Genomic DNA, 142,799 nt, shown 5'->3' on the forward strand with positions numbered 1-142,799 from the left:
CCATGCCCTGAGCCAAAGTCAGACGCTCAACTGCTGAACCACCCAGGTTCCCCTCAGACCCTTATTTTTCTTGCCTGTGAAATGAGGATAACAATACCTGTGCCTCATAGGTTTGGGGGCTAAGCTGGTGAATGGACAAATTGTATGTGTTCCCTAAACCGTAGGTATTCCTGTTGTTGTACTATCTTTCTTATTATCATTTTCTCTAATTCCAGTATAGTAGGTCAGGAAGATAAATTAGCGTTATGGAACAGAAACTTTTGCTTGGGTGGGAATCTTAATTGATAAAAAGATGGAGAAAAATCTAGAAATGATGCTCTAGGAGAGAGAAATCCAGTTTTTTTTGGTGTCTGGACTTTCTTTCTTTCTTTCTTTCTTTCTTTCTTTCTTTCTTTCTTCCTCTCTTTCTTTCTTAAATACATTAGGCTTTCAATGGAAACAATTTGAGTGAAGGAATTTAGTTGAATGCTACTACATTTCAAAGCATTTTGGTTTTTGTTTCTTACTAAAAAAAAAATCTGTCAAATATTTGCAAGTCATATGTCTGATAAGGGATTAATATCCAGCATATATAAGGAATTCCTTCAGCTCAGTAAGAACAGTAATACAAATAACCCAATTTAAAAATGGGCAAGGGGGCAGCCCCGGTGGCTCAGCGGTTTAGCGCCGCCTGCAGCCCGGGATGTGATCCTGGAGATCCTGGATCGAGTCCCACATCAGGCTCCCTGTGTGAAGCCTGCTTCTCCCTCTGCCTGTGTCTCTGCCTCTCTCTCTCCTCTCTGTGTATACTCATGAATAAATAAATAAAATCTTTAAAATAAAAATAAAAATGGGCAAGGGAGGGCAACCCTGGTGGCTCAGCGGTGTAGTGCTGCCTTCAGCCCTGGGCCTAATCCTGGAGACCTGGGATGGAGTCCCACGTAGGGCTCCCTGTGTGGAGCCTGCTTCTCCCTCTGCCTGCATCTCTGCCTCTCTCTCTCTGTGTCTCTCATGAATAAGTAAATAAAATCTTTAAAAAAAATGGGCAAGGGACTTGTTTAGACATTTTTCAGAAGATATAAAATAGTCAATAATATACATATTTTCCATATACTAGTTATTTGTTGACTACATGTATAGCAAATATGTTCTCCAAGGTTGTCTGTCTTTTTTTAAATATTTTATTTATTTATTCATGAGAGACACAGAGAGAGGCAGAGGCACAGGCAGAAGGAGAAGCAGTCTCCATGCAGGGAGCCCAACATGGGACTCGATCCCAGGACTCTAGGATCACACCCTGGGCTGAAGGCAGCACTAAACCGCTGAGCCACCCAGGCTGCCCGGTTGTCTGTCTTTTTAGTCTGAGTCTTTGATTTGAAAAAAAAAATTAATTTTAAATTGTTGTTCTTGTCTTTCTTCAAGTCATAAAGATATTTTTCTATATTGTTTTTGAAACATTTTATAGATTTTGCCTTTCACTTGAATCCTCTTGGAGTTATAGGGTGTATTTTGGTGTGAGTTTGGTCTTTTCCCTATAAAGAACCAATTTTACTCATGCTATATTTTGAAACGCTGGTTCTATCCCCGATGCTACCTAACATGTCAGTAGCATTGCCTATGAAATACATCTGTTTTTGGGATTCTATCACATTCCAATGGCCTGTCTATGCCTTTACACCTGAACCAATGCCATGCTGTCCTAAGTATTAGAACCTTATCATAAGGTTCACCCTTTTAAAGAATGTCTTCACTACTACTGACTTTGTACTTTTTAAAAAAATATTTTATTTATTTATTTAGAGAAAGAGCACATATCCTTGTGTTGGGAGGGGGAAGGGCAGAGGGAAAGGGTGAGAAAGAATCTCAAGCAGACTCTGTGATGAGCATGGGGCCCACACGAAGTGCGGAATCCTATGTGGGATGCAGAGTTCTACACGGTGCTCGTCTCACAACCCTGGAATCATGACCTGAGCCAAAATCAAGAGTCAGCCACTGAAGTCACCCAGCTGCCCTGGCTCTTTGTATTTCTATTTCTATTTTAGAATCAAAACATCAAGGATCTAACAGCCATGTAGATAAATTACTTTTTAACTTCTACATGATCTTTGTCTTTTTTAAAAGATTTACTCACGAGAGAGAGAGAGAGAGAGAGAGAGAGAGAGAGAACGTGCGCACAAATGTGTGAGTGGTGTGGGGGCAGAGCGTGAGGAAGAGAGAATCTCAAGCAGACTCTCCTCTGAGCACAGAGGCCAACATGGGGCTGCATCCCAGGACTCTGCATTATGACCTGAGCCAAAATCAAGAGTCAGATGCTTAACTGAGCCACTCAGGCACCCCAATCTTTGTCTTTTAATTTATTGTAATTATTTATATATTTGGACTTAAATCATTGCACTTATAGCCACTGTCTTATTCTATACTTTCCCCTCTAGTTTCACTCTTTTCTATTTCTTTTCTGTCCCTTTTTCTTTCTTTTGGACTAACTTTTTAAAGATTTTATTTTTAAGTGATCTCCATATCCAACATGGGGCTTGAGCTCACAACCCCAGTATCAAGAATTGCATGATCTACTAACTGAGCCAGCCAGGCGCCCTTCACTTTGTTTTTTCTAATAATTTTTCCTCTAAGTTTCCTATGATTACAGAAGCAACACATTCTTTTTATTCTTGTGTTGTTTTTACTAATGCTTATTTAATTTATCAAAGCCAATTTATCAAAAAAATTAATAAATATTTTTACCTCCTTCCAATCATTTCAAGGATTTAAGAATATTTAAACTCCACTTGTCAACAATTGAACCTGTTTATTATGCTGTTTTTATATATTTTAATTCTGTGTCATTTTTAGACCTACAAAACATTACTGTTGTTGTTTTATACAGCCATTTAAAAATACATCTTCCCATGTAATTATCACTTCCTTTTCTTTTTATTCCTTGCATCTAGTATCACCTTTCTCCTACTTAGAGAATATCCTTTAAAATTTCCCTAAACTCTTCAATGTCTGGGGCACCTAGATGGCTTAGTCAGTTGTGTCCAATTCTTTTTTTTTTTTAATTATTTATTTATTTATGATAGTCACACAGAGAGAGAGAGAGAGAGGCAGAGACACAGGCAGAGGGAGAAGCAGGCTCCATGCACCGGGAGCCCGACGTGGGATTCGATCCCGGGTCTCCAGGATCGCGCCCTGGGTCAAAGGCAGGTGCCAAACCGCTGCGCCACCCAGGGATCCCCAATTCTTAATTTCAGCTCAGGTCATGATCTCATGGTCATGGGATTGAGCTCTGTGTTGGGCTTTGTGCTCAGTGGGGAATCTGCTCAAGATACTCTCTTTCCCTCTCCCTCTGCCTCTCCCCCTGTTCGCATGCTCTCTCTCTCAAATAAAAAAATAAATCTTTAAAAAAACCCAACTCCCTGATGTCTACTAGTGGCAAGGTCAGTTTTTATTAGCCTAAAAATGGCTTTATTTAGCCTTCACCTTTGAAATATACTTTGACTAGAGGTGTCTGTGCACGTGCACTGGTTATCTTCTTTCAGCACATTGGAAGTATTTTGTTTTTGTCTGACTTCTACAGTTGCTATTGAGATTATTAAGCTAAAGGTTGCTCCTTTGAAGGTACCCTCTGTCTTCTCTCTGATTCCTTTTAAGATCTTCTCCCTGTCACTGGTTTTCTACAGTTCCATTATGTTAGGTATTTGTTGGACTTTTGTATGTGGATTTGTGTCCTGAAAAATTTTAGCCATTACATCATTAAATAGTGCCTGTGCCTCATCTCCTGTCTTATCTTTTTTTTTCTTCTAAATATCTTGTTAAACCTGTTAGACTTTCTCACTTTACATTTCTTGCTTCATAACTTTTCTTTCAACTGCCCCATCTCTTCCCCTTTCTATGGGACATTTAGTAAGTTCTTAAGATCCGTACTCCTTTTGCCAATTCTCTCTTTAGTCATGTCTAATGTATTAAGCCCTGTATTGGTCTCCTTGCTCAGTGGGGAGCCTGCTTCTCCCTCTCCCTCTGGCTCTATCTCTCTGTCAAATAAATAAAATAAAATCTTAAAAAATAAAAGTAAAATAAAGTAAACTAAAATATTTATGAAAATAGATATTTATTTCTTTTTTAAAAAAATTCTTATTTATCTATGATAGTCACAGAGAGAGAGAGAGGCAGAGACACAGGCAGAGAGAGAAGCAGGCTCCATGCACCGGGAGCCCGACGTGGGATTCGACCCCGGGTCTCCAGGATCGCGCCCCAAGCCAAAGGCAGGCGCCAAGCCGCTGCGCCACCCAGGGATCCCCAGATATTTATTTCTGTTACAACATTTCTTTCTAGACATTCTACTTCATTCTTTTTCAAATACTCTTGCCAATTGAAGTTTGTGTCTTTTTTAACATAGAAAACACCGTTATTTTAATTCTGTGTCCGATAATTACAGTATCTGAGATCTTTGCAGGTCTGTTTCTAATGTCTGTTGTCTGTAATGGTTCTCAATCATTCTACCTTGTTTCCTTGAACATTTATGATATATTTCTGTGAGCTGCTTGTTCTACTTGGAAATGTATTTGAGAAAGTTTTTTGAGGATTAAGAATTCCTGATTTTGGAGGGGGGAGGTAGGATGACAGAGGAGTAGGATGACCCTGAGCTCATCTTGTCCCTTAACACAGCTAGATAATTGTCAAATTATTCTGAACACCCAAGAAGTCAATCAGAGGTCGGAGAGAACAAAAATTACAAGTCTATGAGTAGAAATGCAACCACCTTTCAAAAGGTAGGCGGTGCAGAAGTTCCTTGGGGGGATGCATAGCTGTGGATATGGCAGTAGGGAGGTAGCCAGCTTCTGGAGGCTACCATGAAGTATTAGAGGCACAATCTGAACTTTTAAGTTCGCTACCGTGGGGGATGTGCCTGGATTAAATGTGCTCAGGTGGCATAGAGGGCAGAGTCCTCAGGAATGACAGGGTGGTCTAAGCATCCCCTGTGTCACAGGAAGAAGGGTGGCACCAAGGTGCTACATTGTTCTCAGGCATAGGATCTGGGAAGCCAGTAGAGGGCAGTGGGTCTTGGCACCCACTTTCTGCTATTAACTGTGAACTGCTGGGCAGTCATGTCACTACCTCCCTGGGTATTAAGGAGGGCACTTGTGATGAGCACTACGTGTTGTATATAAGTGATGAATCATGGAATTTTACTCCAGAAACCAGCATTGTACTGTATGTTAACTACTGAAAATTTAAATTAAAAAAAAAAAGTATTCCTAATTTATCTGGAATTAAAGCAGAGCTCTCTGTAGAGAAGTTGCAGTTATTTTGCCAGATGCCTAGGGGACCATTAGTGTGCAGTGTCCCTCCACGCTATATCTTACTATATATATATATACATATCTTGCTGTTGTTTTACCCAAGGCAGTATGAATCTGTGCTGCAAATGTGTGTAAAGTCTAGCTTGTGGCTACAACTTCACATGGGTGTGGTTTCTGCCTCTGCTCTACACCAAGGAGCTGGGTGACTTTCTTGTATTGCTGTAGTGTGGTGAGGGGAGAATTGGGTGTATTTCCAGATCAAGCTAACACTGAGGGTGTGGTTTTCTGGGGTCCCAGCTTTGTAGGAAGGTCTTTTGGGATGTGTCATGTTGACTGTCTCGTGCTGTGTCTCTGTCTCCTAGGCTCCACAAAGCCATGAAAACTGGATCTCAGGGTCACCAAGGTTGGCAAATGCCCCAGGCTGAGAGTTGGCTCTGCTATTTCCCTCTGTTGCCATGTTCCCTTGGATTTTTCCCTGTGTATGTCTTGATTTCTTGCCAGCTCATCAGCTTTTTGAATAAGCCTTTGAATTTCAACCTTTATAGTTATTTTCAGCAAGAAGGATGATTTGGGTAATTGGATTGCCATATTGGCAGAAAGAGAACCCTATAGGGCTTGTTTGCATGAAACATAGAGAAAAAAAATGATGCTTAATAAAATGCACAGGTTGATAAATAAAGCTGCTATTAATTTTGTAAACAGGTATTTCAATCATATTGTGTGACTAACACGTATTATGACTTTTGCTTTCATCCTAGGTAGTATGAAGTGCTACAGGTCAACTGTGTGACTTTCTCAGGAAGAGAGAAAAGACGTGAAAAAGGACATGAAAAAATTGGAGTGGGGGGATTTCCTCCCCTTGTTTAGGATTGTGGCATTCCCAGGTAAGGGGAAATAAATCTATACTAGCAAGGACTATCTTATAGAAGTATAAGATAATCTTGAATAAATCACATTAATCTTTTGACATTCTTAAATCAGACTTAGGAAAATATGTATAGTTTACCTGCTAACTTCCCACTAAGTAGAGTCACAGAAAGTGAACTTAGATGTGAATTCTTTTCTCCTTCACCCATGTATAAAAATGACTTTTGTCAAGGTGAAAGTGGAAGGCACCAGCATCAAGTTCTACTCTTGTACTCATCAAAAATATCAGCAAATACATCACAGGGGGAGTTTGCTTTCTAAGGAACCATGTGCTGTCATCCCCCTTCATGGATGCTCACCTTCAGTGTAGGTACTCACTGGGTTTTCTTCCTTTATGGAGGCAGATAGGGTCTGCAGGTGCTACAAGACCAGCCTGGGGGACTGCAGACCAGGAGCCGAGACTTTTCCACAGCTTGTGTGTATGAGTCTAGGCTCAGTGCCTTATTAGCAAAACTGTGAGCTGAATCAGAGTATGTTGAAGATCCCTCCAGCACATTAAAACATCTGTGGGAAGCCATTGTTCTTGCAGATCCTCCTCTAGAATCAGCTGTTTGACTCTTCTGAAGCTCCTTCCATACCCCAGGGAAGGCTGGCCCATTCTCCCTCTGCAAGGATTTGGCACCCACCCTAGCCTCTCCCAGTACCCAATCCATCTTTGGCCCTGGGCTCAACATGCTTGCTTTGATGGACTTCAGCTGCTAGAAGCATCCTATGGAAGGGCTTTTATGAGGGAGTAAGTGGTCATGGGAAGAGAAATTTCTAGTTAGGGTGAGGTGCTAGCAAGGCACCGGGAACAGAGAAGTCAGGCTCACTTTGATGCTGAGCCTGGCAGGTGGCCTGAGGGATAAGAAAACAAGGATTCTGCTAAGTCTAAACTGACATCCTCATGCTGGAAATAGCCACAGCTTTTATAGCTTCTCCAGCTCAAGTTCACAGTGCACGCCATGATCGGTTTCATCTTCCTAAAGACTGTTATTATCACCCAGCTCTCATGCCCCAAATCACCACGGCTGCCTTCAGCTTGCACAATGACGTCAAAATACCTTAGTCTACCTGTCAGGGTCCTCCAGGATCTATCACTGGCTTATAACATTCTGAAATTTGAAAATTTTAGCATCCTGGAAATGTCTGGATCCACACCCATCCTCGAGCTTACTTTGTAGAAGTATTCCACTTAATTCTTTCTATGAAATACGGTGGGACTTTGTTCTGGAGTTGGCTTCTACTTGTGTAGGAAGGAGATAGAATGTTCCAGGACAGAGGCAGACAGCTGTCTCAGCTTGGAAGGCACTTATACTTCGCTTGGAACCTCCCAGTCTTACTTCTGTAAACCATCCTCATTAATGACTATGTGATCCACCACCTGAGTCCCCCATGATTACCTCTCTTTAATCTCTCTACCTGTTCTGAGGCATTGCAGGGTCTAAACTGACTCAGGTGGGCATACCTGTTTCTGCACATTAGACTGACATTAACCGAGTACGCATGTGGTATATGGCTTTCATTGATTCTGAGTGTAGAATCCCTCACCTATGGCTATGTAATAAATTACTCCCAAACTTAGCAGCTTAAAACAATACATATTTAGTAGTTGTGATCTCACACGGTTTCTGAGGGTCGGGCATCTGGAAGTAGCCTATCTGGGTGTTTCTGCCTCAGAGTGTCTCATGAGGTTGTCATCAAACTGTCAACTGGGCTACAGCTGTCTCATGGACACGTCCACTCACGTGGCAGGCTATGCAGGTGACAGGTGTAGAGGGCTTCCGTTCCTTGCCACATGGGTATCTACAGGGCTACCTGAGTGTCCACAAGAGCTAATGGTGAGGGGAGAAACTGGGAGGGGGAGAGGCGCGGACGCTGGCAATCACACGGACTTACGCTTTTATCCCCACACATTCTAACATCTTTGAAATTCTGATACATCTTACAATCAAAGGTTTAGCATGGTTTAATAGGCAAAGTTCCCAGTTAGCAGTATGTAAAATAATAATATGTCTTATAATCATCACTTGAGGATATGCTACTCTGGGAAATATGATATATGTGCGTTCAGGCTTTAAGGAGGCTTCCTGGCTCCTGGCTGCTTGCCTTGACCACAGTTTCTCGTGGCCCCACCTGCCAGTCTAGTTGCCACCTGCCATATGGGCTCAGCTCCTCTTCTGTGCCCTTGCTCACCACACTACCCTTTCTGACGTCCCTTCTTCATGACTCAATGATCACAGCAGGTACTGAATCCTCTAGAAGCTTTCCCTGACCACCCAAAAGCATCACAGTCTTCTCTCTCCTCAATATTCCTGTAGCTCCTGTTGCCATCTATTCATTGGTGCTTATGCTTCTGTACCTTGTAGACTTGCTGAGTTTTCAGTGTTGATATCTCAGTGTGCAATAAATGTTGCTGTATGCATTTAGAGGCCTTTTTTTAAATACAGAATCTCTGGACTCTACCTAAAACAGCTACAACAAGCCTCTGCTCCTCAGGTGAAACTCTCTAACTAATCTGATATCCATCAATAACACACAGCTACCCAAGAATGTACAAGCCACTGTTATAAGCCAAAGCTGTGAAGGTCCCCATTTCCAGTGGTTCATCAAACTGATGATTGTTCTGTTTTCTATAACACCTAAATTCTAAGATTTACTTGGACAAGGTTTCTATGCACACTATTGCATAGGATGGGAAAGGGGTGCTCACTCTATTTCTACTCACAATAATAGGAGTTTTCTCCAGTCCTGGGGTTAAGAATAAAAGATGGTACTTAATGACACTCTCATAAGCGGTTTAGTTTGTAATCTTGTCATTTTTTGCAGGTTTAATTTAAACAGGTGACTTGAGGTGACCTATAGAAAGCTGGCTGAAAAGGGGGAGCAGATAAAATGTATGGACTTCAGCTGAAACTGATTAGAGGTACACCTGGGTGTCTCAGCAGTTAAGTGTCTGCTTTCGGCTTGGCATGATCCTGGAGTCTCAGGATCAAGTCCCACATCAGGCTCCCGCACGGAGCCTGCTTCTCCCTCTGCTTGTGTCTTTGTGTCTCTCATGATTAAATAAGTAAAATCTTAAAAAAAAAAAAAAAACATTAGAAACCCAGTAGAGAAGATCGTTAAATTTGAGGATTTTCTTTCAGTTACTTGCCTGCTCAGAAGAAAAGCTGTGCTGGACCATCGCCAGGAACACACTGGGAAAGACCCAGGCTTATTCTTCTCGGGGACTGGCTGGAAAGCATTTCTATCATTCGACATATGTATGGGAAAACAAATACTCACCCTTACCTCACACCATATCCAAAAATTAACTTAGAATGGATCATAGACTTAAACATGAAGGCTAAAACCAAAACTTCTGAAATAAAGTGCAGGGCAAAATCTTCATATCCTTAGGGTAAACAAGGGTGCATTGGGCCAGGTAGACTATTCCCTTGGCACCAGTTTTCAATTCAGGGCACAAGAAGTGAGAAGTTCTATTTTGGTCTTGAATCTAAGATTCAGAAGGGATCACTAGCATAACTACTCTTCCTAAGAATATGTTCTGACTTCTTGCCGAGGACCTGTCTCTGATCTGTCCTGGGATGTCTCTGTTTAAATGCACACAGATAATTACTGGGTTGGTGGCGGGGGTGAGGGGATGGTCATTTAACACAAGGTACCCCACCTGTTCTGTGCCTTCTATCTTCCTCCCAGTTCTCCAGCTCCCCTTTAGCATGTGACAAGCAGAAATAGCTCGCATAAAGCCATCAAAGAACTCTCTTGTTAACTTAGCCCCCAGGTGTCAGAAGGGACAGCCTAAGTCTGAAACATGAAATGAAGACGTGTCCCCAGCTTAACGATGTTAACACTCCATCCCTCACACACCGCACACTGTGGGAAGCTCTAATCACATCCATTAGGGACCCTGTTGCAGAGCACAAATCAAAGGAAGAGGACAGAAGTGAGGAGAGACAATTACGTTTAACAAATGAATTAAAACAATTATGCAGCCACCCACTGAGAACAGAGTTTTGAGCTCTGCTTCAAATGAGATGAAAAGAATCAACCGAGAAATTGTATTGCAATCAAAGTTGACCAGCTCTTTCAGAGAACTTTTTCATAGGATCGGCATGCGGACGTTATTGGTTAGAGAAATCTAAAAGGTGCCCTCTTATCAGATCTCTTGTGACTACAGTAAATAATTCTCCATAATCACCCAAAACACAATAATAACCATTTCAAGATGTGAAAACCCCACTTATGGTGGTCAGTAATACTTAGTCATGTTTGTCATAATTTTCAACTGCCAGCATCCTTTGGACACTCTTCCTATCTTTGAGGAATTTTCCTGTTTTACCTTTCTACCCCAAAAGAAAAGCCAGAAAAGTACTTTCTCATTCTACCTTGCAAATATATAAAGATGTGACCTATTGTCTGCTGATCAGATGCATGCACATGAGGCTTTGGTGGGAGAAGAAGCAAGCACCAAGCACTAAGAATGGAGGCAAATGATTGGAGTTCTCTGAGCAGCCGTGGCCATGGTTCCATCTAGGACCCACTGTTAGGGATTCAGTGCAGTATGTACCCTGGCAGTCCTGTGGTGCTACAGCCCCATACCCTCTGGGGGGTTCTTCAAGTCCCCTGATAAGATTTAATAGTCCTTTTCTGCTCAAGCTAGTTAGAACATTGACTGATACACATTGCTTTTCAGAAGCTACATAATAGGAGGAGAACTCATAAATGCTTTGAAAACTATAAAAGGCCGTACCAGTCTATGGTAGCAATTATAGTACTTGGTTTTTAAAGGCAAGAAACAGCAACCCAGGCTTGCAGATAAATAGACCACTCATGAGCTTGCTGAATGTTTGGCATTCTACAAAGTAAAACATGGGTCATAGGATAAATGTCATAGATATTCCTTTATAGCCACATGGCAGGGGGTCTTACCAGGATGACATGGTGGGTTTTCAGGAAGTTTCCAAAGCAACTCTTAATGTAGGAAATAACTGAGACTATTCCTGTCCCTCATCCTCTGACATTGGACACTTGTCCTTTGTGGGGGCAGACAGCAGGAAACCCCAAACTGATGGGACCATGCAGGGTTTCAGTCTAGCTCTGGCTGAGGTCCCAGCCAAGAGCCAGCATGAGCCACCGGGCACATCATCCATGTTCCTTCCTTTGTAAGGCTGAATAATCTTCCACTGTGTGGATTTACCACATTTTGTGTGTCTGTTCATCTGGTGATGGACACTTAGGCTGCTCTTCCTGACACAGACCTTCCAATTCATTTCACACAGCCCTTTCCTGGGACACAGACCCCTAGGATGGCAGACAGAGCTCTTCCGTGTCAGTTGCCACAGTTGCCACATGACCAGAACCAAATCTGCTTCCTTGCCTTATCCTATGGTGATTTTTCTCTCATGGCCTTATTGCCCTACTCCAGTTTGGGGGCTTGATTATCAGAGTTACTCTGGCACATTTTTTGGATTTGCCCCCTTGGTGGATGGATAGAGTGCATGCTACCATCAGTGTGAAAAAGAAAATATGGCTTCTTTATTGTCTTGTCCATTCTTGCTCATGGAGCTCCGCCTTGTAGGGAGAGTAAGTGGGAGGACTTTCAGTATCTCAGCATCTTCTGTTAAGTAGAGTGCATTCACAATGCAGCTTCCCCACTAGGTGCAGTTAAACACTCAGTTGCACCACGCAGTCTTTTTCAGGTAAAGGTTTACCCTCCTCCCTGCCCTGGGTCTGCGTGTAGTGTGGGTTGGGACTGGAGACAAAGCCCTTGGATTCGCGCTGCGTCCTGTGGTACTGAAGGTCTTTGATGCAGGATGTGGCTTATGGCTGGCCCTGGGCAGGTCTCGTGTGCTCCCACTACTGGAGGCTGGCTCCTATTGTGAAGTCCCTGCATACTGCGACCCTCTCATCCCAGCCCCATTCCTCTTGGGCTTTTCTCTGCTCCCTGGCAGGAGCTGGGGGGACTCTGGGTCATTTGCACGCCACACAGGCTGTGTGGAGCCAGGAGGTCACCTCAGCCTCTTCTGTCCAGACAACTCTGTGCCCCGTATCTTCCTCCACCCAAACACTAAACTTCTTGAGTCAACTTTAATGATGGGAAGACACTCGAGGAAAGAATTAAATAAAAAATAAATGGGCAGGTACTGTACACAGGACACAAGAGATAAGCAGTAGCAAAGAAGAAGTTGTCCCTGCCCTTCTGACATCATATATTTTTTCCAATGATATTAAAGAAAGTTAATAAAGTTAAATAAAGTCGACACACTAGGAAAAAAACACTAACATGGAGCCTGTGAGGTCTGGTTCCTAGAAGGTTAATAAGAAGAAGCTTTCTCTAGCTGGGGATTCAAAACAACTCAACTTTGAGACTCAGATGGTGCATGACCTCTTTAGTTTCAGTGGCACTGCAGTCCTTCCTGACACTTATGGCTCTGCTATAGGGACGGAAGTCCACATGGAAATGAATTTTGGGCCCAACTGAGGTTATATTGACCTTATTTTTGAAAAAGATAATCTCCATTACTTGGTGTCAATCTCAGAACAAGCAAAGTTGTTCCCTTTGCTTTGGGAGACAGTGTTCTGCTTCTGCCCATTTCCCCACACAGCCCAGCAATCCTCAGTGATCACAGGGAAAGGCGGACGTGGGTCCCTTTGCCAAAGAAGGTGGAGTGGGAGCTCTACTTAGATGCAAATGTCGGGTTATACTCTCACTGTCAAAGGATGGGTGGATACTTGCTTAACTTTTTGGTTTCTTTTTAAGGAATTAAAATGTAAATTGATGTTTCCATCTTCGGAAACCAATTCTTGCCAGTATCTCCCAAATGGCTTATCCCAGATATGTAAAACCAACTCCTCTTCCCCTAGCTCTGCCACACTGACAACGTCTGCACCTCTGATCCTGCATCCTGAATCACTGATGAAGTCCAGCATCCTTTCATGCACCCCTGTAATCCACCCAGTTCATTCCCAGTCTCTCCTTTTTGAAAGTCCAGGGAGCAGAGTAATATGGAGAACCAAAGTCCTTGAATGGACACAAAAACTCCCAAACACCAACAAATATCCTCATTGTCTTTCCCTTGTACTTGCTTTCTCTCAAGTACCCAATCTCCCAATAAATTTCTGTAAACACCTGTCATTCTATTTAATTTTATTTTGTGTATATGCTAGAATTATACTTTGTGTTTTTTATTATTTTGAGTCAAATGTACTGTGTTTAAAATAAATGACTGATTAGGAATATTTTTAGGAGAGGCTTACATGCAAGTCAGTTATTTTAACCCACTAATTCATAAAATAGCTTTCTTTAATATCATTGGAAAAAATATATAATGCCAGAAGGCCTGGGAGAACTTCCTCTCTGCTACTGCTTATCTCTTGTGTCTTGTACAGTACCTGCCCATTTATTTTTTATTTTATTTTAAAAATATTTTGTTTATTTATATGACAAAAAGAGGGAGAGACAGAGAGCACAAGCTGGGAGAACAAGCAAAGGGGGAGGAAGAAGCAGGGAGCTTGACATGGGGCTCTACTCCAGGACCTTGAGATCATGATCCAAGCCGAAGGCAGATGCCTAACTGACTAAGCCACCCAGGAGTCCCTGTTTATTTATTTATTGCATTTTATTTATTGATATAATAATATTATCATATTTCATATATTATATTTTGTATATCATATTTTATATATATATTTTTATTTATGATAGTCACAGAGAGAGAGAGAGAGAGAGAGAGAGGCAGAGACACAGGCAGAGGGAGAAGCAGGCTCCATGCACCGGGAGCCCGACGTGGGATTCGATCCCGGGTCTCCAGGATCGCGCCCTGGGCCAAAGACAGGCGCCAAACCGCTGCGCCACCCAGGGATCCCCATATTTTATATTAATACTGTATATTCTTTTCTAATTCTGTATTATGTATTAATACATATATCAACATTTTGTTATTTAATAATTGGTATTAATATGGAATATTAAATATTTATTGAAGCAGATTCCAATAAAATGTTGGTTGAATAAGGGTTCAGAAATGATATCTTTAGATTCACACATCAGTATGCCAATGTCAATTTTAACTCGAGGAAATACTTTGTAAAAAGTTTTTATTAAAGTAATAGAAGTACTAAGCTTGCTTAAGTCTCTGTCACCTTGAAATCTATTGGGCAGAATTTGAAACAGCTAGAGGAATTTAGGGGGGAATCCTGGCACTCATGATTGTATCTTATCATCTTGTGAGAGAGAAGAACCAAGAAAACATTTACAAAAGAAAATATAAGAAAGAATAATCAGATGGCAGTTAGGGACATATGTCCTAGTCATGGTTTTGCCATATTTGCTTTATCTTCAGCAGGGAGGCTGCTTCTCCCCCTTTGCTTGTTCCCCCTGCTTGTGCTCTCTGGCTTTCCCCACCCTCACCCCGCCACCCCGTATAACACCAATTCTGGCAAGACTGTGGAGCAACAGGGACCCTCATTCATTGTTGGTGAGAATGTAAAATGGTACAGCCACTTTGAAAGGTGATTTTGCAGTTTCTGGGACACCTAGGTAGCTCAGTGGTTGAGAATCTGCCTTCCGCTCAGGTCATGATCCCGGAGTCCTGGGATTGAGTCCCATATCAGGCTCCTGCTTCTCCTCTACCTATGTCTCTGCCTCTCTTTCTTTGTCTCTCATGAATAAATAAATAAAATATTTTTTTAAAAAGGTGATTTTGCAGTTTCCTACAAAACTAAACATACTTTTATCATAAGATCCAACAATCATGCTTCTTAGTATTTGCCCAAACGAGCTGAAGACATATGTCCATACAAGAACCTACACAAAAGTATTTAAGGCAGCTTTATTCATAATTGCCAAAATTTGGAAAATATGCCTTTCAGTAGGTGAATGGATAAATGAACTATGATATATCCATAGTATGGAATATAATTTGCACTAATGGTAAAGATCAGAGAAAGAGGAATTTGACTCTCTCCTGTCTCTTCCCACAAGGGCACTAATCCCATTATTAGGGCCTCACCCTCATGACCCTAATAACCTCCCAAAGGCCCTATCTGTAAATGTCATTACATTGAGGATTAGAGTTCCAAAATATGAATTTTGAGGAGGGGCATAGTCAGTCCATAGCAGAACCTAAATAAATTCTTTTGTAAAAAAAATGGGAAAAAATTAACCAAAATCCATTAATATAAAAAGCAATAAAAGTATATTTTATTACTATATATTTATTTCACAACTGCAAATCTATAATATTTACCTTCATATAGTCAATCACCTGACTTGATGGAAAATGTGTAATTAGCAGTTGTGGTTGACAATTTGAGTCAGCTTCCAAACTATAACTGTGTTTTATTGTATGATTACTTGTAGTTTGTTTCTTGAGAAGAATTTGATTATAGAGATAAGTAATTGTAGATAAATGCTGACTCATGACAATTTGCCTTGAAATCTCAGGGCACTCTTTAATTAACCTAAAGGCTCAAAGAAAAGATGATAAAGAGCTTTGCTTCAAAGTTGAATCACTAAAAACGTTAAATATGTGTTCATTTTCCTAAATATAAACACGAACATTTTATTAAAGCAGTTGAAATTTACACCGTGATATGTTAGCTCTCACTTGCTGTTGTATAACGGCTATCATATCCCCTCGAGGACATTAAAATCTCAGGAAAGAACATGCATCGAGCTATGCCCATTGGAGCAAAGCAAGTGCCCATTTAGCATCTTTGCCTATGGTTTTACAGAGTAGTTCAGAAGAAGATACTTTTGGCTGAAAACCAACCTGTACTTTGCTCCTCAAGCAGCTTGCACAACACAGAGCTGCATCTGCCCAAAGGAAGGAGCTTCTTTTCCTAATTCACACGCAGACATCATATAAAGATAAGAAGGCACTATATAACCAGCAATGTGAGGGGTAGTTATGTATTCATGCATACAGTTCCGATTTTATATGCATGGATATTCACAGGCCTGAATTTTTTAAAAGAGCAGTTCAGAGTTTAAAATTTCCTAATTAACTGAGTATTTGGAAGGTCAAATATATGCATAGTAATGCAGAGAAAAAATGTATTCATTAGTCTGAATGAGGATAAATGAATAGTGACTGCATAAGTAGATGGTGGTGGCCTGTACTGCATTGAAATTCAGAATATACTAAACCTAGAGTGTTGTTGTCATCATTTTAATAAAAAATATGAATAAAAATATTTTTTAAGACACGTGAGTAAAGACTAAGTGTGCAATCTTACAGGCTCTCAGCATAAAATGAGGTCACATATCCATTAAATCAAAATTAAAATGGCTTAAAGTTCTCACTTACTTCCCAAGAAGGAATGTGAAGGTCAAAGATTGGGCAGCCCCGGTGGCTCAGCGGTTTAGCGCTGCCTACAGCCTAGGTCGTGATCCTGGAGACCCTGGATTGAGTCCCACGTCAGGCTCTCTGCATGGTGGCTGCTTCTCCCTCTGCCTGTGTCTCTGCCTCTCTCTCTCTCTGTGTGTGTCTTTATGAATAAATCAATCAATCTTTAAGGTCGAAGATTGCTGGAGCTATTGCTTGGGATACCATTGTTGGCACTGCCACCTTGCAATGACAAATATACACAAGTTATTGTGGGATTATAAAGAAGGCACACATAAACCTGGCTTGGAAGATAGACTGAAAAATATCAGGGACGATGAGTAATCATATCTTTTCTTTTTTTTTTTTTTTAGATTTTATTTATTTATTCACAAGAGACACAGGGAGAGAGAGAGGCAGAGACACAGGCAGAGGGAGAAGCAGGCTCCACGCAGGGAGCCCGATGTGGGACTCCATCCTGGGTCCCCAGGATCACACCCTGGGCTGAAGGCGGCACTAGACTGCTGAGCCACCTGGGCTGCCCTCTTTTATTTTCTATATTCTGATGCTTTGATAATTGGGGCCTTGCTGACCCTAGAAGGACTGCCCCTCCAGGGTTGGTCAATTCCTAGAAAGAGTAAACAACTCACCTGGGAGTGTGCTTTTTAAATGCAAAGCAATTAATGCAGAGTCTGGATCCCTGACCACCTCCTCTGTAGAACTCATTACCCTTAACCACCCCAGGCCAGGTACCAGACAACCAGAGACAGCCCCTAGGCCCCAGCACCTGCTGAAGTATTCAAATGAGCCAGTCCTAAACTGCTGTCCCTGCTTCCCCCATTCCTTCCTGCAGGAACCACAATAAAGGCTCTTATTTCTCAGTCCTATCCTGACAGACCCTGGTGCTTCCCTGTGTCCTCCTCAACCCTACCTTGGTGGCTTGGCTGGCCCCCTTCCTCCTGGGATCTGTGAGTAACCAACTATCTTTTCAATGGCAGTAGTCTCCTGGTCTGTTGGCCTTACTATCCCTAAATAATAGTAAAACCGAGAAGTCAAAACAAAGACTTCATGGAGGAGGTGTTGTATGAGGTGTATGATGTATGAAGAATGTCCAAAGGTATTACCTTCACATAACAAGCCAGCAAATAGTGTTTTAGGCACAGAGAGCAGTACGTGTGGCTACCTGCAGGTATGTGAGAGCCAAAACCATCCAAGAATTCACAGTAGTTCACTGTGATTAGAGCACAGAACACTAGGAAGGAACAGATAAAAGTGGAATTGAAGAGGTCATTAGGAGCCAGATCTGCAAGGTCTTTAGGTGCCATGTTTAGTAAATGGTGGAAGCTGTTGGCCATGTGTTGTGGCTGACCACTGTGCTTTCTCACTTCTCTCTTCTAGGGACAGAATGCCCATTGCCTGAGGGTAATTTCTTCCATGCTTTATGCAGTCTGGTGGGGAACCACACATATGAACATTCAGTGATTGGTCCCCCTGACACAAATAGGACCAATTGCAGCCTCCCTGGGATTGATGTGTAAATGGCAGGAAGGAGACATTCTCTTTTTAGTGAAGTTGCTGGCCTTGCTAGATGGGATTCAGGAGCTGGCAGTAGACATCTTCCCTGACATTTGAAGAGACTGTCCATAAAGAAAGTAGCCACGTGGAGACAAGTAATCATGAGACATGGGCAAAGAGAAAAGTATTCTGCTTTCCAGTTCCTACCTCTTGACTCTGCTAGCTCTGCAGCTCTTTTGATTTTATGAACTACCACAGTATTCTTCCCTACATGAACCTGAAAATTCCCTTTTCTTTGTTTTGCTTTATTTGATTCCTTTTTCCCTTTTATTCAATCCAGTTTTCTTTGGGTTGCTGTCACATTTAACCAAAGGGTCTTCAGAAATCCTACACCAAGGAAATTCAGACATCTTTAGGAGATACTGACTAATTTTCAGTAGGAGAAGGATATAATGAGATGTGCATTTTAGAGTGATGATTTTGAAATAAATTTTTTTACTTTTTAAAGATATCATTTATTTATTCTTAAGGACATAAAGAGAGGCAGAGAGACACAGGCAGAGGGAGAAGCAGGCTCTCCATGGGGAACCCGATGTGGGACTCGATCCCTAGGACCCCAGGATCACTACCTGAGCCAAAGACAGACACTCAACCACTGAGCCACCCAGGTGCTCCTTGAAATAAATTTAGAAGATGAATTGATGTGGGGAGGGGAAGGAGAGAGGCATAGGGCTTGGGATGGGAAGACAAATTGGAAGGCCATTACAGTAATTCTGGCAGTGTATTGTTAGTGCCTGAAGCAGAAAAGGGGGCAGTGGAAAGATTAAACATACACAAGGTGAAAGATTAGTGAGACTTTGTGAAATCCGAATTTGTGAAATCCAAAATCATTAATTAGGCTTTTAACACACTTATTTTGGGATCTAATATTTAAAAACTTTAAAATTATCCCTAGTGGTGATGATACCATAATCTTCTCAGTGATTAAGAACTCTGAAATCTTTTTTTAAAAAAAGATTTTTATTTATTCATTTGAGACAGAGAGAGAGAGAGCACGGGTGTGGGGGGTGGGGGGAGGCAGAGAGAAAGAGAGAAGCAGACTCCCCACTGAGCCAGGAGCCCCTGGAACTCAATGCCAGGACCAGGAGATCACAACCTGAGCCAAAGGCAGATGTTTAACCATCTGAGCTACCCAGGTGCTTCAGGAACTCTGAAATCTTCATCTGGCCTGGTCTGAAGACTGTCAACTGAGGCTTGAGCACAATGAAAAGCCATTGAAGGGTCTTGTTGTGGTGGGTTGTGGGTGGTGGTGGTATTCCTTTTGTATTTCTAAAAGATCATTTTGGCTGCTGTGTAGAGAGTGAGCAGAATGAAGGCAAAAATAGAAACAAACCATTCTGCAATATTTATGGAACACCTACTATGTGTCAGGTACTGTTCTAAATCTTAGAATAGTTAACAACAGACAAAATAAATTTACTGCCCCCATGGAACTTCCATTTTAGTGGTTGAGTGAAAAAAAAAGCAAATAAATATACATATATGTCACATGTCAACATGGGTAGAAAGAAAAGTAAAGCTACATAAGGGGACGTGGAGGGTGGGGGTTTAAGGGAGTAGGTTGGTACTTTATAGAAGATTGTGTCAGGAAAGTCTCCCTCATTTGAGCAAAGACCTGGAGGAAATTAAGGAATAAGCAACCGTGCTATTTGGAGAAGAGTATTCCAAACAAAGCAAACAGCAAGCTCAAGGTGGGAGCACATCTGGTGTGTTTCAAGAATTACACTGTGACTGTGACCAATAGTGCTGGATAAAAAATGAGCAAGAGGGCAAGTGGTAGGTGATAGGTAAGGAAGGTGGTAGGCTCAGATCACGTAAGGCCTCAAAGACCATTGTAAAGATTTGTCTTTTTTTTTTTTTTTTAAGATTGATTTATTTATTCATGAGAGACACAGAGAGAGGGGCAGAGACATAGGCAGAGGGAGAAACAGGTTCTTTGCAGGAGCCCAATGCAGGACTCGATCCCGGGATTACAGGATCATGCCCTGAGCCAAAGGCAGACACTCAACCGCTGAGCCACCCAGGTATCCTTTAAAGATTTGCCTTTAACTTTGTGCTAGACGAGAAGCCGTTGGATGGTTTTGAAGAGGCTTGACTTGACTTAGATTAGAAAAGAATCACTCAAGCTACTATGTGAAGAATAGACTTATGGTGGGGGGGCAAGATTGGAGGCAGGAGACCTGTTAGGAGGCCACTCGCATTAATATAGATTGAGATTTCATGACATTTTGGGCCACATAAATTCTTGTTGTGGGGGCTGTCCCCTGCACTACAGGATATTTACCAGGACTCCTGGCCTCTGACCACTAGGTGCCAGTAGCACCCTTTCCCCTAGTTGTGACAACCAAGAGTGTCTCCAGAGACTGTCAAAGTCCCCTGGGGGGCAGGTGCACAAAACTCTCCTGCATGAGGACCACCGATGTAGGTGAGAGGTGGTGTTGGCCAGGACCAGAGTGGTAAATGTGGGGGTGGGGAGAAGTGGTGAGATTCTGGGTGTATTTTGAAGGTGAAACACACAGGATTTGTAGATACATTAAGTGTGGAGTATGTGGAAAAGGTGAGTTGGGATGATTTTATGATTTTTTGGCCTGAGGCACTGGAACGATGAAGTTGCCATTTGCTAAAATGGGAAAGACTACGAGAGAATCAAGTTTGATGGGAAACAGGTGTTTGGTTTTGGAGCCGTTACATTTGAGATGGTGGTTGAATCCACATTGAAATGTCAGGCAGGCAACTGAATACATGAGTTCAGAGTTGAGGGATGAGGTCCAGGCTGGAGACATAAATATGAACATCATTAGGATATAGGTGATATTTCAGGCCCTGAGAAAGAGTGGACTTATCTATGCAGTGAGTGTGGTTAGAGGTGTGTTCAACAGCATCTAAGGCAGCTTCGTGATACCTGTCCCCTTGTGTTTATCCTTTGAGTGTGGACGAGAGTTTGGATGGGACCTGGGACTTGCTTGTAGAATTTGGCAAGGTAAGGGGATGTCATTATTATGATCACAAGTTATTAAATAAGACTGTTTTTACTGATTGGAATGAGAGGCTTTCCTGCTGGCCCTGAAGAAGCAAAGAGCCATGTTTTGAACCACCTGTGGAGGCAGTCATACAACGGGGGACTGCAGGTAGCCTTTGGGAGCTGAGGATGGTCTCTAGTTAACAGCCAGAAGACTCTCCTCCTGACCTCCCATCAAACGATACAGGTGTAAGGAAATGAGTCCTGCCAACAACCTGAGTGGGTTTGGAAGCAGATTCTTCCCTGGTGGAGCCTGCAGGTGAGAATACAGATGACACCTTCTCTTGTCCTTTGAGTGAGACCCCAAGTGGAGGACCCCATTAAGCTGTGCCTGGCCTCCTGACAGACAGAAATGGTAAGATAATAAACTAAGTTGTTTAAAGCTACTAAAATTGCTATTATTTGTTATAAAGTAACTGTTAAAAACAAGACAACAGACACAAAATGGAGTTGCTTATGCTAAGCCCCATGTCACTGAACCGAGACTTACTTATGATTTCAGCTCTCCCAGAAATGGAATCTGAAACCAGTCATTCAGTCATCACCTGATCAGCACTCCTTAGGTCATCTACCTGATGGACCCCCACCACCCCCTGAAGGAAAGTCACCTTGCGATAACCAACCTGCTTTTTTTTTTATTATTATTATTAATGTGACTTGTTTGCTCCTTCCTCCTTCTGCCTATAAAAGTCTTTTATTTTGTACAACTCCTCAGAGGTCCTTTCAGTCTGTTAGATCAGGTGCTGCCGATTTCATCAATCACTGAATAAAGCCAAGAGGTTTTTAAAAATTTGCTCAGTTGAATTTTGTTTTTAACACAGAAAATTCAGCCTGAAGTTCTGAGTCCAGGAGCACACTGATGTTTAAAGGTCAGGAAGTTCAAGAGAACCCAACAGAGAAAGGAGCAATCAGTGACAAATGTGGAAAAGGAAGAGAGAGCCAAAATCTCAATGAGTAAAATAGAATATTTTAAGAGAAGTGAAGGGACTTCTGTGTCATTTGGGACTGATGGATTGAGTCATTTGAGATCTGAGAATTACTCATTAGATTTGGCAATGTGGTAGTGATTAGTGATCTTCAGCGGTTTTGTAAAATATCTACATAGGTGTAGTCGTGAGACCAAAGTCTATTTGCAGTATCTGAAATGCAAAAAAATTTCAAGGTCTGATTTCAAATGGGAGCAGTGGATATGAAGAGCAGTGATCAGGTCTGACTTCTGTTTTAGAGGTAAAATCAGTTGGCTTTGCTGATGGATTAAATATGAGATAAGATGAACCCATCCCAGGGACTGAGGCTTTAGGTGGTAGGTGGGGATGCCATTTACTAAGACGGGGAGACTGGGACAGGAGCAGGTTGAGGAGGGAGCAGGTTAGAAATCATGGTGAAAATAAGACTCCTGTTACATATTCCTGGAGAAATGCTGCAGGCAGTCGGGCACACGAGTCTCAGCTCCAATGTCAGGTGAGGATTAAAGATGCTAACTTCAGAGCCTTCAGCTTATACAAAGTACTTAAATCAATGATGCCAGATGGAATCATCTAGAGCAGTGGTTCTCAAACTGGGGCTGGGAGGCAAGGAGCTTTGCTCCCAGGGCAGATTGAACAATATCCAGACACTTTTTTGGTGGTCACAACTGGGTCAGGGGTGGCTACTGGCCACCCTGGTGGCATCTGGTGGCTAGAGACCAGAGATACTTATAAACATCCTGCAGTGCACAGGACAGGCCCCATAGCTGAGAATGATCCAGACAAAGTGTCAATAGTGCCAAGTTGTGAAACCCTGATGGAGGGAGAACAGAAAACCCAGAATCAAGCTCCTTAAGGTGCAGAGATACGTCAGAGAAGCAAGCTGAGGGTATAGGTCCAGAATGGTAGGAAGAGAAACCACGTGACTAAGAGTGCAGTAGAGAAGTGAGAACCTAGAAATGCCAAGTGTATGTCCATGTTTTCTAATACTAGGAGTGTATGATGCACAAACCCCCTACAAGAATTCATGCACCTTGCACATTTGTAAGTTGACATCTGAAATTTTTAATCATAAATGTTTCATTGCAGTTTATGTATATTTTATTAACTAGACATTGAAAATATTAAACATTAAAAAAATGAAACAGGAAAGGATTGACTTCATTGGAATACAATTTTCCTGCTACAATTTGATTTTTTAAAGGAAGAACAACTTAGTTTTCTGTTATTTTACTTACCAAACTACACTGGAATGAAACGACATCATTAAAATGCTTACTTGTGTTTTTCCCTATTATGTTTCTAAAAAAATATAATTTAACTTAAATATAGAGGAATCCGTGTCACTAACCCAAACTGGTTGTTTTTCTGATTTTAGAGCTTCAACATCAACCCAAATACCCTCTTTCCAATGCTAACCTTCAACCTTAACAAGGAGAAGAAGCCCTAGTGGTGGAGCCCCAAGATTACCCACTGAAGGATGTTACTTGAAACAAAACCAATAATTTCAAGTTTGGTATCAGCCCAAGTCATACGCTAATAAGATTTGGGAGGAAGTGAGAAGAGTATCATGATATCAGACCCATTCTTGGGCATATCATTTATACTACAGAGTATAGATGGTGTTTGGATCTGAAAATGGACTTCCTTAAAATGATCTGCACATGTGGATTCTTTGAAGATTTTTCAGGTATCCTTGGGGACATGGTACCCTAATAGTGTACCCACAGGTATAGACAAATATTTTATAAGTTATGCTAGGAATGAGATGGGGAAAGAAATATAGAGGTGGCTATAGGAAGATGTAAAGTCAAAGGAAGTCTGTTTTATTTTGAGACAAAGGTTATTTATATGCTGATTGGAAGGATCCATTGGAAAGGAGACCTTGATGTTAACACTGGGAGTGGAATCCTGGCAAAGGCTGGAGGGAATAAATCCCAAACATGGGAGGGAGGCCCCACTGGGTGAATTATAGCCAGTGGGCACATGCTCCCCTGGAATAGTCTCTTTCTGCTCTTCTCAATAAACCTGCTCTGTCTTCAGCTCACATTTTTCTTTTCTCTGTTTCTTGTACATTTCTCCAATTACCATCTAAAGTCCAGGATGCCAGGGACTTTTCCGCGTTGTTCACCACAAGTTTACAAACACTCAGGGCAATGTGTAGCACATAGTAGGTACTTACTAAATATTTGTTGAGTGAATGTTTAAAAACGAATAAAAATGGATACAAATGCAGGTATAAATGTGATTTAAAGGTGGTAAGAAAAGGGAATTTCTGCATAAGTGGCTTTTATTCCCCCCCCCCTCCGAAGTGTGACACTAGGACATGAGCTGAGAGTGAAAGGACATTGTTCAGAAAAGGAGAGGCTGGGGGTTGTTGAGGCAAGTCTTGAAGGTGTGAAATTAGTCATCATTAGAGGCAAAGCAAACCCACTGGAGAGACAAGGGAGTTTGAAGTCAGTGTTGAGTATCCATGGAGGTTTGTGGGCAAGGGTTTTAAAGTACAACAGGTAGGCTCAGTCATATGATTGATTCCTGGATTTCTGGTATATGCACCTGGCATTGGTAGAGCCATTTTTAAAGTAGCAAAATGAAGCAGGATAAGCAAGCCTTCCAGAAAAGATAATAAATCAAGTTTTGAGCATTCTGAGTTTTGAGGCTCAGGGGATATGAGGGTATAGGTGTATAGGACATCAGAGTGAAATAGCACAAGTAAGTGGTTGGTTACATGAGTCTGGTGGGGAGGAAAGAAACAGATGGTGGTGATACAATGGGAGAAGTGTTCTATCGTAAATGGGAACTGAAGCCAAGGGCACAGTTGATATCACTACAGGAGAGGGTAGCATGGAAGAGAAAGGTTGGTTAACTGAACCCTGAGAAACACTGACGGGAAAAAGTAATGTACACTTGTCAGGTATGACAATGTCTACACAGATTATTGGGGCTCCTCAGGGCCAGATCCTGGGGCTTGAGCTTCATTCATTCTCCCCACTGGCATAGCGCAGGCCACGCAAAAGGTAATTCTAAAACTCACTCTGATTTGATTTCTCTGCCCTTTTCATTTACCAGAATCCTTTCATAGGATGCAAACCACCCTGAGATGTAACCACCACTTCAAGCGAGAATCTCAAATGCAGACATGTATATAATCAATAATACTTAAATGAATTTGCTTTGACAGATGCAAATAGATATGCAAATAGAATGCAAATGGGTGCTGAACTGGCTTCTACCAAAGGAAAGAGAGGGTCAACTGTCCTTTCAGTGGATAAAATTCATTTGCATGTCCATAAGCAAGATTATTTGCATCCATATCAATCATGTACGATCTATAGAATTTCAAAGCAGCTCAAAGACTAGAAAGGCACAGAATATCCCATAGGATCAGTTAGCCCAGAAGGGTACATGAGACAACACCTGTTTTCCCTTTGAAGACACTATGATCTCTTAGGTTCATTTCAGAGTCTTTCATGATTTTCCCTGTAATACTTAAGAAAAGGTTATCCCATTCCTATTAGTTTGAAAAAAACCTGGTAAAATGTCAGTCTGTTATAAAATACACATGGAAGAATGTTCTGGTACTATCATACCTGATTTGGGATACTAATTGATTAGAGAGATGAAGGATCCCTGGGTGGTGCAGCGGTTTGGCACCTGCCTTTGGCCCAGGGCGCGATCCTGGAGACCCAGGATCGAATCCCACGTCGGGCTCCCGGTGCATGGAGCCTGCCTCTGCCTGTGTCTCTGCCTCTCTCTCTCTGACTATCATAAATAAATTTTAAAAAAAATTTAAAAAATATTAAAAAAAAAGATTAGAGAGATGAAGCAGAATTTGGGAGGCCCTCGGATTAATCTGTTTTCTAGTTGGAATGAAAAATTTTTTTAAAGATTTTATTTATTTATTCATGAGAGACGCGGGCAGAGAGAGAAGCAGGCTCCCTGTGGGGAGCCCGATGCTGGACTCCATGCGGGGACTCCGGGACCACACCCTGGGCAGAAGGCAGATGCTCCACCACTGAGCGAGCCAGGCATCCCAAAGGTTTTATTTATTTATTTATTTATTTATTTATTTATTTATTTATTCATGAGACACACACAGAGAGGCAGAGACATAGGCAGACGGAGAAGCAGGCTCCCTGCGGGGGAGCCTGATGCGGGACTCGATCCCAGGACCCTGGGATCATGCCCTGAGCCAAAGGCAGATGCTCAACCACTGAGCCACCCAGGTGCCCCAGAATGGGAAACATTTAAGAATCAAACCAAATGACCTCAAATCCACTCTGGAATGAAACAAGGTATAGCTAAAATACAGAAGATGTTGAAATGGCCCTGTTGGCTCATTGTGAGCTTTCCCAGTCACATGGAGGCCTCCCCCCTGATGCCTGTCTCCATGCCCCGCTCACCCTGCACCTGCTTTCCTGGCAATGAAGACCACCAGACTATATGCTCAGCCTTTAGTTCAAAATGGAAACCCTCTGTTCCCACAGTAGTGAACAAGGACGACTCTGGTTGCTGGTGGAAGAGTTGGCTGCTTTAGTCCAACAGTTCAGGAGAGGCTCAGAAGAACATAAGGATGATATTGGAGAAAATGCCCGTACAAATTTCCCGAGCACAATATTTCTCTTTGCAATTTTTGAGTGTTCTGTAGCAAACCTACCAAAAATGTGAAAACTATAAATAGAGAAGAGTGGGAAGGAGAAATGAGGACCTGTCACAGTGCCAGTGAAAAGAGGGAACTGAGAATTTTCCAGAGAAAGTCAAAGGGGGTTAATATTTACTTAGAAAGGAAGTAGTGGGCATAAGCTTTAGGGTGAAATGAAGGCAAGAAAGACAAATTAGGGAATATAGAAAGAGACTTGAAGATAAAACATGTCAACTTAAATTTTCATCCCTCTTAAGGAAAGTACAGATCAGAGAAGAGAGGAGAAATTAGGGTATACTGACCACCAATTATGTCTGGCATTGATAAGAAGCTTCATATCTACCTTCAAATGGAATCTTCCCGCTCCTGTTTCCTGGATTCCAGCTCCTATTTCCTATGAAATAGGTGTTATCACCAAAGACCATAGTCAAACATTTAACACTAGACAAATATTTAACAGTGAGACAAGTAACCAATCTAAAGGTGGCCAGAGGACCCCTGCTCAGCCATGTGTTACCTTTCTAATGTCTGGATCCTGAAGCTTGGAAGGGGTCAGGGCAGCAGGGGGGACACATAGCAGGCTCTGGCCAGAGTATAGCCCCTAACTTTGTGTGGCTGAAATGGTGTGTACCAACTGAATATCAGAGTGGAAATTGGGGGCAGTGTCTTCTAGGCAGGTTTCACTTTACTGTCTTTCCTTTGTCCTCTCCAGGGTGTTCTTTTTTTTGGGGGGGGGGTACAGTATACTTTATTGATGGTACATGACAAGGTAGGGCTCCCCAAGCCCCTCCCCTTCCTCGGGGTCTGGGATGTAAATTGGAGGTCAGGAAATTCTCAGTGTGTTGGGGGATTAAGTTGGGGCAGGGACTCCCCAGCAGCTGAGGGCCTCTCTTCCTCTTGTTCTTGCTGGGGCTGTTGGTCCAGGAGGCTCTTACTCCTTGGAGGCCATGTGGACCATGAGGTCCACCACCCGGTTGCTGTAGCCGAATTCATTGTCATACCAGGAAATGAGCTTGACAAAGTGGTCATTGAGGGCAATGCCAGCCCTGGCATTGAAGGTGGAAGAGTGGGTGTCACTACTGAAGTCATAGGAGTCCTCAGTGTTGCCCAGGATGCCCTTGAGGGCGCCCTCCGATGCCTGCTTCACTACCTTCTTGATGTCGTCATATTTGGCAGCTTTCTCCAGGCGGCAGGTCAGATCCACAACTGACACGTTGGGGGTGGGGACACGGAAGGCCATGCCAGTGAGCTTCCCGTTCAGCACAGGGATGACCTTGCCCACAGCCTTGGCAGCTCCAGTGGAAGCAGGATGATGTTCTGGGCAGCCCCTCAGCCGTCACGCCACAGCTTCCCAGAGGGGCCGTCCATGGTCTTCTGGGTGGCAGTGATGGCATGGACGGTGGTCATGAGGCCCTCCACGATGCCGAAGTGGTCATGGATGACTTTGGCTAGAGGAGCCAAGCAGTTGGTGGTGCAGGAGGCATTGCTGACAATCTTGAGGGAGTTGTCATACTTCTCGCGGTTCACGCCCATCACAAACATGAGGGCATCAGCAGAAGGAGCAGAGATGATGACCCTCTTGGCCCTGCCCTTCAAGTGAGCCCCAGCCTTCTCGATGGTGGTGAAGACCCCAGTGGACTCCACAACATACTCAGAACCAGCATCATCCCATTTGATGTTGGCGGGATCTCGCTCCTGGAAGATGGAGATGGGCTTCCTGTGGATGACAAGTTTCCCGTTCTCAGCCTTGACCATGCTGTGGAATTTGCCGTGGATAGAGTCATACTGGAACATGTACACCATGTAGTTGAGATCAATGAAGGGGTCATTGATGGTGACAATATCCACTTTGCCAGAGTTAAAAGCAGCCCTGGTGACCAGGCACCCCATACGGCCAGATCCGTTGACGCCGACCTTCGCCATCGTGTCTCAGGGACGCGGCTGGCACTGCACCAGAAGATGCGGCTGTCTGTCGAACCGGGAGGAGCAGAGAGCCTCTCCAGGATGTTCTATTAGCATATGGGATCTTTCCTGTTGCTCCTGGCTTTGGTTAAGGGCACCACTGCCGGAGCCTGGGGCTCAGAGGCAGCAGCCCACTGTAAGGGGTCTTGGTTGTTCCCTACTGACTCTTAGAAGAGCAGGCAGCAGGAATCTTCATTCTTCATTGGCCCCTAATCCCTCAACATCCGCAAGATTAGCACACCAGGCTGCACAAGTTTAGGCTCATGTCTTTACGAAAGGCCTAGCAATAATTTCAGAAGGGAATTACAATGAAGGTAAGAAACAGTTCAACTCCAGACTTGTAGGGCAGGCAGGGCTTCCCAGAAAGCTTTGTTTGGTCTGCCCAGCATCCTCGCCTCCTCTCCTGGCGCTTTGGATGAGTGTGGGCTTTGCAGTTTGCGCTGCCTGGGTTTGCACTTGTCACTTATTAACCGCGTGGCCTTGGGCTAAAAGTCATGCCTCTCAGAGCCAGTCTGAGGGTTTATTGATTTTGTTAGGTGGCTTTGTGGGTTTGTGAGGAAATCTCTTTTCTTCTTCATCTTTTCTCCTTCTCTTCCTTATACTCCTTCTTCTTCCCCTCCTCCTCTTCCTCTTCTCCTTCTTCTTTGATGTGTAAACCAAGGTATTTGGGGAGCAGAGAATGATGTGGTGTTTGGGATTTTTTACTTTGAAATGTATTCCAGATGTTCCCCCCCCTAAACTATATAGGGTGGCGCTGCAGGGGGCATGGTAGGAGGAGGGCACATGAAACAGGATTGGTGAAGCAGAGTGATGGGTACATACATGGAAGAGCAGGGATCCTTACATACTCTTGTGTATGTTTGAAAAAATTTCATAATAAGAGCAAAGACCAAATAATGAGGCTTTCAATCCTATACCCAAACCAACATGACAGGGACATAGAGTGCACTTTTCATAATTGCTCCCCTGGCAATTTATTCTGATTTTCCAGCTAAGATTCCAGCTCTCCTCTCATCTACCTTATTCTCTGGGTATCGGCTGGTAATATTTTCTTCAACAAGCCTTGCCAGGCCCACTGCTAGGGAATATATTGTTTCGGATTCTATATGGACATTTTTTTTAAAAAGTGACCACTTTCCGGTTTGGAGTGACTCGAATACAAGACTCTAGTTATAAGGTATTGTCTTCCTCTGCTCCATCCCTCTGTAAGGACTACTAAGGGCTCATGCTACCTCCAGGGGAACACAGCACCGGGAGCAGCAGCCCGGGGCTGCAGGAAGGGAGGCGTGCAGGGGGCTTCGTGGGCTGAGATGTCAGAGTCAAAGGAGAAGAAAGAGAAATGAATCATCATTCGACCACGGCATTGACACGGAAGGGGAGGGCAGCGGGACCGAGAGCAATGGAAGAAGAAAGAAAATCTCAAAAATAAATTTGGGATGGATGGGGGAGGAGGGAGCGCGGGGGGGGGGGGGGGGAGGAGGGAGCGCCGGGGGGGGGGGGGGGGGAGGAGGGAGCGCCGGGGGGGGGGGGGGAGGGAGCGCGGGGGGGGGGGAGGGAGCGGGGGGGGGGAGGAGGGAGCGCCGGGGGCGGGGGGAGGAGGGAGCGCCGGGGGGGGGAGGAGGGAGCGCCGGGGGGGGGGGAGGAGGGAGCGCGGGGGGGGGGGAGGAGGGAGCGCCGGGGGGGGGGGGAGGAGGGAGCGCGGGGGGGGGGGGAGGAGGGAGCGCGGGGGGGGAGGAGGAGGGAGCGCCGGGCGGGGGGGAGGAGGGAGCGCGGGGTGGGGGGAGGAGGGAGCGCCGGGGGGGGGGGGCGCTCGCTCCGAGGCTGCCCACAAACACGCACGTGCGCGTCCCGGGCCTCGATGAGAACAGCCGTCGGCGGCGCTGGGCGGGTGGCGAGGGCCCGGCGGCCCGAGGGGCGACGCGGCACCGTGCGGGCCCGGGACACCGGCCTCCGAGCCGGAGGGCCAGCGTCCCGCCACGGCTCTGCTTCCCGCGGGGCAGTGTCGGGGAGGAGACAGGGGAACAGCCCCGCGGGCCGATTTTCCAGTGGAAACGGTGGAGCCGGGGGCGGGGGGCGCCCCTGAGCATCCCCTGAGCGTCCCCTCCCCGGCTCCCCTCGGGCCCCGCGGGCTCCTGGGCGGCCCGGCCGGACGGCGCGCGAGGCCGTAGTGCCGCCCTCCGCCTCGCGGTGGCAGCACCGCGCGCCGGCTCAGCGGCGGCGGCCGGAGCGCCCCTCTTGGCGGCGGCGGCGGCGGAGGCGGGGGCGGGCCCGCGGCGTCCCCGCTCATTGGCCGCGGCGCGGGCGCCGCCATGTTGGCGGAAGCGGCGCCTGCCGGGCCGTGGAAGCTGGCGGTGGCCGCGGCCGCCGCGGCAGCGAGCGCAGCCTACCGCGTCTTCTCCTGGCTCGACGGTCTGCGCTGAGAGGCGGCGGCCGGCGGGATGGACAGAAGTAGGATGAACCTGCCCAAGGGGCCGGACACGCTGTGCTTCGACAAGGACGAGTTCATGAAGGTGCGCGCCGGGGCGCGGCTCCCCGGGCCGGGCGTGGGTGGCCTGCCCTCGCTGGCCCCCCGGGCCTCCCTCGGGCTTCTCCGAGCGCTCCCTGGGCGCACCCGCCCGGACCGGCCCTCGGCGGGGACCTCACTGCGCTTCGCAGTGAGTCTCTTGGCCTCAGGTTTGTAGGCGCAGCCCGGAGCAGGCGCTTGTGTGAGATCGTGCACTTGCAGCGAAAAGGCCTGAAAGCTCAGGGCGAGTGGTTTTGAGCTGAACGTAAAAGTCCCCGCTGGGGCCCGACTGCGTTAGGGTCGGACCGCCGGCCCCTGGCCTGACAGCCTGACAGCGCCTGGCGCCCAGAAGCTCAGCCAGGGTACCTACCCGGGCATCGGGTCGGGTGAGAAGGGCACGTAGTCAAAAGTTTTTGCCTGACTTTTCGTCTCGAGGCCCTGAAATGAGAGGTTTAAACGGCCGCGGTCCTTACTCATTGATTCTGTTGCGGTGCTGCGAAGCAATCCAAGCCCCTTTTCTGACGGTGCCCTGCTTCCTCCCTTCGTTAAGGGGAACTCGAGGCTGGTCTGCCGATAATCGTAGCACATAAATTTACAGAATGGAAATACAAACTGAGAACATTTTACTGGCAATAAAGGTTCATCAGGCACAGTATTGAAAATGTCCAAGATTTGAATCAGAGCTAGGAGGAACTCTGGTTTACTTATTATGTGTATTCTTCTGGGTCTTGTACTTAAACCATCAAGAAAAAAATCTATGTTTAACGATTGGGATTTTTTTTTTAAAGATTTTATTTAGTTATTCATGAGACACACACAGAGAGAGAGGGGGCTGGGCAGAGACACAGGCTCCATGCAGGGAGCCCGACATGGGACTCCATCCTGGGTCTCCAGGATCCCGCCCTGGGTCGAAGGGAGGCTCCAAACCGCTGAGCTACCCAGGGATCCCAACAATTGGGATTTTTGACACCACTTAGTAGCTAGTTTCGTGTGATAAAGTTAAAAGCTCGGCTCTATAGGCACCTAAAAGTTTTGAAAGGAGTTTAAATTTCTTATTTTTTGACGGCTTCAAGTCATAATATGTTTTTTTCTTTTTTTGAGCTAACCAACTAGTCCCTTTTTGGTATTTGCATTCAGATCACATCTCCCAGACTCCGGCTTTGAGAAGTGTTTATATCTGGATCCTCTGCAGTGTGGCTGTGTCATTTTTAACATGTAGGACTGTCTGGACCGAGGAGTGCTGGACCCTTGTTCTTACACAGGGGTGTTTCCAGTAAGCCACTGTAATGACAGGTGTAACTTGAATGGGATGTTTGCAAGAGGGCAGAGCGTGACTTCACTGATCCAGAAACCCTTTGTTAACTAAAGGTACATGACAGGGAGAGGTCACTGGAAGAAGAAGAAGCACACACACAGACCTGAATCTCAGAGCACAGAAATCTCTGGCTTGTCCGTCTTTCGACTTCTTCAGCTTCCTTGGAGCCTGACACCGGCATTCCCTCAGCCTGACTAGCCCCGCCATCTCTCTCACTCTGAGCTGACGGAATGCCTTTGGCCAAAGCAGCTTCAGAAAATAGAAATCTCAAAATAGAAGTTCTAAAGCAGGACTTAGAGGTAGGGAGAGAGCAGACCCGGAACCTGGCTCGAATGCCAGCAACTCCCTGTTCTTTCATGGCTCTTAAGCTTTTGAATGTGCCAGATAATTTGTGGTGCTAATGAACGTGACCTCTTCATGTGATGAAGGAAAGTACGTAGAACAGCTGTGCTGTGTAAAACGTTGTTGATTGTCTAGGTGAGGCCCAGAGATAAAGGTCATTTGCAATTTGTGTTTCCTTCAGAGAGACATTTTATAACTTGGCAGTTCCATGGCAGAAGCAATGAGTGGAGAGCTTGCGGTTGGGGTTATACGTCTACATATATGTCTCATTTAACACGTTTTGTAACTGGAGAGGTTTTGTACCTGAGGGAAAGTTAGAGAATATGTTTTCACTGGGAGAGTTGAGATTATTTAAATCCAGTCGTTGCTGAGAAATGTGTCGTTAGTCCGCCCAATGTGATGTGGACCTGGTAGGGCAATGGTAGTTGCTCATTCAGTAAACAGGCATTCATTGATCACCTACTGGGTGCCAGCCAGCGATCCAGACATGATGGCACAAAGATAGATGAGATACAGTTTTGGTTCTTGAGCTGGTGGTAGGAAGAACGTTTGTGCCCAGAATCTCCCCTTAGTCCACAGTGGCTGGAGCCTGGAAGAGTGCCCAGGAATGAGACGGGGGAGGTAGAAAAGTAGATGGGCTGGGGCTGCCAATTGTACCTTGGGGAGACTGCAGTGACGGATTTGTGTTGATGTTGATTCATTGTGGATGTACAGTCAGGTTTAAAGCAAGAAGTTGCATGGTCGTATCTGTTGCACTGGAGCTGACTGTTGGCAGGAGACGAATTAAAAAGTTATTTCGGTGGTTTTTATGAGATCTAATGAGAAATACAGAGGAGAGGAAAGGTATGTGAAAGACGTAGGTGATCACAATGCAGGAGTGGCAGGTGGGGAGAGTCACCTGGTGCAGAGGTGGTGGCAACATCATACTTTGTCAGCTTAAAAATACAAAAATCCTTAGGATTGACAGCCAACTATAGGTGAATAGCACATAAGGTATTGGTAGTGACTTGGTAGGGGAGAGAAAGTGGCATGATAGAGATAAATTAGACCCATTTACATGGGTGTGCTGTTGACATCATAGCCTTTCCCTTAAATCTCAACATGTGACTCATCTCCAGTTTTACAGAACAAATAGCAGACATCAAATGGGAGCTCCTGGGCAGCCCCGGTGGCGTAGCGGTTTGGTGCCACCTGCAGCCCCGGGTGTGATCCTGGGGACCCGGGCTCGAGTCCCATGTCAGGCTCCCTGCATGGAGCCTGCTTCTCCCTCTGCCTGTGTCTCTGCCTCTCTCTCTCTCTCTCTGTGTGTCTCTATGAATAAATAAATAAAATCTTAAAAAAAAAAAAAAAAGGGAGCTCCTTCATCTTGCCAATCACAGTCCCATTCTTGTATTTGTACCCTTCTTCTGCTCCTTGCCTGTTATGTGAAGGGGCTCTCCTCCCTCCTCAGGCTAAGTTTTCACCCTTGCTTGGCAGCCATGCCATCTTGCCTTCCCTGGACCCTGTTAGGATCCTCTCTCCTGTGCTTCTTCTATCAGCTTGCACACATGCTCCTATTTTAGGCTCTTCCACTGGACCCTCCCACCCCTAGGTATTGCCCTGTCACTCTTGCTCATCACAGCCAGGGCTCAAGGGTTGTCTTTACTTTCTCACCTTTCACTTTTTTTTCCACCTTTCACTTTTAAGGCTTCATTGTTCCTCTAAATAAAGTTCTTACCAAGTTAGCCAGGTGTAAATCAATTCAGCAGACCTTTTTTTGTCTCCTTACTGGACCTGGCACCAAACCAAATGTCCCGCACTGCTTTCTTTATTTTATTTATTTATTTATTTTTATTTCTTAAGATTTTATTTATTTATTCATGAGAGACACAGAGAGAGAGGCAGAGACACAGGCATTGAGAGAAGCAGGCTTCATGCAGGGAGCCTGATGTTGGACTCGATCCCAGGTCTTCAGGATCACACCCTGGGTTGAAGGCAGGTGCTAAAACACTGAGCCACCCAGGGATCCCCCTGCACTGCTTTCTGATTTTTGTCATACCTCTCTGGTCTGTCTTTTGTGCATAATCATTCTTCTCCTAGTAGCCATTAAATGGCTGGTTATGGGCTCAGTCACACGTCCTCTCCTTTCCCTGGATGACCCTTCATGCAGCTTCAGTGACCACCTATAGGCAGCTGAGGCAGATTCCTGTCTCTGGCCTAAATGCCTCCTGAGCACCAATCTTATATACTGAACTTGCTGATTTGGATATGTTTGTGGTCCCTCAATCTCATCATGTTGAAAACTGAATTTGTGAGCTCCTCCTCCCCTGGAAACCAGCTTTCTTATCCTATTGCCTATCTCAGTAAATGCTCCACCAACCATCTAGTTGGGAGTTGGAAAACTCAGGAGTCAACTCCTCTCTCACCTTTCCAAAATCTAGTCTGTTACCAAGTCCTGTGGATTTCACATCCTGCATACCTCTCATATCCATCTACTTCTCTCTATCTCTTTTTGTACCTTCACAGTGCTCTCTCACCATCACGCCATAGAGGCTTCTGACTCAGTCTCCTTGCACCTGTCCTTGTCTTTTTCTGGTCCGTGGTCTGCACTGTAGGAAGTGTGTCTAGGGTGTCTCTGTTCTCAAGGAATATGCATTCTAACTAACAACATGGAAAAGGGAAAAATGATCAGCTGCTCAGATCTCATTGTGCTGGTTGAGTAGCTGTGACCCAGAGATGTGGGTCCACTTTCAGCTCTGCTGTCTGCTTGTGTGTGGCTTGGGGCAAATCACTCGCCTCTGGGCTTCGGTTTCCTCATTAGTATAATGAGGCAGTGCTTATCTACATGATCTTTGCAGTCTCTTCCAGCTCTTGACATTTTATGCTCCTGTGAAAAAAAGACAGTGGTCGGTTTTTCTGGTTTGCAGGTAAGGAGACTGGGGTGTCATAACTTCCCCTAAAGTCACACAGCCAGTTGGGGCAAATCACAGGCCTGATGTCCTGACCCCCATGCATCAGTCCTGGGAAATCATGCTGTAACATGTTCCTTTCTAGAGGCTACTGGTGGGAACTTTGGGAAGTGGGATAATAAGAATATTAAGAATAGCCCAAAAGCTGGTACAAAGTCTGTATGCCAGAGCGCCTGCTTTTTATCAGTAGGGTCACTTCTTTCTTTCTTTACTTATTTATTTTTAAAGATTTTGTTTATTTATTTGAGATAGAGAGCAAGAGAGAGATTGAGCACGAGGAGGGGGGAAGGGGCAGAGGCAGAGGGAGAGCAGACTCCTCCATTGAGCAGAAAGCCCAATGTGGGCTCGATTCCAGGACCCTGAGATCATGACCTGAACTGAAAGCAGACGCTTAACCACTGAGCCAGCCAGGTGCCCAGGCTGCCTTTTACTTGAGAAGAAAGTCCAATAGAGCTGGCGATTTGGACTCTTGGCTGGTAGCTTAGGTATAATAAACAGGATCAGAGAGAAAAGTTGACCTGTTTGATGTGGACTTTGTTGATGGCATCAAGAGATAGCAGCTGACAGAGAAGGAAGAGGGAAGAATTACAAATCACAGACAGCAGCGTGCAAGCTGGTCAGCCACTGTTTCCCAGTGGCCCCTCCTGCCCCCCCCCCCCCCCCCCCCCCCCCCCCGCTTGTAGGAGCACCCTTTGTGTCACTGGAGCTGAGTGCTTACCTTGTAGGTTCTGAGCTTGATGACAAGATTCTATTCTCTTCCGCATCAGTTTGAGATGGACATCATCATCATCAAATTTGAATAAGCCTAATATGGAATATAGGCTATATGTCATTTTATAGAGAAATTTTCTTATGTGAAATACTTTCCTTGGTGGTAGAGATGTAATATCAAACAAAGTTTATTTAATTGGCACTTGGTAAGAAGAGGTTCTGGCAAAAAGATGTGTTTTTTATTGTCCTTGCTTTTTATTTTTTTTTTTATTTTTTTTTATGTAAGGAATCATCTGATTTATAAAAAGATGCAACAAAATTTAAAGTGATACAGAATAGTAGTTTCAAAACAACATGAAAAAGTGAGTATTTAACCATACTCCACTCATAACAGAGCAAATTGGTAAAGGATAATTCATGTGACAGAGTATTGCTATATGAACTGGCAACAGAAAAAGTTGTTAAAGGAAGGTTGAGGAGCTTTATCTTTTAAGAAAAGATAGAACCAAGGGGCTCTGTAATCATCTGGCATCTGCTCAGTATTGTACCTATGGTTAGAAGTGTACATGCTGGGAACTCCAGGGATCTTCTGGATCCTGTGTTTAAGGTCAGCTGATGCCTAATGGCTCTCTGTACTAAGCAGTCATCTGCATAGGACCCTTTGTGTGTCCATGGTAATCAGTCGAATCTTGGATCCTTGGCAATCCTTAGGGCCTCTCAGTACTTTTACCCCAGTTTCTCAGTTTCAGCCATTACACAGTTATACAAATCCTGTGTATAACTTGGCATACAGACAGCCCATCATTGACTGTTACCAGGTCAAGTCTGGCTTTAAGGGGAAGTTGATAAAGTCAGTGTAACCAGGATATGGCAAGGTGGCCCAGAGTGTGTTTATATTGGAAGAAGGAGGAAGGGTGTTGGGGGACTTTCTTTCCTTGAGTACACTGGGATCTTTTCTTTCTTTGTAGATTGTAATCTGTCCTATTTAAGCCTCTGATCTTGGAGCTAAAATTTGCTTCATGGTTACAGTCTTTCTACTTTTTTTTGCTTCCCCATGTTCATGCCACACTCTTGTTTCTCTTTTCTTTTCTAATTCACTTGTTGTAATGTTATAAAACTTATCAGTTGAATAAAATGTTGCACTTCTGGCCTACCGAGTTACTGATTATTAGTAATTTTTCTTTGTTCAAAATTTAAGAGAAAAGCATTATGTAAATACATCTTTTGGTTATTTAACTAGTCTTATAGCATTTAGCATCACATTTCTTTAAATATTTAAACAAATTAATCACAAACTGGGATTTGGGCTTTTTCTTTTCCTTTTTTTTTTTTTTTTTTTTAAGATTTCATTTTTAAGTAATCTCTACACCCAGTGTGGGACTTGAACTCATAACCCCGAGATCAAGAGCTGCACACTCCACCCACTGAACGAGCCAGGTGCCCCTTGGGTTTTTTTTTTTTAAAAGTTCCTCAGGTGATTCTAATATGCAACCAGTCCTTAGAACTTTAACCAGATAACTGTACTAAACAGCTCAAGAAAATAAGTTGGAAAAGTAAATTAAAACCCTGTATGGATTATGATTGGTGTTAAATTGAGGGGAAAGGAGAGAAAAAGAGAAGAAATCAACTGGAACAGAGGTACTCAAATATTTGTTGGATGAATAAATTTATAGAATATAGGTTTTCTTTGCCTTTTTGTAAATATGTCAAACAGGTGTGTGTGTGTGTGTGTGTGTGTGTGTATATATATATATATATATATATAAAAGAAGTTAGATATAAAATTGGTTAAAATGTTAGAAGTTCCTTAGAATTTAAGTCTTACTATTTCATGATACTTTAAAGATAATCTGTAAATGGATGGAAAGAACTCGTTCGTGTATATTTTTAGTTTCTGAAGCTTGAGTAATTTAATCACTGAATAAAGATTTAAATCTTTTTTTTTTTTTTTTAAAGATTCTATTTATTTATGAGAGAGAGAGAGAGAGAGAATGAGGCAGAGACACAGGCAGAGGGAGAAACGGGCTCCATGCAGGGAGCCCGATGTGGGACTCGACCCCGGGTCCCCAGGATCACATCCTGGGCTGAAGGCAGCACTAAACTGCTGAGCCACACGGGCTGCCCTGAATAAAGATTTAGAATGAGTTTGAGAGACACAATTTGAGTTTTGAGAGACTATGTCACCTGCCTGTCCCCTATCTGGGTGAGAGATTTGAGGGCAGGGATGGGAGGGAAGAGCTCCAGGGACATTTTTATGCACCTGCTGTTCCTTAAGCAGGGGCACTCTTCCCATGGCTAGCTCCTTTGTGTCATTTGGATCTCAACTCAGATGTCATTGTTCTATAAGTGTCTTTCTTGGTCATCCACATTAAAGTACAAACCCTTTGTCACTCATCTTTACAGTGTCCTGTTTTCTTTTTAGCTTTGCTCACTCTTCATTAATATGTTTGTTTTCATGTTTATTTTTCCATTTCTGCATTAGCATATATGCTCCTTAAGAGCAGAGACCTTGTATTTCTTTATCATGGCTGTGTCCCCAGGTCTTAGAGCAGAGCCTAAGTTACATGGTACATATTTAATATTTGTGGGATATTACAGGGGCATTTCTTCATCTCTGTTGTCCATTGGTTTTCAAGAATGATTGGAAATACATACACACAAGCTCACACTGACTTCTTATGTCTTTCAACCCCTATTTAGTGTGTAGGCTTAACTATTTTGGTTTTTTGTCTCAATGAAATGGAATGTTTTAGGGTAGAGATCATAAATTTCATGTGCTCTCTTAGTACCTCTCAAATACAGAATGTTGGTGTCAGGGGGGATTCTGGTTCTGTGTGGAGATGGCAGGTGGTGATTTTATAATTCCTTGTATTTGGGTGGGGGGAGTGTTTTACTTCTTGGCAGCTTAGAGAATTTTGGTCTTTCCAAAGTTCTGTGTAATTTTTATAGTGGTAAGAATACTAGTATTTGAGTCTTTGGCAAGTTTTTTTTTTTTTTAATTTTTATTTATTTATGATAGTCACACAGAGAGCGAGAGAGAGGCAGAGACACAGGCAGAGGGAGAAGCAGGCTCCATGCACCGGGAGCCTGACGTGGGATTCGATCCTGGGTCTCCAGGATCGCGCCCTGGGCCAAAGGCAGGCGCCAAACCGCTGCGCCACCCAGGGATCCCTTTGGCAAGTTTTAAATGATTAATTCCCAAATTATTTTGTGTTATTCTTTGCCATTCCTGAATGTAGCTGGTTATTAAAGTAGGTAAACTTTAACTGAAGTCCATGATTTACATTAGGGTTCTCTCTTCTGTCTATAGTTCTGTGGATTTTGACAAATGTATAATGTTATTTATCTATCACAGTATCTTACAGCAGTTTCACTGCCTTGAAAATCCCTGTACGTCACCTGTTCATTTCTTCTCTGCACCTTCCACCCTCACTCCTGCAACCCCAGATCTTTTTACAGTGTAAGTTTTACCTTTTTGGAGGCATCTGACTCTTGAGTTCAGGGTCATGACTTCCAGGCCCCCTTTGGGTATAGAGATGACATTAAAAATAAATAAAAATAAAAATAAAAATGCTGGTAGATTTTTGCCTTTTCCAGAATGCCATATAGTTGGAATCATATAGTATTTAGCTTTCCAGACTGGTCTTTCACTTAGCAATATTCTTTTAAGGTTCTTCCAGGTCTTGTGGCTTAGTAATTCATTTTTTAAAATTCCTGAATAATATATTATTGTGTAGATGTGGCACAATGTATCTAGTCACCTACAGAAGAAAACTTGGATTGCTTCCAAGTCTTGGTACTTAGGAATAAAGCTGCTATAAACATCTGTGTGGGGGATTCCCTGGGTGGCTCAGCGGTTTGGCACCTGCCTTTTGGCCCAGGGCACGATCCTGGAGCCCCGGTTCAGGTCCTGCGTTGGGCTCCCTGCATGGAGCCTGCTTCTCCCTCCTCCTGTGTCCCTGCCTCTCTCTCTCTCTCTCTCTCTCTCTCTCATGAATAAATAAATCTTTAAAAAAAAATCTGCAAGATTTTTATATGGACATAAGTTTTCAACTCTTTTTGGTAAAAAAGAGGAGTACAGTTACTGGATCTTATGGTGAGAGTGTATTTAGCTCTGTGAGAAACTGCCAAACTGTCTTACAAAATGTCTACAGTTTTGCATTCTGACCAACAATGAATGAAGAGTTCCTGTTGCTCCACATCCTTGCTGGCATTTGAGGTGGTCGGTGTTTTGGATTTTTGACATTCTAATAATATGTTGGCCCATTGTGGGTGTGAGCAGCGCTCTCCTGGCACTGATCTCAGTGTCAAGTGACATTCTTTGACAGCTGCCATGTACCACCACGCCCTCTTAATCTGACTTGTTGGGGGGACAGAGGAGAATGAACTGTTGGCATCAGAGAGGGAACAGAGGAAATGGGAGTTCTGCTTTTCTTGGCAATGGCTTGGTTTCATTGGAGTTCGTTGCTGTTTGCAGATTGCTGCCACCATTGTGAGAACGCATGCCCCCTGCCTGCGGGAGACCAGTTCCCGGCTTCCCTGGACACCTGCTTCCCGGCGACACTGCGCAGGCTCGTGGGCCCCTGATTCCCAAAGGCAGGGTGGGACCAGGGCTCAGCAAAGACCCTTTTAAAAGTGTGTCTGGCCCATGAGCCTTTGGATTTTGTAAGCAGTCTCAAGGACCTGAGGATACTCTTGCTGTTTCCAATGGGTTTGCTTTTACACAGGTGCTGGTTTTGCAGTTGGTGGCCCTGGTGGCTGTCTGGCTGCTTATCCCACTGTTGAAGGAGCAGCAGGTGGAGGAGCAGGTCGGGCCGCTCACCTGGGCTCTCCTGCATCGGGGCCATGTAACCGCGCATTGGTCCCTATGCGGGGGCAATTTGCACTTTGCAAAGTGGGAAGGACCACAGCTACCTGGTGTACAGTGCCCAGCTGTGACAGGCATGCCATGATGCAGTTTATTTGAGAGCACTTTTGAGACTGTCAAGAATTAAAGGCCAAACCCTGTCATCCCTCCCCTGGGCAATTTGTGCTTCTCCAGAAGACAGTTATGGGTAGGCAAAGGCAGTGATCCACATCGGGCTACTCTTTTAGTCATTTCTTTTACGTTTGGTAGTCTGCCGAGGAAGGGAGCAAAAAAAAAAAAAAAAATTTGTTTAAAAATTGTTTAAATTTGTTTAAATTTGCATTTCCCTAATGACATACAATGTTAAGCATCTTTTTAGATCTTTTCTCATTTTTATTTTTATTTTTTTTATTCTTTAAAAGATTTTATTTATTCATGAGAGACATACAGAGAGAGGCAGAGACACAGGCAGACGGCAAAGCAGGCTCAATGCAGGGAGCCCGATGTGGGACTCGATTCTGGGTCTTGAGGATCACGCCCGAGCCAAAGGCAGATGCTCAACTGCTGAGCCACCCAGGCATCCCCAAAAGCTGCACCTTTTCTCATTTTTAAATAAGGTTGTTTGACGTCTTATTGTTATTAAGACATCTTTATATCTTTTGGTTTTATTTTTTTTTAAAGATTTTATTTATTTATTCATGAGAGACAGAGAGAGAGAGAGGCAGAGACACAGACAGAGGGAGAAGTAGGCTCCATGAAGGGAGCTTGACGTGGGACTCGATTCCAGGTCTCCAGGATCAGGCCTTGGACTGAAGGCGGCACTAAACCGGTGAGCCAACTGGGCTGGGCTGCCCATATCTTTTGGTTTTGGTAAAATCCTTTACCGTGGATGTGTTTTGCAGATAGCTCCTCAATTCTGTGACTTGTCTTTTCATTCTCTTAACAATGTCTTTTGCAGAAAAGAAGTTAATTTTAAGAAAGTCTGTCTCATCAGTTTTTTTCTTTTATAGATCATGCTTTTAGTTTTGTATCTGGAAAGTCATTGCCAAATCCAAGGGCCCCTACATTTTCTCCTGTGTTATCTTTTAGAAATTTTGCATTTTACATTTAGGTCTTTGAGCCATTTTAACTTAATTTTTTGCGGAAGATGTAAAAAACTTATGTCTTTATTCCTTTTTTTTTTTTTTTTGCATGTCGATGTCCCATTATTCAGTACCATTTGTTGAAGACTCTCCTTTATCCATTGAATTGCCTTTGTATATTTGTGTGGATCTATTTCTGGGCTCTCTCTCTGTTCCATTGACTTATTTGTCTCTTGCCAGCACTATTCTGTCTTAATCACTATAGCTTTAATAGTAAGTCTTGAGATTGGGTGATGGCAATCCTCAATTTCCTTTTTCTTTTTCCTTTCAATATTGTGTTGGCTATTCTAGGACTCTTGCTTTTCCATACAAACTTTAGAATCGGGGCAGCCCCGGTGGCTCAGCAGTTTGGCGCTGCCTGCAGCCCAGGGTGTGATCCTGGAGCCCCGGGATTGAGTCCTGCGTCGGGCTCCCTGCATGGAGCCTGCTTCTCCCTCTGCCTGTATCTCTGCTTCCCTCTCTCCTCTCTGTGTGTTCTCATGAATGGGTAAATAAAATCTTTAAAAAAAAAAACTTTAGAATCAATTTGGCATTTATTTATTCATTCATTCATTCATTCATTCATTCATGAGAGACACAGAGAGAGAGTGAGAAAGGCAGAGACACAGGCAGAGGGAGAGGCAGGCTCCATGCTGGGAGCCCGACATGGGACTTGACCCCGGGTCTCCAGGATCAGGCCCTGGGCCAAAGGTGGCGCTAAACCGCTGAGCCATCTGGGCTGCCCTCAATTTGTTGATATCCACAAGATAACTTCCTGACATTTTGATTGGGATTGTATTGAATCTGTAGGTAAATTTGGGAAGAACCAACCTCTTAACAGTATTGAGTCTCCCTATCCAAGATTATGGACTGTCTCTCCATTTTGGATCTTACATTCCTTGCTATATTTCATCAGAATTTTGTATTTTACCTCATATAGGTCTTTGTGTATTTTGTTAGATTTGTACCTAAGTATTTAATTTTCTTTTTGGTCTGTTAACGTAAATGGGGTTGTACTTACAATTTCAAGTTCCACTTATATGTTGCTGGTATATACAAAAGCAGTTAGCTTTAAAATTTTTTTTTAATTCAATTTATTTAGTATATAGTGTATTATCAGTTTCAGGGGTAGAATTTAGTGATTCATCAGTTGGATATAACAGCCAGTGCTCATTCCAACAAGTGCCCTCCTCAGTACCCATCACCCAGTTACCCATCCCCACCCACCATTTGTTGTTTTGTTGCCCAGAATTATTCCTTTTTTTTTTTTTTTTTTTTAAGATTTTATTTATTTCTCCACGAAAGGCAGAGACATAGGCAGAGGGAGAAGCAGGCTCCCTGCTGGGAGCCCAATGCAGGACTTGATCCCGGACTCTGGGATCAAGCCCTGAGTGGAAGACAGATGCTCAACTGCTAAGCCACTCAGGTGTCCCCAGAATTATTCTGTCTTGATGAATGTTCCATAAGAGCATGAGAGGAATGTGTATTCCACTATTACTGAATGAAGTTTGTCTATCAATGTCCACTGTATGTAAATTGATGGTGATATTGAGTGATCTATATCTTGACTGATTATATGGATCATATTCCCCTATTCTTAGACCTGTCCATTACTGATGGAGAAGTTTTGAATCACCAGCTGTAATAATGGATTTATTTATTTCCCCCTACAGTTCTGTTAGGTTTTGCCTCACCTTTGTTGATTAGGCATATATACAGTAAGGATTATTGTATTTTCTTGGTGAATTGATTTCTTTATCATTAGGTAATGCTCCTCTTTATGCCTGATGATTTTCCTTGCTCTGAAATCTGCTTTGTTTCGAAATCATATACCTACCTTAGTGTTCTTTTGATTAGTGTTACATTCAGTTTTTTAATGTATCTGAACATTTACTTGTTGATATTTGTTCCATTTTTCATTGAGACATAATTCTCTAAGCATAACATTTATCATTTTAAAGTGTATTCTTCGGTGGTTTTTAGTATATTTACTGTGTGGCGCATGTGTTACCATTGTCTAATTCCAGAACACTTCCATCACCTGAAAAAGAGACCTGTTAGTTCCAGTTTTCCTCCCTCTTATTCTCTGGCAATCACTAATCTACTTTCTGTTTTTATGAATTTGCCTACTCTGGAACATCTCATATAAATGAAATTATACAATATGTGACCTTTTGTGTCTGGCTTTCTTTAACCTTAGATTAGAATGTTTTCAGAGTTCACTCCTGTTGTGGCACGTAACAGTACTTTATTCCTTTTTATGACTGTATTAGAGGCTCTCCACATTTTAAGTCTTCATTCATCAATTGATGGACATTGGATTCTGTATACTTTTTGACTGTTATGAGCAAATGCTGCTGTGAACATTCATGTATGGGTTGTGGTGTCAACATCTGTCATCAGTTCTATCAAGTATATACCTTGTAGAATTGCTGGGTAATTATATGTGTAACTTTTTGAGGAATTGGCAAGCTGTTTTCCACCTTAGCTGCACCATTTTACATTCTCACCAGCCATCTAGGAGGGTTCCAGCTTCTCTGACTTCTTGTCAACACTTATCTCCTTTTTTTTTTCTTTTTTTTTCTTATTTTCTTGTAGCCATCCTAGTGTATGTGAAGTGGTATCTCAGTGTGGTTTTGATTCCCATTTCCCCAATGACTAATGATATTGAACATCTGTACATGTGCTATTGACTATCTGTGTATCTTCTTTGGAGAAATGTCTATTCAAAAGTCTTTTGCTAGTTTTTTTTTTTTTAATATTTATTTATTCATGAGTGACAGAGAAAGAGACAGAGAGGCACAGACACAGGGCGAGGGAGGAGCAGGCTCCATGCAGGGAGCCTGATGTGGGACTTGATCCCGGGTCTCCAGGATCACGCCCTGGGCTGAAGGCGGCGCTAAACCGCTGAGCCACCCAGGCTGCCCATTTTGCTAGTTTTTAAATTAGGTTATCTTTTTATTGTTGAGTTGTAAGAGTTCTTTGCATATTCCGGTTATTAGACCTTGTCATATAGACGATTCTATGGGTTGTCTTTTCACTTTCTCAGTAGTGTCTTTTGATAACAAAAGTTTTTATTTTGATCAAATTCAGTTTATTATTATTTTTTTTCAGTTATTATTTCTTAATGCTTTCTGTATCATATCTAAGAAAGCATTACCTAGAGTCATACAGATTTTCACCTGTTTTCTCCAAGAGTATTATAGTTTTTGCTCTTATATTTAAATCTTTATTCCGGGCAGCCCGGGTGGCTCAGCGGTTTAGCGCTGCCTTCAGCCCAGGGCCCGATCCTGGAGACCTGGGATCGAGTCCCACATCGGGCTCCCTGTGTGGAGCCTGTTTCTCCCTCTGCCTGTGTCTCTGTTGCATTCTCTCTAGCTCTCTCTCTGTGTCTCTCATCAATAAATAAATAATAAATCAATCTTTATTCCATCTTGAGTTATATTTTTTGTGCATGTGTGAGGTTGGTGTTCCAAATTCATTCTTTTGCATGTAGATACTCACTTGTCCCAATAGTAGGCACTTGAAAAGGCTGGGTTTTCTCTCCATTAAATGGTTCTGGCATCCTTGTGAAAAATCAATTGACTATAAATGTATGGGTTGTAATGTAAATTCTTTCTTTTTAAATGCTTGCTAACTATACTATATTATGAAGTAGGACCATTCCTGGTGAGTGACGTGTGTCTGTAGTCTGCCTCTGTGAGTTTGGGCTTGCTTGTTGTCACAGCAAAAGCTGCCTAATCCTGTATTAGGGTGTGATGCTGCAAGTTAGTCTTGTGTTATGCAACATTTGTTTACCTGAAAACAAATATGTAAATGGTGTTGAGAACTAACCTCTAATAGCATTTGTTCAGTAGGCCTGAGTTACACCATTTAGAATGCCATCATAAAGTTCAGATCTGAACTTCATCCATGTGAACTTCAGAGCTTCAAAGAATATGTAACCGAGGCAGGCAAAGTGATCACCTAAAAGCATATGGCCGGTTAGTAGCATGGCCAGGATTAGGAGCTGAGTCTTCCTCCCATAGTTTTCTCTGGTGTAAGCTGTTATCTGAGGTGGTCTCAAGAGACAAAAGTCTAGGCTAATTCTGGCCGCAGTTTAAAAAGCAGGTGGTTTTCAGTAGATGGCTGTGAAATAATGGTATGAAGTCCTCTACTCTGACACTGCCAAGGGAGGTGTTTGATTAACTAAGAAAATCAGTTGAAACAAATACTCTCGGCGATCCCTGGGTGGCGCAGCGGTTTGGCGCCTGCCTTTGGCTCAGGGCGCGATCCTGGAGACCCGGGATCGAATCCCACATCAGGCTCCCGGTGCATGGAGCCTGCTTCTTCCTCCGCATGTGTCTCTGCCTCTCTCTCTCTCTCTCTGTGACTATCATAAATAAATAAAAAAATAATTAAAAAAAAAGAAACAAATACTCTCAAGGAATGGTGCATATAGTTCTTAATGTTTTATTTGAAAATATATGTGTGTACATTTATTCTCCATTGATGTAGTACCAGACTATTTTCTCTGAAAGCTGGTCTGCTGATTAGATTTCTGTGTTTTTTTTTGTTGTTGTTGTTTTTTGTTTGTTTGTTTGTTTGTTTTTGCATTTAGTTCAGTTTCAGTTTCTTTAACTGAATTGAATGAGAATCCTGTGATCACCCTCTTACTACCTGGTTCATGGTCATCTCACCCATACTTAATTTAGCAAACATTTTTGTATTGATTTCTTTGTACCAAGTCTTTTCAAAGTTTCTGTCATAGTTTTCTTTTTTAAAAAATATTTTATTTATTTATTTATGAGAGACACAGGCAGAGGCAGAGGGAGAAGCAGGCTATATATGGGACTCAATCCCAGGACCCAGGATCATGCCCTGAGCTGAAGGCAGACGCTCAGCCACTCTGCCACCCAGGCATCCCATGCCGTAGTTTTCATAAGAACAGTGATCTTTTTGCACTCATATTTTGTTGGTTTACATAATGTTTTATAAAATTATATAGTTATGAAGTAAGTGTAAGTACCCTTAACTAGTTTGGGAATCATTACATCTGATTCTTGATGACTAAACAGCTCAATGAGTAGCAGAGTCATAGGTGAAGTAGATAGTGATTTGCTGCCTCTAAGCAGGTTAGCCTACCAGAGGCATCAGTGTGTTATAAAGGGGAAACAGAACATAGCTAATCTTGTGAGACTAGTACTTTGAAATTGATTAGGAAAGATTCTGAACATCTGTTCAATGGAACACTCCACATCCATATAAAATACTAATGGAGATATGTATGTTGTATGAAAAGACATTGAAGTTATATTTTTAGATGGGAAATAGTTTAGAAAAGCATGAGTATTAAGCTGTGTGTGTGTGTGTGTGTGTGTGTGTGTGTACATATGTATGTGTGTGTACACAGAGAGAAGGTCTGGGTTTCAGTTCAATAAGGTGGTGTAGGAGGATCTTGAACTTATCTCCTCTCTTGGATACACTGAATCTGCAGCTGCATATGAAACAATTTCCTCTGGAAGAAACTCAAAACTGAGTGATTCCTACACATTAAGTAAGAAAAAAAAAAAAAAAACTATGTTGAAGTGAGATTCATTCTTGCCACCCCTGCATAGTGACCCATGATTGGGAGGGTACTCACAACCCCAAGCTTCTCCCTGAGGAGCAAAGGGTTTGAACCCCATATCTGGCACCCCAGCTTTTAAGACCTGCACTTTGAAAGCCAATAAGTCTTGCATCTTTGAGACTCACAAGGCTATAGCAAACTGAGAAACAGTTCTTAAAGCATTTCATGTGAGTGGACTTCCCCACCCCAAGAAGCAGCTGACTGAAGAGTGAGTGTTGAGACTTTCTGTAAGAGAGGCTCATCTGCTTATCTTAAAGCCCCGAGGGGTAGGCATTGAATTTAACACATATCTAGGGGCCTACTGAATTTTTTTCCAAAGTTGGAGCTAGCAGGTTCCATCTTTGCACTGTCCCCCTGCCTCGCTCCTGTTCGCTGGTTTCTCCTGGAAAGAAGCTTGTATGCTTGTATGATGCATCAAGTTTTGCAGTTGCTACTAAGGGATACCTCTAATCACCTGGCTCCAGTGGCTAGCAAGAGTTATACTCACAGTAGTGAGTATTACAGTATTTACAACAGCCAAGACTTGGAAATAACTTGTGTCCACTGATGGATGAATGGATAAAGAAAATGTGAAAAAAAATGTGGTGTGTGTGTATACAGTGGAATATTACTCAGCCAAAGAAAGAAGGAAGTCTTGCCATTTGCAACAACATGGGTAGACCTTAATTAAGGATATTATGCTAAGTGAAATAAGTCAGAGAAAGACAAATACTGTATGATCTCTCTTAAATGTGGAATCTAAAAAACAAAACAAAATGAAGTCAGTTTATAGATTGGTGGTTACCATAAGGCGGTGAGAGTGTGGAGGGAATGGATGAAGGGGTCGAATGGTATAAACTTCCAGTTAATAAGTTCTGGGGATGTAATGTACATCATGGTAACTATAGTAAATAATACTGTATATTGTATATTTGAAAGTTAACTCTTTAAAGTTAGCTCTTAAGAGTTCTTATTACAAGAAAAAAATATGTATGTGTGGTGATGGATGTTAACTAGTCTCACAGTGATTGTTTCACAATAGATAGAAATATGGAATCATTATGTTGTGCAACTAAAACTAACATGTGTCCATTATATCTCAATTAAAAAAAAAGAAAGTCGTGTATATTTTAAAGAGAAAGACCAAAACAAAGTCTGGAAGGATGTGAATCACAATGTTAAATCGTGAAGAAAAACATTAATAGTGCTTAACTATAGAGCATCAGAGAGTGGGTGATTTTTTACTCTCTCTCATATAATTATTTCTTTGTTGGTTAAAAGTTTCACATTGATCATTTGTTACTTTTAAATTAAGTAAAAGCTGTTTCTATTTTGAGAAGAGCCTCTATGAAATGTATAACTAAAAAAAATTAAATGCCTTGTAGAATTTGGGCAACAGGAGAGAATGCTCTTGGTGAGGCCCCTTTCCTGAACCTTTATGCAGTGAGCAGACCCCCTGTGTACCCAGAGGTACTTCCCCCCCCCCCCCGCCGCAATATAGCCTCTTAAATAAATAGAATGATGTTTCTCTCTTACTCTTTCTCTGATTTTATTTTTATATGTAAAATGTGATATCATTGCAATCATTTTTTTCTTTCTGGTTTGATTTTTCAGGAAGATTTCGATGTCGATCATTTTGTGTCTGACTGTAGGAAGCGTGTCCAGCTGGAGGAACTGAGAGGAGATCTGGAACTCTACTATAAACTTCTTAAAACAGCCATGGTCGAGCTCATCAACAAGGATTATGCAGATTTTGTCAACCTTTCAACAAACTTGGTAAACCTGAAATTCACAGGTCCTATATACACAGAGACACAGTTTCTCTCTCACTCATATTTATTCTTAAAAGATCGGAGTATTTTTTTAGAAACTTTTCAGTTGATTTTATACCCCCATCCCGCCCCCAGGAGAAATTTGAGACTAATAATCTCCTTAATAAAAGAACTAAACTTTTTTTTTCTGGGGGGGGGGGTTAGTTGTTATTCATTTAAGGCTACTCTAGCTTGATTACTTTTTGAATTTGTTAGTTGTGAAAAAGAAAGGATTATAATATCGGAATGGTTGTTTTGTTAGTTGCTAAGTGATTACCCTGAAGTCTTACTTGGTTTAGACTGATTTGCAAAAGCAAACATCAACTGTTTAATGTTTGATTTAAGGAAATGTTTTACTTCCAGGTATATGTGTTAGCTAGAGCTAGGTTGAGGGAACATTAGCCAATATTGATATTTAGAAGACTTGGTTTTATAAAGACGTAAGAATGACTTGTAATGAGCATATGAGTTGTTTGTAAAAGCCATTTAGAAGTGTTGAGTTTTAGGGGTGCCTGGGTGGCTCAGTGGTTGAGTGCCTTTGGCTCAGATTGTGATCCTGGAGTCCTGGAATTGAGTCCCACTCAGGCTTCTCTTGGAGAGCCTGCTTCTCCCTCTGCCTGTGTCTCTGCCTCTCTTTCAGTGTCTCTCATGAATAAATAAATCTTTAAAAAGAAAAAGAAGAAAAGGAATGTTGAGTTTTATTACCTGGCAGAGAAGACTCTTTGCTGGTGTTTCATTTTGTTTCATTTTTAATTTTTTAAAAATTATTTATTTATTAGAGAGTGGGAGCATGAGCAAGGGGAGGTGCAGAGGGAGAAGAGACTTTCCACTCAGCAGGGAGCCCAATATGAGGCTTGATCCCAGGACCCTGGGATCATGACCTGAGGCAAAGGCAGACGGTTAACCAACTGAGCCACCCAGGTGCCCCTCATTTTGTTTTAAATATGTTTGCCCAGAGAAGTACAGAAAATAGCAGCTCCATGGGAATTTCAAGAAGCATTAAAATTAATGAGGCATATTGGCTTTTGGGAAATATATCACTAAGATAAATGTTCCAATGGAATTAGAAACTTAGAAAATTTTATTTCTGTTCTATTTAATTTGGATTTTTCTCAAGGGTTATAATAATGTTTAGGAGAGACGTAGCCCATCAGACTTTCACATCATCTGGCTGAGTATCATAAATTACAGACACAGAGCTGTTCACTTTCCGTGAAATTTTTTTACATTCATTTACAGTATCCTCCAAAGGCAAATTGTTTGTAAGGAAGCTTTCATTTATTGTGACTTTTCTTATTTTTATAGTCTCATGTATCCAACAGATTTTTTTAATATTCTGTGAGCAACACTAATGGCAAAATAACATTTCTATTGTTTAGCTACTTAGCAAAATATGGTCGTACCAAAAAAAATAATGTAAGCTAGTACTGCTTTGATCATTAAACAGATAGGTCACTATTACTCCTGATGTGTGATGTGTTTGTGTCAACCTGATTTGGCTTTAGGTTGGGATGGACAAAGCCCTTAATCAGCTTTCTGTGCCCTTGGGACAGTTACGAGAAGAAGTTCTGGTAAGTTCCCAAATAATATAAAGCAATCTGCTGTGAAGCATGTTGTTCTTGTTTGCTTTCTCCAAGAATTCCTTTCATCTGTTAAGTTTGTGGTGGTGGTTTTTAATGGTTCGTGATTATAGTATTCACCTTCAGAAAAGTTGTAAATGATTTTCTATTTTTGCATGTGCTATTACAACCTGAAAAACATGTTCGATCTGCAGAAGACAGATTCTTAGGGTAGACAGCCTTAAAATGTCAAGGGAGAGGAAGTGTATTTCCAAATTCAACTTATTCATGCCACTTAGCTCCTATGTAAGTGGTTTCCAACTTATGAATGACTTGTATTTTAACGATTTGTAATTTTTTTAGTATCCCCCCCCCCGCCCTTTTTACATGTGGTTAGGATCCTAGACTGGTCTATAAAAGCTCTGTAATGCCCAGTGTAACTGAAGGATAATAGAAATGTATACCTAATAAACATTACATTTTAATGTTTTGCTCAGAAAGTCTCTACTGTGGGAATGGGACTCCCCACCTCTAAGCCATTGGGAATAGGAACTCCACCCGGGTGAGCAGCGGAGGGGGAGTTTTGGTATCACTTCCAACAGGAACTGTGCTGCCCTGTCCTCCCCACCCCCCATCCCCATCTGTGCTGGGTGCCCCGACTTCCACCCTCCATCTGTTTTGATGCACTGTTGTAAACTTGGTGCACGACACAATCATTCCTGTGTGTGTGTCCTCTAGCTTGGATGGCCTCGTGCACCTAGCCCCTAAGACGGTGCCTGGAACCTAAGGAGAGAATATAAGTAGAAGATAATTTAAGGGAAGACACAGTGCATGGTTAGAGCCAAGAAAAACGCGAAGTAACAAATACCAGTGTTGAGAAGCCCAGGGGAGGGGTAGGCAGGAGAGAATTCGTGAAAGAGGTAAGTCTGGAGCTGTGCCTTGAGCTAGTCAATACTTTTCATTGTTTATGTCTTGCTTGAATTTTATAAAGTCTTGTTAAGGTACTTTTCCTTGAGATGGAAGAGTGATTCTTGTAGTCCTCTGTTGGATTCCACACCAGCCACTGTATGGTTCTCCTGACTCCTTTTTTGTGTGCCTCTTCCTGCCCCAGCCTTTTGGCTGTGGTATTTCCCAAGCACAGCCTTCCCTTGGCCTCCCACTCTCCTCTCAAACCCCCTCCCTCAAGGCAGATTTGCTCTGCTGACTGCTGCTCTACTCACCCAAGCTCTTATCCTGCCTCACCCCCCCAACCCCCACCAGCACCGTATCTGTATCCTCTCCCTTTTCCCCAACCATCTTTATAGCCACTTTTGTCCTACTCAGCCATGGGCCTGACCTACCTTTCTGATCCCAATTCATGGAGCTACTCTGTGAGATTCTAAGATCATTGAGGGATAAGACTGTTTCTTCTTCATCATTGTATCCTCATGGGCTACCAGAGTAGCTGATGTCCAGTAGGTATTGCATAATGTTTTTAGTATATGTGCTGCCGAAGCGAGCACTGTGCTGCCAAAACGAGCACAGTATTTCATAATGTTGATGGAGTGAATTAATTCACTTTTCTGTAGAATTTTTGTGATTTGTCCACTTTATTCTATTTGCTTCTATTAACCTGTGTTTTGGCCCTGATTCCTCATTGTCTTGTACTTGCTTTCATTCATTAGCTTCTGGACATGTTTCTCTACCTATGCATTCTCCCTTTTTCTAGCCTTCTGTTCTTTATGTTTTGATTGCTTATATTTCCAAAACAACATTTCATCCTGGTGCATCAGTGTCTAACCATTGTCTAGTTCTCCAAAATATGCAGAATCTAAAGACCTTATCTGAGTGAAGTCCTCCTAAATTGACCCTCGCTTCTTATTTCTACTTCTCTGTTTTGTTTTGTTTTTTTAAGATTTTATTTATTTATTCATGAGAGACACAGAGAGAGAGAGAGAAAGAGAGAGGCAGAGACACAGACAGAGGGAGAAGCAGGCTCCATGCACGGAGTCCGACATGGGACTTGATCTCGGGTCTCCAGGATCAGGCCCTGGGCTGAAGTTGGCACTAAACCACTGAGCCACCAGGGCTGCCCCAATTTCTACTTCTCTCTGAAATGAAGCCTGCAGGGCACATGGCTGTGTGCCTGTCTGACCCCAAGCATGTACACACTTACATCTTACCTTTGTCTTCTAAACATCCCCTCTCCACTTTAGCCAACAAAGGGTTTCAGAGTCGGATTCAAGCCTCACCCATTTTCTAGACTCTCCTGTACTTTGCTTCAGATTATCCATTTTTTTGCCCAGACCCCCCATGACTTTCACTGTAAGTACTGTTATTCTTCTGGCCGTGAGACCCTGGCTTTCTGTCATTTTGCCCCCATATTATTAGTACCCTCAACAGCAATTGTGTTTGGTATATCGTATTTTTGTTAATATCTACATAATACTGGCGTGCAGGCATTAAGTTCTGTGGAATTGAATTAAATGCATAAACTTGATAATCTTGTGAAACAATTTCTACAATACATTTTCTTTATTATTCTTCTAAAGAGTCTCAGGTCATCTGTCAGTGAAGGAATCCAGGCAGTAGATGAACGGATGTGTAAACAAGAGGACATAAGGAAGAAAAAGGTATCCTCCAGTGGCTTTCTTATGTAGCATGCCAGTTAAAGCCCTCCCCTCTTATTTCTTTTTACTTGTCAGTACTGTTCAACTTTTTTCAAAACTCTTGTGCATGTGCATATTTACACATTGTCATGTTATCTACTTGAAATAATAAGAATTTTAGAGGCACCCACATGGTCTCAAGATCTCTCACTTTTTCCAGAACAAGAAACAGTAATAACTAATGTCAGTGAAATACTTAATAGTTTAACTGCCACATAAATTTTCAGTGAACCGTAAAGAAAATATGTCTGTTTTAGAGATTAGGGTAGAAGTGGCCTTGAAACAAATTCAGCATTCAGCATTCTGTTGCAGGTTTGTTTTTTTAGAAAAAGTAGTATGTTGCTCTCTCATCCTGCCATGTTAATTTCTTCTTTTGTTTCCCTTCTTCAAGTATACCTCTGCATGTTCTTCCCTTACTTTTCAGTGGTGCTGGGTTTTAATTTTATTTTCTAATTTTTTTCTTTCTGTTCCAGTGTTAGCTTTTATTTTATTTTTAAAATTTCAGTTAGTTAGCATGCACTGTTCTGTTAGTGTGTAGGACAGTGAGCTGGCACTTCTGTATACCCCCTGGTGCTCATCACCACAACGTACTCCTTAGTGACCATCACCCAATTAACCCATCCCTGATTTTGTTAATGATCATAATGATGTAAGGGCACAGTGAGAATTGGGATTCCAGACTTCTAACTCTAGCCTGCTGCTCTATCCAGTGTTTTCTATGTGTATTTATTAGCATATATTTTAAAATATCAAGGGGAAGAAGCCTATTTTAGAGACCTTCTGTTTAATTTTCCTTTAGATTTCCTCTCAGCTTTTGTCCAAATAATTCATATAGTGCATTCCCAGAAAAGATTTTTTTTTAAAGATTTTATTTATTTATTCATGAGAGATACAGAGAGAGAGGCAGAGACATAGGCAGAGGGAGAAGCAGGCCCTATGCAGGGAGCCCGATATGGGTCTCGATCCCGGGACTCCAGGATCACACCCTGGGCTGAAGGCAGGCACTTAACCGCTGAACCATCCAGGTGCCCCCCTGGATGGGGGGGCAAGACAAGATAATAAGCTTTATGTGAGCAGGGCATTTTTCTTGTTTTATTTACTCATGTCCCCACTGTCTGGAAGAATGCCTAGCTCCTGGAGGTGTTCAGTAACTATTTGTTGAATAGTTCACTTTGTATTTTTTGTTCTTTTAAGGATGAGAGTTTTTAAAATATCCCTCAACCTCTTTGATAATATTTGTAGCGTAAAATGTCTTTAATGAATTGATACTTGGATATAGGTTTATCATGCATAATAGGATAAATATGATCAGAAACTAAAATTAGGGATCCCTGGGTGGCGCAGCGGTTTGGCGCCTGCCTTTGGCCCAGGGCGCGATCCTGGAGACCCGGGATCGAATCCCACGTCGGGCTCCCGGTGCATGGAGCCTGCTTCTCCCTCTGCCTGTGTCTCTGCCTCTCTCTCTCTCTCTCTGTGTGACTATCATAAATAAATAAAAATTAAAAAAAAAAAAAAAAAAAAAAAAAAGAAACTAAAATTAAAACATGAAAAAAGGGCCATAAGAAAATAAACAGAGCAGTACCTGAGTAGCTCAGTTGGTTAAGCATCTGACTCTTGGCTTTGGCTCAGGTCATGATTTCATGGTTGTGAAATTAAGCCCTGTGTCAGGTTCTATGCTCATTAGGGATCTGCTTGAGATCCACCCCCCGCCCCAAGCATGCAAATCTTCTAAAAAGAAAAAAAAAGGAAATAAAGTGCCCATAGAGAGGTTCAGGATGGGAAAAAGAAGAAATAAGAATACAGGATATGAAAAAGCAAAAGTTTTTTTTTCCTATAAACTTGCAACAGAATATTGAAATATGGTTCTTCTAGAAAGTCAAAATTAAGATTTGCATTCTTGGTAATTCTGTGTTTAGTAGAAATACTCAAAATGTAGGTTGCTCTGTATATTTGAAGGTGACTTTTTGGTTTTATATTTTCCTGCATTTAGCATGGAAAATAAAGATGATTAAGACAAAAGGTCATAACTTTCTTCGTTTGCTTACTTTTTATTTTTCTAGATGTGTGTGTTGAGGCTTATACAAGTTATTCGATCAGTTGAAAAAATTGAAAAAATCTTAAATTCTCAAAATTCTAAAGAAACATCTGCACTAGAAGCAAGCAGGTAAGTATTTCTTTACTAAATAGCACATAAGTTAGTACTTCACATCCAGTCTAAATTTTGGTTTTTTGTTTTTTGGTTTTTTTTTTTTTTTTTTAGTTAGAATTCATTTCTGAACAAGAAGAAAATCCAAGTCTGTGGCGTAATGTTTTTGAATATAGCTCCAGGAGAGTGGAGCACATGAACTGGTAAAGTTTATAATACGTCACTATAAACTCTTGGCAGTTATAGGCCACAATTCCAACATGTCACCTTTCAGGAAGTCAAAGACCGTGTGCTTCCAGGGGAAATTTTTTGTATTTGGAATCACCTTCCCTGAGGATTAGCAAAAGCCTTACTGATCTTCAAGGTGTACCATTTGTAGTTCTTAGATTTTTTTTTTCTAGACTTTCCCAGAGTGTAACCATTGATGTATTTTGCACCAGCATTATATCATTAGGGAAAAAATAGACACATTTAGTTGAAAGTTATAAACAGGAAAGAAAAAGCTTATGAAACAGAAAAAGATGAACTGTGACTGTCTTATTTCCTTCCTGGTGTGAATTTTCAATCAGCCAGGCAGATGAGTGACTCAGAAAATGAGTTGTTAGATCATATCAACACTAGTGGGGTGCATCATGGTATGCTGAGAAGAGCATAGGCTTGTGTTGCATGTACCACCTGGGCAGCCCGAGTCAAGATCCTCTGGTGCTCTGTGTCCTCTCTAATGTAAGGCTAACAATTCACTCTGCTTGCAGGGTTATCTCAACTTGTGAGATACTCTCAGCCATACCTGGCATACACAGGTGCTCCTAGGTGTCAACATGGGTCTAACATAAGTTTTTCTTAAAATCACATGGATAACTGTAACATTTTTCCGTAATATTGGATAATCTGCAAAACCAGCCAATCAAATCCAAATTGAATATACCCGTAGTTCAGAGGCTTGGTCATACTATAAAGGCATGTTAGATTTCTTTTTTTCTCTTTTTCTTAAAGATTTTATTTATTTATTTATTTATTTATTTATTTGAGAGAGAGAGAGGGAGGGAGAAGCAGACACCTCACTGAGTTGGGAGTCCAATGGCTCGATCCTGGGACTCGGGGATTGTGACCTGAGCTGAAGGCAGATGCTTAACCAACTGAGCCATCCAGGTGCTCCAACATATGGATTTCTTAATTTTAGCAATTAAGGTTTTAGATTTGGAAAGGACTTGAGAGACCCATAAGCTCCAAATCTCTGATTATGTACATTGTGAACAGAGACTTCCCAAAGGAAGAAATTCTTGAGTCCTAGGTCTCTGCCTCTTTTAATATCAAGATATGTAAATACGTGGTCTGTACCTGGCACATTTGTTTGTTCAGCCCATTGCTTGTGCTTCTGCCCCTGTTCATCTGCACTTAGCAGAGATGCGGTGAGCGTCCATTCTGGCCAGTCCAGTGGAGCCTGTGTCTCCAGCTGCTCTGCTTTGCTGTGGCCCTCGGCAGCTCTCACAGCCCCACCAGCCAAGTCCTTCCAGCTTTCTTCCCATCTTTGCGCAGTCCAGCTGTGCTCTTTTGATCGAAAGACCTCAGTAATTTCTATTTCTGTAATACTATCCCCTTGCAATTTTGTCTTTGATAAATAGACATGATGCTCTTTCTTGCTCAGAATCACCTTTGAGGATTTTTTTCTTTACTCTAGAACCGTAACTCTGAGCTGTAAGAGTAAGGAAAGCCAGAGCAGTGTTGGTGAATAGTGAATATATCATACTTGCTTAGCCAAGAAACATTGATATAATGGATAAATAAATGCACACAGGATTAGTCAGTAGAGTTAGGAATTAAGCTTCAGAGTTGGTCGTGCCGGGCATTTACTTTCCTTCACGCTAGTTCAGATGCTACAGGACTAGGCACACTGCTGCTGGTGTTCACACATTTTGTGTTTCCTTATGATGTGGGCTTTCCCTGCACTACCTGACTGCTCCTCAGATGCAGGATGCCTCAGAAAAGCCCAGCAGGTGCTTTGGGGCCTTTACAGTTTTCTTCTTTTACAATGCAGCTTCTTTTTAAGTGGTGTTGGTGCTTTATAATGTGTTTGGGGTATGGGGAATGGGGAGTGCATTTATTACACTTGGCAGATTCACAGTGAGTGTTTTCTCACTAGAACCCAGAGCATATAGATTGCTCTTTCTGCTATTTGGTAAATGTAAATTTAAAGTAAGCTATTTTGAGTATTTCATTTATTGTTAAGAGAGGGCCAGTTTTATTTGATTGAAGAAACAGTATTGGGTACTTTGAAGTAGTAGAGGTCTTATAGAGGGAGGGAGAATGAGGCGGATGGAGAAGAGGAGGATTCAGGTATGACTGATAGGATAGGGCTAGAGAGGGAAGGAGTGTAAATCATGAATGGGAGAGCCTGAGGAACGTGGCAGAAACACACAGTTGTGCCCACGCTGACCTAGTCCAGCTCCTGCTGCTTGTCTGGCCCTGTGGCCAGGGCCACGCAGTGTCAGTGGCTTCTGGGTAACAACCTCCCCTGCCCCCACGGTTGCCTGGAACCTGCCCCACAGATGGCTTGCTGGGAAAAATTGATGGCACGAAGATGCATGTGCAATAGCTGTCACCTTGTAATGGGGACCCTGGGAACACAGTGTAAAGAAAATTACAGCACAGGGGGCATTAAAGCCTCACTGGGTGATGTGGTCTTTGGGAAATTAAGCTTCGGGAATTACATTTCTCTAATTGTCTCTACTAGTCCACTTTGGACTGGACAGATTTTGGAGAGAATTGCCACAGAATTTAACCAGTTACAGTTTCATGCTGTTCAGAGCAAAGGCATGCCTCTTCTGGACAAAGTAAGACCGGTAAGTGTTGGTTTAGATTTTCAGTTTGCTGTTTGCGAATTTACTGGATGATTTGGTTTAACCTAGCATTGCCCCTGATAATTGTTGTTCTATGAGATTTTGAAACTAGCTTTGAATTTTTTCTTACAGTTTTTGTTGTTTGGGACCCTGCTTCTAACACGGCGTGCTATGTAAATTTTGTGTAAAGATGCGAGCATAGTTCTCCATACTAAACTAGTAAAATTAATTCTGAATTTCATGTAACTGGGCATATTATATGATATAGTCAGAGTTCATTTATCCAAAGCCCTTGACTGGGTTTTAATGCACTTTTGTCAGATTTACTCTGTAGCTTACGAGGAAAATAACTTTTTGTCATTCTATAATATTCTGTCTAAACTTTCCTTTCATAAAACAAAGATTTACTTACAAAGAAATAGTGGAGAGGAGAGGAGATTTGTTGTTACTCTCCAGGAAATGCTAATATTTGAATCTTATATATATCCTAGTAGAATAAGAGGTTTGGGATATGTGTATTTGAATTTTTAGAAATTGTCCTACCTGGAGCTTTCTTTACTTTTTTCTCACAGCGTATAGCTGGCATCACGGCCATGTTACAGCAGTCTCTGGAAGGCCTGCTGTTAGAAGGTCTTCGAACTTCCAATGTTGATATAATTCGGCACTGCTTACGGACCTATGCCACAATTGACAAGACACGGGATGCAGAGGCATTAGTTGGCCAAGTACTAGTGAAACCGTACATGGATGAGGTTTGTGCACCTCATGTTCTTCAACAAACACTCATAGAACAGCTACTCTGATTTTGATTCTTCTCTGGCTATGAAGGATAGATCGGGGATCTTTCTGTGAAGATTCTCATGGTTACTACGCTACCGGTTTTAAGAAAGGGTTGGTCCCCATGGATTACTATCAGCATGCCAGGCGTCAGGTATACTCTGTGGTATCTTCTAGTGATGCTATAGTTCAGTTATGCCATAGCTCGTTCATAGCTTAATTAAGATGAGTAAGGAATCATCATAATTTAGTAGGGGTGAGGGTGTTGCCTAGGAAGAAAGTATGGACCAGAACATTTTCAGGTCAGTTTTAAGTTCTGTAGATTACACGTCAGTGAACTTGTTGAAGAGCATGTTAGCACGGCTGGGGGAGAAATAGAACAGTTAGGTGGATGACCACACTGCACGTGCCTTGTGGAGGAATTGGAAGACAACCCTGTGAGTGTGGAAAGCCCTTGAGGGAAGATGTCTTCATAGAATAGATTTGGCCTACATTTTGAACACCATGGAGTTTACCAGGCCAGGAAGATGGGATGGAGGGAATATTCAAAGATGAAAGGCTTTTATCGGCAAGTTAGCAGGGTAGAACCTTAAATCCAGACTTGGCTGCTTAGTATCGTTCACCTAAGAGGATATAGTTGATGCAGGAGGTAAGTATATCCTGTCTTTGAGCAGCCGGAGTATAGGCTTTGGGGTATGAGGTTGCCGACGCTCAACCATTTCCAACTTAGGAAGTGTCAATTTCATCTGGTTGGAGCTGGTAGAAGTCATAAAGCTGGTCCTCAGTGTTTGAGGACTTTCTTCCAGTCACCTGCCAGCATGAGTGTGCTTTCTGTCCAGTAAGTACAAAGTTTCTACCCACCGTGACTTCGGGATGAAAGCCTTCCAGTTTTAAAACGGATGTGAATCCCATTGATAAAAGTGAAATTGAAGGATTAATTTTAGTAATCCTCTGAGTTTTATTAGGATTACTAAAAGTAGATGATCTGTCAATTCTCTGTGTGTATCCTATTATACTTCATAGCTATCTCTGGGGGGGGTGAAAAAGATCATGTTATTCTTTATCAGTAAGTGAAAATACTTTAGTTACTAATTTATGCCTTTTTTTTTTTTTTTTTTTTTTTTGCTGAACTGAATCTATGTGCTATATTAAGGAAGGACTTTAAGTTTCAGTGGCATATTAAACGAACTCTGGCCACATTTGCATTTAGAGTTTCTATGCTTGTCATTTACCTCCTGACACTTAACCTTACCACAACAAATGAAATAATAAAGCAAAATAAAATGTATTTTCTTCCATCACTCTCGGTCTCAACGCTTCCCCTAATCTGGAGATGATAGACAACAAGGCCAGGGTGAAGACAGTACAAAGCTGTTGTCCGGGGATGTGGTACTTGGCTTTTAAGCTCAGAAGGGAAGCAGATGAAGTGTGTGTGGTGTTTCAGCTTTAGGCCCATGTCTGTAACCCAGCCTTTGGATTAGAACCCTGGGTCCCTCAGGGTTAGAACCATGTCCCCTAATCCTAGGAACTAGTTTTTAGTGTACTACTTAACTCCTGTTTAGAAAGTATGTCCAGCGGGGAGGACGAATGAGGAAATGTCTTCTTCAGGTTTTCTTTGTTCTTTTCTCTTTCGTGTGTAGTTCATACTTCTTTTTTAGGTGCTTAAAAAAAATGCTATTCCTTTTGATAGGTGATCGTAGAGCAGATTGTTGAATCTCATCCAAATGGCCTTCAGATCATGTATAATAAGCTCCTGGAGTTCGTTCCTCACCACTGCCGCCTTCTTCGAGAAGTCACAGGAGGAGCCATCTCAAGGTGATGTAAGCTGCTGTGCTCACACCTTAGCTCAGTTTAGTAAGACCACCTGTTGTGTGCCGCTGATCATTGGCTGTCTTCTCTGAACTGAGAACGTGTGTGCTTTCCTATTTGTTACCAGTGCTCTGAGGCACTAGCCTGGGTTTACAGGGAGGGAAACGAATAGTGGGCACTAACCTAGAAGGTTACATTTCTCTGAATCCAGAGGCTCTACTTTTCTCTACACTTTCTCCTTAATCAGGTTTGAAATCAAAATTAGTTTCCTTCCATTATTCTGATGTCATCATTCTGTGTAGAAATAGCAATTTGATTTTAATTCAACAAGTTTTATACTGATTGTGATTAAAGTGTTCAGTTTTCCCTCCCTCTTTCATTTCATTTCCATAGCTTTCCAGTTCTGTGTTACGAATATCCATTACCTTTCGCCATCATCGTCCCAGTCCAGGCCTCTGTCATCTCTTGTCCAGAAGAGTAGGCTCTCCCCACTCAGTCTCCCTGGCTCCACCTGTCCCTCTTCATTGCAGCCTTTGGCTGTCCCACCTGCCCGGAACTCTGCTGCCTTTTTAAGTCTTCCATGGCCTTTCGTTGCTTATGGAGGAACATCCAATCTTCCTGGCACAGCCTGTGAGGCCCTTGATGCTCTGGTTCCAGTGGTTCTCCACTGTAGAACTTGCCGCATACCATTTTGGTCTCTGGCCAAACAGTAGTACTTGCCCTTCCCTAAAACACCTTGTATGGAAGATCCCTGACTTGACATTGATTCAACTTACGGGTTTTTGACTTTACATTTGTGCAAAAGTGATATGCATTCACTAGAAACCATACTTCAAACTTTGACTTTGGATCTTTTCCCGGGCTGGTGATCTGCAGTTGGATCCTCTCCTGTGATGCTGGACAGGGGCAGTGAGTGCAGCTCCCAGGCAGCCACCCAATCATAAGAGTCGGCAACAACACACTTAAACCATACTGTTTCTCATTTTCAGTGCAGTGTTCAGTAAATTACATGAGATATTCAACTATTTATTGTGAAATAGGCTTTGCATTAGATGATTTTGTCCAGCTGTACAATACTGTAAGTGTTCTGAGGACATTTAAGGTAGGCTGGGCTGGGCTCTGATATTCAATAGGTTAGGAATATTAAATGCATTTTCAGCTTATGAGATTTCCAACTTACGATGGATTTATTGGGAACTAACTCCCATCATAAGTTGAGGAACATCTGTACTCTGTGCTTCTGTTTTCCCTCATTGTCTCCTGCCCTTCCTTTCCCCTTTGTCTTTCTGTTGACCTGTCACTCCATGCAAAGCTTCACTTAGATACCACCTCTTTCAAGAGACCATCCTTCATCTTGATGTTCAGCATTATCTACATGCTCTGGATTATAGTACATGTTGACCTTTACCTGTGTTGAGACTGATCTTCATAAACTTAGCGTGTACTCCCCTTCTGCACTGCCCACACCTTTCTCACTTGGCACAGCATCTTGAAGATAGCAAACCCCCCCCCCCCCACCGTGTTTGTATAATGAAAGAATGAATCTGTTTCCAGCATTAGAAAGGCAAATGAGGTCCCTAATCTTTATGAAGTAAGCAATCAATATATTTGGTCTTGGATTTCTGTTCTTTGGAAAGAAAGTCTGGGGTAATAAATGTGCCACGTGACCATTGAAGTGTCCTATTTCCACTACATAATTTTAGAGAAAGCCTAATTTTGCCACATTTGTTTAGTAATCTTGAAGATTTAGTTGGATTTGGATTTTAGTTAAGAATTTAGAAGTCATGATGTGATGTAAGGATACCTGGGTGGCTCAGTCGGTTGAGCGTTTGCCTTTGGCTCAGGTCGTGATCTCAGGGTTCCTAGATTGAGCCCCTCAGCAGGCTTTGTGCTCAGTGGGGAACGTGCTTCTCCCTCTTCCTCTGCGTTTCCCCATCCTGCTTGTGCTTTTTTGCTCTCAAATAAATAAATAAAATCTTTGAAAAAAAAAGTCATGATGTAAAATTAAAGAAGCCACAGTTAGTAAACAATCAGTCATCACTTAGATTTGACAAGGCTAGTCTTAGTTCTGAAATGTCAGATTTCAGCGCTTTGGAAGTTCTTTCCCACAGATTTCAGTGTGACAGAATTCATGTAGAAGCTTCATGAATTGAAGCTTCAGAAATTTCAGGAATCGAAGTTGTACCTTAATAGATCTTCATTTGCCCAAAGCACCCTCATTAGGCCACCCCTGACTGTCTCCCTTGCTCAGCTCTTGCCTTTAGGTTTCCACAATCTCTCTGCTTCCCTCTCCATTCTCTTCTTTTTCCCTCTGTTGTTTTCTGTATGTGCCCTTTAGAATCTGGCAGCTCCAGCAGCATGTAGTATTTATCTTCCAAAGAATAAGGATTCACTTTTCTCATTAGCCATCTATTTCAACTGTTAATCTTGCAGATGTAAATTTTCTCTTTGGGGCTTTCAGTAGGTATTTACCTGGGGGATGAGGAAATCTTGTCATTTAATATTGCTTATACTATGTGCCTCTATAGTTCTAAAATCCTTAATTTCATTCTTTCCTTCTCTAGATATCTTAATAGAGCTAGTTCTTAGTATGAGTAAAAGTATGGGTGTGTGGGAAGCAGGCATCTTCTTTGCCTTCCCCAGCCCTCTTCCCAGCCAGTGATTTCTTACCAATAATGAACTATAGTAAGATTATTTGGTATCCCTTTCTGGACAGTGAAGCATAGCTTCCTTGATGACCTATCTTTCCTGATAATTTTCACTAACTAGGAAAATTACAAAAGCATTTTTCTGCTTAATACCAGCATAGTTGGGCAGCCCGGGTGGCTCAGCGGTTTAGTGCCCGCTTTCGGCCCAGGGCGTGATCCTGGAGACCCGGAATCGAGTCCCACATCGGGGTCCCTGCATGGAGCCTGCTTCTCTCTCTGTCCCTCATGAGTAAATAAATAAAATCTTAAGAAAAAAAAAAAAAAAACAGCATAGTAAATCTTAATTTGCTATCACAACTTGGCTACAAAACTCCCAGTTTTGCTGAAGTAACATATATTGAATTGCTGACCATCGTTAAAGAAAATTATCTTAAAATAGAGCATATTATGCAACATACAATAATCAGAATGGGTTGTAATTGAGGGGACATTTGCCTCAAGGATACTTATGTGTCTTTAAGTTCAGGAGAAACTTAAGGAATCTGTCTTACTTATTTACTTAATGTATGTAACCATCACTAACATAGCACTTACTGTATGCCAGGCCCTAGCCTAAATGCTTTACAAATGTTAAACCGTATGATGATCCTATGATCTGTATCCTATCATCTCTATCTAAAGATGAGCTCCTGAGTGGATGCTTTATCTCAGTGTTGCCTCTCATCTGAGTTGTGAATTAGAAATCCAAAGTCCAGCCTTTTGCTAAAAAATGCAAAATAAAGCATGGACACACAACAAACCATTAATGTTAACAAGTTTTTTGTATCAGGATTTATGATCAAAATTTTACACAGAGCAGTACTAGAATTTTAGAACTGAAGGTGATCTTAGAGATAGCATCATCTTCACAAAGCTCTTAGTAATTGATAAATTAACATAATTTACAATGTTTTATGGCTTAGTAATATTAAGATTGGGTGCAAAGGTTGCTTTTCTTGTGTTATTGAACTACTTCTTTTCCAAGATAGAGTGTAAGTATGGTGGCCTAATTAGGAGAGGAATCGTGCCAAGGCAATTTGATGTGGTAGTTTTGCCTTAACCTTGATACCAGCTTGCTCTCCTGTGTGATAAATAGAGGAGTCAGGATACAGAGGACATATCAGCTTCAAGGAGAGACTGGGATCAAGGAGTCAAATAGAAGTGTGAGGCTATGAACAAGCTAATTGACAAAGAGTTTTTTTTTAAAGGTCAAAATAAGTTTTAGGCTGAGGAACTTTTAGTAAAAACACCACAAATAGAATTTTACCCTTTTTAAATAGAAGAGCACAGTGTATCTGATTGAAATTTTTCTCTTGTCTTACAGTGAAAAAGGCAATACTGTTCCTGGGTATGATTTTTTGGTGAACTCTGTCTGGCCAGAAATAGTACGAGGATTAGAAGAAAAGTTGCCTTCTCTTTTTAATCCTGGGAATCCTGATGCATTTCATGAGGTACCTTTTCCTCCATCATCTTGATTCTTGAAGATAATAACCAGAGGCTTGAGTCTAATCATGTTTTCTGCCCAGTCTTGGTTGAGTGGTTTATTAAAAATAAAAATTAGGTTCGTGAGTGAGCATTTACTTAAAAATTGTTTCATCCAAGTAATAGTCTCTGGCACTTTTGGGAATAAATAATTTGAGAATGTATGGTAAAATTCAGTCTAAACAATTATGATGAGATATGTGCATTATTTTTCTCACTTTTAAAAAAATTACTTATTTTCTCACTTTTTAAAAAAGATCCTAAAGACCATTAAAAGCCAGTCTTGTCACAGTTTTCCATGAAAAATTAGATTTGCAGATCTGTATGTACTGTATTAATTTTAAGGAAAACTAAGCATATTGACTGGATAGTAAAATTCTATTTAGTTTTTAAAGTGTAGAGAGGCAGACAGTAAGTGTGATGAGCCTGGGGCCTGGTAGACTTCAAAAACAGGTAAGACAACAAATTTGGAGCTTTATTTTTCCAGAAATCCCACTAACCTCTTTTCTTAACTAATTGTGTGATGCTGCAGTATATTGAACAATATGATCACTTGGTATTGTTTTCAGTAATTTGTGTTATAGCAATTTTTGTGATTTTTAAAATAGGGCTTTTATTTTATTTATTTATTTATTTTAAATAGGGCTTTTAAAAATAGATACTATAAGCAGAATGAAATAGTGGTCTTAAGCACAAGCGTTTTAAGACCCTTTGTGGTTTGCTGTGCTTTAGGGAATAGTACTGATCACGTTAGGCTTAGGTGATGTTTCAGCTCAGAAATGACACTTTCTCATAGAATTTTGACTTTAGAATTCTAAACCAGGACTGAATGTTGGTAGGTATATTTCCAGCACACATGGCATTTGTCAGTTTCTTTCAAAAAAGGCTTTCAGCATTACTGTAACATGCTTCCTGTGAAGAGAGAAATAGTTTTGTATTCCTTTAGCATCCCATCATCTGCAGAGGTATATATAGTTTGATCCCAGACAGATGAATAATACCTTTGTCTCAACTCCATACATTTAGACCACACTCAGGGGATTCTGTTTAAGTGTTGCTCGGACCAATTGAAAGAAATTAAAAATGTGTAGTGCTGAGTACACTACAATTCTGGCCTAAGCACAGACTTCAGCATATTTAGGTGAATGGTTTGGTAAGCCAGAATTGAGTCCTCTTTATTAAGAAGTATATGGAAAGTCCACAGATGTTCTCCTTAGAGCCTGGGCGCTTGGGGTCTAGAGTACCTGCAGAGGAAGGCGCATTTACAACATCTATGGTTTTGCTCTGCTGACCACTCATGGTTCTGTGCCCTCTATTTCTTTGGGCAAATTTTCTCTGAGCTTAAACAGAAGAGGAAACTTCATTTTTAAGATAATAACAGTTATTACCCAGTAGGGTAGTTTTGTGGGCTAAATTAAATAAGACTGTTGTAAGCACACGCACAGGTGCTGAATGCTAAGTAGGATTCAGCTGCTGCTCTCTATGGCATCGTGAGCACCCCCTGTCAACTTCCATGCTGTCTCGTCTACGGAAATGATGTGATTGCTCACCTGGATGATTCTTTCCTTTTAAAAATTTTCTACTCCTGTTGGAGCAATACTTAATTTATGGTCTCTTCCAATTCCAATGGACTAGGTTAGGGTTGCGCTAGAATACGAGAGCCGTCATTCACAGAGCACTGGGTTTCCAGGTGGGCTTGCCCATGTAAGACCTTGAGCATGTCACTGAGCCACTTTGGGCATTACCTGGTCTTCAGGTCAGGACCTGCAAAGACAGCTCTCTTCAGGTCCCTGTCAGCTCTGAAACTGAGTCAAAGTGTTCACCTCCTTTATCTTGATGATAGTTTTTCCAGTAGGTTCTCATCTCTGGTTAGTTGGCTTACAATAAAAATTCCACCTGTTTGTTCTTATTTTAGAAATACACCATAAGTATGGATTTCGTAAGAGCATTTGAACGGCAGTGTGGATCACAGGCCAGTGTTAGAAGATTAAGAGCACATCCTGCCTATCACAGCTTCAATAATAAGTGGAACTTACCTGTTTATTTTCAAATAAGGTCAGTAATTTATTCCTCCCCCTACCTGCTGAAATGGAATTTGAATACTTGGCAGGCTGTTGCCCCACTTAACAGCCCTTCCTTTGAGATCATTATACTGTTCTTGGAAGCAAAATGTAAAGGGGAAACGTGTAAGAAGTGTTTCGATTGCCAAAGTTCTGGCTTGCATGACAAGAAAGAATTTGATAATTAGGGGGCTGAGAATACCAGCCTTGGATTTAAGGTAGATTCTGGGCCCAGCTGCATCTGCCCCCAACTCCATCCCCTGTCCCCCAACTCCACATACATGCCTTGTATGCCCTTATCCATCACGCAGAGGTAGACAGGAGGGGCTCTGGAGTAACAGACTCTCCCTTTGCCCCTTCTCAGCACACCCCTCTGTCAAACAGTGGACCCAGCCCACATCTGTTGTTGGCTTCCCTGGACAGTTATTTCCCTTAGAGAGAGTGGGGAGAAGCACAGCCTTAAGTGTTCTTTGTATTTTGTTCCATCAATCAGTTTATGAGAATCCTAGTTATTTTTGGCTTTCCTTTATAATCTGACATTTGTTCTCTCTGTTCTGGAAAATGATGATGCTTCTAACAGATGTCACGATGATATCATGTATGTAAATAAGTGCTCCTAAAAACTATCAGGGAAATTTAGGATAAAATCCTAGCAGTGTATGTTCCACTAGAAAAATAGATGAGAATAGGCATTTTTGTACAGTCTTTGAATGAGGTAAGTTCCTTCATAGAATGACATTAGCTAGAGTGTTTTAGATAGAATGATCCATAAAGAGTCACAGGCTTTTTCTTTAAATCACTGAGTGATTCGTTATGATGCAGTCCTTTTCCCTAGAGTTCTGAGGGAGAATTAGAGAGAGGGAAATATATTAAGGATTAGGTACCTTGATTATAATTGCTTGCCATGATTGAGAGTGTATGTAATCATCCTCTGATAATGAAATCACAGTTATCAGAACGTTAGTGAGATGCCCTTTCTCATACCATACTGTGTTTTATGCTTAATTTCCCGAGGTCATATCACCACGTAGCTTGTCTCTGAGTGGGAAATTAAGGATTTGTTCATCTAGGATATTCGCAGGCTGCACTGGAAGTAGTTTTTAGAAGATAATCAAGATCAAGCCAGGGCAAGAAGCCTTTTGATTCAGGAGCAGAATTAAAAATAGTGAAGCATTATGTCACAGTATAAGACACAGTGGAGAAGACATGTCTGCATTTTAGTTCATATTTAGAGTTAGCATGCTTTAGGTGCCCAGTACCATCATGCTATATGTAGGCCTCTCTGCTGCCTCCAGACTCCTCTTGTTACCCGCCCCCCGCCAATCCCATGACCCCATGCTTGGCGATCTTGCCCTGTCACCCTGCCTCCTGGGCCTGCCCTCCTGGAGCTCCAGGGGCCTGTTTTGGCCAGCCAGGCCCCACAGTGACAGCACAGCCTCGCCTTGGCTGGTTCTCATGGGGCTGGCAACTGAGCCTTAAAGTATGTTGAAAGTCAGCCAGTTCCCTGGGAGATTTTGTACCTTCATCAGAAACATTAAGCATTCCAAGGGATTGGTTAACTTTTGTCTGTAAAGTGTTTTAAAATTTGTGAAATTTTCAAAAATGACGTTTGAGTTACGAAGTGTGGAACTTGTATTCAATGTTTGTTTTTCCATTTTAAAAATAAATTCAGGTAATACTTTGTAGGACAGTTCTGTTGATTCTTACCAGGTATTGAATTGTTTACTCTGAGGGATGACAAAAAGTTCCACAAACATGACTAGGGTCAGAGTTGTATTGTTACCGAATTCACTTCAGGGTCATGTAAAGGAAGCTAAAAGCCAGTGGGGTGGTATGCTTTGACATATTTATAGGGAGAAATATTCATATTGCACCCTTGAGAACAGATTTATGCTTCTGGTCTGACTGTAGGCCTACATCCCCACTGTCTTAGGAAAAAGGGCAGCACTCCCATCCAGCACCTTCTGGAGCATACTTGTACCCCCACACTGTTCCTGAGACCCTGCTGGGTCTTCATTTCACTCCTCTTTATAGGCATATTGGAAAGTAGCTTTAGGACTCAGTTTCTCATAGGATGAAAACGAATGCAAATGTGTACAAAATGGTGTCAAATTGTGTGTCAGTGGCTACCTAGAAACAGGTGTTAGTCTCTTAAATCCCAAAGGTTAAGGTTTACGTCCTTTAATTAAAATCTTATTAGAATATTACATACTCCCAGAATGTTCACAGTATGTACTGTGTTTGGTACATGCCAAACATAGCATATTTTCTCCTTAATGATGTGGAGTCAACAGCATTGATGTGCTTACCCTTTGCCCTCAAGTATGTGTGTGTGCAAAGTAGAGATGTGCCCTGCAACATTTCTGATATACCACTGAGCAGAAGGAAATTTTCATTGCCGTATTGATTTTTATAGGAGCACTTTTGGAGGCTTGCAGACCTGTAGCATGCATGGAGGAAGATGTTTAGAGACCTTTCCCAAACCCAAATTTAAGCATTTAGAGATGTTTTATTTGGGGTTTGTCCTTGTTACAAATACCCTGGTGAGAGCAGAATGGCATCACATGTGCATGGGCAAACCATGGCATGGCTTCTCAGGTTCCACCAAACTAACCTCTCACTTTTTGCTGTTTTGCAAGATGACCTGTAACGTATCACTTCAATCCTGGCAGCTAACTGCTCTGCAAAGCTGCATGAGGCGCTGGTCCTGGGCTTCTGGCTGGGGAGGCACGGCTCTGTCAAGTGACCTGGGCAGTGGCACTGTCAGGAGTCTTCCCACTTGGTCACACAGGCAAAGGGCTATGTGAAGGCAGTGAGATACCAGGGGTCCTGTCACCTTTGGTTCTGGTACCTTCTCACGTGTGTGTTCTCATTGTTAGCGTAAACATACACATAATTTTGTGTCCTATGTCTTTACTTACCACTAAATTATTTATATTTGTTCTTATTGCTGGGCAGCTTCAAGCCAACTTCTTCTCATACCACATTCTAGGATGAATGTGCCACACGTTTTGTAACCATTTCCTTACTTGGGGCCATGTAGCTTGCTTCCAGGTTTTCCCAGCCATCAACAGTGCCGGGTTAGCTCTCAGGCCTTTTCCCTGTTGGAGCTTACTGTCTGTAGTTTGTATAGGTTTTGGAAAAAGTGGTGGTGTGAGGGGCCCGAGGCTGAGACCTGGGGCTGGTGTGTTCTCCCATCTTCAGAGCACCTCTTCCCCCTTCTCTTCACTGGCACAGGGTCACCACCCCTCTTGTTGCCATTCTCGGTTAGCCTCCCAGGGTCCCTTCTCACCCCACCTTTCTGCCTCTCCCTTGTTCCCCCTGTGCCTATCGCCAGCAGCTTGGGGAGGCGAGCCTTCTATGGGCTTCCTTAGGCAGTTTCTGTCTGTGTAGGCTACAGGAAGCTCTGGGAACTGGGCTAGCTCTAACAGTGTAGGGCGGCCTTGGGCTCCTGGGCTTTGTGCTGTGTTGCACATTTGTGGAAGGCATGGCTGCTGCTCTTTAATGTACTGTTCTTTTCCCCCTTCAGAAAGTTTCCTTAAGCTCCATCTCTGAACCACTTCTAAAAAGCACACATATACTATAAAAATCCAGAATGCTCAATTAGGTAAATTTATCTTGAGTGCATGTCAGAATGTATTGCTAGCAAAGGAACTAGCTGGTGACAGGAGTGTGCTGGGAAAGATGTGACGGGGGAAGGTACGTAGTTGGGAAATAGATTGCCACATGAGCAGCTCATTTAAAAAATACACACACTTTTCATGTCACAAAGTCCTAAACATGTGCCCACATCAGTTATTAAAACAAGTTTGTGATGGGATGTTGTGATGCCTGGCAGTCCAACACAAGAAACTGACCCACAGAGCAGTGATGCAGATGTTGGGTGGCAGTGCCAGCTGGGTAGTGCTGGACAGCATGAGGGGCTCAGTAGAAATAGGAAGCATGTGAGCAGCAAGCTGTTATAGTGTTAATGGGCTATTTGCAGTGGCTTTTCTCTAGTTTGCAAAGACACGGAATACAGCCTTCCCGTTCCTTAGTTTGGGGACGTGTCCTTTCCTGGGATTGCGCAAATCGAAATGGATTGGAGATAAATACCATCTTGTGGCTGTGAGGTGATGGCATGAGTCCAGCCAGCTAGGACTTGCCAGGCACAGCTTCTTGATGGAGGCTTACATGGGCAACTTGTTTAGTTTGAAACATGTGGGGTTAGTTGTGATTCCACTCAGCTGGAAATAATAGAGAAGCCCTATGTAATAGTGGCTGAATCAAGAAAAATGTATTCCTAGTTTAGTTAAAAAAGACGTTTGGGAGAATAGGCATTCTGGGGCTGGTTGGGCATCGTTAAGAGTGTCAGGCTGAGGGACAAGCGGGTGGAGGTGATCCTGGTCCTCAGGAAGGTGGGAGAATGGGCAGGGAAAGGCATTTAGCAGCTGCATAAACTGTAATCTGTGCTCTTGTTTCTATTTCAGGTTTAGAGAAATCGCAGGATCCTTAGAAGCAGCACTTACAGATGTACTGGAGGACGCTCCAGGTAACTTCCTGAAAGTGATTCCTCAGAGAGTGAGTGAAGCTCAGCCAGTCAGCTAGACCTTCACATTCTGAGGGTACATGCCCCTTGTCCTGTCAGGCAGTAGGTTAGACCTTCAAGGCATAACTCAACCTCTTTTTTTTTTTTTTTTAAAGAGGCTAAAAGAAATCAATTTTTTTTTTGTTTATAGAACTTCTTTATAAACATGGTAAAATAATGAGATTATTTCAGCTGTAAAAAAAAAGAATGAAATCTTGCCATTTCAAGGACATGAATAGAGCTAGAGAGTATTATGCTAAATAAGTCAGAGAAAAACAGATACCATATGATCTCACTCACATATGGAATTTAAGAAATAAAACGAGCAAAGAGAAGAAAAAGACAAACCAAGAAACACTCTTAACTATATAGAGCAAACTGATGGTCACCAGAGGGGAGGTCAGTGGGGGGAGGGGGAAATAGGTGGTGAGGATTAAGAGGACATGTATCATGATGAGCACTGAGTAATGTTCAGAATTGTTGAATTCACTATATTGTACACCTGAAACTAACACAACAGTGTGTTAATTGTGTTAACTACACTGGAATTAAGATTTTTAAAAATGCTTTAAAAACATAGGAAGCAGACCTCATTTTTGTTTCTGAATATAATAACATGTGAAGGGGATCTCCCCACCCCCCGCCCCCCGCCAGGGGATCAGCTCTCTGTATAGCAAACTGGCTTCTATCTGCTTTCCTCCCAGGCTGAGGTAAAGGATCAGGATGGCCCTTCCCAATATAAATAATAGTGAAAGGGAATAGAAGGAAGGGAGAAGAAATGGGTAGGAAATATCAGAAAGAGAGACAGAACATAACGACTCCGAACTAGGGCTGGTGGAAGGGGAGGAGGGCGGGGGTGGGGGTGAATGGGTGAGGGCACTGAGGGGGTCACTTGACGGGATGAGCACTGGGTGTTTTTCTGTATGTTGGCAAATTGAACACCAATAAAAAATAAATTTATTATTAAAAAAAAAAAAAGGATGGCCTTTCCCTCCTGGGGGATGATTCACAACTGGGGTTCCTGCCCCAGGCCTCCAGGGTCCTCAGCCCCCATCCTGGGATAGTGGGCAGGTGACAGTGGTTTTGGTGGGTTCCAGACATGCTTGCTTTCCTTAATAGCCTCATTAATCTCATGTCCGGTGGCCTCTTACATGCTGTATGTCTATTTCTGTAGCTACATCGGTCTCTAGGCTGCTCTGTTGAAACTTCGGTTCGTTTCTGTGTGGCTAAGTCCGCCTGGACTGCACTGTTTTAGCCTCAAAGTTTGTTTCCATCTGTCTTTGCGAAACATGGTCATATATAATGGACTTCCTGTACATAAATATTGTGTTCAGGTAGAGGAACACAAGAATAGACAAAATAGGACACATTCAAAACTAAAGTTTAAACCCTTGCAGGTGACTGTCACTCCTGATTGTGTTTATTGATTTGGTATAAAATACCCATTAACAAATTATTTTGAATGCTGTGTATGTTTAATATTTCTCAAACACCTGGGGAGGGGAATTGTATAAAATTAGAAAACTCATTGTCATGAAAGATATGATAGCATGGATTATGGCCACTTCTTCACTCTGGAATTACACATTGAAAATATTAGAATTAAGCCTTGAATTGCCTGTGATTCTTTACATGCCTCTTTCCTCTCTAGCTGGCAGTTCATTTTGCCTTTTGGCTTCTCACCGGACGTGGAGCAGCCTGCAGAAGTGCTGGTCAGATGAGATGTTCTTGCCAGCGCTGGCGCATCGTCTCTGGAGGCTCACGCTGCAGATTTTGGCTCGATACTCCATGTTTGTCAGTGAGGTGAGGGCTGGCCCAGCAGCTCTTACGCATTCAACGCTGTTGGGAATTCCAGACACCTTAACACTAGGTGTGCTAAGATTTTACAAGGCCGTGTTGTCACGAGAGGTTGATCTGGAGGACAAGAGTGGGCTCCTTTCTCAAGTTTGCAGCCATGTTTGTTTCCTTTTTTGTCTAGGCACCATTGCCTTTTACGGGTGTTAATTATCACATAGTGCTTCCTTTTGTGGGAAGGTGCCGCACTGACAAGCTCTTGTTCCCTTCTCAAGGCCAGAATTTTTGAGGTGCCTCCATATTAAAACAAAGATGCTCATTTTAATGAAAGTGAGTAGGAATAAAAAAAACACACATTTTAATTGTATTTGGAAGTTTTAAAAAATCATGTGATCATGGAGATTAAAAGATAGGAAAATTAATTAACCTTCTCTTCATTTCAAAACAGCCTACTTTTATCTTTGTCAAGTCGTTGATTGTATTAGATTTGCACACACCTGTAAAGATAAGGCATTGTCCATAAAGTGTTCCTACAGGCCAGCACTGAGCACGCAAGCAGGCCCCGCACCTGTGTCTCGGCCTCAGAGAGGCCCTGCCTCCTGGACTGTCTCCAGTGAGACAGATAAGCAGCCTGTTAAGTGTATGTGAGGAGTATGAAGATAGGCGTGTGTTAGCTCTCAGGAAGGACAACATGAAGAAGCCTCATCTTTGGGAGGGAATGCCATCTCAGCTGGAGTAGGCGACAAGCACGTCGTCATCCTGCTGCATGTTCTAATGGAAGGAGCACAGGAGCACAGGCTTCAGTCAGAATCAAACCCAGGTTCTGCCACTTTTATATTTTGTGATGTTGGGACAATTAGCTCTAGGAGTCCCAAATTCTTCATCTGTAAAATGGGAAAGCAGCTTCTCTGTGTGGTTGTGAGGAGTAAAGAGATAGTTGTTGACCAACAAATTATTGACAGAAGTGCCTGGCAGATCCTGGAAGCTCTGTGGAAGCTAGTTTTCCATTTCTCTTTTGCCTTCCTCTGCTCAAAAGGGTCTTAGCAGACAACCCATCCTTCAAGCTGTTTCTGAAGAGCACTGTGTAGTCGGTTCCAGGGACACAACGGGCCTTGGTGCGGTTCTTCAGTTAGGCCCAAGTCGGCCGCTTCATGTGTTCTTAATTCTTACGTCACTAATAAGTTACTTTGCTTCGAATATTTGTTATTCCATTTTTTTCTTGATGCCAGAGTATCTCTCTGGTTTTTCCCTTGTAACAATACATGATGTGAGTCACTTTTGTTTGTAGTATTTGGAGCATAATGAGGTTTGGATTTTAATTTTTTTATCCTTACTAATTATAATAATACATTTACTAAGCATACTTGGTAAATGATTTGGCTAATAGAGGTAATGAATTTTTTTAAAACTGTGATATTCCAGAAATTAATTTTCGTTCTATTTAGGGGCCTATTTTATTTTTACCTGTTATTTTTTATCAGAAATTAGACACAGGTTTAAGGATAAGCATACGTGAGGTTGTATGTAGTTTGACCTTGTTTCTCCTTGTTGTGCTTTCACTGGTGAACTTGTACTGAATACTTTGTAGATAGCTGTCACTTTAGGTGAGTTGTTGACCCACAAAAATAAAAGCTCAGAGATGTTGCTAGTGGAAAAATAATCATTGAAATGGTTTTTCAGCTTTTACTCAGGCCCATCTCTAATGAAAGTACCAAGGATATTAAAAAGTCTTTGGTAACTGGTAGCAAAGACCCTTCCGTCACCCAAGGAAATGGTGAAGACCAAGGAAGTGGCCCTTCGGAAACAAAGCCTGTGGTCTCCATTTCCAGTACGCAACTTGTGTATGTGGTAGCAGACCTGGACAAGCTTCAGGAGCAGGTAGGCCCATGTCCCGGCAGAATTCCATCTGCTAGCTTCAGTGCTCCCGCAGGAGGCCGTATGTGCAAAGACCTGACACCATTTGGCTTCACGGGGCTTAGCATCATGGGGCCCAGGGGTACCTGGGGAGACACGTTCATCTGCCCTTCGAAGTGTCTCTCCTATAGGTGGGCTCTCTGCCTCCTTGCTTATCAGTCTAGTCTCGTCCTGTGTGACCCTGAGGCCTCTGCTTCCTTTTCAGTGGCGCTGTCATTAGCTCTGGGGGAACCACACACGATCTGTCCATTAGCTCCACTTTCTCTGTGCAGGCATGATTGCTAATGGGCTGGAGTTTAATTGCTTCTCCCGCACTTGACCACTTATTTCCTGGTAACATTTCATCTTCAGCTGTACTTTGAAAGTGCTGAACTGTTAGAACTTCCCCCTCTGTTTTCCCTGGATAGGGGTCGATATTGAGGGCCTTTATCATTAATGAAGAGGGCTTTGTGGATTGAATTTGTGTTTGAGTGCCCTGATACATAACTCTCCTTCCCTCTGGTTTAAATATTTTGTGGCGCTTGAACAAATAATATATTTTGAGCAAAATCTGATCTTCCTTGTAAGCTGTTTTTGGTACTGGGGTGACCCACAGAATAGAAAATGCTTCTGCTAATTCCCTGGGTCTGCTTATAGCTGTGGACTGCTTTTCCTGTGTTGTTGGATTCTGTGATCATGAAAGTGTAAAGAGTTTTATTTTCTTCTGATGAAAATGACAGAAAGTCCTGAGTCTAGTTTCAGCATTCATTAACAATATTTTAGAGTTTATAGATGCAAATAGAATTGCCTCTTCCTTTGATTTATAAGAAGTAACTGAATATATAAAGTGCATATTTATTTCAGCTTCCAGAACTCTTGGAAACAATCAAGCCAAAACTTGAAATGATTGGCTTTAAGAATTTTTCTTCTATCTCAGGTAAAAATGAATCTTTAGACTCAGCAAATCTTTGATTAAGAAATAATTTAAAATAAAACTTTAGAGACTGTAGGATGTATATGCCATTTTCTTCTCTAGTTGTAAATTCTTGGTTGTATCTGTATTCTGTTCTGTGATTTTAACCATTCTAAATGAAATATTTTGTTTAATTCTCATGATTTGATTTGATTTGACTTACTGTCGTACACTCTCTAACTACTATGACGCTGTCTAAAATAAGATTCACATCTGGGCCTGAGTAAGTGGTTAAATTGAATCTATATGTCTCAACAGCAGCCCTGGAGGACTCTCAAATGTCTCTGTCCGCCTGTGTTCCTGCCTTAAGTAACAGGATCATCCAAGACTTAAGTGAGTCTTGTTTCAGTTACCTGAAAAGTGCCCTGGAGGTTCCCAGGCTTTACCGAAGGACAAATAAGGTCAGCACCACTCCCTGAAAATAATTTTGAAGTGGGGAAATACATAGTAGGAGAGCCACCAAGGGGGTAGTGGCAGATTAAGATACAGAGATGGGTGCCCAGGGGCAGCGCTGCCCAGAGGCAGACCTGCTCAGCCTCATCCAGAGAATATTTGAGAAGGGGACCCCCCTGGGTGGATGGTCAGCTGCTTTCGGAATTGGACTCAGACAGTAACTGACTTGTTTGGATTCCTTTGGCCTTAGGGAAAGATAGTAATTTCAGAAGAAAGCATTTTAATAAAATATTTTTAACTCCTTTATACTCTCTTGGTTTTTGTAGCTTATATTTGAAAAAAATGGAATTTACCTTGTTCCCTTCATAGTGCCCTAGCACGTACCTACCTTCTCCTATTCTTTAACTTGATAAGATTTGAAAAGCTACATTAAGAGTATGAAAAGCATTTATAAGACTTCAAAAAAGTGTGCATGCACACTGATGTTCAAGGTCGAATTCTCCTGTTGTCACATCTTATAGAATGGTGATTTGGGGACTTCATTTTGACCAGTGGTTTAGTTTCCTCTCCTGAGCTCTCAGTTTCAGGCTTCTCTATGCTCATTTCCTTCTTGCCACATGTCATTTAATTTTCCATCGAATTTTCTTTTTTTCCTCAATTGTAGTGTTGGATGTTAGGCACTTTACTACTAAAATTATTTCCAAGAACTGTGAAAATTCCCAGGACATTGTGCTTTTCTGGAGTCTCTCTGGAGTTCCTGCGAACATCCCTGTTTTAGGGCAGCCTCAACGTTGGCATCTTCCCTGTTTTTGTTCCTCTGCCTGTCTGACTCGGTGTCCTGGAGGCACTTGAGGGCTGAACTGAGCTTCAGCAAGTCTCCTTTGTGGCTACTCCTTTTTTCCTTTTAAAATCTGCGTGTGCAATAGGCTTACCACTTCCAGCAAGAGTACTTTGTCACCCGATTTTCCCTTTCTGATCTGGCCTGAAACTCCCATGTCAAAGTGGGAGAGAGAGACCTACTTTATATTCCCAAATTCGTTAATATTCTTTTACTAAGCCACCAGCTTTCCCTGTCTGTTCAATATGATGTTAATATTTACCAGGTGCTTGGGGGTCAGGTACTCTCATTTGTTCTATAAAGTGAATGCCAGTGTCCTTGTTTGCAGACGAAGAAACTTAAACTAAGAAAAGTCCAATTACTTGCCCTAGATCCTTGCTGGTCGGTCAGTCCACCTGGTGGGAGCTCGTTGGAAATGCACCAAGTCAAGCAGAACCCTCCTCCTCTGTGTACACACTTAGGTGCTTGTTCCCTCTTTCTCTCTCTTCCTCTTTCTGGCTCTGCTCTAAATATGATTTCCCCTCGCTTTACTCTTCTTGGCCCCCTCCTGTTCTCCAAGTATTTTTCTATAGACATTAGTGTTATTCTGGGGGAGGGAATGACGTTTGTACATGTCTCAAAACTGATACATCACTAGCATCTCTTTGAAGTTTTGAGTAACTTATTCTCCTTTTTTTTCTTTATATGTTTTTTTAACCTCTACCATCATTATTCCAGGAGGTGCCAACAACAGCCTCCTCTTATGTGGACAGTGCTCTGAAGCCATTTTACCAACTTCAGAGTGGGCACAAGGATAAGCTCAAACAGGCAATAATTCAGCAGTGGCTAGAAGGCGCACTTTCTGAGAGCACTCATAAGTGAGTACCTTAGAAGTAGGCTATTCCGGACTTTCTTAGAAGATCCCTGAGTCAGAGACCACTGAGGCCACCAGGGGATTGATTGCATGTTGACGGGGTGGTGAGCACATCAAGTCAGTGTGTCACTGGGTGAGTCAGGTACAGGTGCTTAATACTTCTGTCTGTGTTGATGGCTGAGCTGTGCTCACTTCACTCCTCCTGCACCCAGAGCGCTTTGGGCCACCTGCCTCCACCTAAACTGCCTCCCAACTTCCCTGGGTCTCACACAGGTCCTGCACTACCCTGGGCAGGCCTGGGTTTTGCTGTCCATTATACACTTCATGCAGGCCTCTTACTGCAAGTCCAGGCATCGTTTTTCCTTGAGGATTCTTTCTCTCCTCAGCTGTGTCAGTCTAAAATGGGTCTGATCACTCCAGATAATGAAAGACTCCTACTGGTGAGGCCACTGCAGTCTAGGAAAAGAAAACATATTTTCTGAAGTATCATTACAATGGATAAATGTTCAGTGCCTAAAACCCTGCAACCCTTGAAAACATAAGGAGGTCTTCAGCATCTCCGTGTTTGAATGTCTCCTTATTTCTCATTTAATCAACTCTTCTCCAAATGCCATCATTGAGTTATGTCCGAGTATATTATTCAGTTTTATTATGGAATTTTGTATAATTATTTTGCAATAGTATTTGATTTATTTCAATTGTTTCTGAATTAAGTGACATTTGTGGGTTAATTTAGAACATAACCATGAGTTATAGTGTTGTTTTTGCAGGCAAATATATTCCAAGTGCCAAGTAACCAGCTTGTAAACTAAGTTTTGAAATGCAACTCATTTATAATTTGCAAATTTTATTAAGATTATTGTGAAGGAAATTAGTTTTATTTAAAATTTTGAAATGCTTCCATTCTTTAAAAGATGAGCCATTCCTAGGACTGACTCTAAATGAATCTGTTGCTTGCACTTGGGGAATGAGCTCCAGCTGCTCACCCTTCAAGTAGGAAAGACAGTTTGGCCCACGATTTCCTCTTAGTGTTTGGGAGTAAAATTGTACAGAGAATCCATATACATATTTCTTCAGTTCTGAGGGAATGCAGTGGTAGAGAGTCAAGACTCTGAGTTTTTTTCAGTCTTAAGAAACATTGATAAATGTACCATGGCTGATTTTTTAATTGGAAATGAATTTTTGTCTTAAAAATCTCTTGCTTTGGTCCACAAAGCCAGTTCATCTGTTTGGGGATGCACACAGATGCCTCCGTCTTACCAGTGGGTGTGTCTTATGCTCCAGGTACTACGAAACTGTGTCAGACGTTCTGAGCTCGGTGAGGAAAATGGAGGAGAGCCTGAAAAGGCTGAAACAAGCCAGAAAAAGCACTCCCACCAATCCCGTCGGTCCTAGTGGTGGTGGCATGAGTGATGATGACAAAATCAGGCTGCAGTTGGCCTTAGATGTGGAGTACTTGGGAGAGCAGGTAAGCCCTGAGCCATCATCAGCCCCGTGTGTCTGACGCAAGTTCTGCGGGCCCAGCCGTCTCCTAGTGGCTGTTCTGAGCCCACACGTGCTGCTGAGTGGGGTGGGGGGGCGTCCACTCCCAGAGCTGGAAGAAGGGTCAGAGCCCCAGATTTGAAAGAGAAATGGGTGTGTACCCAACACTGTAAATTGACAGTTGAGGTCTGATGAACTGGTCTTTGGTGCAGCTGACATCTGCTTGGCTCATGGGCCCTCATGTTCACAAAGCCCGCTGGAGTATGGGCTCACAGAAGATGGTGTCCTTTTTGTCCACTGACCGGAAAGTGTCTGAGACATAATCAGGCAGTTAGAGTAACTAGAAATGCATTAGCTCATGGGTTTCTCACTGCAGCCCTTAAGGAATTGTCTGAGCCTGACTTCTTTGCTTCCCTGGCTGGGTTTTCTCAGGTTTTAGAGTCATGGCAGGTAGATGAACGTTCCTGAATATAGTGCTACTTAGGAGGCAAGTATAGGTTCTGGACAGGGCCTCTGCTCATACAGAGGTGACTTGCTTAAGGACTGTGAAACTTGTTGCTCTTGAGAAGCTGGCTTTCTAAGCTGTTCACATTCGCTGTATGGCATGGGTCCTCCAGGAAATTCCTTTGCTAGAGGGAAAGAAGTGAGATCCTAAAAGCTCCCTCAGGAGATGCTTGGTTTTCTAGCTCACTGAGGACTTGCATATCAGGGTCGTCACTGGAGATCCACATTTGCTGCTTTGAGGTGAATTTACAGATACATCCCAGCAGGAATCCATTGCTCCATTTCTTTATTTCACAAGGGAAACTTACAGTCTTTTACAAACAAGACAGCTTGCTACAGCAAAATGAGAAACAAAGAAACCAGACACAGGTGGGGTGGGTGGAAGCAGGGGGATGAAAAGAAATGGTACCCTATGGTCCTGGTCCCCAGATGAGCAGCAACATGCCCACAGATGTGAAGTACTTGGTGTAGATTTTCCCAGATTTTCCTGTATGTGTGTGTGGTTTGTTGCCGTTGTTAACAACAGTGGGAACATGATATGCCACAACTCGGTTGCCTCAGTAATTCACTCTGGTTCTCTGCCACAGCGTCCGCAATTCATCAGGTTCTGAGAAAAGGTTGTTGATGGCATGTGAAGAAAGTAAAAGCTCAGGCCATTGCTTTTTGGAAAAACTCTCTGCTTAACAAATAGTTTACTTTATTATTCTTTTTGTGTGGATTTTCTTTTCCAGTCCACAAAAGAGGCTCTTACTCTGGGTAAGCCTGATTTGATGGACTGAGATAAATGAACATGCTGGCTTCATAGAATGCTAACTTTAACCCAAAAAAGTGAAGCTTTATAATGAGTAAATCCTTTGCTGTGAAGGGAAAAAATACTCTGCCATTCTTTGGGGAGCTGCCTTTTTCTGATTTCTTGGAGGGTGGGGGTGGTAGTTATTCTTGTGTCCTTCATAAGGGCCTTTTGTTCGTATTCAGCTGAGACCACAGTGCTTTTATTCACTTTCGTGGCCTTTGCAGATACAAAAGATGGGCCTGGCAACAAAGGACATAAAGAGCTTCCCGGCCCTGGCAGAGCTGGTCGCTGCCGCCAAGGACCAGGCAACTGCAGAATAGCCGTGAGCATCTTGGAAGAGCCCACAGGGAGAGGAAAGCTGGACGGCAAGCCCGAAGGGAAGAAGGTGGCTCCGTCCTCTTTCCAAGCCTCTGAGGCCAAGAAGTGCTTCCACATGTCTCCAGCAACATGCCAATGCGGCTTCTCCGCACACCTGGGTCTCCTTTCACCCAGAACAGAACACAGAAGCCTTTTTCCGTTGTATGGAAGATAGTTTTTAAGACACTTAACTTTCTACTATAGTTTACAGAGCAAATTATTTTATTTTTATTGTAAATCTTAGCGAGGAAGAGCCGATTTCTAAAATACGATTAGAGGAAATAAGATGTCTGACTATGGAAAGTTGGCCCACTGGCCCTGCCATGGGAAGCACCTGCCTGCAGGGGTGACCGCAACAGGTGGCTCGCTCCCCTCAGCCCCTCCTCTGCTGGGCCCTGCTGTGTGAGGTGACACTCTAAAAGGCAGGAAGCAATGCTGCTCCTCCGTTCTCCCACTGGGTGTTCAGTGAGAGTGCTTCCCATCACATCATCGTTCCTGGCAGCGGCTGGAACCAGTAGGGAAGATGTATTTCCTGAATAAAAAAAGTGTCTGCCAAAAGTGTGTGCAATTTTTATTTGTGGATCCAGTGCCGGTTAAATGGTGCTCCTCCCAGGTGCCCTGTGAGGTGTGTCTCCTTGAGGGCACCTGCCTCCTGCACCGCTTGTGGTGGGGCCTGCCTGGGAAAACCTCCTGCAGGTGTGGGAGGTGACAAGGCCACGGACCCATGCGTGTCAGGAGGTAACAGCTGCAGGAATTTTGGGAAGAGGTAGGAGAACGAGGTGGACTGCTGCTGACCGACCCCACAGAGGCAGGCGCGCTTCCTCTGCTTGTGTTTCATTACAGCTCAGCGTCTCCTCTGTTCAAAGATCAGCTCTGGAGAGAGAAAGGAATGGGATAAGCAATAGACAATTAAGAAAGAAGATCTGGGAGCTAGCAGCAATTTTTTTTTTTTAAGTGCAGTGATGAAGCAGAGCTGCGGAAATAGGGAGCACAGGAGGAACCCCAGTAGAAGCGACAAGAACAGCAGCAGGAGCTCCTGGCCACATGTCTTCCAGCCCATGGGCAATGTGGCTTCCCCTCTGTTCAGGGCCTGTGCCTGCGCCCTGTGGAGAGCGCGTGTGCCTGGCCTCAGCAGAGAGCGCCCTGCCCCGACTGGATTGGCCTCTAAGCAGACCATGTTGGCAGCCTGGTCAGACCCCGCCCCATGGGTGAGAGAGCAGAAAGGACTCAACATCAGGGTCGGAACTCACCTGGCCGCGAGAGCCGGCTCAGCTGTCTTGTCTTTGTGGGCTGTTGCCTCTGCGTGGTGCTGGGCCTTGAGGCAGCAAGGAGCTGTCGGGAAGGAAAGCCAGGTGTGAAGTGAGAGAGAGCAAGGCCGACCTGGAACCAGTGGGGATAAACTGGCACCCACCTTTGTCTCTTGCTTCCTCTAGATGCCAAGTTCAGGACGGGGGGGGGGGGGGGGCTGTGGAAGTTGTGCTTCCTTGAAGCTGCTTGCACCCAAGGGAGCCAAAGAGATCCAGCAGGTGAGCCTGCAGCTCAGCGGAATCTGTGAGCCACCACGGTGGCCTCCCCTACACTAGCCTCCGAGTGTCAACAGGCCCTTGTGGGCAGCGCTGACCTCCCACCGTGCCCAGTGGGGTGTTGCGGGAGCGGAGACACAGCCCTACCAGGCTGACGGTCTGCTGGATAGCCACGTGGCTGAGCACCTCCCTCCAGCCTGGTCCCGGACTGCTTTGCCTTTCTCCTTTGTCCCCACATGTGGTTGGCAGGGATACAGTGTATAGTCCTTCCAAATCCACGTTATCCCCATTATGCAGATGAGGAAATAGAAATTAAAAAGTTAGATAACTAACAAGCCAAATTTAAATCCAGGCAAGATTGTTCCAAGTCCAGTTTGCTTGCCAACAGGTAGTTCTCCCTCCATAGTAAGAACATCGGTACAGGGAGGCTGATAGTCCAGGGTCGGGGCCCCAGGCTTGGCCTGGGCTCAGTAACATTGTGTTCTGGGCTTGTTTCCGCAAAGCTACACATGTGGGGCCCTGAACCCTATTTCTAGACTGAAGAAACTATCTTTAATAAAAAAACAAAAGGTTCTACAACACTTACTCCTGGCTTCCCCAGGCCATCTCCTTCATTTAATGTGTGTTTTGTTAGCTTTGCCTTGAAGAATCATAATTGAACAAAGTTAGAGATGAAGCAATACATTTTTATAGTAAAACTATAATGATTTTTTTACTTCAGAATATAAGAATCAAAAGTCATCTCAGCCCAAGAGTAATGTGGCACCAGGAGGCAGTGCGCGAGTGGGTGCTCCACACAGTCACTTGGGGACCCAGGCTGCCTGCAAGCTGCCACCTCCATCCTACGACTTCCGCATTCAGAGGGTGCCTTCCTGTGTGGGTTCCCTATGGCTGTTGTAACACGTTACCACAAATGTGGTGGCTCAAAACGACAGAATTCTGTTTGCTCAGAATTCTGGAGGTAGATGTCCAAATGAGCGTGTCGATGGGGCCATGCGTCCTCTGAGGGCTCTTTGCCACCTCACATGTTTCCAGATGTCCCTTGGCTCACATTGGCACGAGTCCCTCTCTGCCTCCACCTTCATGTGGCCGTCTGTCTTCTGTGTCTGCTCTCTAGTCTTTTACAAGAACACTGTCCTTGGATTTAGGACCTGCTCAATCCCGGAGGATCTCATCATGAGATCCCTAACTTTGTTGTGTTTGCAAAGGTCCTTTAGCCAAGTAAGGTCTCCATGCACAGGTTCTGGGGGGTTCGGATGTGGGCATATCATTTTGGGGGCCACCATTCAGTCTCCTTGCCCTCTGCTGCAGTCAAAGGAAAAGCACATGAAGGGCCACGCCGGGGAGTGGTTGTGGCCCTGCCGGGGAGAGGACACCACACTTCACACACTCCAGTGTCTAGAGCTCAGCCACACAGGGACTGGAAATTGGTCTAGCTTTGTGTCCAGGAAGAAGAGAGGAAAGTAGATTTTGCAGCTGCTTTAGATATACACCTTGATCTGCTGGGAGTCTTTACTAGTAATTCTTTGCAGTTCCCTGGACCTACCACGTGGAGTTGCCGTATGAGAACCGCTCAGCCACAAAGGTGCCTGTGGAAAATGCTGCCCCCATGTCCTCAGGCCTCTCCTGGTGAGCTACAGCAGGCAGGACTCCAGGACCTCAGGACCTCAGGTGCCTTCAGGCCAGCAGCAGCCCTGGTGGTACAATAGTGGGCAGATTGTGACCCTACCACTGAGATTGCGGAGACCTTCCCGCTCAGGTTCATGTTCCTGGACTCAAGATATGGTGCATGGCAGACGTTGAGTGAATGGTAGCTTCTTTCTTTTTTTTTTAATTTTTACTTATTTATGATAGTCACACAGAGAGAGAGAGGCAGAGACATAGGCAGAGGGAGAAGCAGGCTCCATGCACCGGGAGCCCGACGTGGGATTCGATCCCGGGTCTCCAGGATTGCGCCCTGGGCCAAAGGTGCTAAACTGCTGTGCCACCCAGGGATCCCCGAATGGTAGCTTCTTAAGCCAGGTCCGTGGGTGGCTTCTTCTCTGAAGGCCCCATTTATTTTCTAGGTACTGGGATCCTAATACCCAAGAGAGACCTCCCCTCCCACCCCACCCCCCCCCCCCCCCCCCCCCCCCCCCCCCCCGGCTGCTAGCCATCCTGGACCAGGGCTCCTCGCTGTGGGAGAGAGCAGGCCTCTCCCTGTCTGCCCACTCCTCCCCCTTCCCTCACCCTGGGTCAGCAGCTCCGAAGGAGACGCCAGCACTGACCTGTGCCAACGTTCCAGGCGCTGGGCGCCTCCCTGAACTGGTGGCCAGGCATCGTGTTGGTCACAGGCTCCCTTCCCGCAGCTCCGGGCACGGCCGTGTCCCGCTGAGCCTTAGCACTCACTCTCCCGCCAAGTCTCAGAACATTCGGGATTCTCATCTTGTCTCAGCTCTCATTACCATGGAACTAGAGGGTGTTAGTCATCGCTGAGGTGGTGTTTCGATGGGTGAACGACCCAGCTGGAGGCCGTAACAAGGACCTGAGTCACTCTCCCACCGTGAACAGCTGAACAAGGCTGGGGTGTGGACACAGGACCACAGTAGTGGAGGATCCCGGAGAGAAGGGAAACAGCCCCGTGTGGGTGGCCCCCAGGCCCCCGCATAGGAACACCCAGAGCCTGGTGACTCTGGCTGGAGAGAGATTGGCGTTGAGGGTGCTGAGGAGGCCAGACCTTGGGGGGCAGCGAGTGGAGAGGAGCAGGGTGCTGAGGAGCCGCTGGTGTGGGTCCCCAGAGAGGAGTAAGTAGAACGATCCTCAGAGCTCGAGGGGCTGGGAATGGTGTGTGTTCCCACCGGCCAGAACGGAAGGGCCCTCATGGGCCACAGGGGAGATCCTCAGAAGGAAGTGGCCTCGGGAGGGGCACCAGGTTAGCCTAAACCACAGACTGGTCCCACCCACTTAGCAAAGCTTAAAAACAAGCCTCAGAGGGTAGCTTGTACGGTAACTCAACAGAAGTGTGGAGTAACCTGCATGCTCGGGGGTAGGCTATGGGCCCCGCCCCCCCGAAGTGATGGGCCACTGCCGTTCAGCTCATTCTGCTTGAGATCTCTCACAGGTGCCCTGAACATCTGCTCATTCTGCAGCTTTAAAAATCACATGGGGGCGCCTGGGTGGCTCAGTGGTTGAGCATCTGCCTGACTCAGGTTGTGATCCCCAGGTCCTGAGAATGAGTTCCACGTCGGGCTCCCTGCTCAGCATGGAATTGTCTTCTCCCGTTCCCTCTGCCTCTGCCTCTGCCCCTCCCCCTGCTGGTGCTCTCTCTGTGTCTCTTTCAAATAAATAAAGTCTTTAACAAAATCCATGCCAAACCAGTGTCCACACAAAAGCCTGCACATAGATGTTTACAGAAGCTTTTATTTCATAATTACAAAAAAAAAAAAAAAGAAGAAATTGGAAGCAACCAAATTGGCCTTCAGTATGTGAATGGATATATGAAATGGTGGCCCATCCAGACAATGGGATGTCATTGGGTGCTGAAGAGAAATGAGCTATCAAGTGATGAAAAGATACGGAGTCTTAAATGCATATTGCTATGCTAAGAGAAAGAAGCCAATCTGAAAAGACAGCATACTGAAGGATCCTAAATGTACAACATTCTGGAAAAGGCAAAACTATGGAGATAGTAAAAGGATCAGTGGTGCCAAGAGTTGTGGGGGATGAATAGGTGGGGCACAGGACTTTTATGGCATCAAAACTCTCATCTATTAGTATTATGGAAACTCTGTACTTTCTGCTCAATTTTGCTGTAAGCCTAAAACTGCTGTAAAAAAATAAATTCTGCTAGAAAAAAAAATCACATGGGGTAATATTCAAATCCAAAATCTGTCCAAAACCTTCAGGACATGTTTCAGAGACCAGAATTTTTCAGACTTTAGAAAGGTAACATGGTTTCTGTCCTGGGTACCATGTGGTCACCTGGGGGTTCCGGAACAGCACCTCATAATCAAACATCTTTCTGCAGCAAATGGAGGACTCTTCACATTTCCACAAACTTGTGTAACATAAGGATTATGTAACGTGGCCTCATGTCTGTTCAGGTTGGGGCTGGCTGCCAAGTGAATAGCAAACAAAAATCATTGAGTTTTCTAAACTCAGTAAAGACTTGGGATCTGCGGTGTTTCCTCAGTGGGCCACGGGAAGTACCCCCAGCACCTGAATCACTGTGGGTCCCACACATGCCCAGGCTGGAGGTGATCTGAGCTGCTGAGTCATGCCCTTGTCTATGGGAGAAGCACTTGGCAACTCCAAGAAGACTTAGAAGTTAGTGAAGAATGGTTTAAGAGGAACAGACCTCCAGAATTAATATATTTGTGTTGAGTAATCTGGGAAATGTTCGTATTTTGTATCCTGGTAACATCCTGACCCACTTGCCATTTATGAAAGAGCTGGAGGACACAGAGCAGCAGCGGGTCGGTTAGCAACATCGTACTCCTAGCAACTGCCCGCTGAGGCCCAGCAGCCTGCTCAGTGGGAGACGTGCACTAGTCCGCTGCCAGTTGCTTTCTGGACAACTGGCGAAGGACACCAAAGTTCTCATCCCCTGGTTGCAAGGCTGTCTCACATCACTGTGGGAGACCTCAAGACCACGGTTCACAAGTCAGGATGACGTCAGTGGTGGTGCCTCAGGCTCCCTGCTGGCACTCGGTCAGCACCTCCCAAACATCTGTCCTATGTGGGGAAGGACGAGCCGGAGGGTCTCAGGAATAGCTCTGAACCCATAGTGCACATATATATGGACTACTTCTCGTCTGCAGTTGATTTAGGAATTACAGAAGCTGTCACAGAGTTCTGATCGAAGATGTGTCCTCCACCCAAGGATGGGAATCCAAGAGGTGGCGCTGCTGGTCGTGGCCCCCTGGCTCTTCCAGAAGCCTGTGCTGGGAGCGGGGCTTCCGTGCTGGCCCTAACCCTAAAGTCCAGTGTGCATTTTCGGGCCCCCTGGGAAAAGGCAGATGCTGACTGTGGGGCCTGGGTGGGGCCCAAGGCTCTGCATCTCTAACACGCTGCTTCCTAAACTTCCACTTCTCCCCAAAGACTTGGCATCTAGTAGCCGTTCCCAAAAGCCCAAACCAGACAGGGTTTGGGAGCCAGCTTCTGCCCCACACTGGGCCTCTGAGGGAAAAGGGATCCAGGGGTGCAGAGTGTGGTAGAAGGTAAACTACCCAAGTGAAACCAGGGCCAGGCCAGCAGGGTCGGGGCTGCTGGGGGAACAGACTCCCTGCCATCCCCGAAGAGGGGGACCCTCATCAGCACCCACAGTTCATTACCACGTGGCGGGGAGGGCTCAGGACATCTGGATTGCTATCTCTTCAAAGTGACCAAGTAAAGCACAGGTGCTGTGTTGTACTTATATTCCCGGGATTTGACACCACTCAGGCCGACATCCTGCGAGGTCTAGGGGTTTGTGGGGAATATGCACCCCTTGCTCCAGCTCATTCACTGGCTGGAGGGAGGCAGCCAGCTGAATACATTAGAACTTCGAAGCATCCATCCATATCTGTGTGACATGTATCTGGGGCCTCCCCCTGCGGCCAGACCAAGCAGAGCCTGATCTGAGGAAAGAGGGTAGAGGTTGCCAGGAACTGAAATGATTCCCAGCAAAATGCTTCACCTGCAGCTTTAAAGACAGGGATGGGTGCTGCCTGGACCCCAAAGGGTTTGCAAACCTGAGGCCCTTCCCAGAGCTTTCCCTGGGACATTTCACCTCTGCTCCCCAGGTGCCAGCTGGTCCCTGTATGGTCAGTGGTCCTCTTTAATGGATAGGGGGGAGCACTCGTCCTTGAAGACCATCCCAAAGGGGAGCCTGGAATGTGGAGGGAGCAGCCTTGAAGGTCCCCCAGTGGTGCCCTTAGGACACACGCTTGAGTGCACGCCAAGGCTGGCTTGTGTTTCCTTCTGCTGCTGTAACATGTTACCATAAGTGTAGTGGCTTACAACAACACAAATGGATTCTCTTTCAGTTCTGAGGCCAGAAGTCAAAGATGGATCTCACCAGCCAAAATCAAAGTGTTGGCCAGGCAGTGCTCCCTCTGGAGGCTCTGGGAGGGATCCTTCTCCTGCTTGTGTGTTTATGGAACAGGACTCCAGACAAGGTAGAGGTCATGACTTTTTTGTGGACTGACTGCCATTGACATGGCGGTGGTTTTATTCATTTGTTTGTTCAGGTATTTCTCACTTTACGCAGAAGTGCAGGGAAGCCCAGGGAGGGGAAGTCACCTGCCCCAGGTCGCAGTAAGTGTTGGATGTGGGCTTCCTGCTCTGCTTGTCAGTGTTGGGAACCCAACTCCTGAACACCGCCATGCTGCCTCTCCTGTGCCTGGCCCAGCTATCCCCCTGACATGAGAGCAGGGAGGTGTGTTCCACACTAGCCAGGTGCTTGGGAACATGAGGGGGACACTGAAGAGCAGGCCTGCCTCTCGTCCTCGCAGCACTCTCAGTCCCCTCTGGACAGTGCCCAGCAGACGGACGGGCAAGGCCTGGGCACAAGTGGGCAGCACAGTCGTCATGCAAACAGGACACAGATGCTTTTGCTCACACCACTGAGACCGCATAGCAAAGAACTGGTTCAACTTTGGAACGGTCATCCCCACTCTCACCCCTGGATGCTTCTCTGGCTGCCGTGCGCCTCCTTGCCAGTGGGCCTGCCTGGTTATCTCAGCATCTCTGGAGGGAGTGAGAGAAAGTGCTGTGTGTACATCAGGAAACATCTTCACTGTCAACGGTGTGGGGCTGCCGGGCGTCCACCTCCTCCTCACTCTCTGCCTGAGTTTAGATGGTGGGGGTCTAATCCCCCCAGAGGACAGCAGGCAGAGGCACTCGACAGAGAGGATTTCTTTATCTTCCACTACCTGGGCGCAATGAAAGCAGTGGTCTGACCCTGTGTCCCTGGAAAGGAGGAAGTGCCTGTCCTCCTGGATCCTTGCCAGCTGCAAGTGTGTGTGTGTGTGTGTATGGGGGGGGAGGATGGGGCCTCCACCATGCACCCACCTGCCATTTAGAGATAGAAGTGTCCAGAAGAAAGCATCACATAAAGCTTCTCCAAATGATGGCTAAGTACCAGCCCACATGGGAATTTCACCCAATATATGGCTCAAAGCCCTAGAATGGACCTGCATGTGTATGTTTTTATTTTGCTGCTAAGTGAAAGGATTCTTTTCTTTCCTTTTTTTAAGATTTTATTTATTAGAGTAAGCACGAGCAATGGGGAGGGGTAGAGGGAGAGGAAGAAGCAGACTTCCCGCTGAGCAGGGAGCCAGACTCTGGGTTTGATCCCAGGACCCCAGGATCATGACCTGAGCCTCAGGCCGACTCTCAACCGACTGAGCCACCCAGGTGCCCCAAGAATTTTTCGTTTTTGTTTATTGTTGCAAGACATTTATTAATAACACAAAGGATAATCAGCCATGGTATTACATTCTAACATAAATTCAGGCACAATGTGTTTTTCAAAGATGACAGTATCCTGGGAAAGAAGACCGGGAAAGCAACCAAAGCTAAGGCGTGGTGGGGACAGCGGGCCGTCCGCTCACAGGCCCTTGCCGGATATACACCCAAGGCCATGAAAACCGTGAAATGGTAAAACTCAGTTTCTGTTCTCTGATAAAAAACAATTTTTGGTTTCACGAACCAGTTGGTCTGTTCAGACTTTTCCCTGTGCTGACCTCCGGTTCTTGGCTGCCCCACGTGGCCCAAGATAACCGTGAGAACCCGGGAGGTCTTTCTGCCTGCAGGTTCTGCTGCTCATTATACACAGCGCCACACTTGCTAAGGAGAAACGGCTTCTTTCCCGCTCCACGCTGACTCACTGGAAGGCAAAGTAGACGACTGGTGACGAATCAGCGTTGCTGTGGGCTGCTGCCCTTGCTCACGGTGACAGCTGCGTCCCGGGGGCAGGCCAGGCCTCACACCCCGCTCAGCGGGTTGGCCACACGGCCCAGCAGGTGGAGGGCGGTGGACTCTTGCTCATAAATGGCAAACAGGAACGGGTGGTTCAGGGTCACCTCCAAGACCTCGGGCCCATCCGGCTGCGGGGCAGACTCCGTGGGCTGCTCCTCCTGGTCTGCTTGTAGTTCCAGAAGGATGCTGTTCAGCACCTGCAAAGCAGCAAGCACTGGGATGGCTCCCGAAGGCCCTCGGGGCCCAGGGAGGGAGGGCACAGGACAGCTGGAGGCTGTTTCTGCAGCCTGCCCACGACGTGCATGCCGCTCGGTGTAGACGACTCTCCCTTGGCACAACTCGCATGACAACTCCTCCCCAGAGAGTCCCTCAAACCCACCGGTCTCCACCTTCCACCTCACTGTCCAGGGAAGAACTCCCAGCGCCTCAGCTGCATCTGCCAGTGCTTGGGTCATCCCGCTAATTTGGCAAGAGGCCTCATGCCCCCAACAGTGATCTCCAGGCCAGAACTGTGTGTGGCCACTCCTCTGCCCAGGGCATCCAGGCTGCCCGGGTGCAGAGGTGCATCAGTCCAAGTGTCCCAGGGACAGTCTGCCTACTGCTGAGGCTTTCTGAGTGGGCAGCTCTCTGGCAGGGCTGGCACTGGGTCTAGGGGCACTTACTCTCTTGGCACAAGTCATGACCCTGCTGTAGTATCTGGAAAGGACCCTGAGGCTAGGCCAGGCTGGGCAGAGCCATAGAACACACTGCGGGGAGGGGTATATTGCTCTCCATCTGTCCCTGGAAAGGTCTGGAAGGTTCCAGTCAGTTCTTTCCCACCCTGGGTGCACACTGACCTAGCATGCTCTCCTCCCCTCTTCTCCTGCATGCCTCCTGGAAGCTCCCTTTGTGCCCCTCCCGCCTACACCTCCCACGCTTGGAACACACGGAATCCACGCAGGCCCACACATCACTGCCCGCATGGTACCTTTCCAACTCTGACATTGTCATCACTGATTTTTCCCAGGTTCGCTTCAGCACCCAGCAGAGTGGGCAGCTTGGCTTGAGCAAGCAGGTCCTGAAGGTCGTAGGAGCCTCGCAGTGTCAGCTGGGGCATGGTCAGGCGAATGGCCCTGCAGGGATGAGACACACTTAGGAAGGTCCCGGTAGCTTCTGCTGTGAGGCCCTGGGGCCCCCTCACCCAGCTAGGCTGTCTCAGAAAAGGTTTGTCCGGTAACAAATACAACAAATAAACTTTCATGGCCTTGGAAGTACTGTGAGAAGGATGTGTATTTAAAGCAGTGCTCTCTGGGTGTTCCAACTGGCTGTTCTTCATTCTATTCTGGTTTTAAGTTGGCTGCATTGAGCTGTATTACCTGGATAATTTAAAAATGCTATTCTCTGAAATAATGCATCATGTCTTACTAGCCACCTCTCAGTGGTGTTCTTGACATAGAAATCCCCGTGGAGGGGGCGAGCAATGGGAGGAATGTCCTGTCAACCTTAGTGCCCAGCATGTTGCTTATATCAACTCAGTTGACCTTCCCAGTTGGTCCCGTAAGACCAAGCCTTACAAGAGTTGACAGTGTAGCCATGTCCATAGTAGCATCATTCACCAATAGAAGGTGGAAGTGACCCCAGTGTCCACTGACAGATGAATAGATAAGCAAAACATGGTCTGTCCACGTAATGGAATATTAGCCATAAGGGGAAGGAGATCCTGACACGTGCTACCCCACGGATGAACCCTGAGGATATCATGCTGAGTGAAATAAGCCCATCACAAAAGGACAAATACTCTATGAGTTCATTCATCTGAGGTCCTGGAATAGACAAATTTGTAGAGACTAGAAGTAGAATGGTGGCAGCCAGGGACTGAGGGCGGGGGAATGGGACATCAGTGTTTCATGGGGACACAGTTTCTATTTGGGATGATGAAAACATTCTGGAGATGGATGGTGGTGAGGGACGCACAGCAGTGTGGATGTGCTTCATGCCACTGAACTGTGCACTTACAGATGGTTCACATGGTAAATGTTATGTTCCGTGTTCACCACCACAACAAAAAATGATTTAAAAAGGAGAGTTGCCCTCAGGAGGCCAATGTACTTCTAAGTGCCTGTCTCAGAGCAGATTTCTGGACCCCACTGCTCTGGGCCAGGGGTGCAGGTCAAGTGTAGTGCCCCAGTGGAGGGGGATGGCTTTCTTCCTGCCACGGTAGGAAAGAGGAGCAAGCCGAGGAATTCTGGGGTCCAGGACAGCTCCTAGAGAAAGCCCCGCCCTCAGCTCTCAGGGGGGTCCAAACCCTTCTCGGAAGCCAGGCCCCAAAGTAGCTCTTGGAATGCAGCTGATTGGGTGGGGGGTACAGGGGATGATGGCATTGAAAAAGTCCCCCTCTCAGGGTGGACAGAAATGCAGGCCTCCAAAACCAGTGGGTGAGTCCAAGCCTGAGGAGAGCACGCCCCCCCCCTTTACCTCTTCTACTCCCAGGAGGAGACAATAGATCGAGAGCTAGGTCAACGGATGGAGGGAGGGATGCTGCAGGACCGGGGTCACACAGGCCTTCTGCTCCGGAACAACAGGGACCCCCCCTGGCCCCAACCTGTCCCGGGCCCGGGCTCACCCCACACCCCTTCCCACCCTGGGCAGAAGGTTGGGCCCAGGCCCCCACTCTCCAGGAGGGCACTAGCCAAGGGGGGTGCCAGGATGTTTCCAGGGAGCCGTACCGGGGAGACAGGTTCTTCACCCACGTCGGGAAGTTGTGCTGGAAGGTGAGGGCCTCCACCGTCTGCAGGCCCCAGGTGCTGAGGGGCCGCACCAGCAGCAGGCAGGCGCTCTTGCCGAGGGGCACCCGGGTCATGGAGAGGTTGCTCTGGGGGTCGCTCCAGTGTTGGAAGGTGCCTGTACCCGAGAGCATGGGGACCGACACCGAGGTGGTGTTGTCCACCCAGAACTCCCGCAGCCCCGCCAGTGGGGAGAGCCCCTTTAGCTTTCCTAGAGAGCCAGAGAGGAGACAAGAAGGAAGAGTTGGCTGAGGCAGGGGCAGGCGGGTTGGACTCAGGGCTGGGGACGCCCCCCAGATCCCGGAGGCCTAGCCTGTGCCCCCCGCCCTCCTAGCACACCCCCAGGCCGCTGGCCATCTGCCGCCCCAGCGCTTCAGCAGCTCCAGGACCCCTGAGGGCCAGCCACGTCTTCCTCCTGCAAAATCCAACCACTTGAGTTCACTACGGAGACACCAGCTGCCAGTGTCGAAGCCATTTCACACAGCAGGTGCCACACTGGGACTTTACACCTGTCACCGAAAGGCCCGCAAGGGAAACCAGAGAGCATAGGGAACTTAGGCCATGACGAACTATCCCTGTAAACGCACCCCAGATCTGGCCTGGCCCAAAGCCGTGGTCTGCGTGCTCACTTTCTTCTTTTTTAAATAGACTTAATTTTTTTAAAGAAGTTAGATTCACAGCAAAATTGAGAGGAAGGTATTAGAGCTTCCCCATGTACCCAGCACCCCCACACACGCACAGCCTCCCACACTGTCGACACTCCCAAGGAGTGGGGCACCTGTTACACTGACGAACCTGTGCAGACACGTCATTGTCACCCAGAGTCCATGGGTGACGTTAGAGCTCACTCTCGGTGCTGTACGTCCTGTGGGTCTGGACAAATGTGCAATGACATGTCCACCATCACAGTATCATCCAGAGTAGCTCCTCGGCCCTGCGTGTGCTCGGAGCACATTCTCTTTTCAATCTGCAAACACTGCCAGCTGTGAGTCTCCCTTTCTCAAGTCGTAGGATGCAGACCTGGGCACACACGTCCAGGCTCCATGTCTCAGGCCCCCGTGCTGCCAGGGATAGACGCTCGATCTGGTGTGACCAGTGGCTCTGAGCACAGTGCTCTATGCCAGCTTACACTGGGCCTTGCAGGGGAGTGCGGGGCCAGCCTGTCTGGTGCCTGGCAGTGGCGGAGCAGAGTGGCCACCTGGTTCAACTGTCACAGGATGAGGGGTGGACACCTGCTGAAGACCCTGTCCCCGGGGATCTCTCCATGACTGCAGCCACTAGCACAGCCCCTTCCCTGCGTTCTTCTCAGTTGTCTTAGGAGCCTCATCACCCATGTTGGGGCTCTTTCTGGGTGAATGAGGTGATGGTGAGTCTGTCACAGAGCAGCCCCTCAGTGCCGGCCAGTTGGGAGTCTGAGTAGAGGCAGGTGAAAGAGCGAGGGCTTCGTTTTCCTGGAGCAGACGTCTCCAAGGTGGTTGGGGGTGTGAAGGCTGGAAGGACGGGTGCCTGGGGGAGGTGGCTGATTGGGCTGCCTTCCCAGGGCCTGGCTCCCCTGAGAAGGAACTGGGGAACCCAGCATCCTCTTGCTCCTTGATACTCAGAGGCCGCGGGGAGTAAGGAGCTGCAGCATCCCTCCTCCCAGACTCCCCGAGGGGCCCTCTGTGCTGGTCCACCAGGCCTGGCCGAGGACTTGTCAATTTAGGGGAAGGGAGGACTAAACAGAAAGATGTGAGAATCTGAAACAGAGGTGGCTGCCCTGTCCTGTCTGCTCAGCTGCACCATCCTCATCCAGAGGTTAAGTAAATCTCTCAAGGTTAAGTCAACTGGTGTTGTGGAACCTGCCAGGGCCAGCAGCAGCTCCGGATGACAGCAAGGCCTGGGCAAAGGGCACCCTACAGCTCAGGGGCTCCCAGTCCCCGCGTCTTCACAGGTCAGGAGCATCCAGCTGTCTGCTGAGGTCATGGCAATAGAACATCATCACCAAAGGGGGGCCTAGATCCCCCAAGACATCCTGCTGCTTCCTCTGTGGGCACACTGTGGTGGGCAGGGAGGGGCTGTGCATCCCTGTTTGATGGAAACAGGCATAGGAAGGTCAGGGAGCAAGATCAGAGGGTGGGACCTGGTGGGGCTGGGCGAGCATCTGAGTCCTGAGCGTGGTTTCCTTGTCTCTAAGTCTCTTGTCCAGCTGCATCATGAGAACACGTGGACAGGAGCTCTTCCGGAATGAGACCCCATCTCTGACACCCGTGGCTCTCTAGCTTTGCCTTTTGGGGGCACGACTTTCTCAATGAGCTCTCCGCCTGGGGCTTCTTAGGAATGGCAGGCTGAGCCCACGAGTCCCTTCTGCCCTCCGTGGGGTGGGGCTCCCCTCAGCTGGATGGTCCCTGTGCTGGACTCTGCTCCTATGACCCGTCAGCCCTGGGACCTGAGCAGTCCTGGTCTATCATCTTCCTCCTGCCCCCTAAACGGGCCTGAAGTCCTTCCCTTTGCGGTTTACAGACGTCCAGGATGTTTCCGGAGTAAGAAAATAGTTATGCTCTGTCTCTGGTTTCATCCTTGAGCTGCTTGCTCACTTGGCTCTCAAATGCACCCTCCCCAGCCCACCCATCAGTTTGCAGAGCCACTACCTCAGCACGTGTTCCCAGGACAGTTTGCCCGTTGCGTAACCTTCCCGAGACCCTCCCTGCCTCCAATGCACACAGCCCCGGCCGCCCGGATGACCTCTGAACAGAACACTTTGCCTGCTCCAACACCCGCCAACCTTCCCAAAATCACATTCCAAAATCTGGCCCGAACCCATCTTTCCAGGCTCTGCCTTCCACGTTCACTATGAGCTCTGGCCAAACAGAGCTGCCCTTGCTCTGGTTCCTGGCCCTGAACTCGCCAGTCTTTGCTCACACATTTCTTCTTCTGCTCCCCTGACCTCCCCTGGGCCTCTGTCCTCTCCCCAGTGACTCTCCCTCCTCCAAGTGCTCGGAGCCTCGGAGGACCTTCCTAGGCACTTCGTAGGTGCCTTAATCTGCAGCTCTGTAGCGGGGGACATTTGCCTGTGGGATCTATCTCCCCTCCTAGACACCGAGCTCAGGGGCTTGCACTTAATAAATCTTCAACAATTTTTTGTTGAATGAGCAAACTATCTTTGTAGGGATTTAGGGGTGGTGGTGGTAACAACCCCTCCCTACATGAAAGTGGTATAAACCAACAAACTAGTTGTTTTTGCACAGACAAGAACCCTTCCCTCCTGAGCATGGTACTGGGCCACAGGGCCGAAAATGTGGGTTTGGGTCCCAGGGCCCCTCTGTGGCTGTGCCATCTGGAGGAAGTCACTGTGTTCTTTTCTCTAGAGGCAGTGACATCTCTTCATCACATCGCAAGGGGATTAAATGATAAAAGTACAAGGATGTGCTGTAATAGTTGCCCATAGTGGGGCAGCAGGTAGATAGGCAGCTACTCAACCAAGGAGCCCACTGGGCAGCTACTCCCAGCTCCCTGAGAGTGGCTCCCAGGTGCTTCCTCACGTTCGTCACCCTGCCCATCTCCAAGGCCCGGCCCTGCTGAGCTGAATCCTGGACATGAAGTCCACAGACACAGAGAGCTGTCACCCTCTGGCGCCAGCCCAGGGGCAGAGCCCACCCACAAGGTTTGCCTTACCTTGGAAGTGGACGTAGGTGTTGAAAAGTAGGGTGCTGTCTGGGCTGATTCCAGACATGGGTCTGTCCATTCTCCACCCTGTCACTGCCTGCATGAACCTGTTGATCTTCTCAGCAGCAAGATCTGGGTCCATGGACAAGTCCAGAGAGCGCGGGAAGGTGATGGGGGCAAAGGGAGCCAGGGCCCGCACAAACGGCTGCTTCAGGCGCAGGCCAGGGGCTGTGAACAGGCCCACCACCATGGACAGGAGCGGCGTGGACTGGCCACTAGCCCCACCCTGGGCCACCAGAAGGCTCTGGATAGTCTGCAGGGCAGAGAGGACCTTGTGGCCATCCAGCCGGGAGGTGCAGCCCTGATCCTCCCCGGGGACGCCTAGGAACGCCTGCAGTCTGCTGGCCGTGGGGTCCAGTGCACCCAAGTAGAAAGAGGCCAGGGTGCCAAAGAGTGTCGTTGGGGACAGGATGGTCCCACTGGCTGCGTTCTGAGACTCGCTCAGCATCCTATACATGTGGAAGCCCAAGAAGTTCAGCATCATCCCCACCTTCGTGGCCCTCATCTTGTCTTCCCCCTCCAGCCTCTCAGAGACCAGCACCAGCTCTTCTCGAAGGGCCTCCTCATCCACAGGGGATGTCTTGGCCTGAATCGGGACTGGCAGGAAGGTCAGGTCCTTGGGCATCTCCGTGTTGGATTTCTCCAGCTGCTCACAGCTGCTCTTGCTATAGACGAGGAGGTGGAAGGGGTGTATATACACCCGGTCACCAGCGGCCAGGCCAGCCCCGGCCAGGAGACAGAGGACGGTGACCGCCAGGCTCACCCCAGCAGGAGCCATCTCTGACAGGGGCCCTCGCTTCCGTGTGCCCTGAAACATCATTGTGTGAAGGGTGACAGATTACTAAGTGAGTAAGAGCCCTCTGGTCAGACTTTTAATTGTTCCAATATTCCCTGTGATCCTTTATTCCAGGAGGAATCTATCCAAGTCTACACACCGTGAAGAGAAGCAATAGATTCAAAGCTCTGAGAAACTAACTCTATGATCCAGGTGCACAACACGCTGTCATGCTGTCATGACCCAGCTGTGCCTTCATAGGGCTACTTTTGGGGTTGGTTTTGACTTGTCTAATTTTTATAATGCTGGGAATGTCTTGATATTAAGACATTTGTAGATTTTACACAGAAATATGAAGTTGTTCATTAAGTCAAGTAAAAACGTACATAAATGTTTTCATAAAATATTATAAGCACATCTCGTCAAGAATATGAGTGGCTGACATTATTTTTACATTATGTTAATCAGTGATATTATGTTAATCAGTGATATTATATGTTTAATAAAGAAGAATATGGGAAGCAGCCTGCTTTTGGGTCAGGTTGTGACCCCAGGGTCCTGGGATCAAGCCCCATGTCGGGCTCCCTGCTCAGTGAGGAGTCTGCTTCTTCCCCTCCCTCTGCCTCTCCCCGGCTCTTGTGTTCACATTATCTCTCCCAAATAAATAAATAAAATCTTTAAAAAGAGAGTAATATGGAAACATTTAAAGTTATTTTTAAAGGAAGTTTAATTTTAAAATAAAAAATGTTTACCTTGTTGCCTTAAAGTTTTTAACTTCATATGTTGACGTCCCAATCCCACTACCTCAAAATGTATTATACTGGGAGATAGTCTTTAAAGAGGTCAGTTAGGTTAAATGAGGTCATTGGGGTGGGCCCTAATCCAATCTGATTGATGTCCATCTGAGACAGGAGATTAGGATACAGACACACACAGATAGAAGATCCTGGAAAGACAGGGAGAAGAAGGCCATCTATTAGCCAAGGAGAGAGACCTCAGAAGAAGCCAACCCTGCCAACACATTAATCTTGGATTTGTATCCTTTTTTTTTTTTTAAGATTTTATTTATTTATTCATGAGAGACACAGAGAGAGAGGCAGAGACACAGGCAGAGGGAGAAGCAGGCTCCCCACGAGGAGCCTGATGTGGGACTCGATCCCAGGACACTGGAATCACGACCTGAGCTAAAGGCAGACGCTCAACCACGGAGCCATCCAGGCGCCCTGTTGGACTTGTATCCTATGTGTGATATGAGAGTTATCCCAAAATGAGCACATTAGTATCTGCCGCCTCCTGAATCATGAGATAACAGATTCCTGCGGCTGCAGTGACCAGTCTGTGGGACTTTGACATGGCAGCCTGAGCAAACTCATGCATTCGCCTGCCTCTGGCTGTAAGTTTTCCCCTAGAAAGCCAAATGTGGACCAGACTCCGAGTCTTCAGGAGGCCTCCTAGCCCCGGGGTAGGTGGTAAACCAGCGTGGAATACAGAACTAACGCACCCAGAGGTTTTTCCTATGTCATAAATTGGCCTGGCAAGAAAGATCGAACCATGTAGTATCAACCGAGGACACGTACACCTCGTTTCCCAGACAAGGTGCATAACTTAAGAATAGAGATATTATAATTGTGTAGTATGTGCCAGTTCGCAGAAGCCCCTGTGCAGAGATGACACAATCTAGTCCTCACGCTATTCATGCAAGGGAGGGAGTGTTTCACCTCTTTGCAGACACGGAAAGGGGAGTGCTAAGGTGTGACGTAAAGTCCCCAGCTTCCGCAGCAAGCGTGTAACGGAGATGCAGTTGAGTTGTTTATTCTCACGGGTCAGCCCCAGCCCTGGTTCCCACTGGACTCTCACTTAGAGATTGTGGAAGTCTGTCTCTCCCCCCAGAGATGCCAGTTCAAATGGCCCTGGGGTGTGGCCTGGGAATGGGTTTTTCAGCCTCCCGGTGGCCCTAACAGGCAGCTGGTGTTGAGCACCAGAGGCTCAGCCTGAAGCCCGTGTTTCTACCTGTCTCAGTACCCCAAACCAGCCAACAACTATTCCTGCAAGGTGGACCCCCTCATGCAGGTCGACACCAGCCCTGCCAGCATCTCTCACCAATAGCCTGACGGCGTTGGTCTGCACTGGGGCCAGGTATAGATTAAAAAAAAAAAAAAAAACTTCCTGGGTGACTCTGATGTGCAGCCATGGGGTAGAATAATCCTCTACCCTTGACTGGGTTTCCCGGGTTGGCAGGAGGATCTCCAGCACTCTCCTCTAGAGCCCTGTGATTCTGCTCCAGCCTCACCTTCACCAACAGCACACAGAGTAGCCTGAGATCCTGGAAGACAAGGTTCTTGGCTGGCTCCACTAACTTCTTCTACTGTCTGGCTCTTTGCATTTGAGGAGGATCCATGTCCATTGTATGGGTCCATACGGTTCTGATTGTTTCTATGATATCTCATTTCTGGTGAAGAGGTGGACTGTATTACCAACTTAACTTCTTAGAGCTCCCAGCCTCATCCTCACTTATCCCTCTGCCCTCCCAGGGAGGGCCAGGCATCCCTGGAACTGAAGTGTGTCTCCACTAACTCAAGGTCACCCTGACACTCACGTCCTTCCTGCACGCCTATGCATACCCAGTTAGCCCCTTATACTGGCACTTTGCACTCCTCTCCTCGGTCTGGCAACCTGCACCTACTCTCAACTTAAAAGCATTGTGTGTTTTGTTCTGCTCTGGTCATCAAATGGACCTTGGACTTCTGACCTCAGCCACTGCTTTACCCTCCTCCCCATGCTTTTGACTCAATCCACTGTTCTCATGAGAAGCCACATAACATACAGAAGTGGGACAGAAAAGTCTCCATCCTATCCTAGACAGGCCTCAGTTGACAGCTCGTGCCTCGTGTAAAAAGCCAAAGCACGCTGAGTTATCAGGGGGAAACTCGTGGAAGCTGAGGGCTGGAGAAATCTTGCAGTAACAGTACCCAGTCCCAGGTTTGGGCCATGCAGGTAAGGACAGCTCTCCCACCCCCCGTCACCCCCACTTTGCCACTGCCACACAGCACAGGCTCCAACTTGGGTGAAGCAGTTTCAGGGATCATTGTCGGGGCAGAGGCTGTCAACTGGGATCACTGGCTGCTGCCCCGGCTGGTCCTGAGTCAGCACCCAGCTGGTGGCTAGGAATAAAGGGTGGCTCCGGGCACCCGTGCATCTGCCCTCCTCCATAACCCCTCCTCAGTCTCCCTCTCCATCTCCCCAATTCTAGGTAACCCTAGTCCTCATGGTTCGTGGTTTGTAGTTTAATGATATTGTGAGATTGGCAGCCGACACTTGTAATAATGCCTGTCATTGCCAGAAGTGTTCTAGTGCTTTCCATAGACCACTCAACACACCCTGCTAAAGCTTCCATGACATCACATTTCACACAACAACTGAACCCCCCCACCACGCCTGACACCCTGAACCCACTTGTCCCACATTTAAAAAAATATATTTTATTTATTTATTCATGAGAGACACACAGAGAGGCAGAGACACAGGCAGAGGGAGAAGCAGGCTTCCTGCAGGGAGCCTGATGTGGGACTTGATCCCAGCACCCCAGGATCACAGCCTGAACTGAAGGCAGACACTCAACTGTTGAGCCACCCAGGTGTCCCTCACTTGTCCTACTTTATGTCTTTTCACCACAGCACTGACCACCGTATGACCTTATAAATAATTAATTCTTAATTATTTATTTATGTTTAGTGTTTATTGCCTGTCTCTTCCCACGTGAATGCAAACCCCATGAGAGTGGAGTCCTTGCTCTGTTTTGTTTGCTGATATATATACCACATTTCTAGAAGTGTTCCTAGAACATAGTAGGTATTTGATAAATAATTGTCAAGTGGATTAATTAGGGATGCCTGGATAGCTCAGTCGGTTAAGAGTCTGCCTTTGGCTAGGTCATGATCCCAGGGTCCTGGGATTGAGCCCCACATCAGGCTCCCTGCTCAGTGGGGAGTCTGCTTCTCCTTCACCCCCTTCCCAGCTGCTCTCTCTCTCTCATTTTCTCTCCCTCTCTCTCTCAAATAAATAAAGAAAGAAAAATCTTTAAATTGATTAATTAATGCTGTTTTGCAGAGGAACAGAGAGGTTCCATGACTTACTTAAGGTCACATAGCTAAGTGAGAGACAGAACTAGGACTCGAATCAGACCTCCTGATGCCATAGTCCACACACTTCAGCACCAATCTATGGTGACTCTTGAACAAAATAATAAGAACCTGTCTTTTTAGTTTCTCCTAAAGTTTAGAAAGCACTTACACATTATATTAATTTACACCATAGTTCAGGAGCAAAGGAGGCCAGGCACGGCTACTTGTCCCATGTTACGGAGGAGCAAACCAAGGCTGGGATACAAAGCGATGAGTCAAGGGCACAGACCCAAACCATGAGCCCAGGACCAGAGGCAGCACTGCCTCAGGGGAGGTGCAGGGAGGCAGAGGCAGACCACTCCTCCCCGGAGCCTATGGGGACCGGACGCAACCCCCGGCTACCTGAGCCTGCTCCCCCAGCCCCCTCCCAGCACCTGCACCACAAGCCTGGCAGGTCCTTCTGGCTAGAAGAGACCCAGTGGACTCTAGGCCGCCGTGGCTCTGCTCCCTGGCCAGCCCCCTGGAGGGGGCAGCAGGAGGACCGGCTACCCCGCCCCGCTGCCGGGGAGAGGCAGTTCTCCTGGTAAGACCTGGGGTGGGCGGAGGGGGAGGACAGCCCGTGGGAGGGCAGCCAGTGTGAGGCAGGGAGAGGCAGCTTCCGCATGATCCCCCTGCAGCGCAGGTCACCACTGACCTCCAGCTTCTGGCTTCCAGCAGGTAGCTCCGTTGCCCTGAGAGAGGGGGAGGGGTGTGCATGGTGAGGGGCTCCCAGCTTACCTGCTGCTTGAGTCCCCCAAACAAGAGTAGCCTCTTCCCTGGCCGGCTGGCCACTGAGGCCCTATTTATATCAGAGGGGTGGGGGTGGAGCCGTTCCCAGACCGTTCTGTGCCCAAGCTGGGGAGGCGGGAGGTGACATCACTTGGCCCGACCATGGGGGTGGGGGGTACAGGCGCCAGAGCTACTCTCAGGCTGGGACTCCTTCCAGGAAGTCAGGGTGATCGATGCACACTTTCTGTGCTGAGCAGAATGAGCCGCTGGGCCATCGAGTTACACATTGACCGCAGCTCCCCTGCCCGAGGCCGGGTCTCCGAGCCGGAGCGCCCCGTAAGTGTGTGTAGGTGCATCTCTGCCCTGAGCTGTGACAAGCCGAGGCCAGCCACCAAGCCTTCTGACAGAGCCCTCTCGAGGTGTGCTTCTGAGAGTCCCGAAGAATGTGCGTGAGGCCCCACAGGGCAGGGAAGGAGCCACGGGGGCAGCCGGGGTGACTTCTGACCCCACAGTTGAGCAGCTCAGTGGTTGTCCAAACAACTTTTAGGCACCTGCTCCCTGGGAGGCCCTCTGACAGGCGAGAAACACGCTACCAAGCAGAAGCACCTTCTGGGGACTTGTGATTTAGCTGGGGAACTGTAGCCCCCACGTGGGGGTACCCCAGCAGCGGTACCGATGGATGGAAAGGCACCGGCAAGATGCTTTCGGATCATGGGAAGGAACAGTCCGTTAAACCTGGGGAAGGTTTCAGGAAGAACTGTCACTTTAGTCAAACCCTGAATGGTAAATAATTTGGATTTAGAAGCTGAAGAAGGAATTTTTTTTTTAAGATTTTATTTATTTATTCGTGAGAGACACACAGAGAGAAGCACAGACACAGGAAGAGGGAGAAGCAGGCTCCATGCAGGGACCTGACCTGGGACTCGATTCCAGGTCTCCAGGATCAATGCCCTGAGCCGAAGACAGACGCTTAACCACTGAGCCACCCAAGCATCCCTGAAAAAGGAACCTTAAAGGGTTTATAGGATAGTAACAAAGGAGTGGGAAAGTGTGGAGCTTATGTAGGGGACACCAGCACACCTAAAGTACCACAAGGAAAATCAGGGACAACAGGAAATTGCCACCGTTCCCTTGCTTGCCTCTGTGGACGATGAGGGCATCTCATCTTTCCTGAGTGTTCCCTGGACACAGGGCTTTAGGCCAAATCCTCCAGGATCTGAGCCAATGCACAAGACAAAACCCACTTGCCACCCCAGATCTGGGGCATGGGACATGTGATGTGGAAATAAGGGACACTGGTTAGAACCTGAACACCAGCTCGGGGTCAAAGTCGATGCCACAGGAGGGAGGGATCGAAGATGTTAGAGGGAGGGTATGCCATGAAGTCTGACTTCTGCTTTTGCAAATGTCCTCTAATTGTGACAGGTGTCAGTATGCCGGGCATCAAATTTCCAAGCTCTGGCCCCTGAGAGAATGCTGAAACCAATAGCCAAGAGAGGGACCGTGGAAGCACAAGAGCTTTGGGGAAGCAACAGGAAGAGTTTGATCTCAGGTGGGTTTCTTTTGAGAGTTTATTGGATCCCAGCAGGGAATACTTGGGGAGAACATTCCCACCCTCAGGACAGAAGTCTAGGCTGGAAACACAGATGTGAGGGGCCAAGCATCATGGTGGATTTCAAGGCCTATAGGTGGAGATATTTTTTCCTGGAACACCACCCTCTGCAAGACATAGGGGTTCATGTTCCAGAAGTCAGGGGAAGAGGTCTGAGAAGTGAGGAGCTAGGGCCTGAAGGAGGTCCTTTGGATAGCATGTCAGAATGGCTTCAGATCATAGGTGCTGAGATATCTCTACCCAGAGCATTTTGATGAATCATTTACCAACTCTTTATTGCTCATCAAAGACCAAGAGGAGGCCAGTAGAAGTTCCAAGGTAGTTGGAGAGTGGCCTCGGGGAAGGATGAGGGAGGGGGTCTGACTGAAATGGTTTGAGAAGCCAATGGAAGGTTGAACAATGAACTCCTCTTTCATGAAATGTGGTCAGGAAGGGGTGGGAGTTTGGGGCAGCTGGAAAACTATATTCTCCACTCCTAAGTTGAAGGATGAAAGACTTCATATTTATTAAGCAGCTTGTTAAAAATAAAAATTCTACCAAGTAAATGTGAAGATCTGATTGGCTTTATTAAACACATGAATTGGGCAGTACTCCATCCAGCAAGTACAGAGGAGTTCCACTGAGCAAAACAAAAGTTTTTAAAGGCAGAGAGATCAAAAAATAAAAAAATAAAAATAACTAAATAAAGGCAGAGAGAGAGGGCATGTAAACAATGAGTAAAGGAATTTAATTGCAAGACAAAAAAAAAAAATTGCAAGACAAAGAGTGCATTGGTCAAGCAGTGTTGCCTCCTAAAGGGAGCAGAAAGGTCTATCAGTAGATTTCCTAGTATTGACCGGAAGATTCTATGTTGTCTGGTGAAAGGTCACATTCTTGGGAGGTTGAAACTGCAGTTGGTTAGATATTAAGTCTTGGTTTGCTGATTTAGCCTAAGTGACACCATTTTGGGCCTGTGGTTTTCTTTATAACATGCTGCTACATGCCAGGTGTGTAAATCTTCTTAGATGTCCACAGTACAAATTTTAGCACACCTGCCACCATCCAGGGAGAGAAAACTGATGCCCCAAGACGTCCAGTGATTTGCTAAATGTCACCCAGAAAGAAAGTGTTAATACCAACACCTCTTCTTTTCCTACCACATTTACGCATTTGTCCGACAGTTATCAAAAGCCTTCTGTGCACCAAAAATTGAAGGTCAATTTCTGGTCATGAGTATTAGTTCCACTGTCCAAAGGGCAGCAAATATTTCACAAAAATGACAGTATTAAGGGGCGGGAGAACATCTGCTATCTAGACAAACTGTACTGCATTTTTTTTTTTTTGTACTGCATTTTCTTAAACTAGTGAACATTTTTCTTAAACTAGTGAAGTTTGGGGGAGGGGTCCTGAACCCCAAATATGTATAAAACTAGATTTTACTGTATTATCTCAAAACGGCCCCAAACAGTGGGTAAACCAAGGCCTGAAGAGATGAATCATGGGACCACAGAACTGGAAGGAGCTTCCCAATGGTACCACCCTTAGATCCTGCAAACTATGCCCTGGAGCACCTTCTTTTAAATTTTTTAAGTTATCGGTGCTTGGGACAGGTAGAGTGGCAGGACCATGACCTGTATGGTCCCTGGTTCCTGTTTCTCCCCACTAAGACACTTCCTCACCTTCTACACATTCCGCATGTGGTATCAGGGGGTGACCAGATGTCTGAGTAGCTCTAGGACTCTTGCCTGTGGGGCATCGTAGTTTTAGGAGGCAGTCCACCTATCAGATCACTCTTGCTGGCTGGCACAAGGTTTCTCTCTCTGATAATAAATAGCAGGATCGCCTGAGCTTGGGCTGCCAGAATGGTACTGATGTCCTCTTTGGGGGGCTTCAGAGCTCTGAGCTACCAAGAGCCACTGCCAAACCCTTGGGCTCGAGCCATGTGTGGGCCTGTGCATCTGTCTCATCCACCTGTGTCCCATGTATCTTTTCTGCTCTCCAGTACCTCAGGGTGTGGATGACAGCAGGCATCCTTCTTCCAGTGGACCCCCTGCCTCTGGCCCCCAGAACGCTCACCCCACACCCTCCACGGGCTCTGTGCCAGGCAGTCCTCCAGGGGTAGTGTCCTGTCCCTCCCAAGGACTTTCAAAATCGTATTGCATTTGCTAACTGGTCCTTCTGATGGAAGCTCTCTCCTGCCTCAAATCAATGCAGTGACATTGTGCTCTCTGGGGTGGTCTTCGGCCATGCCAGATGAAGGAGGGGCATTCTTTGACAGTGAATCCCCCCACCCCCTGCTTTCCCTTGAATCATGGCTCATCAACCTGTCATCCCAGCTCGTGTTGGGTGCCGAAGGCAGGGTAACATTGGAAGAGATTATACTCTAGGAGTGCATCCAGCCTGCACAGCCTATGGAGTTCAGGGGAAGGTATGATGGCAAGATGTTTTACTCTGTTTATGCCCTAAAAATTCTAAACAGTAAATTTAATATGACCAGAAAAAGAATTCTGATTTAGACCTCTGACAATAAGACTCGCATCTGTGGCTGTCGTCCACAAAGGACAGGGCAACCTTGGTGAGTCCTTGGAAGCCAGCATTCCCAAATGGCACCTCTGAGGAGGACACAGCTTCGGGAGTGATGACACTGTGTTAGGGAGCTGCAGAGACAGGAAGGTGTGTACCGTCTACATGAACAGGCCAGAGGAGCCACAGTATATTTATTTGCTGTGGCAGATAGGAAATTACCCAGGAATGGCACATTTGACAATTAAGAACAGAAAGAGTCTTACCTTCACTGATTAGACAGTAGGGACATAAGTACGTCTTCTCTAACCACTGTTCTAAATCTTCATTTAAAAAAATCACTGAATCTCACATGGGTCCCTTAGATTCTGCAGACCATGCCCGTGAGTGCCCTTGAACGATTCCCTCCCTCTCTCAATTTTTTCAGCCCCGAGTCCCTATGACACAATTATAGCTTTTAGTATATTTGAAAGCAGCTTCTCAGGGATTACAACACATGTCAAAGTTCATTTCAAACTCATTACAATGTAGGGAGAGGCTTCTAAGCAGACATTTCTGTCTCGGTAATGACATGTTATTGGGGACAAAATAAGGAAGCAATCATTAAGTCGGACACAGTATAGGATGTCTGCTTCGACTTTTTTTTTTGCGATATTGGTTAAAGGCCGTTAATCAGCTCCCAAGGCTGACTATCAGCTGGGTGGGTTTTCAACGCCAGGCTTTTAAGCTCATTAAAATAAATCAGAAAATTGCTAGAGCATTTGATCGAGACCGTAAATTATTCCCAGAAGAAGCAGCCACTCAAACAGGCCACAGACTTTTGACCCGGTTCAGATTTAGGACAATTTTCTTTCCAATAGCTACCATTTCTTGTGTTCGCTTCATCAGTGGAAGCTGGGGACAGTATATCTGCAGCTAAATGAAGGCTGTTGAATGAACAGCAACTACTGGCCGTGGAAATTGAGTAAGCCATCCCTCAGAATTGGGTCCGAGAACCCAGCCATGGATAGTAGGCAGCGCTGGACCACAGCGACATATTGGTTGAGGGTGCTCCACAGGCTGATGCTCTCAGGAGGTCAAATCCACTCTGCGGTCACTGAGATGAGGCTTGGTCTAATCTAAAGCACTTGCTTTCCCTTCTCCTGACCAACCAGCCAGCCATGGGACAAACACACACAAACTCCTACTCTAAAGCAAAACAAAGCCAGACTGGAAAATTGGGAGATGCTTTATTTGTTGTGTGTGATGCAATCAGGCTCTCAACCAGGTAGAATGAATGAGGGATAAACACAGGAACTGGGTTTCTATTTTTACTTCCAGGACAAAACTAATTATTTCACAGGGGACTGGCTTGTTGCTGTCTGCATCAGAGCTATTGTCCCATGAACATGCCTGGTCCAGGACACATGACTACAAAACACATCATTTACTGGAACCAGGGAGCAGGGAGGAGCTCCCTGTCCTGAATCTGAGTTTTTCTTTTTACGACCAGGACACGCTCACCACTTGAGTCCTCATCCCTGCTCATCAGTGCCAGGAAAACCGGAACAGCTCTTGGGGCTCTGTTTGTAAAATGCATTCATTAGGGAGAAGTACGTCTCCTTCCAATAAAGAGTACTCAAATACAAAGTCAGTGTTCTTAGCTCACAAGGGCTTTAGACTACTGGTAAATATTTTTTTTTTTTAATGATAGTCACAGAGAGAGAGAGGCAGAGACACAGGCAGAGGGAGAAGCAGGCTCCATGCACCGGGAGCCTGAGGTGGGATTCGATCCCAGGTCTCCAGGATCACGCCCTGGGCCAAAGGCAGGCGCCAAACCTCTGCGCCACCCAGGGATCCCTAGACTACTGGTAAATAAAACAAAGTAGTCCCAGCACCCACATCTCAGCAGGAAGTATCTGCCTCCCCTCCATGAGTCCTCTAAGACATCGCACTTCTGTGTGCAGTCTTTGCCTGATAGGGGTGTGGCTGCTGATTTAACATGGGTTGGAGGGGATGGTGATTCGAGATAACACTGTTCTGGGAAATTTTGTGGTTGGAGCATATTTCAGAAATTATAGCCATACAGACGGTTCTTCTTGGTCACCAATTATAGTTATATAAATAAACGTGGATTATTTGTTTCTATCTATTTCAATATTAGGTGATACAATTAGCTAATCCAGTTCCAGGTTATTGTAAAAGGAGTAATAAACTTTATATCAAATGCTGATGGATGCTGACTTGTCCTCTCCCCCTATATCTTTCTCCTTGTCCACATCCACATAGAAATTGAGAAAAGTAAATATTCACTTTCTTAGCCTCCTCTGTAACCATTAATGGTCAAGTAAGATGATTCTGGCCAGTGAGACATAAACATAAATTTGAGGGCCATTGGGAGTCTTTGCTTTCCTTGTATTAGCAGAGTAAGTGGCTTAGACCCTTCTGCTCCTTCCTCCTCCCTCGAACATGTAATGCCTGCAGACAGAGCAGCCATCTTGCAACCATGAGACAACAAACATAAGGACCAAAGGCCAACAAACTAAGAATGATAGAGTGGAGTGATAGAGAAAATCTGTGATTTTGATTGGCACATAGAGCTGCCCAGCTAGCATCAACAACTGCCTGTCTCTGGACCTCTGCTCATTTGAGCACAATTAGTAGCATTTGTAGGTAGTTATGCACAGCTGAAAACATCCCTAATACCATAACGTTTATTCCCACTGAGAGACCAAAAGACCATCCGACTCTTGGTTTCGGCTCAGGTCCTGATTTCAGTCTCGTTAGGCTCTGTGCTCAGTGCAGAGTCTGCTTAGGACTCTCTCTCCTTCTCCCTCTGTCCCTCCTCCCCCAAAATAAATAAATATAATCCTTAAAAAATTCAATTCCATTGAGTACAGTAAATTTCCTATCAAATTTTAGCCTCTTTGTAATAGATTTCCCTTTTACATTTGTTTTAGTTGGATCTTTGGCTTTTCTTTTCTAAGTACAGTTGACACACAGTATTACATTAGTTTCAGGTGTACAACATAGTGATTAGACAATTCTGTATGTAATGCTACACTCACAAGCATCATTGTTTTTTTTTTTTTTTTGCATCATTGTTTTTGTATTCAAGGAAATAATCTAAGTATAAAGTGTAACAATTCCTCAGTAAAATTCAGGACTTAATCTACTATGCCCAGATGAGGTTCATGAAAACTCTAAACCTTGAATGAATAGCAATGTTAGTGTCATGCCTTTGTGATTAGTTCATATTTTATCATATAATATGCTCCATCCATAATTAACCCTGTGTCTAGGGTCTGAAGGATCATTCTGCCTCCATTTTCAATAAGATGAGAATGTGAATACCTTCCGTTTGTCCCTCTACAGAACCTTTTATGGTTCTCGATATAAGTCCACGGGTGATGAGCTCCTCTAAGAATACTGGGTACCACCCTGCTGACACACACATGGCCAACGTGCAGGACTTTTAATAACAGCTATGATCCTGAGAAGCTGGGTGAAGAGAAACCATTTGTAATGTGCATTCCAGGACCTCTCTATCCAGAGTAGTCGATGGTTAACGTTGGCAAGTAAACAAATAATAGAATAGCATTCATCTATTCCAGGAATTGGCAAGCTATGGCACACAGGTCAAATCTGGACCATAACTCTATAAATAAAGGTTTATTGGAGGACAATGAGGTATCACCTCACGCCAGTCAGAATGGCTAGAATCAAAAAGACAAAAAATAAAAACTGTTGGCCAGCATGCGGAGAAAAGAGATGCCTCATGCACTGTTGGTGGGAATGTCAATTCGTGCAGCCATCCATACTGGAAAGCAGTATGGATATTCCTCAAAAAAATAAAAATAGAGCTACCATATGATGTAGCAATTCCACTAGTGGGTATTTAATAGGAGAGAAGGAAAACACTCTTTCAAAAAGATATATTCATCCCTGTTTACCACAACATAGTTTCCAATAGCCCAGATATGGAAGGAACTCAAGTGTTCATTAACAGATGAATAGATATAGATGTGGAACACACACACCATGGAATATTACACAGTCATAAACAAGAAATGAGATCGTGCCATTTGAGCCAACATGGATGGCCCTACAGGGTGTTATGCTAAGTGAAATAAGTCAGATAAAGACAAATACCATATGATTTCACTCATATGTGGATTGTAAAAAAACAAATAAAAAACAGGCTCTTAAATACAGAGAACAAACTGGCAGTTGCCAGAGGGAAGATGGGTGGGGGAGTGGAGAAATAGATAAAGGAGATTAAGAGGTACAACCTTCCAGTTATAAATCAAATAAGTCATGGAGATGAAGAGTATAGCATAGGGAATGCAATCAATCATATTGTAATAACATTGTATGGTGACAGACGGTGGCCCCCACTTGCTGTGGGGAGCATCGAGTAGTGTACAGAATTGCTAAATAAATATGTTGTACCCCTGAAACTTATGTAACATTATATCTTAATTATATTTCAGTAAATATATATACAATGAAGTTTTAATTGAACACAATCGTGCTCATTAGCTTACATACAGTCTTTGGCTACTTTCAGGCTATAACAGCGGAGTTGAGTGCAACAGAGAAGATATGATCCTAAAATATCTATTACCTGGCCCTTTGCACAAAAAGCTTGCTGAACCCTAATCTATTCTGTTAATTCAGATTGCCACTGACAAAAGTAATAGATCTTTTGTATGGCATCCGTCTATTAAAAATGTAGCTTTGAGGGCCGCCTGGGTGGCTCAGTCAGTTAAGTGGTTGACTCTTGATGTTGGCTCGATCATGGTCTCAGGGTTGTGAAATCCAGCTCTGCCTTGGGCTCCTCGCTCAGCAGGGAGTCTTTTTGAGATTCTCTTTCTCTCCCTCTCTAGTTCTTTAAAACATAATAAATAAAGGGACACCTGGGTGGCTCAGTAGTTGAGCGTCTGCCTTTGGCTCAGATCATGATCCCGGGGTCCTGGGATTGAGTCCCGCATCAGGCTCCCCGCAGAGAGCCTGCTTCTCCCTCGTTCTGTGTCTCTGCTTCTCTCTGTGTATCTCTTAAATAAATAAATAAAATCTTTTAAAAAACTATAATGAATAAAAGTTAGCTTTGGAAACATCTGTTTATAGTGCCTATTTCATGTATAACTTTATTATTTTTATCCTGCATAAAGAGATCACTATCCAGAAAATTCTGAACAAACTGATGCCAAAAAAAAGTTAGATAACATTTTATCCTCTTCACAATGAAAAGGACAGGTAGAAATAACTTATATAACCTATCTAGATGATAGCTAGTATTGCACATTACAAACTTTATCACCAACAGAAAATTGATTTAAAAACATATATTGCTGGCAAAATTCAGATCTGCAAACTTTAAGCATGAGACATTGGACTTAACCAAAGGGAACAGGGGAGAAAAACAAAAGGAAACTTTGGGTCTGGCTGTAAAAGAAAACTCTTGGCGGCAGACGATATAATCAAGAAAATTTGATGAGGACAAACACTAATTAATTAATCAGCTCTTCACAGTAAATTTTAAATGGAAAAGGCTTTATCCTGATGAGAATCACTTTTGAGAAATAAGAATGGAAAATGTTTTATTAACTTTAGAAAAATAAAAATGATTTCACTACTCTGTATAATAGAAATTGATTAGTGAATTAGATTGGCTGGATGGATTTTATTCCAGAAAATACATTTCCAATGAAAATTCATCAGTAGTCACACAAATTTGAATTCAGTATTCTTGTTTAAGACAGAACCTTCTCAGAGGTCCTTAATTTGTTTTGTAGGTGTCTCCCTGGTTGGGGGATGGCCATGGACAGGCCTGGTGCTGTTTCTGTGTCAGTAGAGGGAGACATCATGAAAGCAGATACGAAAGGTACTATTTTCCAAATCTATTTTCTCTCCTCAGACCGTCTTGCACTTACACTACTACAGCAAGGTGGCTGGACTCCAGGTGTTTGCTTTGGCACTCGTGTAGTTGGGAAAAGTCTACAGAGGACAATACTGCTCACCATTTAATAAGTTTAGATAAGGAATGACTATCCAATGGGAAAATGTTGTCAGCCTTTTCCCACTGAAGCACCATACTTGTGATACTGTCCTTCTGGGCCTGAGATGTATTTCTTGCAAAAACCAAATTCCAGAGATAGTATTTATGTAATGATCGGGTTTTCTTCCAGGGAAAATATTGCAAAGAAATTTGGGAAGAGAAATATGAGTAAGTGCCTTCCTGCCACAAACAGGAAGGAGTGGAGAAGTCAGAGTGACGTGGGGAGGCCAGGCACGGTAGGAGTGTCAGCAAAATGCCAGTCAAGCCAGCCCTGTGCAGAGGCCAGGATTCCTGGGTCACCGCTGGGGCTTCCTTCAACTGTTGTGGAGAAAGCTAAAAGATACGTCCTGTCTGAACTTTGGTGTAAAGAGAAGCACCACAACTATTGCTTTGCCCATCTTACTGACAGAGGGACCAGCTGCCTTATAAATGGTTCCATGGCAAGTGGTCACACTTGTGGACATAAGGGCTTGGCCTAAGATGTTACACTATGAACAATGGTGGAAGAGGGCTCTATTTGGTTTGCACTTACAATATTTAAAAACAAACAGAAACATTGGGCTGGATGGACCACTTACATTACTTTGTCAACAGTAGGGAATCTGATGGGTGTGTGAATCTCTTCTAATGTCCTGTCCAAATACCCCTCCTCCATAATTCAGCGAAGAATTCAGTCTGTGTATGTTCTTCAACAGAGCCTTACTGAGGGAACCCAGCTACTGTGTCTCTCCAATCCTTGTTTTTCCATCTCATGCCATTCCCTTAGATGTCAAAATGTTTCCTTGGCTATCCAAGTGAGGAGTAAGGAATTTGGGGAAGGGATCTGGAAGTCCTCCCTTGACTTTCTGGAGTCAAGGTTGCATTGCAGATGATGAATGGTGGGACCTTCTGACAAGGTCCCGTGAAACTGGCACCCTGGTAGGTGTTAGAGAGCCCTAAAATCATACCAGTGGTGCTCACGTATGACCCTGATGCCCAAAGAGGGTGATCTCTCCTCCTAAAGATTCCAGGAAGAGGAAAAATACAACTGTCTTCAACTCCCTGCTCCAGACATTAGTGATCCCCCCCTTTTTTTTTCAGACATTAGTGATCCCTCGTGCTAAGGAGATAGAAACAGGCTACAATTACAATGGAGATCAGGAAATTGAGAGAGAATAATATATACAGCTTTATGCCATGAAGTATGAAAATCTACGTGACAATGGCAATTCTCTAGCAAAATTCAAATAATCAATATAGGCTCAGGAAGTAATAGAAAACTTAAGTAAATAGTTCAGGAGGGTGTAACAAAATTCTGCTAAGGTTCTATCCTCCGGAAAGACACCATGCTCAGGGGGAAAATGGCAAGTTGTATCCACTTCTGAGGGACTGATAATCCTCATCTTTTGTGAATAATTCCTGAGCACGTATTCTGTATAGGGTCCTGACCTAGCACTTGGAGGCACAACACAGGAAGTTCTCCAGCCTTCCAGGGCCTTCTGCCATCCTGAAGAGGTACTATTCATGCACATGAAGATGTCACCAGTGAGATCACAGCAACAGTTAGAAGATGCTGCCGCCACCAAAGCACTTATGATGTACAGGTCTCCTTTCTAAGACTTCACACCTGCTACTTCACTTCCCGTCTCCATAACAGGGCATGTGGTAAATGGGTAGAACATATCATATGCAACATAGCTCTTTGGGCAGAGCCATTGTTCTTGTTCTTGTGTCATATACTTTTTAATTAAGGTCAGGGGCATAGCGGGCACATTTTTATATTCTCTGCAAGCCTTGGAGAAAAATTCCTGTCTCAAGGGTTGTGATGAGCATTTCATGAGTTAACGTATATGAGTGTTTGGCATGCAGTGCGCGGTCAATCATGAAAGAACTGCTGGGAATGTGGTTTCCAGCCAGGTGGTTGGGGAAAGAGCTAACTTTGCTGGGCTGACAGCAAACACAAATGTAGAGGTAACCTGACCCTCTACCCGACCCAGAGCCTAAGGTTTCTATCCTCTGTGCTATGGCCACCCTGTACCTCGCCAGTTTCCCACACTGCCCTTTGGCCTCTGCTTTCCATCTCTCCCTGGACTTTCATCCACAGCCAGCAAGAGCCTGATGGTGCCCAACTAGTCTTCAGCACAGCTCCCCTGTGCTCCTGGGCAGTATTTCCTACACACAGAGGGCCCTGTAAGGACAAACTCAAATTAAATAAGAGACTCCATCCTCCTTGTTGAGAATGGGGGAGGGGCTCTTCCTTCCCCCATTCATTTTCTCAGAGCACTTACCATTAGAAAACTTGGCATTGTCAATACAATTCTCTTCTTTTTGAAATATAAACAGGAAGGGCCACAGCTCCCTTATACTCCCATCCCTGTGTGCCATAAGTAGGAGCATAAGCTGAATTGGGGTCTGGCTCCATGTTGCAAAACTACCACCTGTCCTAAAGATGTGAAAAGTGTGTCTTTCCTTTGGATAAGACCAATTGACTACACAGATTATCACTCCAATCACTAGATAAAGTTAGATGAACTCTGTGTGACCAGGAGTGCCATCATGTCCTCTGACTTGAGAACTAGTTGTCATCTGTCTTGAGAATCTGTGTTTAGTAATGGTGGTATCTGCTTGCCATCTTTTTGTGGATTCGGTTTAATGCTTATTCACTCATAAAAGTGTGTTCTTTCCCTACTGTGTTGTGGAGAGAATTGCTGGGTTGGGAGAAGACTCTGTTTTTAATTAAATGTTCCCAACAGGGGCCCATAACTGCTTGTCTCCTGCATGCATGGCTCCCCCAGATGTCCCACAGTCAGTCTTACTAGACTCCCTGCTTCCCACCCCCTCTGCTCCCTTCCATCTGTTGTGGTCTTTCTTCAGAGTAAATCATATCACATTCCCTCTAAGAGCAAGACTCTCCAAAGGTGGCCCATTGTATTTAGTGACAAATCCGAACCCTTGCCACATGTAGCCATTTGCAAAATTGACCACAGCCTTCCTCTGTAAGCACTAGTACATGATCCTCCTTATCCTCTGGGCTCTGGCCACTCTGACCTCATTCCTGTTCCCAAATGCAGAAACCGCTACCCAGCATGATTTCTTCCTTGATATGTGAGCAGTGGCTCATTTCTCGTTGATCAGTTGAAACTTTGCCTTTCAGAGGACGCTGTGAGCACCTTAGAGAAGCACCCTGCCCCACCCTTTATCCCATGACTCCTCTTTACCTTCCTTTTGCCAGTGATCATCATATGAAACTACATGGTGTATGTATTGAATTCTGTATTATGAGCTTGAATTCAGCCCCCTTTTTGTGAAAATTCCTTCCAATTGAAATGATAGAATATTTATATCAGCTATTAAACTCAGCTCTTCACTAGATGTTTCCAAGCACACTTTTACATGTTCACCAGGTTTTGAACAAAAAAACAAACAAAAAAAATCTACCATTTTTTTAAAGTAGGCTTCAAGCCCAGCATGGAGCCCAAAGTGGGGTTGAACTCAGGATCCTGAGATCATTGTCTGAGCTGAGATCAAGAGTCTTAACACTTGACAGACTGAGTTATCCAGGTGCCCCAACAAACAAAAAAACTAAAGGCTAAAGCTTGCGAAAGCAAGTACCTGTGACAAATACCATCAGGACGCCTAGCCAGGACCTTTGGTCATAAGACAGTTTTTCTTACTAGATTGTTTGTCTTCACCAACACCCGAAAAGCTGTTTCATGTGCTACAACGTAATAAACCCATGCATGCCATAATGGCATCTTTGCTTATCCGGTAAAAGTAGGAAGCATTTGAAGGATTGACTTTTCCTCTGGAAAACTTGCCAGTGCAGTTGGGGTGGGGTGAACTCATCTGATTGTATTTCCACAATGGCTTCTCCCCAGGTTCTGCCTGCTGGTGCATCTGGTTCAACTGACAGCCACTGTGATGAGGGCTGGAGTCTTCATCTCAGCTGGCCGATCACTGGGCCACCCCCAGGCCTTTTCTTTTATCTCTTCTACTGGGACACCATGTTCTGGAGACATGTGCTGCTGTCATCCAGGAACCACCACCCCCATCTGTAAGGTGAGAGGGAGAGCTCAGGCAGCAGCTTGGATTTCACTTCTCTGATACCAAAAGGAGCAGAACCCAGGCCTGTTGAAGCTTCTCGTGCATTCTTTTGCATGCAGCACCTGCATTTTCTATTCCTCTTGAGTAGACGATCCTCTCCCAAGTGGGGTCATGGGCACACACTGGAATTTGCAGAGTGAGTTTGCATTATGTTTCACTTAAATCCCCTGTGCTTTGTTCACAATAACCAGAAGGTGGGGCAATCCAGGAACCCACTGATGGGTGAACAGATAAGCCAAGCAAAGCCGTATGTGTGTACAATAGAATACTACTCTGTTTTAAAAAGGAAGGGAATTCTGGCCTACGCTGCAACATGGATGACCCTGAAGATATGCTCAGTGAAATAGGTCACTTAGAAATGGTTAAGATTGTAACTTTTGGGCAGCCCGGGTGGCTCAGCAGTTAAGCATCTGCCTTCGGCCCAGGGCATGATCCTGGAGTCCCATCGGACTCCCTGCATGGAGCCTGCGTCTCCCTCTGCCTGTGTCTCTGCCTCTCTGTCTCTCTCTCTCTGTCTCTCATGAATAAATAAATAAAATCTTTTTTTAAAAACGGTTGTAACTTTTATGTTACATTTTATTTTACCACAAGAAGTCTCTAGGGAAGAATTTAACTAGTAAATTCCATAAGTCATTGGCTGTGCCCATCTTCTTCACAAAAGACCAGAGCCAGAGGCAGTCTGGAGGAAAAGGTGGATAAATAATCAGATGGCTCCTTGGCTCAGGAAGCTGCTGTCAGGGCTGTCCTTGGTGTTTGGGAGCCTCCTGCCCTCTTGTGGGAGAGCAATGCCAACAGCACTGCTGGCCGCCAGGACCCCTGCAAAGACGTCGCTGAAGGCTCCCTCCTGCCCTCACCTCCCTGCCCTGTTCCACGGAGGCTCTTTGACATGAATGGTTCACAGAGCAGCCTTGGTGGGGCTTCCAGCTGGTTCCTGCGAGTGGGGGTGGGTGGGTGGGGTGACCATTATTTATCTGCCCACCACTCCTGCAGCTCCTGCTTCAAATAGGAGCCTCACCAGGGACTACACGCCCCCATCCTGGAACTGCCCCCTACCTGCACCCTCCCCAACGTGGAGGTTCTAAAGATGTCCTGTCTCTCTAAGCCCCAGGGAACTGCTCAGGCTCTTGTGTTCTCCTGCCCACATCCCAGTAAACAGTTCATTGATGAAAGTCTTCTCAGTTGCCTCGGTGGGTGCACAGCCTATTTCTTCCCAGGATGCTGACTTTACTATTTAAAAGAAAAATGTCTCATGTACATTTAGGGGAGGTTGGAAAAGAGTATCAAAACTCAAAGATGATACCCTAAACCCAAAGATTGGGTGTATCTCTCACCTGTTGGTGTGGCTGAGAAAATGTGTTGTTCAGTAATACTCAGTAGCAGTAATACGCAGCTCTGCTTCCAAGCTCCTGAAACAGATTCATTCTTTACATATAAAGGTTTAATGCACAGTGGTTGTTGTTGTTTCTAACTTGATTGACTTCTTCTCATTTTGGTCTTGATCAGAAAAATTATTTCAAACATTTTCATTTCCCCAGGATCTTCACAACATCTGGAGCACGAACACTGATCTAAATTGCAAATGGGGGCTGGGCAAGGAAGAAATATGTTACTCGGGTGTTTGGGGTTTAATTAAATATTTTCTCCACTCCACATTTATTTTTCCTGACTCAGCCACATGCTGCTATACTGCCTAATATAATTTTTCGAGCAGCACTTAGGGGCCAAATTGTAAAATCAGGAAACTCTGTTTCCTGATGGGGCCACGAGGTTCACCCTGGACAAACCGGAAGTGTCCCTGGAGACTGCAGTGGGCATCGGTCAGTTTTTGGCACCTGGACCCCTGTGATTCTGGGGTAGAATCTGGAAGGGGTCAGTTGGAAGCTCTGCCCAACTTGGGCTCAGGGGCAGCCGGCTGGGGTGGAGTCTGGAGCACAGAGGTGCAGACAATGGGGACAGTTGGCTCCGGTCACCCCAGCTTCTGACCCTGCTTCCAGAATGTTCCTGTTCACAGCTCTTTTTTTTTTTTTTTTAAAGATTTTATTTATTTGAGAGAGATATAGATACAGAGAGAGAGCATGAGCAGAGGGGAGCAACAGAGGGGAGGGAGAAGTAGGCTCTTTGCTAAGCAGGAAGCCCAATTTGGGGCTCGATCCCAGGACCACGGGATCACAACCCAAGCCAAAGGCAGACATTCAATTGATTGAGCCACCCAGGCGCTCCCTTGTTTGCAGCTCATGGATCTCCCCCAGTTCCTGCTTATCTCCATGCCTGGTTCTTAGCTTTCCTGTCCATGGTCCCTTTTCTGGGTTTCCCCAGCAATTTTAATAAATGCCTTCTAGCCAATTTATACAGATTGATCTGCACAACTTGAAGGAGAGCACTGACACATAAGGGGCCATCTGCACAGAACACTGCATGCAGGGGATGGCCAAGAGCCATACGTGGCGATTATTATTAGTACTATTACTAGTATTAAAACCTAAATCACATTTGCAGCACATAACTTTATGAAATCTTGTCAGGGGCATAATTAAGCACAGCACTCACACACATCTTCTTTAATAAGCAATCTATTGAGATATAATTCACATAGTACACAATTCAGCTGTTTGAAGTATATGAGTCAATAATACTTAGTATCTTCACAGGTATGTGCAACCATCACCACCGTCAGTTTCAGCATGTTTTCATCACATCAGAGAAACCCTGGATCCTGTAACTATCACCCCACTTCTACTCCATCCCCCCACACTCCCCGAGCCCCTGGCAACCATTAATCTATTTGCTGTCTCTGCAGATTTTCCTATTCTGGACTCTCACGTGAATGGAATCGTAGAATATCTTAGTCCTTTTGGGTTGCTATAACAAAATGCCACAGATTGGGGGTCTTAACATGAGAAAATGCTCCCCATCACTGGCCATCAGGGAGATACAAATCAAAACCACAATGAGATACCTCCTCACAGCAGTGAGAATGGGGAAAATTAACAAGATGGGAAACAACAAATGTTGGCGAGGATGTGAAGAAAGGGGAACCCGCTTGCACTGTTGGTGGGAATGTGAACTGGTGCAGCCACTCTGGAAAACTGTGTGGAGGTTCCTCAAAGAGTTAAAAATAGAGCTACCCTAAGACCCAGCAATTCCACTGCTGGGGATTTACCCCAAAGATACAGATGCAGTGAAACAGCAGGAAACTGCACCCCAATGTTTATAGCAACAATGTCCACAATAGCCAAACTGTGGAAGGAGCCTTGGTGTCCATCGACAGATGAATGGATAAAGATGTGGTTTATGTATACAATGGAATATTCCTCAGCCATTAGAAACGACAAATACCCACCATTTGCTTCGACTTGGATGGAGCTGGAGGGTATTAAGCTGAGTGAAGTAAGTCGATCGGAGAAGGACAAATATTATATGATCTCATTCATTCAGGGAATATAAAAAATAGTGAAAGGGAATAAAGGGGAAAGGAGAGAAAATGAGTGAAAATATCAGAGAGGGAGACAGAACATGAGAGACTCCTAACTCTGGGAAACGAACAAGGGGTAGTGGAAGGGGAAGTGGGTGGGGAGTGGGGTGACTGGGTGATGGGCACTGAGGGGGGCGCTTGATGGGATGAGCACTGGGTGTTATGCTATATGTTGGCAAATTGAACTCCAATAAAAAATATACAAAAAAGGATTGGGGGGCTTAAACAACAAACATTTATTTTTCACAGTTCTGGAAGCTGGGAAGTCCCACGACCAAAGCACTGCCAGATCTGGTGTCTGGTAAGAACCCATTTCCTGGTTCATGGATGGCCGTCTTTTCCCTGTGTCCCCAGTAGTGAAGGGGACAAGGAAGCTTTCTTGAACCCCTTGACTAGGGCAACAATCCCACTCATGAGTGCTCTACCTCCCAGGGCTTCTCCACTAAATGACATCTCACTGGGGGTTAGGTTTCAACATATGAATTGGGGCGACAGGGACAGACATTCAGTCTATAGCATATAATACATGGATTTCTGTGACTGGCTTCTTTCACTTGGCATAATGTTTTCACGGTTCTTCCGTGTTGTAGCGTGCGTGCTTCATTCCTTGTTATGACGCGCTCACATTCCACTGCATGGAGATACCATTTTTTTGTTTATCCATTCATTATTTGATAGGCATTATTTCTACCTTTGGGTGTTATGAATAATGTTGCTATACACACTCATGAACAAGGTTTTGTGTGGACATATATTTTCATTTTGGGGGGGGGGAGAGGGAATATGCCTAGGAATGGGATTGCTGGGTCATATGATAACTATGTTTAATCATTTGAGGAACTACTAGACTATTTTCCAAAGTGGCTACATCCCCATCAGCTCACACAGTTTTTAATTACCTAAATTAAACAGGAAATTATATTTATATATCAGTCATAGTAGTCGAACTTGTGACTGTAATAGTTCATATCATAGTACTCGAATGAAAAAAGTCTTACCCAAAATAAGCGATTATTATGTTCCTTTATGTCCTCACAGCTAGGACTGACGGTGACTTTATAAATTATCTTTTCATGGGAGCCTAAGCTAATAAATCCCTTTGAAAGTTGGAGCATAAGGATTTCTATGAGATTTTATGAAAGCCATTAGCTCAAAGGAGACAAATAGTTCTTTTCCTGAGCCATTCATCAGAGCGAACATAGCATGTGTTTGCTCCCCATCGTGGGAGAACACAATTTATGAGAATCTGATGTGTCAAAAAGATGAAATGAGAAGTGACAAAAGATGAGACACATGAAGAGATGCTGAAGATAAACCTTTACCACCAAAAAGATGGGAATGAAATAAAATCTATGACAATGATTAAATATGCAGTTGGACATCTGATGTAGGAGAGAGCTCAAATGAGATATTTTAAATTATATTAATTAGTTCAACAAACCCAGCAGCATGGTGGAGAATAGAAAAATCTCTACAATGAAAGGTTTTGTTTTTATTTCATCTCTTTCCACTATGGAAAAACTTCACAAACCATTGGTGATTGTCCTTCCTTCTACGTGATGGAAGACGCTTCAGGACAAACCCTGCTCTGCAGTATTCACGCCCAGAGCCCCATGACTTGTTGGCAAAGTCCCATCCTTGGAGCTTCGGGCCTCCTTTACTCCAGTCTCCCTAGATGTGGGCTCAAAAAAATCAAGGTCCAGGGGGCTTGCTTGATGTCATAATGTCTCCCCTCAAAGCTAGGCTGGACTCCCCCCGGGACCCTGGGACAGGCTGTGTAATTGTGAAGCCTTCTGGATTTGGGATGGTCCAGGACAGTTAAGTGTTTTGCCTGGACCTTCGGAGTAATTCCTCTGGTATTTCAGAAGGTACCAGACATGGTGGTTAGACTTAGGCTGGAAGGAACCTTCAGACCTAGAGCAGAACCCCCACAGCATCTCTGAAAAGGAGAGAGGGAGTCTCCCAGACTCACCCCAATCAGTATTTCTTCTGGGTGATCCAGAGGAGGATCGGGGGTGGATTAATAGCTGGGAGAGGCGATCGTACGCAGGGGAAAGAGGGGCAGAACAATGTGCACCCTCACAGAGCCAATGGGACCAATGCCGGGGCAGGGGGGAGCATCTCTAGCTCTTGCACGCTGCTTTTCATCCAAGCCAGGAGGCCCCAGAGAGGCAGTGACTGACTTATAAGAACCTCCTTGCCCTCCTGGGTCTCCCTGTGCAGGGGTTTTACAAGCCTAAGCAGAACCTCCCCCTAAGCTAACTGAAGTGACCTGGGAAGGTCTGAAGACTGGGAGTTCAGACCAAATTTAATTTGATTTTGATGATTTTTTTTGACACTAAATCCCAAACCAGTATATTTTTACTCCCAGTCATGCTCAATTCCTAGCTGCCTCATAATGGTTGTCCCATTAATTCCATGATAGTTATTGTTTCATGGGAGGTGTATCAGTTAGCTTTTGCTACGTAAACAAACCACCTCCAACTTAAGGATTTTAAAGAATATGTGTTTTTCAGGAGTCTGTACTTGGCATTTTACATCAGGCTCAGCTGGGGTGTCCGGTTCTGGGTGGGCTCTGATGTTTGCACCTGAGCTGGCTCAGAAGGAGACCACAGAGCTGGGATGCTCTGGACTGCTGGGATGACTGGACCCTCTCTCAGCAGAACACTGGCCAGGGCTCGTGGGTGCGTTGCCAGAGGGGTTCTCAGGACCAGAGCAGAAGTCCCCAAGTGTTCAGAGGCCCAGGCCGGGGAAGCGGGGGTGGGAGAAGCTGAAGGTGAGACTGGAGCTCTCACATCTGAAGTCATTACCTGCCCCACCCCAACACTCCTCTTGGTTAAACCTGTAGAGAGAGAGCAGTGGAAAACCTCCAGATATTTGTGGGAGACTCTGAGAACATTGTGCCGTGCACCCAGTTCTGTGTGCATCTGAAAGAGCAGATAGAGGGAAGCACGGGAGCCCACCCAGGTTCCAGGACCTGACTGTCACATGGAAATAAGCCAAGGGTGCCCACAGGGCCCAGGATTCTTAGTTGCAAGCAACAGTTCCTACTTAGGGCAGAGCATTTACTAAAGGGTATAGGGCGGTAACAGTTTCTAGGGAGCCAGAGACCCAGGCTCATGAAGAACAGCCAGCAGTGACGCTCATCGCCATCCTGAGGCTGCTTTGGGGAAATGCCATCTTCACAGTCGCTGGCTGCTGGAGAATTTGTTCCTCGGGCCCACATGTTGGAGTCTCACACAAGATGCTGACGAGTGGACACCAAAAGCTTGCCACACAGGCCACAAAGACCGGACTGTCCCCATCACCGCCTTGCACCCACAACCAAACAAATTCCTTCTCTCCTGCTTCTCCACCTCTCGCTCTGAATCAGTCTTGCACAGGGGCATCTGAGGAGCAGAGCCTGAGTCACGCAGCCCAGGAAGCCAGGAAGACCTGGGAATCGGGTCTGCTCCCACCCCTGGGAAATGGGATTTATGAAATGGAAACTCTGGTTAGAAGAAGGGTGTTCAAATGATGCCGTACAGTGCGAACGTGACAATCCCCTCTGTCGGGGAGGTGATGGCTGAGAATCAAGAGTCACTTTTGCCATCAAGGCATTGCCCTGAGCGGGCAGGAGGTGCACAGCGGAGGCCGCAGTGCCGAGAGCCCGGCCAGGGAAGGGAACCGAGGCCAGAGATGGAGGGGCTCATAGAGACCCAGGCGGAGGGGCTCCCGACAGGGGGAAATGTTGGAGCCATGCTCGGTCCCCAGGGAATTGCAAAGCATCGTCCATGATAAGAAATGGAAACACAGGCTATACTAGTTGTGAGCCTCCAGCAGCAAACAGTCAGAAAAGAGGTGAAGTCCCGGAGGCCCCCAGAGGCTCCTGCCCCGATGCCCTGGATAAGTCAGATCCCTCTGTTCCAGCTTTTACTCACTTTTGGAGAGAAGGGAGAGGAAGACCATCGAGTGGGAAGAAACTCCGAGGGTGTTTGAATTCTGAAGTGACTTTTCCTTTATAGAGCAAAAGACTATTTAAAATGAAAGAGGGTGTCATACAGCAAAATTTAAATTGCATTTTTACTACTGGTTGGGAATGGGGGCTCCAGAGCAAGAGGAGACAAGATGTATAGTTTTTAAAAAGTCAAGTTAGAATGTTTGCACACTAAACCACAGAGAGTAAATTTCCATTCTGCTGTGCCTGGGGTTCAAGGCATCCCAAGATCTGTGCATGGCATCAACTTGCAGCCCCTATGGGAGGCCTTGAAAGCTGTCCTCTTGGAATGAGCTCAGACTGTAGGGACAGAAGAGGTGCCACAGGGTCAGCAGAAGGAAGCCAGGGACATTAGTCTTTCTTTCACACTGACATTTTATTTTATTTTATTTATTTTATTTTAAGATTTTATTTATTTATTTATTGACAGTGTGGAGGAGGGGGAGAGAGCACTAGAAGAGGGAGGAGTCAGAGGGAGAGGGAGAAGCAGAGCAGGGAGCTTGGGAGCCTGATTCCAGGATCGCAGATCATGACCCAAGCTGAAGGCAGATGCTCAACCATCTGAACCACCCAGTTGCCCCTATTTTATTTTTCTTTTAAGATGTTTATTTATTTATTTATTTGAGAGAGAGAGAGAGAGCAGGGAGGAGGGGCAGAGAGAGAGGGAAAGAGAGTCCTAGGCAGACTCCATGCTGAGCATGGAGCCCTACATGGGGCTTGATCTCATGACCCGGAGATCACAACCTGAACCAAAACCAAGAGTTGGATGCTTAATTGCCTGAGTCACCCAGGTGCCCCCACACTGAAATTTTAGAGTGAAACCTCTCAGAGATGGAAAGGCAATTTTAACAGTGTCACCTAGGGGCATAGCACAGGAAGCCTAGTGCTTATGGGGTAACAAGGCCTTGGAGGAAACTATATTCCACAGTCGAGCCGGAAAGCAAGCCTGCAGCTGAAGGAAGCCTAAGGCAGCTTGAGCAGTTCTGGGAAACGGAGAATCCATTAGGTCGCTGATGAGTGTGTGTCTCCAAGCTGGAACCTCTCCGCAGTCAGAAACTGGGCAGGGTGTCTGGGAAGGTCTGGGCTGAGTGCCTGAGGATGACCTCCTGCCCCGTGATGTGATGCTGACGGGAGGCTCATCCCTACCAATGGGAGGCCGACGCCCCACTGGGGAAGAGGGGTGTGGAATGGGGGCTGTTCTGGGGAGGACTCATCTTTGGGGAGGAAGTGAGAGTCTCACCGGGGACCTGGGCTTTTTTTGGGGGGGGGGGGTTGGGGATCAATCTTATTACAAGAAAAGAGATTACACAGCAAAGCACCTTTGACATTCTCAAATTGACGTCTGGTGTTCCAGAAGGGACACACGGGAACAGACAACAGTAAGCACCATGTTGGCGGCGATCGCAACAACTATCGTTTCTTGGGTGCTTATTTCCGTGCCAATTTCCTCTATTACGCCAACTTTGTAACAAGGTTATCAATTTAATTTCCCCATCTGTGCCCATCAGAGATCAACAGCTTAAGGACCTTCTAGAAGTGGTGGAAACTAGGTAGAGGTTGAGTTGTATTCAAGTCAATGGTGGTCAGTGTGGTTGCTTTTACCTTTTTAAAAATTCCATATACTCGGTATGCTTGATGAGTCCCGTCCTCATCATGATGGTTTGGAAACATTGTCGATCGATGGCCCAGAGATTCACAATTCCAAGAGCTGTGCAGGGGGGCTCGATGCAAAGCAGAGCCCACAGCGTTCAAAGACTAGCTCAATAACACTAGCTCCTGCCTTCCAGGAAATGGGGTGGCACTCATGAGCACCACTCTTGAACCTCCTTTGCAAGCACATGGACTTCTTGGGGGGTGAGATGCAGGGACAGAGGACAGAGCCCCTCTAGAACAAAGACATCACTGCTGGGCTTTGAACTTCAAGCTAGACTTTTAAGAGTCTCTGGTGGCACAAGGGTCACTCCCACCTTAGAAAGAAAGCCCTCTGAGGTCAGGGGAGGGGGACACATCCACCGGAGGCCAGAAGACTTGGGGACATCTGGCTTGGTTCTGGCACCATGGAGGCCCATCTCCCTGTCCCCGAAAAGGAGACAGGGGCAGAGACACTGGAGACAGTGCTTACCTCAAGAGGACTCTGCTTTGGCCTGAAAGAGTCACTAAGCCAGTGACTGGCTGCAAGCTCCCTGTGCTAGAAAGCCCTGCAAAGGGTCAGGATAACTGTGTGCTCATGCAGTTTGATGTCCTGAGGCCCGGGGGCGGGGGGGGAGTGAAGGCACCAGAAGAGAGGGAATTCCATTTCTGCACATGTGGGACCCCCTCACCCCCCTCCAGCACTGACTGCAGAAGCCCCTTCACACTCACTGTGGGTGTCACATGCTGGGGCACAGGACTCAAGGATGAGGGGAGTTGTGAGGAGAGCTGAGAGGGGGAAGTGGAGAGCACTCTATGCTGAGGGGAGGGAGCACCCCAGGCTCCTGCAGCCAGAGGGACTGGTAGCTGCAGGGAGCTACCAGGGAGGGGGATGGGGGCATTCACGGGCCAGGGCCTCCAATTCTGCATCCCTGCTCGCTGTCCAGCTGCCCACTTGACATCCACTTTGGCCATCTCCTGGGCATCTCAAACTTAAAAATTCAACCAACTACGTGCAAAAGGCTACAAGTATTAAAGAGCTATAAAAAGGCAGCTAGACAAGTCTCCCTGACATCTTAGCCTCTGCTTTTTCAGTCTATCCCCAGGAGAGGGGACCCTCTTGTTAATGCCTCATGCATTTTCCAAGAGCTTCTTATGCAGCTAGAAATACATACCCTCTTCCCCCTTTCTCCACAAATGGTGACGGACTCCACGCCGTGGTGCAGCACGCCACGCTGCACGTGGACCTTTCACTCAAACATCGGTGTCACGGCGGAGTCTCCCCGTTCCGGTCTGCAGCTGCACCGTGTCCTGTTGCATGGTTGGCTGGGCCCTCATTTTTGATCCTGGCCTCTAATAGTGGGCCCTGAGTGCTTCTCAACCTTTTTCTAAAGTGAATAATGCTGCAGTGAAACGAACAAGCCTGCACATCTTTCACTTTTCAGGGGTGCAGGTTTATCTATAGGAGAAGTTGCTAGGAGGAAACAGCTGGCTCTGGGGTGGGGGTGGGGTGGTCTGAGCATCTGAGCATTTGTAATTTTGATAGATTTATAATAAACTGCTCTCCAAAAAAGCTGTAATAGTTAACACTCTATCCTCCCAGCAGCAGCAAGAAGAGCATTTTCATCCCAACCTAGCAAAGTTTTGAACTTCCAGGTCTGTCCTTCAACCGTCCTTGTACCAGACAGCCCCATCCTAGCACCCCACGAGGAGGCCCTGACAGTAATCTGCGAAGAGACTCTGTCCCTTCTCGTCTGCTCTCCTACCACACCTGGCCTAAGCCATGGCCCTGTGCACCTGGACACCTGGGCATGCGCCCTGGCTCCCCTGCCCTCTGGGATCTTCCTCCACCCATTCTCCACAAACAGCATCCCCCACCGCTGAGCGGGGCACGGAAAACAGAACCATCCCTTTCCCGGGATCAGCTCTGTTTTGCGTGCTTGGCAAGACCTGGTGATGGATGAGTCAGTCTGCCCCGCTATAGCGTCCAAGTCCACTCGAGTCCTAGGACAAAGTGGCTGCAGCTAGGGAAGGGGTCAGACCGTGGGTTCCTGAGTTTTGCCCCCACGCATCACAGGCCGTCCCAGGCATGATCCTTGCATCCCTCTGCCCCGCACACAAACACACCTGGGCTTCCCATGGAGAAAGGAAAAAAAAAAAGCATGTTCAGCACAGGCCAAGGGTGTGGAGGGAAAGGACTAGTAGGCCCTTCGAGGCCCTGGTAAGGACCAATTAATTTAGAATTCACTTCAGCAGATTGTTCTGTCAAGAGGAAGGAAATACAGCTCAAATGATAAATGGGCCTCCTGAGGCTCACAGAACTCGAAGCCACCCAGGTCTCTCTCTAGGCTGGTGACAAGCAGACTTTATTACAAGAAATGCACCCCCATTCCTATGAGCAAACCCACAGACCTTACCTTCCGAGGTGTCCGGAGCATTCCTAGGGTGAGTGAGGGGCTGCATGGAGGAGGTGTGCAGGGCCTCCAGAGCTCCAGATGTGGATGACATTCCTCCAGCCAGTTTCTACCCTGAGAAGAAGTGAAGATTTAGAAAATTAAACCAAGAGGCTCAAGAACAACATCTGATTTCTTGGCACATTGGTTGGAAGATCACCCAGCCAGGGGGCCTGTACCTTGTCCTCAGGGTCAGGTTGAGCTGGGTGCGGGCTCGGGCGGGGCTCTAATGCAGCCCTAAGTCTGGGGCACTGAGGCCTGCATGACACGTCCCTTGGGACGGGGCTGGGAGGGTCGAGCAGGTGGCGGGAACACCCAGACATGGTACTGGCTGCTGTCCTGTTTCCCACGCTGGCACCATGGTCGTGGGGAGCAGGGTGCAAGGTGAGCCCCGACAGTGTGTTTCTCACTCGGAGGCGTTTTGCAGGAGTCACTAATGGCAATGCTGTCTATGATTTCCCAGTCACTAAAATAGGCTTCCAGAAGAAAGGACTGCTTCTTCCATTCCATTTAGGAGAGACCAGGTGGAGAGACTCCTGCCCAGAGGGGGGTTTGTTATGGGAACGGAATAAGGACACAGCCTCATGGCGCTTGGGAAGGGTCCAATAGGAAGGGGACCCTTCACGACTCTCCACAGCATTGAATCTCACCTCAGGCTTCCTTTCCCCCCTTGCTGGGGCATCTGAAGGGGAAACTCTCAGAAACCTGGGCTGGTGATCATTGCCTTGAAATGATCCAGAAATGGATGGCCCTCATGCTGTCACATCTGTCTCCCTGGCTCTTGTCCTTAATCACTTCTAAATAGAGCTGTCTGCAGGGCAGCGGGACCCAGGACTCGGGCAACAACACCGTTTCTAGCACAGAATCATTCCTAACCCCGTATTGTGTGGATAAAGAGACACAACAAAGGAGGCTCGTGAGAGCCTGTGTCTGTGGGATGGGGCAGGAGACAGAGAGGACAGGACGGTTGGGATGAACCTGCAGCTCCTGATCCTACATATATGCCAGGCTCCGCAAGTTGCTTTGATCCCATAATCCCCCTGCAGCCCTGGGAGACCCTGTTGTCCTGACTCACGCGAGGAAATAGGCACAGACTGTTTGCCCAAGGTCACTCCTGGCAAAACTGGGAGCTCAGCCCAGATGTCACCAACTATGACGTCTACACATTCCCTGCAAAACAATATGCAGGACCCACTCGACGGAAAGTGCGTAGAATTAAGTGGACATTCCTGGGAACTGAGAGGTCCTCAAAAAACTCATGTCATAGGCTTTTCACTACACCCACTAACTCGAGGCCCTGTGACTCCAGCAGCCACTGCGACCAGTTGGAGAAGCGCAGAGAAATCGTTGCAAAGTCCTTAGAAGACCAGGGGCTTCACACGGCGGCTAATATTTTTATTAAACTGCCTCCAACCCCTGAACTTCCTTTCTGCTCAGATGTGAAATGCTGTTTGTAGAGTCTACAGGACATGGAATTGTATTAATATGATATCTGTTTTTGCAAATGTTTTCCTGACACCTGCTGCCAGGAAGGTTGGAGAACGGAGGCACCTGTACGGGGAGGAGGAGCTGATGCCCTCTGTGAGCACACCTGTATCGAGTCAGTCACCAAATTCCGGCTGGATGACATCCGGCCCCCATCTGCTTTTGTAAATAAAGTTTTATTGTCACACAGCCATGCTGATTCATCACATAGTATCCACAGTTACTTTCATGCTCAACCCCCCAAACTGAGTATTTGCAACACAGACCATATGGCCCACAGAACCAAAAGATTGACTAGCTGGCTCTTCACAGGAAAAGTTTGCTGACCCTGCTCTAAATCAGAATGAGGGAGTCCGACAGAGAGCGGGGTAAGCTCTGGTCATGTCGTAGGGGCCACGACGGCTCACTAGGCTCCCTTCCAACTACAAAACCCTGCAGCTCTCTGCCTTCAGACGTGATTCAAGAACACACGGTGCATCTCCTCCTGCAAAGCCAACGCTGCCTGCCGCCTCCAGGGCCAATTTGGTTTCTTGTTCTCTTTCCCTGTAAAGCAATCCTCTCTCATGGGGTCTCCCCAGTGCATTAAGCAGAGTTTGCTGCCTCTGCCCAGAATCGGCCCAGGCTCAGTGTTCCCCCTGGGTCTGCAGGAGCCCCTGGGAGGGCAGAGAGCTCTCTCTACAGTTTGCCATCAGGGCGTGCCTCACTCCAGTCTTACCAGGGAGGTTCCCAGGCAAACAGGAAGAGGCCAAGGGCCACTGAGCCCAGGTTTTTCTGAGCTGACTAGCACACTCGTCTTGCTTTTTCCCACCTATTGCCGACCAGGGGCTACCACCAGGGGACCAGCCATGCCTTACCTCTATCGGGCCCCAGGGCCCCAGAAGCACCCGGTTCCCAAGGACTCTCGCATCACCCACTCCTCAGGCCAGAGCTTCGAGCAACTGAGGCAGGAGTGTGTGCAGAAGGGCATCCTGTTTGAGGATCCAGACTTCCCAGCCAACAGCTCCTCTCTCTTCTATAGCGAGAGACCCCAGATCCCCTTCGTGTGGAAACGGCCAGGGGTGAGTGCAAGAGAAAGTGGTGGGAACGGCAGGCAGGGGTGTGGACCCAGCAACCCCGCAGGGGGTAGCAAGGAGAGGAGGGTCTGAGGGGGGTGTTGTACACAGACGCATCTGCCGGGCACATCGGCCAAGCGTACTGTTGAGATGCTGTGCAGTTTGCACAGAGAATGCCCCACAGGGGGCAAACACCAGCAGGCCAGGGATGCTCCGGGGCCGGGCTCAGGGTGCCTGGCTACACCCCACCCTCAGCTGTCTGACTCCCACCAAGGTGAGCCTGGGGCTGGGACCCAGAGCTAGAGAGGGGCTTGTCAGTAAGTGGTGAGTGGGAGTCAAAGCTTATCCAAGACAAGTGTCTGGTGACACATTCTACGGGAACCCAAGGCAAACATGCAGAGCTGGGTGGGAGGCAGTCTCGTCCAAGTGTGGATGCCGCTGGGATGCATGTGGACTGTCCCTTCGCTTCTGGCTGCAGCCCAGGATGCTCACCGTGGATGGACATTCATGCAGCAAGTGCTCAGTGCGCATGTGATGGATGGAACCCTCAGGAAGCAGGGCTCCTCTGCCCAAACCACTCATCTCATTTCCCAGAGGGAGGCCAAGGTCCCCACTGCCCCACCCCCAACAGTCTGCAGGTGATGGGCTCCAGGGGTGCCAGCTGGTGCCTCACACAAGGAGTCAATATTTGCTGTGCTGGGTTAGCCAGGCCTTGACCTTCGCCCGAGGGCTGCGGGCTGTCATTCCTTCTAGGTGGGGACTGGCCCTGGGGGGCGGCTCCTCTGGGGACAGGTTGCTATGGACAAGGAGAGTGCAAAGAGGGCTGGACCAAAGGCGAGGCCATGAGTGCCGGTCCCGCCCTACTGCTGACTTGTCCCAAGACTGTGGTCCTGCCACTTAACTTCTCCAAACCTCAGTCCTCTCACCCGTGAGGTGGGAACAGTAATGACCAATGTAGATCCAACATCCAGCAAGAGGCTGCAGTAAATGGCAGCTGCTGTCATGATTACCCTTATGGGTGTCACCTCCGAGTGACACCACCAACGGTGGCTACATGTCCTCTTCAGACCCCACACAAATAGTGCCTGCAGGATGTTTAGCAGGTGATCACAGGTGCTCTCAGGATCAATACCTGTGGACAAACAGGGAGCAGGAGTGGGAGCAGGAGCCTCCGGGCTATGATGTGGCCCCATGAAAGCCTCCTCCAGTTACAGGGGGCACTCTAGAGCCGGAAGGGGCCCTCAGTTGCCTTGTGTCGGGGAGACCAGGTCACCCGTGTCTGTGCCCCTCACCGCTGAGTTGCCAGACACGGTACCCCTGAAAGCCAGGATCTTAGAAGAGGTAGCTTTCTCGCACCCTCTCCAGAGGGAACAGCCCATCCCCGCTGCTAGGGGGCCTGAGCTGCGCATCCCAAAAGGGGGTCATAATGCCACCCCCTTTGCAGGGCTGTTGCAGGGATGACTGCGTGGACGTGTAGAGCATGCAGAAAAGAGCCTTAAATATGCCTCCGTGACTGCGGTTGCCGCCACTGGAATTGTAACCCGATGCATCAGCATCCCTGGGGGTAGGAAGGCGCCCTGCCCTTGGGGTCTGCACTGCCACCTCCTGACCTAACATGTAACTCTGCTGCATACAAGTCACCTTCTTTGCCAAAATTGGAATTTCTGCAACATAAAAGCTCGAGGCACACAGGCCAGGGTGGAGAATGCCTTGTTGGCACCGGTGGAGGGTAACAGGGGCCCCGGGACCTCCGAGGGATGCCAGAGTTCCCCATCTCGGCTCTAGGAGGTGCTCCTCGTCACCACTGATCTCTCGGGGCTGCCCCAAATGATGGGTGGGGCCGCCACCCACTCGAGTCCCCTACCCTCAGCCAAGGGCAGAACGATTTCTTTATTACCTAACTCGGGCCCACTGTTGCTCTCCTTCCTAGGGATTCATTCTCTGAATTTGCTCTGCCTCTCGCTTTGCCTGCAACTGACACTGTCCTTTCTGTCCTCCCCCCAGGAACACACCGAGCTGTTTGCTGTCCGGGGCCTGGGGGTTTTGCAGACCTCTTACAGACTTCTGTGAAATCGGGAGCATGGGGCTGGGTCGGGAGGGGGGAGCTTTGAGGACCGAGGTCCAGGGTCCCTGGTATGAGGGTGGGCTGGTGGGAGGGATGATGGTAAGAGTTGCCAGCGTCCCTCCAGAAGGCCTTTGTGGCTTGGGTGCTGCTTGCACTGGTGTTGGGCACCTAGGTGGTGCGTGTTCAGACAGCAAGTGCAGAGCTGCCCAGTGGGGCCGGACCGTGGGGCAGGGTGCCCTCCCCAGCACCACCTTCTTGTCAAACACAGCTGTGCTTGTGGGCGGGGCGGGGTGTGAAGTGAGCACCTGAGCAGCTGTTCTCTGAAAAGTCAGGGGGACATCAGAGGGCCTCAGGCAGCCAGGCTGGCCCTCCAGGGAGCCCAGGGCAAGGTGGGCATTGAGGGGGATCACCTGGGGGTCTGCAGCGGGGAGGGGCGAAAGGCTCTGCCTGGAGAGGTGAAATCACCTGCAGTGGGCCTCTTGGAAAGGGCCGTGTGTCAGAGTGGGGAGGAGCAGGTCTGGGGTACAGCAGCCGGGGTGCAGTCCAGCCAAGGGCCTGATTTCCTGGGCCCGAAGCCTGACTTCCTCAGCTCAGAAGGGCTTCCTTCGACCTTTTTCTCCCCCACTCCCCGTCTGCCTGCATCCATCCACTTTCTTCTGTGCAATTCCTTCCCTAATTTCTCACCCGGGATACCTCTTTGCTGCAGATGTCAAGGCCGACAGCCCTCTGGTAGCCTGTTGTACATAGTGGCAAGTGACCACAGTGGCACGTGCCTTCAAGGCCTCGAGTAGCACGCAGCTGTCAATTATAGGGCCCAGCCTCTTCAAACCTGTTAGAAATGTGATTCTTCTCCCCTCAATGTAATTACTAGGTAAAGAAAAGTCTACAAGCATGGCTGAGCCCCTGATGCTGTACAAAGTGAACAGAATAGACCCAGGAGCTAGCATGCCAGGACGCCTGGCCTCGGACCTCCTGCCTCCATCCCCAGCCACCCCAGTCTCAGTCTGGGTTCATTTCGGGTTTGTCCAGACTCTTCTGGTCTTCCTGTCATATGACTGTAATGGGTAACCCTCTTCCTCAAGGCCCCAGACAGCATTTCACAAGAACACACATACCTCTGCCCCCCCGCGCCCCCCAACAGACGCCCAGGCACAAATGCAATGCTCTCACCAGTATACCTGGGAGACATATGCATGGACCATACACATGCACACCTACACAAGTCACAGGCTCCCCACATGTGAGACCTGCATCTGTCAGCATATGAGGCCACATGGCCCGGGGCAGCGCAGCCACCCCTCCTGCTCGCACATTCACAGAAACCCCGGGATGGCTCGTGGATTCACCGACACCCAGGAACACTGGATGGGCCCATGCATCAGCCATGCATCGCAGATCTCACCAATTCACCTGGATGGCTTATTCCTGTTCACTTCATGAGAGCTTCTGAGTTTTCTCCTTTTGTATTTTTCTCCATCCATCCAGTTTGATGCAATTTGATAAAACTCTCTTGGACAGAAACAACTAACTGCAAGATGTAGCTGAGAGGCAGTGGCATCTGCCGGCACAGTTGGCAGGATGGGCCAGCTGAAGGCGGGGGAGGGAAGGACTGTGACGGGGAGCCAGGGGCCTCCTCGCCTACAGCCCATCTGACCCCTGGGAGGCCCAGCGTCTGTCATAGCCCACCGAGCAGGATCTGCCAGCCTTCAGAGTCCATTTTATGTCCATATAGGGATGAGGGCCCTGGGGTTGGAGTTTTGCTGGCTAGAGCCCTACAGTGCTCCCCTGATAGGGGCTGGCTGTGTAGGGAGCATTGTGGGAACTACTGGGGTGTTCTTCGGGGAAGGGGCTCCAATGCACATTGTGCACCTATCCCTAAATGTCCAAGATGGAGAAAGGTGGTCTATGTCTCATATGACACATGGAAACAAAGCCTGGTTCAGAAGCTGGATGGCCTGCCCAGAGCCCCTCTGTTGATCAGGGAGGACTCCTGTGGAGAGCATATTTTCCCGGTTTGCACCTTCCCAGGGGCATGGCTCGGAGCCACCTGCAAACACCCCGAGGAGCCGGACTCACAGGATGGGGAGAGCAGTATGAGAGGGTCTGCATGGGCCAGCCAGGAGATTGGCTCCCATCCCCCAGCTGACACAGACCAGAAGAGAAGTAGGGTCCTGGGGAGCTTGAGGGAGACCATTCAAGGCAGAGCTTGTGGCATCCACCCAGGTACTGGTGAGGACTTCTGCCTCCAGTCCTGTTTTGAGAAATATTTGAGAAGAATCCCTGACTCAGCCTGAGTCCAGATCCTATTAAAATGACCGAGCATTGATACTGTGTGCCAGAACTTTCCTCTATGTCTCACGATTTGTTGTTTCTTCTCTCTGGAAATGACTCTCTACTCAACTATGTGCTTCCCTGAGAGGCCCTCCTTGACTGCTCCAGCTAAAATAGCCTCCATCTCACCCTATCACTATCCACCCTGGTACTTACCACTCCTGAACTTATATGTCCGTTCACTTGTTTATGGTCTATAATAATATAATTATGTGTAATACAGAATAAAATATATGTAATGCATTGAGGTAAAGTTACATGAGAGATATGTGCACTTATATCTCACGATATAGTGTCTATATATAGGTATATATGTATGTGTATATATATGCACAATGTTTATTTTAAAAAAGAAGTTGGGTGGGTAAGGGTAAGTTTGTATTTAATTCTTTTTTTTTTTTAAACATTCTTTTTTTTTAATTTTTTTTTTTTTTTTATGATAGTCACAGAGAGAGAGAGAGAGAGGCAGAGACACAGGCTGAGGAAGAAGCAGGCTCCATGCACCGGGAGCCTGATGTGGGATTCGATCCCGGGTCTCCAGGATCGCGCCCTGGGCCAAAGGCAGGCGCCAAACCGTTGCGCCACCCAGGGATCCCTTGTATTTAATCCTAAGCACTGGTCTGTGGTGTGTGTATTACCTCATTTTAAGATGAGAAATTTGAAGCCCATAGAAGGAAAAATGCCCATAAACAGAGAACTTATGCCCCCGTCCCCCTGCCCCCAGCCCTGACTGCTAGCCCAAGGGCCTGAGTGGCAATGAGAATTTTCAGTTCATGGTTCTCCTTTGCAGCCAGGCAGGAGTTGTTTGGCCAGAGGACTGCACTGAGGGGCTGCCCGGAAGGCAAGATCTCCCTAGGGGGTGGTGGTGCCATCTGCCAGAGAATGGCCTGAGTGTGTGGCATCGCTGCACAGAAACAGAATCAAATACAAGAAGAAAGCCTTCTGCTCCCAGAAAGGAGAGAGACTGTGAGCCCGCTCCAATCACACTGGCCAGTAACGCCTTTGTTCTTCCAGGAAATAGTGAAAAACCCAGAATTCATTCTTGGAGGGGCCACCAGGACAGATATCTGCCAGGGGGAGCTTGGTAAGTGTGAGGGGATGGAGCATGGAGAGAGGGGGGTTGGAAAGGCACCCCTAGGGGCCAGCGGGATATGGCCTCTGAGCTGCCACCATGGCAAGAGCAGGATGGGACCTCTGGAAGCCCACAATGACAGGGTTTGGGGGAATATTGCTGCTACCACCCGCTACTTCCTCCTCTCCCCTCTCCCAGTCTGCCAGTCTGCTCTCCAGGATGGATCCCAGTGGACCCCAGGCTCTTTACACTCTTGATCTCCTGGGGGTGGATGTGCCTGCTGTGTGAGGCTCAGAAGTTCACAGAGAATAGAGATACCCAGTGGTGCTGGTCTGGCTCCCTGTACCATGACATAGCTAATAACTTTCATGCATTAACTTGGTCACTGGGTCATCTTCCCAGTCACCCTTCTGATTTTACAGATGAGAAATGAAAGTTGAGTGAGGCTGAGTAACCTAAGTCACAGGAGTGATAGCTAGGCAGTCAGGATCTGAACTTGCTCTTAACCATTAGGCCATAATGCCCCTCAGGGGCTCAGACTTTGGGGAATCCCCCCAGGAGCTTCACAATCTCCTTCCTAAAATTTGCCTGAGTGTGCCCCCAAGTCCATTAAATTGGGTCTTGCATTTCAGGATTTAGTCCAAAATTGAACCGGGTTACCTTTATTCTATCTATGAAAACAAAAAGACATCAAAAAAAAAAAAAAAAAAAAGAAAAAGAAAGAAAAGAAAAAAAATCACCAGTAGAGCCACAAGCTTATGAGGCCTGGCCTATAGCTGAGTTACCATTAGGGTCTAATGGTTGCTGTGGGTCATGCTGTAGCCTCAGTGCTCACCAACCAGCTACTCCAAACACAGAGGGTCAACTGTGCAGAGACGATAGAATTACACATCCTTTGACCTTTTGAAAAAAAATTGCCTTCAGATTGGTCTTCATTTGCTGGGGGTAAGCCTTCTCTGGGACACTCTGCCTGCCCCTTCCTCATCTCCTCTCTCATCTCTCCCCCCAAACTCTTTCTCTGCCTCCCCTCACTGCCCCCTCCTTAATCCTACCTTGCTATTCAATAGAAAGGCATAGGACAAGCTCCTGTGTGTCTCAAAATTTTGGTTTGTAGCATAAGTGCAAACATCTATTTGGAACTACAACTGCATATTTAACCTTGGTTGGTGTTGATTGTAACTATTATTTTGTAACACTTTTTAAAAAAAGATTTTATTTATTTATTTGAGAAAGAGGGAGCACAAGCAGTGGGGAGAGGCAGAGGGAGATGGAGAGGGAGAGGTAGACTCCCCGCTGAGCAGGGAGCTCGATGTGGGGCTCAATCCCAGGACCCCAGGATTATGACTTGCTTAACCAACTGATCCACCCGGGTGCTCCACTTAGTAGTACTTTTATTACTTCTAAATATTGTACATAATTGTATGTATTGTATGTATAGGCTATGGAGGATAACCATGAAATGAACAACTGTGAACCTGCCTCCCAAAATAAGAGCTAGAACACCACCAACACCATCACCTGCCCTTCCTGCTAGTGGGCCGCTGTATGCTATTATCAGCCCAGCTGCCTGATGAACTGACCTTCAGAAGTACCCTCTCTGGGCATAGCGCTGATATGACCAATACCATGCATCCACACAGGCCCAGCAGAAAGAGAAAGCAATATCACTTTGTTGTTGAGTTTTTTTCCTTTGGTTTAAATGGTATTAATGGCACTGGCTTCTGAATGCCCCCACCCCTTCAGGGCATTCCTGGCTGAATAGACATAAGCTGCTTCACTCTAGGAAAAGAAACACACTTTCCTACATTGAGCAAAGCCATAACTTGGAGAAGAATGGGGAGGAGGTCGGCACACATCAAGGGGCCCCTCCACCAGACTCTGGCCCACCCTGACCACCCCAGAGCTGAGAGCAGGGACCTCCACCGGGGAGGCACTCAGTGAAGTTTGATGAACAAATGATTCTGAAAGATTCTGTGTCCCTTCTCATTAGCGTCTCCCCATAGCCGGACCCCAGGCTGCCCAAGAGCAGCTGATGTGTTAGGAATCAGTGGCATGTGCCCCATTTCTGAAGACCTCCAATGTCTTGGGCTGCAGCTATGAAATGCCTACTTGCCCAGCCCTGCTGTACTAATGTATGCAGCCTTGGCCTCTGGAAGGGAAGCCTCTGGAACTGCACAGAGCTGATGCATAATGGAGCATATGTCTGAAACCCAAGTAAGCATATCCTATAACATTGCCCGGACGGCAACAGCTGTGCATGATAAACCAGGCAATAGAAGAGCCAGGAACGGAGGCAGAAGGGGAGGACAGAGGCATTTGTTGGCATTCTGTCCATTTTCTGAAATGCAGAAAAGATGTGGCCACATCTGGAACGCCCCACCTCTCCTTCTGGCATAGCGTTTTCCCATTCACTGTAAATTGGCGATGAAGACGGTGATTTATGGCTTTCGTTTTGCAGGCGACTGCTGGCTATTAGCTGCCATTGCCTCCCTCACACTTAATGAAAAAGCTCTGGCTAGAGTCGTTCCCCAGGACCAAAGCTTTGGACCTGGTTATGCCGGGATATTCCACTTCCAGGTAAGAGGGAGCCCGGCCAGTGGAGTTAGCTCTTTGGGGCCCAGCATGACGTCATGCGCCTCTTCAACTGCTTGGTAATCCTGGAAGAGATCTGACTCTATATGTGTGAAAACTGCACCCCAAACCAGGTTGTGTCAAGGGATGGCCTCTGAGTGCGTTAGGACAGCACAGGCATCCCGTGGTGAGCCCTCTCGGAAAGTAGGCGGTAAGGCTTCAAGCACTACTTCGGCAAGTCTGGAGGTCCACGTTAATGGGTTTTCGTCTTTGGAATAGGTGGTGCTTTTAGAGGAAATGGCCCAGAAAGATTCTATCTCCCAGGAACTGGATTATTTCTCATAAACTGGGACATCCTCTCTATTGAAGAAATACAGATTTGGAGATATGAGTAAGCGTAAGAAGTAGAAACGGACAGAAGCACTGAGACATCACCCGCTGGGGGCCCCGGGAGGACACACGTCACCCCGGTGGGCCCCCCCGCAGAGCCACACTCCGGGCACAGCCTGCCTGGGAGTTGGTTTATGGTTTTCTCACGGCCCCAGCCTCGGTCCTCTCCTCCCTCCGCAGTCCCTGCCCGGGGTCCGAGCACACACTGACACCCACCCTGCCCCATACCTATGCGGGTGACCTTGGGCAGATTTCCTTGCATGCCCAGTCTTCACATGCTGCCTGGAAAAACGACTGATGTCAACCTTGTGGGGTTCGCAGAACTAAAAGGGGTTCTATGAAGGAGGCAGCATGAGGCAGGCATGCACTTCTGTCCCCTGTACTGCCACCTTCCCCAAATCTGCACCTGCTTCAGGAACCTCTGAGGCCCGGGCAGTGCCTCCGTGGAACATGAAGTCACAAATGCCCCCAAGAAAGCCTGAAGTGACTTGTGCTGGAAGGGTGAAACTCCCAAGTGGGAATCCAGCTAGGGCAGGTGGTAGTAAGGTCCTACACTGTGCTGCCTCCCAACACACACCTTAGGGCCCATCACTGGGAGCCCAGGGGAGTATTCCTTCAAACACACACAATCTGGGCCAGACACTGGGCGGCCTGGTCTGACTGGGGTGGAATCACTGACAGAGCCGCTCAGGGTGCCCCAGCCACGCTGGAAATAAGCAGCTCCCAAGGCCCTTCTGCTTCCCTCTTTCTTCTTACCTTAGCATCTCTCTTGGGCCAACTGGATGAGAAGGAACAGAAGGAACACACACACACACACACGCACACACAAGCACATACATGCGCACACTCATACATGTAGGCACGCAATACACAAATACATGCCTACATGCATGTGAACGCATGCACACATGTACATGGACACGTGTGTAAGCACATAAGAACATATGCACACACACCTCAGGTCTGCACACCTGCACCAGTGACCACCTGCCTCATTACAGCCTCTCTCTGTGTGTGGAAAAAAAAATGTGTGACCAAAAAAAAAAAAATCAGTCTTAGAGTTTCCACCCCCAGGCAAGGAGGGAACTCAAGATGAAGGAACACCTGAGACCCCCTGAAACTGGTTGACAGGGGGACCTAGAGAACTGCGCTGTGCCACAGCAGAGCAAACCCCACACTACACCCACTCCTGGTGAGAAAGAAGAACTAACTCTGCCCACCCGGCAGTGTCCACATGTCACCCTGTCCCACTGGCCCCTGGCTTTGGTGGGTCTACACTGGGTCTTCAAGTGGATGTCATTGGTGGGATGGATGCTCAGTCAGTGGCTCAGTGGACACAGTCTACGTGGCCCTATCACGGAAGCCACGTGTGAGTTTCTGCAGGACCATAAGGGCAGTTTGATCCAAGGGAGAAAGAGCCAAGTGATAAACATGTACAGATGGGGCTGGCCCTCCCCTGTGACTCACCCCCATGATTTCCGTCTCTATCCTGGCTTACAGTTCTGGCAGCACAGTGAATGGCTGGATGTGGTCATCGATGACCGGCTGCCCACCTTCAGGGACCGCTTGATTTTCCTCCACTCCGCTGACCACAGTGAGTTCTGGAGTGCCTTGCTGGAAAAAGCCTACGCCAAGTGAGTGCCCCCTTGCATGGGCAGGCTCTGTCCACGAAGCAGGTCTCCACCCCTGGGGCCTTTTCAGAGAGCTTCAATGAGTAGGGACCTGGAAGCTCCGGATTCACAGGTGTAGCCCAATGGGGCCAATAGGCCTGGGGCTCGGCCAGGGTTGGAGGGTGGTCAGGAGCAGCCTGGACAGTTTTACTGGCCTGGCCTTGTTGTGCCAATCCTTGGTTGTAGTGGCAACACATGTCCTTCCTGTGTCTGGCCTTCCAAAGAGGTAGGAGGGTAGATGGAGGAAAATCTAGATGTGTTAAGAGAACTTGGTCTCCCAACTTCTCACTAAGCACTGTCATGACTCCGACATCTGGTCTGTTTGGTAAATTTTACCACTTTAATTACTTTTAAGTGTATAGCTCAGTGGCATTGCATGCATTCACATTGCTGTGTAACCCTTACCAGCATCTACCTCTAGAACTTGGAAAACTGAAACTCTGCACCCACTAACCTCCCACTCCCCATCCCCCCCGTGCCCAGTCCCTGGCA

The 142,799-nt window shown here is 45.8% G+C and overlaps 3 protein-coding genes, 1 long non-coding RNA gene and 2 pseudogenes across 10 annotated transcripts in view; 3 read left to right on the plus strand and 3 right to left on the minus strand.

Annotated features, from left to right (window-relative positions):
• Window positions 1–27,645: 27,645 nt before the first annotated feature.
• Window positions 27,646–28,652, minus strand: LOC121486225 (annotated as a pseudogene).
• A 2,330-nt stretch (window positions 28,653–30,982) lies between these two features.
• Window positions 30,983–82,870, plus strand: COG2 (component of oligomeric golgi complex 2). 3 transcript variants are annotated; one of them, XM_041749254.1, is made up of 20 exons: window positions 31,049–31,186; window positions 40,973–41,066; window positions 42,129–42,170; window positions 49,664–49,825; window positions 51,366–51,431; window positions 53,951–54,031; window positions 56,128–56,231; window positions 58,945–59,053; window positions 59,623–59,802; window positions 61,518–61,642; window positions 65,648–65,774; window positions 67,721–67,860; window positions 72,335–72,396; window positions 74,084–74,235; window positions 75,907–76,104; window positions 76,984–77,056; window positions 77,351–77,493; window positions 79,041–79,180; window positions 80,461–80,644; window positions 82,180–82,870. In XM_041749254.1, exons 2-20 carry the CDS (start codon window positions 40,998–41,000, stop codon window positions 82,273–82,275), a joined length of 2,253 nt encoding a protein of 750 aa, XP_041605188.1. In that variant the 5' UTR covers window positions 31,049–31,186; window positions 40,973–40,997; the 3' UTR covers window positions 82,276–82,870. The 3 variants fall into 3 exon arrangements, with proteins under 3 accessions (XP_041605189.1, XP_041605188.1, XP_041605190.1); XM_041749255.1 differs by lacking the exons at window positions 40,973–41,066; window positions 42,129–42,170 and having other exon boundaries at window positions 30,983–31,186; XM_041749256.1 differs by lacking the exons at window positions 31,049–31,186; window positions 40,973–41,066; window positions 42,129–42,170 and adding an exon at window positions 52,158–52,339 and having other exon boundaries at window positions 49,758–49,825.
• Window positions 34,725–38,788, minus strand: LOC121486355 (annotated as a pseudogene).
• An 8,352-nt stretch (window positions 82,871–91,222) lies between the features above and the next one.
• On the minus strand, window positions 91,223–104,065 carry AGT (angiotensinogen). 2 transcript variants are annotated; one of them, XM_041750371.1, is made up of 5 exons: window positions 103,914–104,065; window positions 98,190–99,048; window positions 94,482–94,749; window positions 92,744–92,888; window positions 91,223–91,973 (listed from the first exon to the last, which is right to left on the minus strand). In XM_041750371.1, exons 2-5 carry the CDS (start codon window positions 99,016–99,018, stop codon window positions 91,782–91,784), a joined length of 1,434 nt encoding a protein of 477 aa, XP_041606305.1. In that variant the 5' UTR covers window positions 99,019–99,048; window positions 103,914–104,065; the 3' UTR covers window positions 91,223–91,781. The 2 variants fall into 2 exon arrangements, with proteins under 2 accessions (XP_041606305.1, XP_041606306.1); XM_041750372.1 differs by lacking the exon at window positions 103,914–104,065 and adding an exon at window positions 99,768–99,961.
• Window positions 99,973–116,743, plus strand: LOC121488093. Its single transcript, XR_005986978.1, has 4 exons — window positions 99,973–102,009; window positions 105,330–105,456; window positions 113,796–113,884; window positions 115,478–116,743. It is a non-coding gene; the product is annotated as an uncharacterized LOC121488093 (long non-coding RNA).
• A 15,174-nt stretch (window positions 116,744–131,917) lies between these two features.
• Window positions 131,918–142,799, plus strand: part of CAPN9 (calpain 9) — a 39,948-nt gene continuing 29,066 nt past the window's right edge. For all 4 annotated transcript variants that reach the window (XR_005986576.1, XR_005986577.1, XM_041747058.1 and 1 more), the window contains exons 1-4: window positions 131,918–132,214; window positions 137,619–137,688; window positions 140,135–140,253; window positions 142,138–142,271. Coding sequence is in view for 2 of the 4 variants with exons in the window: in XM_041747058.1 (XP_041602992.1) it covers window positions 132,002–132,214; window positions 137,619–137,688; window positions 140,135–140,253; window positions 142,138–142,271 (536 nt within the window). In the remaining 2 variants the exon portion in view is untranslated. The remainder of the gene's footprint in view (window positions 132,215–137,618; window positions 137,689–140,134; window positions 140,254–142,137; window positions 142,272–142,799) is intronic.

This window comes from Vulpes lagopus, chromosome 3 (assembly GCF_018345385.1).
Source record: "Vulpes lagopus strain Blue_001 chromosome 3, ASM1834538v1, whole genome shotgun sequence".
NCBI lineage: Eukaryota > Metazoa > Chordata > Mammalia > Carnivora > Canidae > Vulpes > Vulpes lagopus.

Bases quoted from the DNA above. Each gene is read 5' to 3' on its own strand.
- COG2 (XM_041749254.1), top strand. From the start codon at position 40,998: ATGCCCCCTGCCTGCGGGAGACCAGTTCCCGGCTTCCCTGGACACCTG. The intron at 49,826-51,365 runs GTAAACCTGAAA...ATTTGGCTTTAG, and splicing joins TCAACCTTTCAACAAACTTG to GTTGGGATGGACAAAGCCCT. The intron at 79,181-80,460 runs GTGAGTACCTTA...CTTATGCTCCAG, and splicing joins CTTTCTGAGAGCACTCATAA to GTACTACGAAACTGTGTCAG.
- AGT (XM_041750371.1), bottom strand. From the start codon at position 99,018: ATGGCTCCTGCTGGGGTGAGCCTGGCGGTCACCGTCCTCTGTCTCCTG. The intron at 94,750-98,189 runs GTAAGGCAAACC...CTGGCTCTCTAG, and splicing joins CACCTACGTCCACTTCCAAG to GAAAGCTAAAGGGGCTCTCC. The intron at 91,974-92,743 runs GTACCATGCGGG...GCTGCTTTGCAG, and splicing joins ACAATGTCAGAGTTGGAAAG to GTGCTGAACAGCATCCTTCT.